General features: G+C 32.4%; 1 protein-coding gene across 2 annotated transcripts; it reads right to left on the bottom strand.

Moving 5' to 3' along the window:
• Positions 1-43969: 43969 nt before the first annotated feature.
• YTHDC2 (YTH domain containing 2) lies at positions 43970-122634 on the bottom strand. Of its 2 annotated transcripts, XM_003759507.4 has the most exons (29): positions 122406-122634; positions 119539-119629; positions 113284-113480; positions 110675-110874; positions 107778-107944; positions 107043-107145; positions 104633-104789; positions 99625-99732; positions 94892-95040; positions 93496-93631; positions 89621-89747; positions 89379-89444; positions 82759-82937; positions 82410-82506; positions 82146-82233; positions 81978-82058; positions 80671-80753; positions 73910-74015; positions 72510-72629; positions 70812-71084; positions 68451-68577; positions 63340-63545; positions 61848-62043; positions 54759-54868; positions 53801-54093; positions 51013-51190; positions 49695-49898; positions 46834-47016; positions 43970-46112 (listed from the first exon to the last, which is right to left on the bottom strand). In XM_003759507.4, exons 1-29 carry the CDS (start codon positions 122617-122619, stop codon positions 46032-46034), a joined length of 4320 nt encoding a protein of 1439 aa, XP_003759555.3. In that variant the 5' UTR covers positions 122620-122634; the 3' UTR covers positions 43970-46031. The 2 variants fall into 2 exon arrangements, with proteins under 2 accessions (XP_003759555.3, XP_031824299.1); XM_031968439.1 differs by lacking the exon at positions 49695-49898.
• Positions 122635-144179: the final 21545 nt, after the last annotated feature.

The following is a 144179-nucleotide window of genomic DNA, read 5'->3' as shown; positions in this document are numbered from 1 at the left end:
TGTATTAGTAGATTGTATAGATATCTATCTATCATATTCAGGGTATTTTGCTTGGCTCTAAAGATACAAAGAAAAAGTCCTTGATAGGACTTCAAAGATATATGTTAGATTGAAACACAAGTCTCTCAATGGCAAAAAGATTTCAAAAAACCCTTTTCTTAAAAGGAACAAATATTTGTTTAGGCAAAAATGCAGTCAAGCCATGGAAATTGAATAGTCCCTCTTAGTTTCCTGTGTTGGTATCTGATGTACTATGTAAAATCACTGCTATTTATAATAAAATGGGGAAATTTTATAATGAAATATTTCTTATAACAAAATAAGAAGCCCTTTTGGCTTCTTATAGTAATGAAGCCATAAAAATTTAAATCTGAGTCATAAATTTTAAAAATAAAAATTTTTAATAAAAGTGAAGTACATCTTTCTACCTAAATTAGATATATAATAGAAATGTATTTAATTTGGTTTCATTCCATGGTACATATGAACTTTGTTTTTATAGATCTCTATCTATAACATAAATGCTAACACTGTATGTTACCAGATATAGACCAACAAATTCTGAATTATTGTTTATTTCTTGTGCCTTTTACAAAAGAATGCTGTTTGCTTCAAAGTGAGTTTACTTAGTAGCATAATTTATGGAGAAGCAGGGTAGATACAAGTTCACATTTGTGTCTTTGTATAATCAGCACATAGCAAAGAGCATTTAATTCAATAGACATTTATTGTATCCACTCTGTGCAAGACATTATATAGGTGTTGGCAATATATAGACAAAGATTAAAAAAAAAGTTTCTGCTGATATAAATTTTATATATTTTTTGGAAGATTCAACATGCAAATAAATAAATTATCCATGAATAGATTATTTGAGGAGAGAAAACTATAAAGGCTTTCCATAGGAGATGGCATATGAGCTAGTCTTTGAAAGAAGGGCTTCTGAGAGGCTAGAGAGAAATGCATTTTAGGTGACAGTAGTGGGTGATACTATGGAAAACAAGAGTTGGGATGACCCTCTCTTAAGAAAGGGAAAAAGAAAAGTCTCTGAGAAGATGAATGCCTCCTCTCACGGGGCTTATTTTGATTATCATCTTTCCTCTAGCCCAACCTTTTCTTCCCCTTTGGTTCAGTAGAATGGAATGTTGGAAATTGCCCCCAGGCACCAGTAGACATGTCAAATATGGTCATAGTTTTTTCATTCAAAGCAATGGCTCTTAAGCAAATAGATTTTTTTTCCTTCTACTAGTTTAAAAAAATTTAAAATGTAGATGATTAAAACTGGTTATTGATAATAGTTTAATAGCTTGAGCTCAGTTATGGAAGAAATTAGATATGGAATAAACTTATTGTATATCAACAAATTTAATTATTTTACTTTGTCAATTTATTTGTATCCTACTGAATTATAATCCTTTTTGTATTATAATTATTTTTGTATGTGTCTTAAAAGACAATATCCACAGAAGACAGAAGCCATGTCATAATTATATTTGTATCTCACTTATTATTTATCACAATGTTCTGTCCCTAATAGACATTTGACAAACTAATTTAATTGATTTAAGTCAAATAAGTGGCTTATACAGTAAAGTTTTTCACCTAGCAATGGGCAGCAGGTTTTATTAAGTGTTTGCTATATGCTAGGGACGATGTTAAAAGCCAGGGATACAAGACGTAGGAAAAAAGAAAGGCAGTCCTTCCCACAAGGAATTTGCATTTTAATGGGGGGAAGGGAGAGAAATGAGAAGAAGAGAAGACATGAAAGGTAGGTGAAAAGCATGTAGTAGAAGTAAAGAAATTACCCACATGGGAGCATAGTGATAAAGTCCAGAGTATCAAACTCAGCAAGGAAGGGAATTTGGCCAAGCTGGCTTGGGCCTGTCCCCAAAATGGAGTCCCCAGAGTTCTCCAATTCTTGGGAGAAAGGGACTGACATGATGATGGTGATGGTGGTAGCTGTTCCAGGGTGAGAAAGCAATAAGTAATTTAGCAGTGTCTCTATAAATAATCACTGATTTTTAGAAATCATAGAAATCATTTCCTTCAACTTTCTTACTTTCCAAATGAAGAAATTGAATCTCAGCATGTTTAAGTAATATGATCACAAATAATAAAGATTAAACCTGGGACAAAAATTCAAATATCCTTATTCTCATTCTAAGTATTTGCATCACATTTTGTTGATCACAAAAGCTTGATATTACTTAAGCAATACAATATTAAATAATTCACTTTTATGCAACACATTAAAGTTTATATAGTACATTCTTCACTATAATCATATGAGGTATGTAAAATGATTATTATCATTTTTTTAAAAATGAAAAGCTAATAATTACATTTGTAAAACAGAAAGGTTGTGACTTATCTAACATTATACTGCTATAGATAACTAATAAGTAGAGCCAATGACTCAAACTCAGATCATTCAATTTTAGTATAATTTTCCTTTTACTAGGCTTCTTCTCAACATAGGCATGCATTATATGTTTGAGGTAGATATAAAAAGATAATATTTTAAAAAGAAATAATGTTATTGATTAATCATTGGTCTCAAAAGGTTTGTTAACACCCATGTTTTGTTTGTTTTTTGAGAATAGGGATCATGAGTGCCTTGGATCTTCTATGAACGAATATAGCTTTTTAACATATCTTTGAAAGGTAGAGTGGTTTTAGTATGTGAGAAAGGGAAGCCAATATAATTTGAATATTGTTGACAGCTCTTTGAAATGGAAAATAATGAAACAAAGCTGATCTGGCACAACAAAGAATATGAAACAGCACATCAAGGATAGAGAGGATTTTTGAATTATTCATGCATTGAGACAGCCTCTGAAAGCAACTTTTTCTGATGCTAGGTCATCTTGCCTGGTTTGCCACATCTGTTTAGAGATAGAGAGATTGGATCTGTGATTTTACTTTTATGGTGCATCTTTTTTGTAGTTTAGAGAGTTGTATAAAGTACTGAAAGATTAAGTGACTTTTCCAGGGTCACAAAGACATTAAGTGTCAGTGGTAGGACTTCAGCCCAGGTCTGGCTGGCTTCAAGTCTTTCTAGGTACAATTCATCACTACTTACTTATATGCAGAGGAACATTTTCGTGAATTCCTTGAGTTTCACTCAGGTGTCTCATAAACAGGCAGACGTAATTATATCTCTTGTGAAAAGAGGCAAAGATCACGTAAAGTTTTTTTGTGATTCTTTAGAAACTATGCAATATAACTCATCTTGTATAGGGCCTGAACCTGTGTAATTATGCCATAGATATTGGGTAAGCTTTGTGTCTGTGGTATGTATTATAGGTATGGTATGTATTGAGAGGTAAATGTTTTTTTTTCAAAAGCACCTAGGGGTGAAAGAAGCAGGAAAAATATATTATGGACACAATAAAATAAAAATAAAGAATAATGAAAAACTTCAGAATTCTGATCAATTTTGTAGGCCTTGATACTGAGATGTAAAGAAATAATAAGCATTGGATATGGAATGAGTGATAAATTTTCAGACATGGCTATTGTATTGATTTGTTTTGCTTTAATGTAATTTTTATTACAAATAATAAATTGGGAGAAGAGGGAAAGTAGAAAGTGACAGTGATACATTTTAAATAAATAAATGTTTTCTGAAAATGAGAATGATGACACAGTGTATTGTCCTGGAAAGAACACTGGATTTGGAATCAAGATGCCCAGGCTGAAATTCTAGCTTACCATATTTACTAGCTATCAGACTGTAAATAAGTTACTTAAATGGTCAGTCTCCTTGTCCACAAAATGGGATAATTAATAGTACTTATTGTGAGTATGTTTTGTAAAATTTATAATACTATAGAAATGTGACCTATTGCTATTATTTAAGTCTGGCAGTTTTGAATTAGAGCTAAATGTTTTTAACTTTGCCATGGGAAGGACCAAGTATTGAAATTATGCCCTGATGCCTAACACAATGCTGTAAAAATTCCTGCCAAATATATCTATCTCTAGCCTTCTTAAGTTTTCTTTGTTTACTTTTCTATTTAGATGTCCTACTGGCATTCAGACTCAACATATCCAAAACCAAAATAATTTTATTTCCCTAAGAATTTTCTTCTCTATCAATATTTGTGCAACTAGAAATAACTTATATATAATTTAGGAGACTATAGGGAGCCACTGAAATTTATTGAATATGTGAGGCGGGGGTGACATGACTGATTCTATACTTTAAGAAAATCACTTTGGTGGCTGAATGGAAAAATGGATTCCAATGGGAAGTGAGTAGAGGCAGACTGTGTTAAAATTGTTTCTTGTTCTAGTCCTCCTGACCACCCCTTCCTACTGAAAGAAATGATTGTTTTCCTTTTTCTAAAGTCCTAACTTTAAAAAGTTCAGTCTCTTGAACAACATTGCTGATAATGAGATCCTACACAGGTGGAGTAGCCATTGTTTTATTTTCTTGCTTCGGTGGAAAATAAATTCTGTGAATACAATTCTCAAGGCTGGTGGTGGTCTGGGTATAGAGACTAACCATCCCAAAGATCAAAGAAACATCTTTACAAATTATATCATATATGAATCAAATATCATATCCTGGTAAAATGTGCTGAATCAGGGAAAACTATTTAGTCTTTGCTCTCAGAGTTTTTTAGTCCTATGATATGTAAATTCTTGACATATTCCAGACTTTCACAGTAATTTTATAATTCCATAAATTATCAATTCACAGATCTTCCAACAGGTTATTATAATAGTCCAAACACTGTTTTAGCAAAATGATGGCAGTATCAGAAGAGAAAAGGGGCATATGGAAGAAATGTTGTAGAGATGAAACCATCAGGCCATGGCTGCAGATTGGACATGGGGAGTAAAAGGTAGTAAAAAAATCAAGGATAACTCTTAGGTTGTAAGCCAATGGAAGTGAGAGATGGTGTTGCTTTCTAGAATAATAAAAAAGGTAAGAGGGAAAAGGGTTTAGGGCAAAAGATAATGAGTTCTTTTTAGATCTGTTTAATTTAAGATGTCAATTAGACATGGATTTCAAGATATCAGAAAGACAATTGAAGATGTGAGATTGAAGCTCAGTGGAGAAGTTGGGGTAGGTTGGTTTGAGAATCATCAGCATAGGGATGGTAATTAAGTACATGGGAGAGGATGAGATAATCAGTGGATTAATATAGAGAGAGAAGAGGGCCCAGAACAGAATACGGATGTATACAAATAGTTAGAAGGTGTGGTCTGGATGAGCATCTGTCAAAGGAGTAACACAGGAGCAATCATATAAGGAACCAGGAGAGAATGGTATTCTGAAACCTAGAGAGAAGAGAGTATTAAAGAGGAGAGGGTGATCAACAATTTCGAAAGTTTCAAGAGAATAATTATTGAGAAAAGGCCATTGGATTTGGCATCTAAGAGATTTTGTTAATTTTGGAGAAAGTAGTTTCACTTGGAATGATATGATCAGAAATCAGATTGTAATGGAATTAAGAAAGTGAAAGAAAGTCGAGGTACCTATTGCAGATAACCTTTTGTGGAATTTCATTATAAAAGGCAGGAGAGATATAAACTAAAAGTCATTATAGATGGAAATATCAAATGAGATTTTTTTTTTAAAATGGAAAAAAATGATCATGTTTGTAGGCAGTAGAGATTGAAAATAAGTGAAAAAGTGGGGATGACAAAAGGGCAGTCTTTTGGAAGAGACAGGATGAAATGGGATCATTTGAAAAGGGAGAAGTATTCATTTAAGTAAGGCATCATGTGAGATGGGTGAAGGAGAAGATAGTGACAGAAAGCAACTGAGTGATAGGGGAGAAAAAAGAGAAGAAAGAGCCCACAGTGAATGGCCTCAGTTTTTTTCTGTGAAATACGAGGCAAGAGTTTAAGCATAGTAAGGAGATGGAGAACCACGGGAAGTTTAAGAAGAGACAAAAAAGTTTGGAACAGCTTGTTTGTAGAGTAGGATAATGAGTTGATAGAGAATTGTCTAGGAGCAGGGAGGGCTCAGTTAAGATTGTATTAACAGATTTATAGTGGATTTACTTAAAACAGTTGTGTGATTTTCTCTACCTTCATTCAAGCAGCATATATTTAGGAGCAAAGGTGGCAAATTTTGGGAATAATCCAAAGTAGTGACTTGGCTGGGCATAATCAGTGATGAAATAAGAAAGAGAGGGATTCAAGAGGAAAAAGACTGCAGAATTCCAATGGTTCACGAAGGGGTCAAGAAAGGGGGAAAAAGCTAGAATGGCTAGTGCAGGGGAGACTCTGGTAGAAAATTTAAGGGTTAAGGGGCAGCTAGGTGAAGCAGTGAATAGAGCACCAGCCCAGAAGTCAGGAGGACCTGAGTTCAAATTTGATCTCAGACACTTAACACTTCCTAGATGTGTAGTCACTTAACCCCAATTGCCTCAGAAAAAAATTAAGAGTTAAGAAATTGGAGGTATATGATTGGCATATGAGGTGTAGAATTCAGAAGAGAAAGCAGAAAGGAGAGGAATGACCTGAGAATCCAGAGGTAATAGTTACCTGGATTTTGTTTAGGTGACAGATGTGAATAGCATTAATTTAAAAAGTAAGAAAGATTTCTGAGTGATGAAAGTAGGAAGAGAGCCTAATGCTAATATGGAGCAAGAAGTATTATTTATTTTATTTTATTTCATTATTCTAGAGGGCAACACCATCTTTTCACTTAATTGGCTTACAACCTAGGAGCTGTCCTTGATTCTTTACTACCTTTCACTCCCCATGTCCAATCTGCTGCCATGGCCTACTGATTTCATCTCTAAAACATTTCTTGTATATACCCTTTTCTTTCCTTTGATACTGCCACTATTTTACTAAAACAGTGAACTAGAGAGACTAGGTGAAGTTGTAGTCAGTACTGGAGAGATATGGTTACAAGTCTGAAGCTGCCTCCTCTAGTAAACATTTTTGACATGGTCTATATTTTGATCTTAGTATTGTCTAAAAACACCTACAAATGGATGAAATGCAATATCAAACAAAATGAAAATTGAATCAAAATATGAAAAAACAGCCCAATACTCCTTTGTTCCATTTAAGACTTACCACAGCTGGTGTGATCTCTGTTCTAGACATTCAGGTAGGAGACGATATGTGATGATTGAAGAAATGGATCATTGAAGAAACAAGATTGAATCAGAATGACAGAGCCTAGGATCCTTGGAACATATGACTTAAGCTAGTAATAATGGGAGAGGGAAAATAGAAGTTGAGTTGACTCAGCAGGTTCTGAGTCTAAGGGCAAAAACCAAATTGAGTTAGCATAAATGGGCTGTAAAAGTCAGAGAGTAGTATCTTGGTGTTGTAAAACATCTCATTCAATGAAAAAAGAATCTAATTCCAAATCTGAGTTAATTCAGGCTCACCATAATTTATATGAAAAAAAAAACTAGAATCTAGACTGATATCTAGAACTATAAGCAAGCTAATAGCAGTTTAGTATCTGGGCACTAAAAATTGCATTAATAGAAACCACTAAAACAGAAAACAGGAGTCTCAAGATCTACAATTTAGAAGGTAAGTTTGACAGTTTGTGGGGGAAGGATCAGAGATGGGAAATGCAAAAGCCAGACATTATGAGGGCCTGAACCAGTTATTGCTGTGTGAGTAGAGAAGAGTTAAATTTGAGAGATCTTGTAGAGGAATAATTGATAAGACTTGGGGAAATATATTGATATGAGGGTGGAGAGTGAGAATGAAGGATGACTAGACATCACCTCACCTAAATGACAGGAATAGTGGAGGTGTCCTAAATTTAAAAAAATGCATCCTTTCTGAAAAGATCACCACTTTCTTTAATGATGATGATGATTAAATATAGTTATATCATTTTATTAGTTCATGAATTAGAGTTCCTAAATGGAATGCTAATAGGCTTTCCAAATACAACTGTATCATTGAACTCAATAAAGATTTAATGAATATCAGCAGTCTACAAATGTGTAACCTTCTAAATATAATTTTAAATATTCATAACCTTTAAAAGACAATAGGCAAATAAGAACTATAATAAGAAAAGAAAGTAGTGAAAAAAGGAAAGTATCACCTCTTTTTAAAGAGTTTTTAAAGATTTCCCAACCATATGAGAAATTTACCATTGCCCTTATTTACAGTATTTCACCATTCAAAACAGGAAAAAGGTAGCTTTACTGACGCTGTTGCATCTTTTCCCGTGTTTCAGTCCTGCATTAGTGTGACTGATCTGTCTTTCAGCTTGATTCCTGCCATACTTTCCCCAGAAGCTTTGCTCTTCCCTTCTGATAAATCTATCCAGTATCCAATCTCTTCTACTAAATAAAACATTTTCACTTTTATCTTTTTTTGAGATCAAATAATTCCAGAACTGCTTTATTTAGTCATTAAAAGTATTACTTTAAAAACAAAAACACATAATCAAACATTCATTTCAAGTTTCCTGTTCCTTTGCTTGTGATGGGAGGTGTATTCAAAAGCTTTTGAAAGAGGAGTGAGAAATGACATCTCTACAAGTAGTGAATGAAAAAAATCTTATTGAAATCCTAGAAGTTCCAAAGAGGCTACTACAGAAAATATTTTTACCAAAGGTATGCAAGCTCTTTGATAACTAAATTTCTACTGTGCATGTAGAAAAGAATACCTCTATTACAAAAGACATACATCTAACAGAAAAGCAAACTTTTGAAGAGCTAGAATGGCTATAGAAATACCAGTATGACTGACATTCTCACTGCCCTTTTTTCTTTTGTGTGGCCATCTATGCATATGTATTTATATTCACATGGACACAAATGCACAGACACAAAGAACTAAAAATAAATCCATATAGACTACCAAACTTACATAGAACAAGACCCATTTGGCATGCTAGTAAACTATGTTAAATTTACAGTATACTACTTTATCTTAAGCCTACTTGTGCAAATATTGATTATTTTTATAACTATATATTAGGACCTAGAGATAATATTTAAGGAGAAAATAAATCTAAATTAACCTTTTTCTCAAAAGGAGAGAGAAATGTTGCTGTTCTTCTTACCTTCATCTTACCTATATTTTTGTATAGGAAAATGATAACATTGATATATTTTGAATTGCTTTTACTTGTGGTAGTGAAATATTTGCATTAATACAAAATTACTCTTACAATTCTCTGTTGAGAGTAATGACACACATTGAAAAACTGTACTGCCTTTGGTATAGTTTATAATTTTGATTTGAAGCAAACATATTGGTAATTTTGGGAACCAAATATATTACTTTGGCTTCATTAGTAAGATACTTTATCCCAGGGGTCTCAAACTTATTTTTTTATTGTTCTCCCCTAAAGGTGTAAAATGTTTCTGAACATATTCCTCTAATTTGTGTATAATTGCTTATTTATAAATTATATGCATAAAATTTGTAATTAACTTTAAAACATACAAAAATAATCATTAAAATGAGAAAAAAAGAAAGATGACATACTAATTGAGTTGAGAAAAATCATTGGAATTTACTGAATATGGAAGTGACATGATCAAATGTATAATTTAGGAAAATCACTTTGGCAACTGTTTGGCGGATGAATTGTAGAGGAGAGAGATAAGATAGAGAAACTACCTATTCCAGGAGAAAAGTGATAAGGTGCTGAACTAAGTTGGTGCCCATATGAATGGAAAAAAGAACAGATGCAAGAAATGTGGAGAAAGAAATGAAAATATTTGGTGACTGATTTCATTATGTTGATGAAGCTGTATATGACAAGTTGAAAATGACATTAAGATTGTGAATCTGAGCAACTGCAAGGACTGTAATATTCTTGATACTAATAGGGATATTTGGAAGAGGAGTGATGTTTTTATTTGGCAGAGGTGGGGAAGAAAGATAATATGTTATAGACAAGATGCCTGCTCATCTAGTATGACTTTCTCCTCTACCCAAAATGAAAAGGGAGAGAAAGAAAGGACTATTGACCAATTTCTGCTGGAGCCTATCCCAGGGATGTCTGTTGAAACCATGAGGTGATGTAGAGGGGCAAGAGATAAATATGCTTTCAGGAGGCATGGAGAGGAGTGACAAAGACAAAAAAAATCATCAATCTCACCTTGATGCTAAAGACAACTTAAGTCATAAAGAGAGATTTTTGAAAAACAAAAGAGAAAAGGACCCAGACTGGCAAAAAAGTTTGTAACCCTTTTGTGTGTGTATGTGTGTGTGTGTGTGTTGTGAGATGTTAGGGAATTGGAAATTGAGGAAATACCCATCAAATGGGGAATGATATATAAATGTAATGGAATGTTATTCTTCTAAAAGAAATGATGAAAAAATATTAAAAAAAAAAAGAAATAATGAACAGATGGATTTCAGGAAAAAAACCTGGAGTTATACGAAGTGATGCTTAATGAAGTAAGCAGAACCAGGAGAACATTGTACACAATAACAGAAAGATTGTGCGACTATGAACTAGGATTGTCTGGAGAGACATAATTGACTTCAGTTTGAGGCTGAACTCTTTTCCCTAGGCTTAGTGTAGTGCCACACAGTCCCTTCTCCCTCCCCCTCCACAGAATGATCTGGCCCATTGTCCTGTCACACTCTTTTTGTTTCTGTTTTCTGGCCTGGTACTAACAGATGGTGCTACAAGATTGATATGGGTAGTTTGGGTCTTCAAGATGCCAGAAAGAAGTGGGTGGGGGGTGGAGCTGAGCTCTTTTTCAAATCCATACATATGTTCTTCCCCTTTTCTCTATTTTGTTCCTCTCTTGTAAAGAACTTTTGAACCACAGAAGACTGCCATTACTGTGCGGCAGCAAAATTCTGTAGCCTGGGGTTGGAATCTCTAGGGAACTGGAAAGAGTTAAGTGTGTGGTGCTGCGCTTAAGTGAAATTACAATCTGGATTCTTGGATCAGCTAGTGAAGACATCACTACCAGTAATATATGTAATGAGGAAGTGTATTTAATGAGTTCAGGGTAGAGACATCAATTCATGGGTTTTTTGTTTTTTAATCTTTTGTGTTCCTGTTGTCCTAGTTCATGGATACAGCTGAAGTTGCTTTATCTTTGGGATATTATTTCTTTTTTAGAGAAATTTTAGAGATTTAGGGGCTGAGAGGAAATGGCTACTCCTTCATCTTGTTAATCAGATAGGCCAGAGATCTCCTTAAGTTTTTTATATTGAAATATCAAATTTCCTCCCCAGACCCATGTTTTGCTCACTGGACATTTTAATATTCAAGAAATAGTTTTATACTAAATGTCCTAATTTTCAGGCTAAAATAGTAATATGATTCAATTTCTAACATTCCCTTAAAAATAACTCTACCACTGATTGGGGATGTTTTATTCTCCAAAATAATTCATGCATAAATAAATCACTTCTAACAAACTTCATAACCAAATTGAAATTGTTAAAATTGACATATCTAAATGCAAAAAATATGCAGAGATGAGAAGAATTCATTGTTTCTGAGCACTAAAATAATACTTTTTGAGTCCAGCTATTGATAGAAATAATCTTGCTGGGCCAAAAGACAAACGAATAATTAAGAGCCAATTTTAGAATTTCTTTTATTCTCAATTCTAGTTTTTCTTTGTGAGCAAATCTTTGTCTCAGAATTATATCACTGGAATACAGATGATGCATTTCAAGATCACTAAGTTTTTTATTCCTATATTTTACCATCTTTTAATAAGTGTTCTCAATGAGAAATATACTATCTTTGTGTAATTTCAAAACTACAATTATAAGGGCAAAACTTTGGATTCAATTATTGAATTACAGAAATGGAAGGTTTGAAGAAATTGCTTATTTATCCAACCCCATTATGATTTACAGGTGTTTCCTCCAATCTATTTCCTAATATTGAGCTTTTCTTTGTCTCCCAAAGCCTTAACCACTGCTACTTCCATCCAATTCCATTCCCACATATTGTGATTAGCAGTGTAAATCATTAACTAAATCCCAGAAATGCTGGAATTATTTTTAAACCAATATTTTCTGTAGTAAAAAAATGGAGTATCCTATTTCCTTTTATCTTGTGAAGAAAAAAAGTGGTTCAACACTTTAAACTTTTATAAAATTGAGAAATAATCTGAAAGAAACTATGATTAAGTTATGCCTGATATTAAGTTACTTAATTTTTTCTGAATTACTTTCTGTATACCAACTACATTTTCATCCTCTGTACAGTGGTATCAATATCTTTATTTTTTTTATTACTGTCTGACTAAGTCTTCCTTATTTAATTATTTTTTACTTTTTCTCATAAATCAATTTTGTCAGCTCCTCAATCATAATTTTTGTCCTTAGTTTCAAGCTTATTAACAACTAATGAAGAATCAAGAATTTAACAGTACTCAGTGAACTATCTTTCTTAGAGCTTTAGTGTAACCTATGTATGATCTTTCTTGATCTTTACAGTTGGGAGTTGTCCTCTACTAAAAAATTACTTTGAATTTTCCTTATATATATTTTGGTTTTTTTTTATTCTTGATGATTTCAGTGCAAAGAAAGAAAAAGGCAAAGATGTGAGCAAAATAAGTGGGAAAGCATGATTCAATATTAGAGAATAAAAGGCCAAAGACATATGGATTATACAGAAGGCTCATGCCTTGTTATAATTTTTAAAAATATATAACTTTATTCTGACAAAATTCTAAACAATATTTTTAATTCTATAGTAGCAAAATGGAAAAAAGAGATTTGAACATGACATTGCATATATTTATTATGATATGCTTGCTTTTCTTTTAAAGTATATGGTATTTTTGTTGAATTAATGTTTAAAATAGACAACATACATATTGTAGTTACATAATGATTAATTTCAGAATTTTCTTTCTAATAAATATATCCTTCAGAATAATTTTAAAATAGTTTTGCTAGTTCAATTTATGGATATTTATACATAAATATGGTTCATATGAAAACAAGCAAAATAATTTAATTTATGAAACAATTTTGTATAGAGTAAAGTAGCACTGACTCCTCAAATTCAATTATGCCATACCAGTTGGTTGGTTGTTGTCCTTCATATTCAAAGAGGACCAAAATGTCATCACTACATCATGGTTGATGTATAGTGTGTCCAACTGTATCTGACCAGACCAATATAGGCTTAGAAGGTTCTACTACAGCTTGGGAACAAATAGTCAAATATAATGACATAAAGACCCTTATTTCTAATATATTTTGGGGGTCTTGATCGGTGAAAACCATACTATTAGGGCAAAAGTCATTCCAAGGGAGTGAGGATAAAAGCTATTACAAGGAGACCGTGCTTAGCAAATAACTTTGTTCGTATCTGGGAACTTACTCAAATTGACCAGCACATGGCCTTATAGGGTTCCTATTGGGTTGAAAATCATAACATGGATATAATAACAGGGTGCAAGCTCTAGCAAGAAATAGCAAGGGCATTGTGACTCGAACATAGCCTTCATTGTATCTACCACATAGCCTTGCATGTCTTGGTACTCTAACAAGGCTGAAGTCTTGGGACCCAAGCCTCTGATTAAAACTGCTTATTTAGCATACTACAAATCCACAATGACATATGTAATGATGTTTTGCATTCCTCTTCCATTTGTTTGATTTCAAATAATTATCTTGGGCTTTTTGGAGGGGTCTTTTGTGGGATCCACTAAATAGTTTGGCCACCATTCCAGATTACCTGGTAGGGATCAGAGATCCAATGTGTTGTCTGGCAGTCACTCCAAGACAATTCCTATGTAGGTAGCCCATATGATTATTAAACCACTCATATAATTATAATGGAGGTCTCTGCCTCTTTCTGTGGTACAATTATCTTGACCATGGAGGTAGGGGAGACACTTGAAGTTCCCTTGGTTGGGAAATTCTGGACCCTAAAATAATGATTCTATAAACTCTCACCCCATAATATATTATCTCTCTGTGTCTTATTTGAATACCACATCACCAATTTCCTCATGAAATTTGCATAATTTAAGTTGGTTTTCAATTTTGATAATATTGAGGTATTAGTTAGACATCAACTTCCCAGAGCTTCCACTATCACTGTATATACTCTGTAGCATTATTGAACCATATAATAAGCTATTTAATATCTGGATAATTTGGAAAGCAGAATATCTAGTTTCATAAGGTTTATTTACATTTATGACAGCAGCAGTATAGTTGTGTTCACAGATTACTAATTTAGGCTAAGCACCTCTTCCAGTCCTAAAACTAAACCTTGGTAATTTCCAGCAATCTAATGATTTATTTAACATGATGTTGTTCGTTTGAGTAACAACAATTCCACTCATTTGAAGACTTTAGTGACAGAATATGTGGGAGAATGTTTCATTTGGTGCCCCACACAAATGACAGTGCTTATTTCCAGGACCAAATTTCTTGGCCCCATTCAACAGGGTAAAGTCTAATCTGGCTCTGTGTATAAAATGTCCTGGCTGAAAACTGGGTTAAAATCCTTTCCTCATTAAAAAAAAAAAAAATTGGCAACTGGAGCCAGAGAGGTGACAGAATATACTTCACTCTAATCCAGTTTATCAATTAGCCACTGAATATAAACTTAACTGACTGCTTTAATATCCTCTCTACCCTTTCTGAGGGCAAAGAACTAGGGATAAGATATCATTGTTTGTCCCCCGCTTGTATGGAATCTTTGTAAACACCTGCTGAGAAATTACTTGAAGTCAGGACTAGAAGTCTGATACAATTGCACTCTCATTACCAAACTCTCCATAGATCCATTCAAGCAAGTGGCAAAGTCATACTTGATTTTATTTTTCACCACATCACTAAGTAGGAGGTAACAAAGCCTATCCAGCCTGAAACCAGTAGCTTTACTCCCATGAAACATATATTTGATGTCCACTGACATAACAAGGAGAAGTCCCTTTTCAAAAGGGATGCATAAGGGCTCAATATTGGCTTTTTGAAAGTGCTTTGATCAGTCCAGGAGATTGAGGATACTCTTGAAGACTACACCATTCTTTTTTTTTAAATACTATTTTATTCTCTTCCCCCACTTACATGAAAAACAATCTTAACATTCTTTTTTTTTAAGTTTTGAGTTCCAAATTCTATCCCTTCCAGTAAAACAGGTAAAGGGACAAGCTATATCCCTATGAACACATATTAATATATTAAAAAAGGGAAGATTAAGGAAGCCAATATTCATTTTTGGAAATTAAAATGGCAACAAATGAACAAACCACAAAAAACCACAAAAAGGATATATTAGAATTTATAAAAATATATAAATTAGAAACAAAAATACAGGAATAATAAATTTAATGAAAAGCTGAGTCTGAAAAGACTAATAAAATTGATAAACCTTTAGAAATCTGATTTTTAAAAGAGAGCAGAAAACCAAATCAACAAAATGGCAAATGAGCAATATAAAATAATAACAAAACCAGAAAAATGAAAAGAATCATTAGAACCTAATATGCAGTTATATGCTAACAAACTGAGAATAAGAAAAATAGAGAAATATTTTCAAAAATCAAGCTACTGGAATTACCAGGAGAAAAATAGAACTCTTAACCTAATCTCAAAAAATAAAATAAATCAAAAAGAAAATGAACTACCAAAGGGGATGAATTGGGTATGGGTATGGGGGGGGGGGCGGAATTTCTGATAATGGTATATTGTTGGACCAGAGTTCAATTTTTAAAGTCATGAAATAGAGTCTCTAAAAATCTGACCATACAAAGCTACTATAATGACAGGAAAAATCAAAACACAAATTCAGAAAAGGACAATAACTTCAAAATGCCTACATAATAAAGTATCAAAGATGAAATGTTCTTGAGCCCCCAAAGAATTGGCAGAGCACAACAAATGTTTTAAAAATCAAGTGAGAGAGATGTGAGTAATGCTGGGAAAAGATGAATTATATAAGAGAATCATGGGGAAAAAAAGAGTCAGAAACTTGGTAAAGGAAATGTAAAATGGAAAAAGATGTACAAAAATTCATTGAAGAAAACAATTCCTGAAAAAGCCAAAATGGTCAAATGAAAAAGAAGGTAGAAAAGCTCACTGAAGAAAAGAATTCTTTAAAAATTAACATTGGGCAAGTGGAAGGTAATGACTACATGAGTTGTCAAGAATCAATCAAATAAATTGAAAAGAAAAAAATGAAGAAAATACGAAATATCTCATTGGAAAGAAAACAGATCCAAGAGAGATAAGTTAAGAATTATTAGACTACTTGAAAGCCATGATAAAAAAAAAAAAAAGAATATTTCAAGAAACCATTAAGGAAAACATCCTGATATCCTAGAACCAGAGGGTAAAAGAGTAATTGAAAGAATCAATTCATCACCTCCTGTAAAGAAATCCTCAAATGAAAACTAGGAATATCGTAGCCAAATTTCAGAGCTCCCAGGTCAAGGAGAAAATATGGGAAGCAGCCATAAAGAAACTAATCAAATAATTTAGGTTCACAGTCAGGATTAGACAAGATTTAATAACTTCTACATTAAAGAAGCAGAGGGCTTGGGATATCATATTTTGGAAGCAAAGGCACTAGGATTACAATCAAGAATCACCTACCTAAACCAAGAAGAGAGCATTGTACACAGTAACAACAAGATTATATGATGATCAATGGTGATGGACTTGTCTCTTTTCAACAATTAGGTGATTCAAGCAATTCCAACAGACTTGTAATGGAAAGTACCATCCACATTCAGAGAGAGAGAACTATGGAGACTGAATGTGGATCACATCATAATATTTTCAGCATAGTATTTTCACCTTTTTCTGGTTGTTCTTTGCTTGTTTTTTTTCTCATTTTTTTGGGGTGTGGTATGTGATTATAATGGAAGAGAAACATAAGTTGTTATTAGCAAATAAAGGATCATTCTTTTATATCACATGCAAGGATGTTTTTCTTTTGGTATTTGTTTGAAGTGAAAACTTTATTTCTTTATTGAAATAAAATTTTTAAAAGATGTCAGGTGTACTGACACATACTAAATTTTATTCCAGCTTGATTGCTACAGTCTCCTCTGATTCCCTACTCAGTCCTGTAAATTATCAGAAATTCCTAAAATCCTGATTACATTTGCATTTCTAACAAAAAATGATATGACAATTCTGAGAGCTAGTACTCTGAACCTCTTAAATAAAATGCCAAGACTAACTCTTAGTCCTTATGAGCTTTTTCATTTCCAGATACTTACTAACTGTGTGACCTCAGACAAGTTACTCATTTCTGTTGACTACCTTAATTCCTAATTTGGAGAAGGAAATGGCAAACTGTTCTCCAGTTCTGCCAAGAAAACCCCAGAATGAAGTTGTGAAGAGTTAGACATTTCTGAAATGACAACCACAACCGCCTAAAGATGATTAGTCCTATTAGTCTCTATAAGTAGTCACTTTGTATCACATTAAATATTTTAGGCTAAAAATTTATCTGAGTATCATTGCACTTTCTTGATAAAATCTGCTAAATTATTTTAAAAATCTGGTCCATTTTTTACAATTCTTAAAATTGTCAATTCATTCTTCTTGAAAATTAGACAGCTGTATGGAATTACATGGTGGCACTCTAGTATTTAAAATGTTATCAATTTCTCTCTCTTTTAACTGTTTCTGCTATCTCAATTAACACTATCTAAAAAGAACTTAGAACACTTGTTTTGTCAATAATTATGTTCTCCTGGTTCATGAGAAACCTGTCCTGTGTCATCTTCCTTTCTATTCTAATTTTTAGTTCTTACCTTGGCTAAACCCAGCAATTATTTTAACCCAGATAATTATTTACATTATCTACATCTTCAGAGGGTGATACTTACTCTTGACTGCCGATCTTCATGGCTGAAGATCCTTACAAATAGAAATGGAGGGAGATGGAAGACTCCTCATTGGCCTAACATTTGGCCTTTACAGAGCAAAGTATTTCAACAAATGCTGGGATTATAAATTGGAGAACAGAACAGTCCTTGCTCATGCTTCTTACACTCTTTATAAATGCAAAATATTAACTAGCATTTGATACAACTGAAAGTGTGTTTTTGGCTATGGTATTTTCTCAAGTATTTTGTTTAACTCCACATGCCTTTTCTAAAATTTAGGGAGAAAAACACCTATCTTATATTTGAAACATAGAGCTATAGAAAATCTATTATACAGTTGTGCAAACCAACCTCTTTCTTGTCAGACACTATTAGTCAGGAACTGATGTAACCATTTCAAATATTGGAGCATTTTCCCTTAACTCTAATCTTAACGTCTATCCCTCTTTTCAATATTTGCCTAAATCTACTTATGCATTTATGAGTCCCTAATGACTAACCCTTTACTTTCTTTTCTTTTTTTAATTAAAGCTTTTTATTTACAAAGCATATACATGAGTAATTTTTCCAACATTGACCCTTGCAAAAACCTTTTGTTCCAAATTTCCCTCCCCACTCCCTCCCCTAGATGGCAGGTAGTCCAATACATGTTAAATATGTTGAAATATATGTTAAATCCAATATATGTATACATATTTATACAGTTATCTTATTGCACAAGAAAAATCAGATCAAGAAGGAAGAAAAACTGAGAAAGAAAACATAATGCAAGCAAATAACAACAGAGAGTGAGAATGTTATGTTGTGTTCCACACTCTGATCCCATGGTTCTTTTTCTGTAACCCTTTATTTTCCCTAAAGCTGTCCCTACTATTAACTCTTACCCTGTTCTAAAAAAAAAAAAAAAAAAAAAAAAGGAAATAGGAATACTATTCCTATCACTACTTCTATTTTCACTTTACATATATCCCTAATTCTAAAGTCCTATTTATCTCTTTATAAGTTAACTATAATCTTGTCTACATACACTATATATATATATATATAATATATATATATATATAGTATACACATATACATACACATACATCTATATGTAATACATTAAAAACAATAAAATCTAGAAATAAGCATGACTTAATTAAAGATAATCTTAAATAGCATGGCAATAGGTTACTATTATTATTAAAATACTTAAAATACAGTTGAAGAAACAAAAAGTAATAATAATAATAATGATAGGATAAATATGAATAAACATAATTTGAACCAGACCATATAAATAAATAGAAACATGAATATATATACAAACAAATGCATGATTGAATGAAATGTATGTCATTTTGTAGAAAAAAGTACGACAGCTTTAAGGATTACATAAATGTAAATTTGGGCATAATGATTAGAATATATTCTAAATAAAATAAGGGAAACATGACTATATTACATATATATGTAATTATTTTATGTGCTTTAGTAGTTAATTCTTAGGTTTTTTTTTTTGAAATTTACAGATATTTAGAATGTGATTTTCATTTATATTATTGCTTCTTGAATTTTATTGTTATCAGTAGAAATGCTGATTTTTGAGTGTTTATTCTGCAGCCTTTTTGAAGTATACCATTGTATCTTCAGCAAATGGGAATAGTTTTATATCCTCTTGAGCTATTTTATGCCTTTAATTTCTTTTTCTTGTCTTATTGTATTTAGCTATATCTAGAATTTCCAGAACTATGTTAAATAATAATGAAGAGAGTGGGCATTGTTTTATTTTTTGGAAAAGGTCCTAATGTATGTCCATTTCATATGATGCTTGCTTTTGGTTTTAGATAGATGTTTTTATATGAAACAAAGATCCCTCTATGCTTATGCTTTGTAGATTTTTGTAAGAGTATAAATGAGTATTGTGTTTTGTTAAAGGCTTTTTTTTTTTTTTTTAAATTTTTTTTTTAATTTAATAGCCTTTTATTTACAGGATATATACATGGGTAACTTTACAGCATTAACAATTGCCAAACCTCTTGTTCCAATTTTTCACCTCTTACCCCCACCCCCTCCCCTAAATGGCAGGATGACCAGTAGATGTTAAATATATTAAAATATAACTTAGATACATAATAAGTATACATGACCAAAACATTATTTTACTGTACAAAAAGAATCAGACTCTGAATTATTGTACAATTAGCTTGTGAAGGAAATCAAAAATGCAGGTGTGCATAAATATAGGGATTGGGAATTCAATGTAATGGTTTTAGTCATCTCCCAGAGTTCTTTTTCTGGGTATAGCTAGTTCAGTTCATTACTGCTCCATTAGAAATGATTTGGTTGATCTTGTTGCTGAGGATGGCCTGATCCATCAGAACTGGTCATCATCTAGTATTGTTGTTGAAGTATATAATGATCTCCTGGTCCTGCTCATTTCACTCAGCATCAGTTCGTGTAAGTCTCTCCAGGCCTTTCTGAAATCATCCTGTTGGTCATTTCTTACAGAACAGTAATATTCCATAATTTTCATATACCACAATTTATTCAGCCATTCTCCAACTATGGACATCCATGTCAGTTTCCAGTTTCTAAACTCTATACAAAGGCTGCCACAAACATTCGTGCACATAGAGGTCCCTCCTTCTTTATAATCTTTGGGATATAATCCCAGTAGTAACACTGCTGGATCAAAGGGTATGCACAGTTTGATAACTTTTGAGCATAGTTCCAAACTACTCTCCAAAATGGTTGGATTGTTCACAACTCCACCAACAATGAATCAATGTCCCAGTTTTCCCACATCCCCTCCAACAATCACCTTATTTTTTCCTGTCATCTTAGCCAATCTGACAGGTGTGTAGTGGTATCTTAGAGTTGTCTTAATTTGCATTTCTCTGATTAATAATGACTTGGAGCATCTTTTCATATGACTAGAAATAGTTTCAATTTCTTCATCTGAGAATTGTCTGTTCATATCCTTTGACCATTTTTCAATTGGAGAATGGAAAGGCTTTTTTTTAAGTCTATTGAAATGATCATGTAAATTTTTAATTTTAATATCAACTCTTGATTCTCCTCCCCTGCAATGTTGGACCATCCTCTGACACAATCCAATATCAATAGAATGAACAATTTCTTAACTAAATTTCTATAGTCTGTGTAAGTGAATCTCATTAAAAAATTTAGATTATCATTATTAATATTAGTTTATAGTTTTCCTTGTGTTTTAGCCTTCCCTGCTTTAGGTATTAGGGCATTTGTTTCATAAAAGGATTATGGTAGGTTATTTTCTTGATTTTCTTGATAAATTTCAAAATCTCCAGGTGAGAGAGAAAATTTTACAAGAAACAAAACAAAACAAAAAACAATTTAAATGTTCTGGAGCTACAAATTAGAATTGTTTTAAAACTTATCAGCAGCTACAAAAGAAGACTGTCTTGCAATAATATATATATATATATATATATATATATATATATATATATATATATATATATCACCAATCAAAAGAACCAGTTCTGTGGACAAAAATATAATATCCAGTAAAACTAAGCATAATATTGAAAAAAAAATTGGACATTCAATGAACTCACAGATTTTCAAGATTTTGTCCCAACCAAACCTGAACTCATTAGAAAATTTAACATATAAAAACCAACATCAAAGACTAATTTCAAGGGACTCATAAGGACAAATTGGTTATGTTTCATATGAATAAATATAAAATATATATGTCTAAGACTGACATCAGTAATTGAGTATTTTAAAAGAAAGACTGAGGCAGGGCTGAGTATGATCTCAAAAAGCAAAACTATCTAGGAAAAGGTAAAAACAATAAATATTCTATATAAATGAGGAAAAACTTACATAGAGGCATTAGATGGGAGAAGAGGCCTGCTAGCTTTGAAAACCTAATCCCATTGGCAATGGGCTAAATAGGGGACAATATATACATAAATCCATCTATATCTATCTATCTATCTATCTATTTATCTATATATACATGAAGTAAATATAGCTCCAAAAATCTATAAAGAAATAAGCAGGGACAGAATAGGAGAAGTTGAAGTACAGAAAGGTGTTTGGATTAATGGGGGTGGGATAAGGTATGTAATGGAAATGAGATATGTCTAAAACATAGCCTTAAAAAAATTATCACCCTAGTAGTATCCTTGGGACAGCAGTGATTGTGTGCACATTAGTGATTAGAATTGAGGAGAAAATAACCAAAGATCTATGAAGACCCTAATTGAAGAGCTATATCCATATCTGAAGGAAATTTTATGCCTATGCAGGGAGAGATGAAAAGAATTAGGGAAATGTTTTGAATTTTCTTTCTCCTGGACTCTATATGTTATAAGTGATTTAGATGACTAATTGATATCAATTAATAATAATAATGGAAAGCCCACTGTTGGAGGCTTATATTAAGAATACAATCCAGCTCTTCCTTCATTGCTACCCCTAGATCCCAAGAAAAGATTGAGGAAGTATGCTCTGAGGACTCAGTCTGCTAGCACAAGTGTAGACATTTTCCCCAGAAGGTATATGCACTACAGAGATTGACAAAAATGCATCCATAATTTTTTCAAGATCAGGAGAAAAATAAAAAGGCAGAGGAAGAAAAAGTCATTTTTTCAGGTTTGCAGACTTTAACAAAGTTTTATTTCTCTTGAAATTATAGGATGCTCAATAGTGAAATGTAATGTTCAGGCTAGTTTTCTGGAGGTCATCCGGAAGGGCCTTGGTCTCCGCAGTATAGACACCATGAGAATGGACAAGAATAGAATCCAATGTCTTTACTGTAACTCTTACACAGTCTGTGTCTGTCATAGTCTGACCCAGTCTCCCAGTCTGACTTCAGTGTGACTTCATGTCCCCAGTTCTTATATACCCTATTACAATTACATTATTACAGCATACTGAATATATGTGAACTAGAGAACTATTACATCACCATGCTAAGTGCTAAGTATATGTAAACTAGATAATCATTGTCTTATCAATTCTTCTGAGTTACCACCTTGTTTCAAATATACTTTTTTCAAGTATACTTCTCCAGGGTTCTGGCTCTCTACAGAAAGTGTTGCAGACTAATACAATTTGCCATGGATCTATACCAAATCCTAAATTTGGAGTTTGGGAAAGGGTTATTAACTTTATTAACTTCTTTAGTAATCTTTATTGTTAAAATATCCTTTCTCCTCTTTACCTAGCCAAAAATTTTTTATCTTTAAAGGTTCACTAAAAGTACCACCTCATTAATGATTCCTTCCCTGGCAACTAGAGCCATCACTTAGTCTCCTTCCTTTTGGATAATCCCCAAACCAAGATAATGACATTGTCATTGGCATCTAATTTGAATTTTGCAGCTTGCTTTCTGCATTTTCTTATTATTTAATTGCTTGATATGTGTCCTATCTCAACAAAAATACAAACTCCTTAAGGGTAGAAACCTTTCGTTCCTTCAGAAAAATTATAATTTTTCTAAAAAGTGATGTTTATCTGACTGGGATGTAATTAAATAATCTAATTATGCAATTTTGTTATTTTTTATATTGGTTTGGTCAACTTCCCAGCAATTATTTCATATCTTTATTTTTACAACATATTTTGTAGTTGCATTCATATAAATAAGTTTTTGTGTGTGTTTTGGCAAGTAGATCAATTTATTCTTTCTGTAGAATTTGGTGGCAATATTACAGAAGTGCTGATGATCCATGTGGGTCCATTTTATAGCCTGCAACTTGATTGGTTAATTATTTCAATTAATTTTTTTAGTTGATTCTCTAGGACTCCCATCATATCACTTGCCAAAAGAACAATAATTTTGCCTCTTCTTTGCCCATGCTTATTCCTTCAATTTCTTTTTCTCTCTAAAATTTTTTTTAAAAATATTTTTATCTTCTCCAGTTACATGTAAAACATTTTTTACATTTGTTTTTAAAACTTTGAGTTTCATATTCTCTCTCTTCCTCCCCATCCCTGCCTCTTTTAAGAAGACACATGTGAAGTTATGTGAAATTTTTCCAAAAAAGTCAAGTAAAAGAAAATGTCTTTCTCTCCTCCCTCCCCACAAAAAACCCTCCAGAAAAATAAAATAAAAAAAAAGTATGCATAAGTCTGTATTCAGACACAACCAGTTCTTTCTCTCCATATGGATAGCATTTTTCATCATAATTCCTTCAGAGTACTTATGGAGGCGCATTCCTACTTTGCTGTTTCACAGGTCTGTGGCAGGACTGCATGCTGGACTCCCATTCTAATACTACAGATGTTTTCTGCTGACCTAAGTTGTCTTTGGCTGAAAAATGTTATACTCCATCTTTCTGTGTGTTTTGACCCTAAAATTTGTTTAAAGTCATTATTTAAAAGAATTTGGAGTGGTTTGGGAGAAAACTCATCTTGGCTCCACCTCTCAATCTTTTCCTCTATCTTATCAAAATAACTAGGATTTTTATCATTTTACTGAATAAAAATGAAGATAATGGAATTTTTTCTTTTCTTCTTGATCTAACTTTAAAGGCTTCCTATTTATGCCTACTATGGATAATGCTGGCTTTTAGTTTTATCATCTTTTTTGTTGTTTTCTTCAATCAATAAAAGCCTTTCTTCTATTCATCCCACTTCAATTAAAGAAAACAAAATCTCTGTTTCAAATATTTATAGTCAATCAAAACAAATTATCCCCACTAGCCATATCCCCTGAAAAAGTAATTACCTATCAATTTGTGAGTAGCATGTTTCTTTATTAGTATTCTGAAATCATGGTTGGTCATTGTGTTAATCAGAGTTCCTATAAGGGTCCAAGAGGAATCTCACATAGTATAAGAGGAAGTAAAGCGTTCTTGATGGCTGAGGCACCCGGATGTAATCTCTGCATCCAGCACTAATCACCTTGTGAGCAGAACCTCTGGTCCTTTGAAAAAGCATCAACGGGAGATGTCTCCTTCCCTTATTGTCTGTGCATGTGACCTGATAGACCCTATATAAGCATTGGGGACCAGGAAGTGGGAGGAGTTTAGGAAGAGTTCACTAGAAGTTTGGAAGGAGTTCAGTGGTAGTACAGGATGTGATTGCATAGAATAAAAACTTGTGCTTGTAAGCCGCTCTGTCCAGGTGTTCTGTTGAATAAGAACCACTGCTCAGTGAGGTAGTGGGGTCAGAGACTACCAAGACCAGGGCTTTGGTAAGATGCCAATCAGTGCCCTCTGGGTGGGAAGTTACATGTTCCTAAGTCTTTTAAAGTGAACTTTATAACACTATTGTTGTAAATGACTCTGCTGATGATTATTTCTTCATTCTGCATCGATTCACATATTTCCCTAGGTTATTTCTTAATTGTTCTAACACAACGATATTTCATCTTGTATACCATAATTCTATTTCCTCAATCGATGGGCACCCCATCAATTTTGAATTTGTTGTTACCCCAAGAACTGCTATTAACAAGGGAGCCCCAAAACTCTCTAAAAATCCTTAAAGGAGAAAGTCTCCTTGAATTCTGCCTCTGGCCTCAGAACAAACAGCTTCATTCTGTTTTCTAGGTGGGACTGGCTGAGTCTGGAGTTGGAGATTCTAACCCCATTGAATTGTAGAAACACCCATTCAATTCAAGATTTTCTATTCAGTTCCAGCTCAGCTCTACCCACTAGCCCTTATAGGGAGCAAACTTCAACTTGTAGCCAAAGGCTTCTGTTATAAAAAGAGCCAATTTTAAACCCAATCCTTGCAGAGGACCTAACATGCCATGCCATGCCATGCCATGCCATGCCAAGGAAACTTCAGCCTGCTGGAATGATATTCTATTTCAGCATTACTCTCTCTTTACCCTCACCTATTTCCCTCTATTAGAAATTTTACTTCTCTGCCAGGACTCCTCCACTACTTTACTCCCCTGTCAGAATCTTGCCACTAAGGAATTCAGTCTTTCTATTTATTCATAGCAAAGGCTCACTTCCATATGCCAATAATAAACTTCTTTTTATCAGTCTAGCTTTTCAGGTTCATAAATTCCTTTATGAAGGACCTCTGTGCTACCAAAAGGGGTTCCCACAACTCCCTACCTTACACCAATCCTAAAGGGGATTTAGCATTTACTATTTCTGCCTTCCTGCATTTAATTTTGAGGTCTTTATGTCCTGATATATGGTCAATTTTTGTATAGGTTCCATGAACTGCTGAAAAGAAAGTATACTCCTTTCTGTCACCATTCAGTTTTGTCCAAAGATCTATGATACCTAATTTTTCTAATATTCTATTTACCTCTTTAATTTCTTTCTTATTTGTTTTGTGGTTTGGTTTATCTAATTCTGAGAGTTCATGGTTGAGATCTCCCACTATTATAGTTTTGCTGTCTGTTTCTTCTTGCAACTCTCTTATCTTCTTCTTTAAGAAGTTAAATGTTATACCACTTGGTGCATAATTGTTTAGTATTGATATTGCCTCATTATCTATGCTACCTTTTAGCAAGATATAGTTTCCTTCCTTATCTTTTTTGATTAGATCAATTTTTGCTTTTGCTTGATCTGAGATAAGGATGGCTACCCCTGCTTTTTTGACTTCGCCTGAAACATAATAGATTCTGCTCCAGCCTTTTACCTTTACTCTATATGTGTCTTCCTGCTTGCTTTAAATGTGTTTCCTGTAAATAACATATTGTAAGATTCTGGCTTTATGAGAGGGCTCATCCCATTCACATTTATGGTTAAAATTACTAATTCTGTATTTCTTGCCATCTTATTATCCCTAGATTATGCTTTTCTTTTTCTTCTCTCCTCCCCCCCCCCCCCCGCCTTACTCCCATTCCCAGTATTAAACTTATGGGCACCATTTGCCTCATGCAGCTATCCCTCCCACCCCCTTTGAATCCCTTCCCCTTTCTTGTACCTTTCCTTTATTATTCTTTTCCTTTTCCCTTTTCCTCTCCTACTTTTTAATGAGGTGAGAGAAGTTTCTCTGTAAATCAAATATGTCAATTATTTTCTCTTTGAGCCAACTCTGATGAGAGTAAGATTTACACAATATTCCTCCCCCTCTCTAAATCCCCTCACATATTATAGGTTTCCTTTGCCTTTTCATGGGATGTAGTTTCCCACTTTTTGTTTCCCCTTTTCCCTTTTTCTATCCCCTTTCCATTTCTATTTCCCTTTTTTATGTTATATCAGTAAAATCAAATTATACATGTACTCTTTATGTATATCCATAAAAGAAATACAGTTCTCAAGAGTTCTTTTTAGCTTTTTCTGTATCTCTTGAGTCCTACGGTTGGAGATCAAATTTTTTGTTTAGTTCTGTTTTTTTTTCCTTAGACAGAAATGGAATCCATCTGTTTCATTAAATGTCCATCTTCTTCCCTGGAAGAAAATGCTCAGTTTAGCCAGGTAGTTTATTCTTGGTTGCATTCTAAGTTCTTTTACCTTTCAGAATATCAGATTCCAGGCCCTTCAATCTTTTAATGTGGAAGCAGCTAGATCTTGAGTGATCCTTATTGTGGCTCCTCAGTATTTAATTTTTTTTTTTTTTTTTTTTTGCTACTTGTAATATTTTTCCTTAGTCTGATAGTTCTGAAATTTACCCACAATATTCCTTGGAGTTTTTATTTCAGGGTCTTTTTCAGAAGGTGTTCAATGAATTCTTTCAATGCCTATTTTACCTTCTGATTCTATTACATATGGGCAGTTCTCTTTGATGATTTCCTGTAAAATAGTATCTAGGCTCTTCTTTTCATCATAATTTTCAGGAAGTCCAATAATCCTCAGGTTATCTCTCCTAGATCTATTTTCCAGGTCTGTTGTTTTCCCAAGTAGATATTTAACATTTTTTCCTAATTTTTGATTCTTGATTCTTGATGTCTCAATGAATCATTCATTTCTATTTGTTCACTTCTGATTTTTAATGAGTTATTTTCTTCATTAGCTTTTTAAAGTTCTTTTTGTATATGTCCAATTGAGTTTTTAAATGAATTGTTGTGCTCTATGGAATTTTTTTCCATTTCACTAATTTTTTTTTTTTACTGAGTTATTTTCTTTTTCCAATTCAGAAATCCTACTTTCTTGGGAGTTCTTTATCTTTTCCAATTCAAAACTACTACTTTCCTGGGAGTTCTTTACCTTTTCCAATTCACATTTCAGGAAGTTGTTACTCTTTTGCATAGCTTCTCTTTCCTTTCCCCATTTTTCTTCTAGCTCTCTTTTAAGATTTTTTTATAGTTTCTTATAGGAGAACCTTGTGTGATGGGGAGCAGGTTACATCCCCCTTTGGGGTTTTGTCTGGTGACTGTCTGCTATTAGTCTCCTTGGGGTTGAAAACCTGTTCTTTTTCTTTATAGAAGCTATCAATGGTCCAATTTGGCTTTTTTATTCATTTTTTTTTAAAGTCCTTATGGTCTGCTTTCAGGGTAAGGAGGTTACCAGCTTCCTCTGCAGAGTAGGAATAGGTATGTGAACAGTAGCTATCCTGCTAACGGGCTGTGGAAGTGCTCTGGAAAAGCTCTGTACTGGAAGTAACTCAGGCCTGGGTAGCACGGGTCAAGCTGTGGAATGCGAAAAGTCCTGCTGTGGGGATTAGCAACTTCCCTGGGGCTAGAGGCCAAGCAGCGAAAGTGTCACTATCCCAGGCAAAAGCCCACTGTGGGTATTAGCAGTTGCCCTGCTATCATGGTACTGGAAGTGTCTCTGCCCTGGAGAGCACAGTTGTTCTGCAAAAGTTCTATTACCCCAGGCCAAGCCTCTCACTGTGTGGATTTGTGACTGCTCCTGCTAAAAGCCCTTGCTGCAGAATGCTGCTGCACAGCTGTGTTGTGGGTCTGTGCTGAGTCACTCACTTCTGGTTTTGGGTGGGTATAGCCAGATCCTGTTAGATTCTGGCCTTTTTTAGAGTACCCTCTACCTTTGGCTTTAATTTCTTTGCTGGTCTACTGCTTTGCAACCAAAGCAGAACATCCAACCTGTGGTAGAGTCCACCCTGTAAATTTTCCAGCCACAGAGACCGCCCTTGCCCCTATCCACTCCATTTGTTAGTCTTTCAAATCTCCCTGCTTGCGCTGGTCTGCTCCCACTACTCTGGGCAAACCTTTTCTGGTGATCTTCCAGATTATCTTCAGCTGGTAAATTGTTGTACTTCCAATCTTGGTGAATTTTACCAGTCATGCACTATTTTTGAGGCTGAATTTAATAATTAGTAGTGAGGGTATGAGAGAAGCTTAGAAAGTCGCATATGCCTTCTCTGCCATCTTGGCTCCACCCCTTCCTTTTTTTAAAGTCTCCTTTTTATCCCCTTTAATTTCTTTCCCCTTTGGTTTCTCTGAGTGAAATGTATTTTTGCATACAATTATGTATTTCCTTCCTTCCTATGACCATTTTAAATGAATGAAGCTTCCCTTTCCCACCTCCATTCCTTCCTTTTTTGTATAAATTTTAAATTGTACATCCTTATGAAATGAGATTATTTCCCCTATCGTTTTCTTTACTTCCTACCACCCCCAACTTAGTATATAGTATTCTCTCTCTCTGTGGTTAGAACACTTTCTATCAGCCTTTTTCCAAAAATAAATTAAGCCAATTCATCATTCCCTTGACAAGGATTAGTTTTCACTAAAAGGAGATAAAGCAGTCCTGGGATCTGATTGGCTTATTTCTCTGACTCAGCTTCCTGGTTAGCTTAGGGCACCACATATAATAAGGATCCCGGCAACTTGGTGTATTCATGAAGACAATTCAAATAACTATATCCAATTTAATTCACCATATTCTTCTCTGTATCCCAACCAAATATGTTTCAAAATGGAGATAAGGAAGTAGAGAGTGTCCAGAGAAGTTAAATGGCGTAGATCCTTGCTGCATACGGGCAATTTACTGTTAGAGCAACTATTTGTTAACTGTTCAATGATTTGGGAGAGTTTAATTACATCCTAATATCAAATATGAACTAAAGAAAGTGTTGAGAATTAAAACTATCTTTAACAGTCTGACTTGATGATAGCAAAATAGAATAACATCCAATGGCCTTGTGGATCACATTGTGGTTGAGTTGAGGAAAAAAGTGCTGCAAATATGGAAGATATGGGAATCAGATGATAGGACAATGAATGCATAGCTAGCTCCAGGTGCAAGAGCCTACCTGATCATGTTGAGGGTCTTAGAGGTTACCTAAGAGGACAAACAAAGTAACAAACAGCATTTTCTGCTTGTTGTTGAGTGTTTTGCATAACAGTACAATAAAATTTAAGTAAATTGGGCCAGCAGAGATAGGGTTCTCAGCTTCCAGGAAATGTGTAATGAAAGCTGTGAAAGCTGAGGGACAACTAATGGAGCTGAAAGGATACGCAAGGGAACAATTTCTTCTAATGGGGCTTGAGACTGAAGGCAATTCACTTTACTTCTTGCTGAAAGAGCAAAGCAAGACAGGAAGAGAAAAAGGTAGAGATTTGAGAACTCTCAGCAGTAGCAAGAAAACTCAAAGCAAATCTTAACATTACTCTTACTGGTGACTCCCAGTTCTGAAGGAGCCAAGTTGCATAGACCATCTCCACTAAAGTATTGGGTTACTTGTAGGAACTCAAACAGAAACTAGAGATAACTCACTGAGAATGTGGTCTAAGGCAGTCAATGTTGACAGTTTCTATGATCTGTAGGGTTTACTTCCACAAACTACGAAAGTTCTCTGAGAATATACTTTTACAATCAACTAAATTTATTAGGAACTTATAAACAGAACACTTACATAGTCCCTTTTTAGCTTATATGGGAATTTATTTCCATATGGCTATATAAAGATGAATTTACACTGTGATCAATATTCAAGACTATCTCCCTGTTGAAGTAATGGGTACAGTTAGGTGTTTCCCATATTTGGTCATCAAAATGTTGAGGTTATGAATAAAAATGATGGGATATGGAGTTGATACACCAAAAGTATATTGGGATACAGGGTGGTGTCCTGAGTTGTCTCTAAAGAATTTGTAGGCTTAGACATCTTCCAAATTAAGGGACAAAGATTTTATTATGCTGATAAGAGTAGGTTACATCCGTAACACTCTTTAGCAAGGAAAAAAGGGTTTTTAGCAATTAACAAGGGGGAAGGCAAGATCCTTAGTAGTAACTAGAAGGAACACATCATTAAAGGAAAGACACCATGTGGTCAGATTATGCCATTGATTGGTGAGCTAATCCAAAAGGGGGATTTAGTACCCTAAAAATACTTAGGTATAAAAAGGAGAAAGATGCCATAAGTCACTATATTGACTAGCTAATTAAAGAAAAGGTGATGGGTCATAATATGAGGAGCTCTTTTATAAGAGAAATATAGCTTCAGGGTTTGACATAACTTGGCTTTCTGATTTAGTCTCTCTCAGACAAGGCCCATGTAGCTACCTAGGGCCTTATCACCTTCAAGGAGATCTATCAGGAAGGAGGTGAAGATTCAAAAGGTAATGGGTTTGACAGATTGGATTTATGTTATATCCTTCCCCTGACTAGCCATACTTTATTGTAATGGGCTGAGGTTTGAGTTGATGCACTGAGGTCCCAAGTACGTGAGGCTAAATAGTAATTGGGCTATACTCTATTAATATACATGATTGGATAAAGAATGGTCCCTGCCCACTCTCCGTGCAAGTCCTGATGTGCTGTATAGGAAATGACGATTTGGGTGGGTGGAGGCAGAGAGAGACAGGAAGAGAAGCTGGGAGAGATTGAGCCTGGGTTCCATATTCCTAGCTGCTGGTCGTGTGGCTGCTGGTCTAGCTAGCTTCTTGACTCAGCTACACACATTGCTATTGCCCATTCTCTTCCACCTCCGATCTTTCTTCACTGAGAATAAAGACTGATGATTTTCCCCTAACCTGAATTCCTGATTCCAGCTGATTTTAAAATACGCGATCTTCACACTTTACATCCAGCCAGTCTCACAGGTAATTAGATCCTATCTTCAGCATGAACCTCCAAAAGAATGACTTCAAGCATTAGTCATGGGTCTTCTTGGCTATATAATTTTACAAGTCGGAAGCATTGTGGCTTGGACAAAAACTACTGTCAATGCAAATGGGCAATCTGGGAATTGTGGGAGAAGTCTCAGAATTCACCACTTTCTTAAATGGGCAGAAGGCAAAGACCTATCCCAAACAGAACTTTGCGTATAGATTATGAAATGTGAAATTGATAAGAAAATAATTGCTAACAAGCCTATTGTTAACAGGTACTAGTAAAACTGTACAGAGAAATTCAGCACCAGAAATTTTCAGCCCATCCAAGTCTGAGATATCTCATAAAGTCATGATCCTATTTTGAGTTTTAGGGGAAACTACAGAAGGCAGACTGTAGGAAAGTCTACCTACTTCCCTAGGTAGGGAAGAGGTACTATGGATTTATTCAAAGGCCCTTTCAAACAGAACTAAGGTATATTATCAAGCAGGGTACTTCAGAAGTAGTGGAAAACTTTTTTTTTTCTTAAGGCCTAAATGGATATTTATTTAATGTGGCAAATGGTTATCTACAAATTATAAACTAAAACTAGCATTATTTGTGATGGTGAAACATGGGTAGCTTTTCCAATAACATCAGGAATAAAACAGGGCAGTCTTTGTTGCTACAAATATTTAAAAGAGTTCTAAAAATGCCACTTGCAGCAGTAAGACAAATTAATGGAATAAACATGGGCAAGATGATCTTCATTTTTTTTATATAGCTTTTTGTAATTTACAAGATATATGCATGGGCAATTTTTCAGCATTGACCCTTGCAAAACTCTCTTTTTCAATTTTTCCCCTCCTTCACCCACCCCCTCCCCTAGATGGCAGGCAGACCCATACATGTTAAATATGTTAAAGTATATGTTAAATACAATATATATATATATATATATCCATAGTTATTTTGCTGCACAAGAAAAATCAGACTTAGACATAAGATAAAAATAACCTAAGAAGGAAATCAAAAATGCAAGCAGACAAAAACAGAGAGAGTAGAAATGCTATGTAGTGGTTCACACTCATTTCCCATAGTTCTTTCACTGGGTATAGCTGGTTCTCTTCACTGTTGGACAAATGGAACTGATTTGGTTCATCTCCTTATAGAAGAGAGCCATGTCCATCAGAATTGACAATTATATAGTATTGTTTGAAGTATATAATGATCTCCTGGTCCTGCTCATTTCATTTAGCATCACTTTGTGTGTCTCCAGGCCTTTCTGAAATCATCCTGCTGGTTCTTACAGAACAATAATATTCCATAACAATACCACAACTTATTCAACCATTCTCCAATTGATGGACATCCATTCAATTTCCATTTTCTGGCCACTACAAAAAGGGCTGCCACAAACATTTTGGCACATGTGCGTCCCTTTCCCTTCTTTAAGATCTCTTTGGGACATAAGCCCAAGTATTGGAAAACTTTAAAAGTTATCTAAATCACCCAATGTAGTTACCATTGTTGGATTCTTCAGAGGGTGAAAGATATTTAAGATATTTCTTCTCTAATGATAAAGAAGCACTGCATTATGCAAAGTCTCCTTAGAATAAATCTACACTAATTCTGAGCAAGACAAATGGCAAATGGAAGCTTACAGTAGACTAGAGGGCTAAACAAAGTTGTCATACTCATTGCTACAGTTTTTTTCTGATCTCATCAAGGTTATAACCTTGTCTATGATTCTCTCTATTCCTGTGACTGAAACTAGTCAATAGTTTGCTTTCACCTGGGAAGGACTCCCATGTATTTTCATCACCCTTCTAAAAAACAACTTGAACTCTTTCTCAAACTGTCAAATTATATTAAGTAAAGACTTGAAATAGTCTTCCCTCCCTGAATTCATAGATGTAGCAAGCTACTGACCAGATTGGATAAAGTCACAGTGACAAAGGCCCTAGATCAGATGGTGTCCCACACGAGGGACAAAGCATCAGATATCGACCCCAAGAAAAAGTAGAATCCTGCTCAAAAGTATGTGGGGAAATATTGTAGGTAGGGAAAACCTAGAGGATTCTGAGCACAGTACAAAATACATCTACAGTCTAAGTAGGAAGGTCAGAAATATTGTACTCTTCAAGTTTGGGAAAACCCATATTTCCCACCTGGGTATCCTCTTTCCAGTGGCTACATCATGAAAGATTCAAAGCAGAGTTTTCAGAAGTTGGTGTCTTTTCCTGGACGCTTAGGTCACCAAAAAGTCCTTAATTTTTGAAGTCTCTATCTATAAAGACATAGTTACACAGAGCCTTTTGGAAAGCACCAAAAGGAAGCCAAATCAAGCAATTGTTAGGCACTTGGTGCTCCAAGTTCTCTAAAGCAGTCATGCATTAACACCACCTGTGAAAACTTTATTATTGGACCTTAGTTGTAATTGAACAGGTGATGCAGGGCTACCTTTGTCCAGAATTGTCTGTTACAGGTTGGGTAGTAAAATACAGTCCTTCTAACAAGATAAATAGAATATAGGAGACTTCTATTGCTCAATGAAAAGGGTATTCACCATAATGCTTTCCTACGGTCCTCCAGTGTTATTCCCCATTCACAAATAGAAGTTAACTATACTAGAGACAGAGGTCCCCAGTCCAGATCCTTGAACCCTGCCTCCTTTAGTGCAGTAGGTGGCCACTGGTTCTTTAGGACCATCATTTTGACTGATATACCTTTGATCCCACCTTTTATGAGAAGCATTAAAAAAATCACTAATCTAGTAATAGCAGATATCTGAGGGAATGAGGGTCCTGCCAGGACATCTCACTGGAATCAGCAACTAAAGCTGCATGGATCTTCTGTGAAACCGAGGGGTGGGACACAGAAGATCTTTATATCAATTTCTGGGTGGTGGCCATGGGGCTAACTAAATGATCTGGGGACTGAGTAGAGAAGTTAACAAAGACTCTCCCTTTTGGAGTAAGAACCAATGGAGCAACTTAGTAGATCCCTCCCACTGCAAAGTTTGTGAGGCATGTAAATAATCAGTAGGGACATCATATGTTAAACAACCATGCTGGGATCATTATTAGAACAGAAGAGCATGGGGAGTGGGTCCATTGCCAATCTGGACTTCAGGATGATGGTACCATGTTGTGTTGGGCACAGGACTCCATGATTCCCCTTTAAAAAAAACAAGTTATTCCTATCCAGCTGGAATCTTTGGATCAGTCATAGAACTCACTACCCCCAAGTGGTCCTCAAATTTTGCCCAACTGGCAAAAAGGATTTCTTCATCTTAGAGCAAGAGAGAAAAAATTGGAAGAGATGCCTCTACTAAAGAAAAGTTGTCCTCCAAATTGTCTAGATTGTTTCCAGTCTCCAAAAAGTCGTGGTTTGTGATAAGTGCTATCTTAGGAAGGGGAAGGACTCTGTTTCAGTGGTTTCTCAGATCCAAGGTCCAGAATGACATACTAGATATGAATGCGCTTTTTTTGTTTATTTGTTTCAAGTCCAGCTCACCTTTTCTCTTTTTCTAGTCCTTGCCCTGAGAGGGCTTCTTACACCCTTACAAAGTATCTTATACCCTTACAAAGTACCTAGAAAGGATTTAGGAGACCAAGGAGTTGTACAAATGAGAAGTGGCTTTTTTGGGTTTTTAACATAGCTATAGTGGGAGTGTATTTGCTTAGGAAAAAAAAAAGGACCTTAACTCACTTGGTGGAATATCTGAGTTCCTGAAGGGGGGGAAAAGAATATTTGGTCCTTGTGAAAGGAGGTTTCTCTTTCCTTTCCCTAACGTAGTTTTAAGGGAGGGGGATGTTTTGGCAGGTGGGCCAGAGAGTAGTGAATATACGTTCATATAGGGAGAGCCTCAGTACCAACTCAGACCCCATGAGAGGTTGCATGCAAGAGAATTATGGCTTCTTAGTTACTTTACTACAAATGACTCTGATACATGAAAAGAATTTCTGACAGTAGCAGAAGTACCTTTGATGTTTCTCAAGCTATTCTTGCTCATGCTTAGTTCCTCACATCAGGAGAAGAAATCTGTGACTCTACTGGAGATATCTTCATCTGTGCTGTCAATTTTAATGTACCTTACTCTGCTGATTCATCATTACTACTTTGAAGAGGAAACATACCAGGAACTACAAAGATTTGGTATCACTCACCACAATGGAGCATACCACTGGGATTTGAAACTTGGTCCTTCTGAATGAAGGAGGAAAATTCTAGAATCTCTGGCTTACTTTTCTCCCTTTAATTTTTCTTTTCTTTTCTTTGACCCTCATTTTGGTGATTCCTTGGTCAGAAGCAGGTTGGGTTGTAATTTTATTTTATTATTGTGTTATTGTTGTTATTGGCAGTGGCTTTGTTTAGCTATTGCCTATTCCAGAAAAAATCCAGTTCAAAATAAAATCCAATAAAAGCCTTAAAAGAATTAAAATGGTAAAAGACTCTCTAGATCAGAGGTGAGGGATGACTGATTAGTGGGCTGTATAACGTTTGCAAAATCATTTGCTAAGGCAACTACAGGCAATGATGAGCTGAAACCTAGGTACAACCACCACCCATTGCTTGAATTCTTTAAGTTGACCATTTTGTATAGCCCATGGATGAGGTTATACATGCCCAAATGGTTCTTGGCAGAAAAAGGGTTCCCTAATCTTCTTCTAGAAGATTCTTAAGATCATACTGTTGATGGGAGGAAACCCTGAAACTGTCTCTACTTTGGGGGAGAGCCAAGGTAAAACACTTGAGAAACTCCTTGAAGGAAAGAGTCTCCTTGACCCCTTGCCTCTGCCAAAGACCCGCCCTAGGGAATCAAGATAAGTATTGGAATCAAGATAAGTATTTTCATTCCATTATCCTGAAGGAGACCAGCACACCCACATTGATAACACTACTGATTATACCTTCTATTGAGTTGAAGATTAGTCCAGAGACACGCATTCAATTGGAAATCTTCTATTCAGTTGGAAGATTTTGGTCTGATTTCAACTCAAACTGTCCCCAGCTCTCAGTCAAGATAAAAATAGGCATTTGCTAGCTCAATTCTTTGCAGAGGCCAAAGCAGAAAACATGCCATGCCAAAGAACCTCTTTCTCTCCTTGGCATAGCTGCCTGCGAGGACCCTCTGCCGGCTGTGAAGAGACTCCCTCTTTACAGTGTTAACACCCCTTTTTATCCTTCTGCCAAGATTTCTCTGCTAGATATTTCTCTGCTAGGAACTTTCTCTCTCTCTCTATCAGGACCTTGCCACTGAGGAAGTCAGAAATTGTTTAGAAGAGACACTCAAAATAGTTATCTTAAGAAATTTTAATTCCATAAGGAAGATACAGACTATATAAGGAACAAATAAACATAAGGGATAGACACACACACACACACACACACACAGGCAGAAAAAGAGGAGTAATAATGAAGAGAAAGAAATTCTTCTAAGAAAAATACTATAGGAAGTTTAACTTGACTATTTAACTGAGATAAAAAAAATTACATAAAAAAAAAAGGAAAAGGAATGAATAAGTTAAACAACATTCCAAAACTAGGAAAAGAAGTAATAATTGGAAGGGAAGAGAAGAGTGACAATAAAGGGAAGGGCATTGGTAGAAATAAGGTCTTAAGATAGATCAAGCTAAAATAAATGAAAATAAGTACTTACTATCTTTAGAAAAGAATAGGAAAAAAAAATCCAAAAAAAACCCCAAACCAGCCAATATTAGGGATAAATGGAGCAAATATAAAACTAATTTATAACTTTAGATTTGAATGGATTAAGTAACTCAATAAAATGGAAAAAAAAAGTGACAAACTGTATTAGAAAAAACAATCCTACAGTATTTGGGGCATAGGAAACACATGTAAGAAACAAAGATCTACAACGAATGATTTATGGAAAACCCATCTGATTTGCAGGAGGCAGGAGAAGAGGATACCAATAATCAGTCTATATAAACCAGAGCATGAATAAGCTTGCAGAAGGGAATAGAGTAGATGCAGGTAGTATATGTAGATCACACAGAGGAACATATATGCACACAGTAAATACTGATAACTGGATCCCAATGGTAGATGAAATTGGGACCATTGGGATGAAATTTTTTTTTAAGAAAACATGTAAATTTCAAATTTTTATTGTAGATTGGGATGTTTATATATAGATACAAGAATTTAATTTGTTATTCAATTCTATAAAATGTTGTCTAACATTGAGATTTTACATAGCAAGGAGCTAACGTCTAACCACAGCAATAAACAGAAAGAACATTAGTCTTCTTCTATTCCCAATCTTCTTTATCAGCAAATCACTAGAACTGGACTATGTTGCATATTTGGCACTACTAGGGAAATCTGCCATGACAAATATTTTAAAGAGAGAATGAACAAGGAAGTAAGAGCTGTGCCTTGATTTTAGTCTCTTAATACTGTATTTTTCCAATTCCTCAACTTAACTCATCTCCTATGTTCTACCCCTCCAGTTCAATTGAGCCACACATAGCCATATCCTGGATCTTGCCCTTACCCACAAATATTCCACTTGTATGTTTACAGGACTCTGAAATTCCCAGATCGAACTGCAACAAACTTGAATATTGTTCTTTATTCTCACCCTCACCACAATCCCTAATCTCTCACCTTCTCAGTTGTTCCCCAGGTTCTCATTCTAGCACCTAACTACAATCCTCCTTCCCTATCTTTATCCTTTGGTGAACCAGTTCAACTCTTAAATTGTACTCTTTTCTAAAGTCTCTTGCTCCCTCCTTCTATTGCCAACCTTGCCCTGCCAAACCTCAGCCTTGGATTACTCCTACCATTCATGATCTCTGCTCTTACTCATGTGCTGCTGAAGGAAGTTGAAGAAAATCATAAAACTATGCTGATTGGCTCCACAACAAATTTATGTGACACCACCTTAAACTGGATCCATACATTTTGCAAGGCACTCTTTAACACCTACCTCATTAACTCAGTAGCCTACTCACAATAATGATTTTCCCAAATCTTTTAATTCCTCCTTAAATCTCCTATGTTTATACGCTTCTACCCTCTCACATAAGAATCTTGTCTAATATAGCTATTCTCCAAGAGCTCCTTCTTTTCTCTTCTTCCCCTCATATCACCCAGATGCTGCCTACTATTTCTTTCTTAATTCCTTCTCATGTGTTGAGATACCTTTCTCCTTGTTAGGGCAGACTCCTAAACATTCATAAATGATCCCATTCCATTCTGTGTTTTAAGGTTGTCCAATTAATCATCTTAACTCTCTCACTTAGCTTCTAGAACTCTCAGCAGTCTGATACTATAAATCATTCTTTTCTCTTTGATATTCTTTTTTCCCCCTACCTTTTTGTGACACTACTCTGTTCTAGTTCTCCTTCTCAGTGTCCTTTGCTAGAATTCATTCAAGTCACATTCATTAAACATGGGTTCTGTCCTGGACCATCTTCTCCCTTCATACTATTTTACTTGGTGAGCTCATTAGCCCTTTTAATTGTCACTTCTATTCTGTTGATTTCCCAAATCTACTTATTTAATTCTAACCTCTCTCTCTTCTGACTTCTGATCTCACATCTTTAACTGTTTATTGTACATTTCAAAATTGATGAACTGCAATAATTTTAAACTCATTATGTCCAAAACTGAACTCATTATCTTCCCATCTTCCCTGTTTCCAAGGCCTCTCTTCACCTAACTTTTCCTAGTAGCATAGAGGATACAACCATCTTCCTAAAAAGCCATACTTACAATCTTAGATCCTCAATTCCTCTTACCTAAAAAAGTCCAAGGTCTTGCACTGAATCCAGGACCATCTCCAGTCATCCTGATTTATATGTGGCCACTGGTCCCAGATGACTCTGGAGGGGAGGGTGAGGGAGGTGACCTTGGCACAGCCCTCGTTCACTTAAATCCAATTCACTAGCATGCCATGACATCATGCACCCTTCTAATGCCATGGTCCTTTTAGAGAATGAAGGACAATAATTTCTGTGATTTAGTGACACTGGGACTAGCTCTCCCCCTACTGGGATGCTCTCCCTTCTCATTTCTGCCTTCTGGATTCCTGAAAGCCTCAGTCAAAAATCTCACCTTTTATAAGAAGCCCCCCCCCCTTTTTTTTTTTACGTTAAACATAGTAGAACTATATATTAAATCCAATATATGCAGACATATTTCTATAATTATCATGCTGTACAAGAAAAATCAAATCAATCCAGAAGAGAAAATGACGAAGAAAACAAACTGCAAGCAAACAACAACAAAAAGAGTGAGAATGTTATGTTGTGATCCACTCAGTTCCCACAGTCCTCTTTGAGTGTAGATGGCTCTTTTGATCACAAGACCATTGGAACTGGCCTGAATCATTTCATTATTGAAGAGAGCCACGTTCATCAGAATTGATCATCATATAATCTTCTTGTTGCTGTGTACAATGTTCTGGCTCTGCCCATTTATCAGTTAATGTAAATCTCTCCAGGCCTCTCTGAAATCACCTGCTTATCATTTCTTATAGAACAATTCAACATTCCATAATATTCATATATCATAATTTATTCAGCCATTCTCCAACTGATGAGCCTCCACTTAAGTTTCCAGTTTCTTGCCACTATAAAAAGGGCTGCCACAAGCTTTTTTTGCACATGTGAGTCCTTTCCCTTCTTTAAGATCTCTTTGGGATATTAAGCCCAGTAGAAACACTGCTGCATCAAAGGGTATGCACGATTTATAACTTTTTGAACATAGTTCCAAATTGCTCTCTGGAATGGTTGGATCCATTCACAACATCCACAACAATGTATTAGTGTCCCAGTTTTCCCACATCCCCGCCAACATTTGTCATTATCTTTTCCTGTCATCTTAGTCGATCTGAGAGTCTGTAGTGGTATCTCAAGAGTTTTCTTAATTTGCATCTCACTGGTCAATAATGATTTAGAGCACTTTTCACATGAGATGGTTTCAATTTTTTCATCTGAAAATTGTCTGTTCATATCCTTTGACCTTTTATATTTGGCTTGGAGAATGACTTGAATTCTTATAAAGTTGGGTCAATTCTCTATATATTTTAGAAATGAGGCTTTTATCAGAATCCTTGAGTGTAAAAATGTTTTCCCAGTTTATCGTATAAGGTTTTTCTTGAACCCCCTTAATGAAAGTCCTTTCCCCCTGTTAATTATCTTTAAATGTCTGCTGGTTTCTACTTGAGATACTTCTTTTATTTCCAGAGGGTACAATATTGCTACTTTATTTAAAAGGACAAAAAAAAAGGAATCTATGATATTTAAAATATTCTATATAATTTTTCTGAGAGATTATTTGATAAGCAAATGTATATATATATGATCATAATAAAGTCAAGAACCTTCCATTTTATTTAATCCCAGCAGACCCCTAGCATTCAAGAATTTAAAAAAAAAATGTTCAGTCATATAAAAAAAATACTTGAATGATAGGTGTAATTTCTATTTACTGGTTCTACATGTATACTTTTGTTGGAAGTTTGAATAAGAACAAATCTTTTTTTAAAGAATCAATATGTAGTTTATCTATAGGGACATATTTGTGGAACAAAACAAAAACAATGAAGTGTTAAACGAGTCAAAATTTTACTGGATGTTATCCTTAATTACTGGAAAAATGTTTTGGAAAATAGGTTATTCAAGTCTCAATGCAGCATTTATCAATGTCTTTTGTGTTCAAGGCATAAATATTACTGATTCCAAAGTGCATTGTTAACATTTAAAAAATTACAAATGGGACCATGAAATCTCTGTGAACTAGTGACCAGACAACAGCTCTATTATCCTTTCATTGTACAGAGTTAAATTGTCTGCTCTCTACCTTATCCCTCACTCATTATTAAGCAATTTAGAAATACTTTCATTTCACAGATACTATCTTGCATATGGCTTCATTGGTAATAGGATTGCATAATGTTGCCCTCCATTAGATTGTGAGGTCCTCAAGGACAGGGACTGTCCTTTACCTTTCTTTGTAACCCCAGTACAGTGCCTGGTATATAATATAGCCAACTCTTAACAAATGCATAGTAATTGAGGATTATGAGGCATTCTTAGTGTCACATTGGCTCTTTGTCTAAAATATATATTTGAGTCCTAAGGAGCTCTGAGCCATTTGATTGGAGTGCAAATACCTTTCCATAGTTGCCTATTTGGAACCAATCCACTGTGTGCCACTGTAGGACTGTGTAGACAATAGGAGCAATAAACTGAGCTATTCCTCAATGGTATGTTTTCTTCCTTCTTTCCTGAGTAGTGATAAATTATAGGAGCTATCCCTGTATGATGCTGCCTTTTTTCATCTAAACTTTGCTGTACTACAATTTCCTTTGCCACTTAAGTGAGATATTACAAATTTAGAAAAGAAAACTTTTACCAGACCTTGCTTTTAATCACCAATTATATCTTACCAAAAATGCCAGCTAAATGTTGTAGGTTAAAGTCATGTTTCAAGAGGAAGTTTAATTTATTATCAACTTGCAGGGAAAAAATGAACATAATTTTAGTATGGGAGGTAATGTATTATGAGGAATAAAATGTCAGACTTGGATTGAGAAATATCTGACTCAAATATTATTAATGTTTATTTTACAGTTATATCACCATGGGGAAGTTACTTAAACTCACTGAAATATGTTTTCTCAGTAGAAAGATACCGATCAGCAAGATCCTTGTTTTACCTACAACTGATAAGTAATTGAGGTAAGTATTTCAGGCACTTACTTTGAAAACTTTTTATCACCATGTAAATGTTAGTTTTTATTTTAAGTGCTTAATACAAATGTTTGTTATATTGAAAGAAAAAATCATTTCAAATAACTAAAAATGTAAGAATATAGACAAGATTTCTGAATTCAAACAGCTTTTCTTCACCAATAAATTAATTTAAATGGTTTCAAGATTTCCAATGTAGTAAAGAAAACATGTACCATGTCAAATATTAGCATGTTGATAAAATGAATCAAAAATTAAATTAGGCAGGCCTGCCCCGATAGAATTTTCATTAAAATTCTTCCCATTTTTCAAGGGTCAGTTCAAATGCTTAATAAAAGAGTTTTGTCTCATCCCCAACCAAAAGTAATCTTTCCCTCCTCTAAACTTTGTACATTACATATCACCCAAAGCCTTGTATTGTGGTGGTTATTATTATTATTGTTGCAACTTTTTTGGGGGAAGAGGCAAGGCAATTGGAGTTAAGTGATTTGCCCAGTCACAAAGCTAGTAAAGTGTCGATCTGAAGGTACATTTGAACTCAGGTCCTCCTGACTTCAGGGCCTAGTGCCAAATAGAACAATGTACCATGTAGCTACCCCTTGTTGTGTTTTTGTTTGTTTGTTTTTGTTTTGTCTTATCTTTTCTAGATTATATATTTCTTGAGGACTAGATTATAACTGTTATTCCACATAGGACTTGACACAATTCCTTCACAAAGTAAGCACTCAAAATTTTATTTGACAAATGGCTAATCAATTATTCTCATTAGAATGTGAACTTCTTGAAGGCTTGGAATGTTTTTTTGCCTCTTTTTGTATCTTCAGCTCTTAGCACAATGCCTGGCAGATACGAGGCACTTCATCAATCTTTGATTGATAGATTGTTTCCAACTTCTCTCAGAAAACAAAATTCTTTCTAATATTAAAGAAAATGATATGGGAATAAGAGCTAACTTCTTTTGCTCAAAGGAAAAAATGTGAGTACACAGATGAGTTTTAAGAGAACATGTTTTCTATTTACTTAATATCAATCACCATTATACTAGTAAGGATTAACTAAGTTGTACGTTTTGGGAATTCACCAATTCTTTGTATTCCCAAAATACCACTAAGAGTGCATGAGTAAAAAAAAATAATTAAATAATTGCCTAGCAGTTTAAAAGCACTGATATATTACCCATAAGAAGGTAAACTGTCCACAGTAATGCAAGTTCTACACTACTGAGAAACTTATGTAAAATATGAAACTAAAAATTCTTTTAATTATTTTCTATCATGCTCAGAGAAAATAATTGGTTAAAAAAACTTGAAAGTCATAATATTTATTAAAGCTTGAGGTACTCTCCACAATATAGGCAATTTCCTAATACTGACTCTATACCTCTATACATCAGTTTGAACTTTATTGCTGTACTATACTAAATTTCATTTAATTTTGTAAATGTGTCATTAACATTTACCATTCATTTTCTTTTAATATTGTTCTCACAAAGAACTACTTCCAGAATTTAACTGCATATCTGACTAATTTATTTCAAGTGTTGAAAATGTGACAATATTTGAGGAATATAATTCTTTCTTTCTCTCTCTTCTTTTTTTTTTCACTTTGTGCTTTATTGCATAGCATGTTTACATAGGTACAAACATGAGATGTAAGGGAATTAAAATCTGTGTGATTATATATTCTATAATCAGAGAAAGAACCAGAAAAAACTTTCAAGGAATATAATTCTCCAAGTATCTTAATATATATAGCATTTCATATATATATAAATTATTATCAGAATGTCACTGTTTTTAAATATGTTTAATGTTTCTTTCTCCCAATACCATCACTCTCATTTTCAATAAATTCATTTAAATACTAATAACTCACAAATTTTATGATACTAAAATGTGAAGTACAGAACAAAATTGAAATAAATTTTATTCAAGAAGGAAAAAACAAACCTTAGCACTGTAAAATGCTAAAGGGGAATCTAAATAAAATACCTACATTATCACTGAATTTGCTATAACAATACAATATAACTGAGAATACTGTTAATATATAATTCAAATGAAATGTCTGGAAGTACATGTTAAAAAGTGAAACTTTTAGGTATAAATGGGAATATCAACTACTGAACTCATATTCTGAATGTATGCAGATGTGCACAGATAAATACATAATGTTCTTCCAGAAATAAATGGAAGAATTCTCAAGGTCTTTTGTTGACCCATGATTTTTCGTTTCTTAGAGGTTAGGAGTTTTCTTTTTTTAAAGGATATTTCTAAGTTTTCTTAAATGAATAAGAGGAATGCTTTCTCTAGGAGTTGTGTTACTCAAATCTACTTCATGTACAGTTACTATAATCTCTGCTATTTTCTTTGAACTTCTTAATCATTAACCATGACCTTCATAAAGCCTAAGGAAACAGTTTTAAACATGTAATCTGTAGTAGCAAATATGAATGGTGTCAGAAAGAAAAAAAAATAAATGCTTCAATCAAAGACAATAACAAATGTCAAAAATACTTAGAAAAATCACTGACATTCCAAACCATTTAGCTGATCAAAATTGCAGAGAAATCTTGTGCCAACATTAACAAAGCCTTAAATTTCAAATGACCAAAAATGGGTCAGTGATTTAAAAAATGTTTTCCTATGATTCCATGAGGAAAAAGTGAAAAAAAAAAACAAAAAAACAAAAATGGGAAAAGAGAGTTCAAAATTTGTTAATTCATGTTTAGCATAAAAGACATTTGTCATCTTTGTTTTAATTAATATTGCATACTGGTAGATGATTTTTTTTTTTGCTATGCCCTTTGATTTGGATTTAATAAGGATGGTTACTTGCTAAGCTGAATCAAATCATTCTAGTCAAAACAAAGATGTAATAATTAGTATGTTCATGTGTGATGAGAATCACTAAAGATTTAAAAAAAATAAATGAAGAAAAACACTATGTTAAATGGAACTACTCCAGTCTACAATCAAGAAAAACCTCTTTTATTCAAATTTTAATATAGTATTATGTAATCATTAAAAAAGATATTTCTCCCTCTACCTGTCTTATGTTAACTATTGTTAAATAACTAGCCCTTGCCCAATATGAGTTCTGTAACAGTGACATTTTGAGAATTTTTGTTCTCAACAGTATGAAATAAATCTTGAAAGTTTTACCTAGATTTATAGATCCAATTAAGGATTTTTGAGAAAGAAAAAAATGTTACATTTAAAGTTATCAACAACAGTCTAACGACAATATGGTAAATAATTTCAATTTTTAAAAAAATTTTAAAACATAAAATAACTGCCAATGTCAAAGAAACAAATTTATTCCAATTTTATTCAATTAAAAACATTGCCAACATACACTGTATTATCATTCACTATGATCTTCAAAAATTAAAATTATCCTTTTTTCTTTTGTAAGATGGTGATTCTAGAGTGAGATCATGAATTACAAGGGCCCAGTCATAAGGCATTATCCCCACCTTCAGTTTTTAAGAGTCAGTGCATCCAGTCATAAACAAACATGACATTTTTCAGCATCTAAAGATCTTTTTAAAGTAGCTTAAAATATTTAGCTTAAGTCCTTTATCAACATAAAATAGTCAGTATTTAGAAAACTTCAACAATACCTCAAGGTATGCTACCATAAGCTAAATGTCAATCAGTTGCATTTTTCTCTCCTAAAGGAATACGTTCCCATAACTGTAAAAGTTGTTCTCCAACTTGGGGTTCCAATTCCTATGTAAAAAGTAAACATAAAAGAAAGCAACATTTCTTTCATGGTCTAGATATCAAAATACATGAAAAGCAGGAATTTACTTAACCCTTAATGGCCTCTGATATTCCTTTCAGTCCTAGATTTTACAAAGGTAGAAATTGTTTCTTTTCTCTTTTTAATATTTAGTTCAGAAAATAGTTTTAAACCTTGTAAACCTTTAAAATCTAATAACAAAAAGAGAACACTCTATGCAAAGAAAACTAACCTAGAATATACCCATAAAGCAAAACTAACCTAGAAGATACCCATTTCCAAAGGAAATCATTCTACTGATTTAAAAACTATTATTACAGATAAATTTTCAATATTTTTTGTTTCCTTAGAAAAAAATACTAACAATACATATTCAAAGAAATCAGGAAGGCAAAAAAAATTGTCATGACTACTGAAAGATTTTGTAATTTAACAAAGTAAGAAAGCTAAATTTGAAAAACTTTTTATTATTAGTAGTAAGATTTGTGAAATTAGCATAAGTCAATGATATTTAGCCTAATTCTCAAATTTTCCCATCTGCAAAATGTGAATAATATTTATAATAACCTGAAGTTCTTAGGACTCAATCCATTATTTTCTACATGTAAACAGTCAACATTCTAATAAGTAATCTTCAAAACCAAATATTGGACAACAGAAAGGAAAAAAATTTTTTTATACTATCAAAAAGTAACATATTTAATATACCTGTCCATCTCTGCTTATTTGTACTTTCTTATTGTCATTCCAAGGATTGAGTAAGTGGTGTGCAAATTGAAAAGGAAGACTTTCTTTCCGTATCCATTCCACCTTGAACACTCCTCCTAGACCTGCGGAGCCCCAATCCTGACTCTTTTCCCGTCCTATCTCTGAAGACATCCTAGAAAATCCCTGTAGTGAAATTCAGAGAAAAAGAAATTCAAGATTTTCCAAATATCTGCTTTAATTTAATATTTTAAAATGTACTTTACATTTTAACACAGACAATTGTAACATTGTAACAAGAAAAATCTACAAAAATTTATAAAGATATTGATTTGTTAATGTGTCTAAATTTTATTTATTTATTTTTTTTGGGGGAAAACATATACCAAGCATCATCAGCCTTTTGGTAATAATAACTTTAAATATCTACTTAAAAAAAAATCAGACCATATAGTTTTGTCAAATAGATCAGCACTTGTTCTGCAACTTACAGTCTTTATCAGTTGTGGAGGTCATTAAGAGGTTGTGTTTTGTGGAAGGTCACAGATATCACAATATCATAAGTGAGACTTAAACTCAGGTTTTCTTGACTATAATAGACCATTATCCATTATAGCAGTGCCTTTTATTGTGCAACACCATTTATTAAGCACTTACTAAATATCGGAAACTATGTTAAGTCTTTATTATCTGTGTAGGTGTATGTGCATGTGCGTTGAGTGTGTCTGTGTGTGTGACACATATATGCAATCACAAAATTAACAGACAGTATTCAAATAAGGCAATTTTTGTCTATATTTGTTCCATATTAATAATTATTTCTAAAAGTCTACAAAAATAAGAATTTCAATATCTTATAAATTTCACTGTTTAAGGAATGAATGTCTTCATTTCAAGCTACTTCATTCTGTTTATTTTGTGTAAGAGGCAGCATAGTGACATAGACAGGAAGTGGGGCTCAAGGAATGAGGAAAACTTCAAGTCAAGTTCCCCCTCTGACATACTAACTTTATAACCCATAATAGCTTTATATACATATATATATGACAAGCCATTTAATCTCTAAATATTCTAGGCAACTTAGTAAGATTTATTATAGAAAATGTTTATTTACAATGATAAATTTACAATTTACAAAGGAATTTCCTTTCCAAAGAATTCCATATCAAGGAAACCACAGATTTCATCTCTGTCTGTACATGAAGTGATGTTTTTATATCACAGGAAACAGGAATTTTTCAAGAGTTGATGATGTTTGTTGGTGCAGTCATTATCAAGGCAAAATTATTGCTGCCTATACTGGGCTTAGGCACTAGCTTAATATTCAGGAGATCTAGTTTTACTGAAAGATGGAACCAGCTTTAACAATAAACTAGTGAATGTATTTTAAGCAAATTAAACTTGTCACACACATATAAACACACAAATAAGTCAGAGAATCACAGTACAACTCCAGGCTTCCAGACACATATAGCCATTCTCCTTGATTTCCTAAGCTCTTTCAGAAATAAAGGGAGATGTATACAAAGTCAATACAGAATGACCTGAAGTCCTAGGGTGTAAATAGTAAAGTGAACTCCAGAGGCCCAAGAAAAGAAATCCAAAATACCAAATTGGTTACAAAGTAGAAATGTAGCCCAGTTCTTGGAGGGGGCTTTCATGAAAGACATAATGTTGAGATGAAGCAAAAATCTGTATGTTCCATTAAAGTGGTGTGGTAATTTGAAGTTATATTGCTAATTAAGAATCCTTTCTGCTCCCCATGGAGAACTGGGACTATAAAGTAAATTTAGTCTTAAAAGTCTCTTGGACTTTTAAATTCAAGAGATTTGGCTCACAATGCATCACAATGTTCTTTAGCTGAATGAAATAGCAATGAATCCTATAACTGTGTAGTCTGATATATATTAAAGGGACAGGGAATTAACAAAAAATGAATTAGAATAACACATTTGAGAATTTCACTAGAATGCTCACCATATTCTTTACCTAATCCTAAATTCCTTTCCAATCAATGTGGTACCTAGGTAGCAATGGATAGTATTGAACTTGGAATCAGAAAATTTTGAGTTTAAATTCTTCTTCAGATTCTTAGAAAATTTTTAAATCTGCCTGACTCATTTTTCTGATGTATAAAATGAGGACAATTATAGCATCTACCTTACAAAGTTGTTAGGATCAAATGAGTTAACATTTATTTTATATAGCTTAAAGCCTATATAAATGTTATTGTTATATTATCATCAGTCTGGCTTGTTATCTCAGAAATAATGGGAGGCATTATATAGAGTAGTACTGGACTAAAACTGAAAGTTCAAGTCCTGGCTTTCACATTTTGTAGCTATGTAACTTAAATCTAATTCTCAATTTTCCCATCTATAAAATAGGAATGATACTTATTACTTTAAAAGGCTGTAGTTAAGAGGGTTTTTTTTATAGAGTGTAAAACACAATAAAATGTGAACTATTGTAATTATTAGTTTTAAAAGTAGTTTATAAATACACACCATAAAGTTCACTTTAGTAGTTTTTTTTAATCACAATAATGCCTTCCTATATGATACAATAAGTAAACAAAATCTCAATGTCTATTTTGTTTATGATTTATAGAGTGGTATTAGTTGATCAGAATAAAAAGAAATCAGATACTTTAAAAAAGAAATTTAGAAAAGTACAAAGGACAGAAAGGTCAATGCAAAGCAGTAATAAAAGAAACTGGAGGAGTAGGGGCAATGAAGAGAACCTGGGAAGACAAGAATAAAGATATTTCAATTGGTGGAGATATGCCCATAGCAAAATCTGTAGTCAAATGGGAAAAAAAAAAATTAAAACCAAAACCATTTTATTGTATTAGGATAACTTACCTGGAAATGTCCAGATCCTTGAACAGAAAACACCAAATAAACCATGCTGCTCTCCCAAAAGGCTCTATTTAATTTCCGTTCATTGCTAGGGGTTGTAGACCATATACCCTTCTGTTGAGAAATCTCAAGATTTCTCAGATTGCTACTCTTCATTATGAAGTATCGAACTGGCATATTTGGTCTTGGTGAAGGGGATTTTGAGCCCTGCAAAAGAGTATCTAAGTTCTTGAAAGGTAACATAAAATCCAAAGAGACTCATAAGTGCTACAAAAAGACAAATCAAAATAATCTAACAGAACACTTTCCAAAATGTGTTCTGTAGAATCCTAATTTTCCATGAGTATATGTTGATATTAGTGTATTTCCCTCCAAAATGTTAAATATAAAATTATGTATGTATCCAAATACTTAATACTTCATACTTAATATAATTTTTCAGTATTAAAACAGATTTAATTTCCTATTTTGATCCCACTTAATTTTGGGTAAGTTTACCCCAAAGTTTCCCAGAGCTATTTATGGGCTCCTGTAAAAAATGAAATGCTAATGTATTCCAAAGCCAAATTCATTTGGAGAAACTAACCTAACAAGTAATTAAAAGTCAAAAATTTCTAATGTGATAAAATTTATCCACAAAATATAATTGGTAGAACTACAGTGCATATTTTAGTCTAAAAGATCTATTATGAAAAAAAGGAACCTATTAAGACTAAAGGATCTACTTGCTATTGATATAGAATTAAGATACAATTTCTTAAGAATGAATATACAAATTCTTTTTTTCATTATTTAATTTTTGGAAATATAAATTTATATGAACCAACAAAATTTGGGTAGTCTTTAATGTTTACATGAACATATAAGTGTGTAACATACATAAAGACACATATAATACACACTTGTGTTTCAAGAAATTATCAAAGATATGAGGCTATTTATTCATATAATTAATTCCTTAAAAAAATTACTCTTTCAAACCTATCCCTGTAAAATCTTGCACATGGCAGGTCCTTAATAAATGTGTATATGTTTGCTGAATTTCCTTCAGTCAAGTTTTTAAGTATAATAAAAGATTTAGTCCAAAGATTAAAGATGGTTTGCAAACTGTCCTTTGAAATGAATATAAGCCATGTCACAAGAACTAAGATACTCATTTTATGACCCAAAGGTAATTGTTTATGAATGGATAAATTAGAAAGAATATACAAAATTGTCTAATTGCATGTTCATAATGACCTTATACATGCAATATTAAAACCACAGCTAAAAATGGGGTCATATTCAACTATTTTTAAATTTATAGAAATAGATACTCTACCTTTCCTGAAGATGGAGGAGAAGGACTGGCACAAGGACTAGGGTAACTACTACTATCTGTAGATTTCACAGAAGATTGGTCAGATCGATCATCAGAGCTTCGTTTAGGATGCAAAATACCTCTATCTTTGTATTTCTGAGGTGGGTGGAATGCTGGAGATGGAGACTTCATCAAGACTCTTGGGGGAATGGGAAGAATAGAAATAAAGTGAAATTTAGTTTCAATAAAATTTTTTTAATGTATTGTAAAGATTTTAAGATTACATTTTATAAAATAGCAATTTATAGAGAAATTGCATTTCCTATATCAATATTTGGAATTTTAAAATATAAATCTGGATTATACATTTACTTTCATCTAAAAAATCAATCAATTTCTCAAGAGCTAAAAATATTTCATCAGCCAACTCTACATACAGTCCTATTTGAAAAATTCCTAATTGCCTTATAGGAATCAATAGTAATGTTCTATAAATTTTAAAATTATTATTTTTTTAAAACAGATTTTGATTTTATTGGCTCTCAATGAAGAAACTCCTTTAGTCAATGTGGAATGACAATTGGTCTATAATTAATTCATAGTCTTAGTTGTCTGAAACCACTGAAAGGTTGCAACTTGCTAAAGCCATGAGACTTCTTACTAATTTTTATAACTGTTTTATACTTAAGTGTCTTTTAAATTTATCCCATTCAGATATGTATGATACTAGCCTTATCTAAAAAAAGAATTTAAAAGATCTAAAAGCTATGTACAATTGACATACTAAATATATTCAACAGAACGAAAAGAACACTAAACTAGTCAAGAAACTTGGGTTCTAATTCCAGCTATGTTACTAACTAGCCTCCTTTGGCCCAATTTTTTCATATATAAAATGAGGAGATAATCTTTTAGGTTCCATTCAGCTCCAGCATTCCACAATTTTCCACATACTGTGAATAAGATATTTTGGAATTTTACAACATATTAATAATTTCAATTTTCAACATTTTACAAATTTTACAAAATTCTTAAAAGGTTACATATACTCTAATTTCAAGACAAGCTTAAATAAGTGTACCCCAAAAAAGGTTTTTTCAGTAATGTCATTGATCTAGCATTAATTTCAGGATGTTACTATGAAATATCAGGGCAAATATATAAATTAAATCTACGTCTATATCTATCTCTATATATGAAGTGATTCTTGAAAATGGTTTGATGCTTATTGAATTTAGAGAGCCTTATAAAATCATTCTATACAAAGGGGTTCAGATCTCCATGATGACTTAAGAACACTTGAAACTTCTCAGACTAGCAAGGTCATACATACCTGAAAGGCTGCTAAGTAACTGGAAAATGACATCTGAAAGGATATTCTTTTCAATCACTAACATAATGGATTTGGTAAATAGGTTAAATAGTGGGTTAAACATAAGCTTCATGCCCCACCAAAATTTCTGACTTCCTTCTACACTTATAAATGCGGTATGTAAGGGTTTGGACATGGAATTTCTGGGTTTTGAACACATCAGATCAACAAAGCTTTTAAAATGTACAGGCCTATATAAGACTCATGGCCAAATTAATGTCTGAGCCTCCTCTCACATTTAAGCCAGTAGAGGAATTTGTTCAAACTAAGCTGAAATGTAAGAAATGAAAAACTTATGATCTATGAATAAATTAACCAACAGGCATTTATCAAGTGTCTGCTATATAATATTAATATGCAAATAAAATGAAATTAAAAACTTCCAAAACGAAGAAAATTTATTGACATACACATACATATGAACAGATGCATGTACGCATATTCCTCACCTTTCCCCCAGTCTAAACCCTATGATTTCACTATGGGGGAATTCCCAGTGAGAAAGCTCCTACCTGATAAAAAAATCTTCAGTGCCTCCATCTTGTATAAGATAAAACATAAACTCTTTATGCTGATATTTTCATCCCTTCACAATCTAGCTAACATTTTTCTAGTCTTTCTTCATTTATTTCTCTCTATGACTTCTATATTTTAGCTACCCTGACTAGTAGTTGTTCCCAAGACTAGACATATATCCTGGCTCTGTGCACCTGCAAAAGCTCTGTACACTTGCAAGAGATGTTCCATGTGATTGGAATTCCCTTTATGCTGCTCCCCACTTCTTAGAAGCCTTGTCTATTTTAGGCTCAGTTCAGATGCTGTCTCTTCTATGAAACCTTCCCTATCTCCTTAGGAGTCAGTGCTTTCTCCTTCAATTCTGTCAGTGTCATATTTCCCTGTGTATATGTTGAATTTTTAAGTAAAATGTAAGATACTTGAGGATAGACCTTCTACTTCTTGCCTCTACCAGGCTGCTTCCCATGCCTGGGAGTCCTCATCTTTTCTTTACAGAATCACTGGTTTTCTTTAAGATTCAGCTCAAATTCCATCTCCCACAAGACATCTTCTGCCTATCTTGATTCTACCTTGGAGCCTATCTTAATTTCTCTAGTTACTAGAGCCTCTCGACCTAGAAGGAAATTATTTTGAATTTAGGAGAGGGGAGTGAACTGCAATAGAACAATTATTTTATACTAATACTATCATTGCTCAATATTTGCTTTGTTTAAATGTTTTAACTTTGTCCTTTTATTCTGAGAGAAGAAGAGAAAAATTGGAGAGTAGAGGATGGAAGATAAAGGAAAACAGGAAAGGAGGAGAAGAAGAAGAAGTTGGAAAGGGATAATTAGAAAATGTGAATTTTCCTATATTTAGGAATTTTCTTCAAACAATTTCCTGAAATTAATGCTAACCTTCATAAAAATCTAAAATATTTACCTTTCTGCATTAGAAGAATCATCAGAGAATTCAGTATCTGCTGAACTCTTCCTGCTATTATTTGACCTCCAAGAAGATGCCAAAGGAAGTTCCTCTGAAGACATTGGTCTTGGTCTTTGGCCAATCCCTGATGGTTGTTGCAATCCTGCAGACTGTTCTTCTGTGCTTAAAACAGCTATAATTGCTCTTATAGTTGCTTCATCAACTTGAGACCAAGGCTTAGAAGGAGCTCTCATACGGCGCAAAAATAAACTATGCCATTTCTGTCTGAGTTGTAGCAATAAGCTGGCAGCCTGTAATTAATTTTTATTCAATTAGAATTTGTATTGAAGCAGAGGAAATAAAAAAAAATGATTATACCATCATTCAGGATTTTTTTTTTACAGTTTTCAGTGAACTAAACTTGTGATTTATATTTTTCTCATAATTTTAGAGGAACACTATTCTGTCTCCTTTTCCTTTTCTTTCTGTTTCTCTCTTTTTATTCTTCCACTTCTCTTTCTTTTTCCCTCTCTAGATGCACAGAAAAGTAGAAAGAATTTTTTTAGCATCAGAGAAAGAAAGGATCTCAGAAATTACCTACTTCAACTTTTTAATTTTACAATTGTTAGGAAACTGAGGACTAAAGATACAATAAGAAATGTAGTAAATGACAGAAAGGATTAAAACCTAATTTTTCTGACTTTAAATTCCATGCTTATGTACAATACTCTCTCCTTCTAGTCTATAAGGAACTACTCAGAAATTTTCCCAGCTCCACTGAAATCTTATCTAACTTTTTAAATAATTTCTTCTTTATGGTCATGAGTTTGATTTTTCTAACTCTTCTTTGAGCAAAAAGCTCATCTACAGTGATAATAATAACAAAGAAGGTTTCTCCCCTAATATTCAAGAGAGAACATAACATATGAACACAAAGTTGCTAAATATGCTTATATATTTACTAAAAGATAGCTACCTCTGGATCCATTTTGAAATTTAGCCACTCATCCAGTTTTAATGCCGCCAAATTAGCAGTGGTTCTATCTTCCATTTCACTGTCACTGCTGTCATTAGGAACACCATCCACTATTCAAAAAAATGCAAAGTTTAGCATATTTCAGAGCAGAAAAAGTCTTAAAAGATGCTTTTAAGGAATGTTATCATGTTTATATAAATCTTCTTGACTTATAAATTTATGTGGACAGATTTCCTCTAGTTTTCCCCATCTCAAAAACCAGCAAGGAAGAAAGGGAAGAGAGATGATAGAATAAAAGAAAATATCTTTTAGGAAAGCTCAAGAATGAGACACTTGTAAATCCTTAAAAAAACCACTATATGAATTCAGTTACTATTACTATGGTCAAGAATGGACCTACAAAGATATTTTGGAATTAATCATAATAAAACTTTATAATCTTGTATTCCCTATTCAAATACACTGTGCTTTCATATATGCTCTCTTCAACAATAAAGATCACAAATTACCCATGCCAACTTATTCAATGTAACTCTTGTCTTTTGTCTCCTTGCAAATTTGTTATCACAAATAGTCTACCTGATATGGTCTTCTTCAGCACTGGAGCTGTCTATCAGTTCTTATTCATGTTTTCTAGATAATTAACCCATTTCTTTTTTTGAGAAATCTTATTTTGGAGGACTTATGTTTTACTCTTGTTCTTCACTATTCTTTTTTCACTGTTGTTATGATATATTAAATACACATACATATCATATCCTTTCCTGTTACCTTTTATGTGATACTCATTTTTAATTTCTTGAGAAACTGTAGTATTCCATAAGCTACAAATCTAATATTGGTTTTAAAGGGATGAACCTATTGTATCTGGGAGAAATATGGGGCCACTAAAAGAGCTTTGCAATTTCCTAACACACACTAATGAACAAGCACCATATTCATCCAACAGCATATTATAATCAGGGCAATGAACATTCCTCAATCACCTGTTTTTTCCTATATGGGTGGCAAGACCAAACTCTTTTGAGCAGTTATGGATGGCTTTCAGGAAACACTACGTTTTCAGGCTTAACAATTACCACGATTTCAACTGCAAGTAAGAGTGGATGGAGGTCTTTACCAACTCTAGGCAATCTACTTCAACTTGGACTTTACATTAGAATTTTCTATGACGGTGGCAAACATAACATTAACAATCAAAGAATTGGTAGAAGCAACAACTCATGCACACAAGATAGGCTAGTTTCTTTCATAAAATTAATGATTCTTCTCTTGCCTTTAATTTGTTTTGGAGTCTAAGGCTCAATGCATTAACATAAATATAAAAGTCTAGTGATTAAGAAAGAACTTACCACCAAGGCAAAAAACAAAGGCTGGAGAGTTTTGTACAACTAAATAAATGCAGTATTCTTGTTAAATATACTTTTTATGCTGCTGTGCTGTTATTGCTATTGTGTCATTTCAGTCATGTTCAGTCATGACCCCATTTGTGATTTTCTTGGCAAAGATACTGTAGTGAATTGCCATTTGCTTTCCCATAGATAAGGAAAATGAGACAAACAGGATAAGTGACTTTTCCAGGGTCACTAAAAAGATGCTAAGACCTTGTTAAATGTTTTTTGGTATTATTAAGCAAAATTGATTTTGCCAAATAGTCTACGAGTATCCCATTTTGTTGCAATACTGACTCTGAACTACTGGACCCACTTAAGTCAGGTCAAGTCCATAAATCTCAATACACAAATCATCAAAATGATGATCTGGGATTTTATAAATTTAGGTATTCCTTCCAATGATGTAGAGCACAATCTAGACCAGCTAATTTTCATTTTTTTGGCCTCCCCAAAGTTATCCGCAAGACATCTACTCGATGCATTTCAGGCCTACCTTCCTTACTTTCTCCATTACATTGCATAGGAGTCAATGGAACACTCTAGCCACCTATACATCACCATATGATCAACCCATCTTTATTTTTTCTATCTTAATATTAACAAAATCTTTTCTACCTATTCTTCAGAGTTCTTCATGGGTTATAGGTACCTGATCACATTTATTATGAACCCTTTCACTATATTTTCTGTGTTGAGGTTTAGTTCTTCAAGGAAGTAGTGTTCCAGGTCTTACTACTTTACAAGCAACACTGGTAATATGTTTATATTGAAAAGAGGGACTTTTGTTGTTATGGGAAGCTTTGGGTTAATAAAAGCAACCCAGTCCCCTCCTGTTTCTACTTTTAACTCTAGGCTCAACTCACTGTCCAAATGTACAGACTTTGTACAAGCTCTATTGGATGTCCATGTTGAAATGTTTTAGATGAAACATGCTGAAATCAGAATAATATTTTCCATCTACTTGTTTTTTTCCATGAGGATGGACAAGCCAAACTCTTAAGTGATTATAGATCTCTTTCAGGAACATCTGTAATGATTTGGGGCTCACTGCAGCAAACACAACATCACCCTCAAAATAGGAATATTTGGAGAACACTACCATAAGGAATCCGTCTTCAACTTGTTTTGCTGCACTGGATATTCTCCATCACAGTAAATACTTGTGACAAGTATGTAACTCCCAATTGTACTATGCCATGCCTGAACTTTAGTCATTTCTGCTGTTACATTTTCTAAGGAATCTTAAAAGATTTTCATGTTCAGGAGATAAGATATACCATGCTGAAAGAGTCTGGAAGTTAGCTTTTTTTAAAAATGAAATTTTATTGAAGATTTTTGACCTCTTTATGTCATCAAAATTTCCTTCTGTTATGCTTAGTTCTCCCAGTTATCATATATATATATATATGTTTTATATATATATATGTATATATATATATATTTTTTTTTTTTTTGCTGAGGCATTTGGGATTAAGTGACTTGCCAAGGGTCACACAGCTAGGAAGTGTTAAGTGTCTGAGGCCAGATTTTAACTTAGGTCCTCTTGACTTCGGAGCTGGTGCTCCATCCACTGCACCACCTAATTGCCCCTATAATATTTTTTTAAAAGAAAAAATAATCAAAAATGATTAATTGAAGTCTAAAAAATGTATATAATGTACTATAATCATGGATCATCCATCTCTGCAAAGGGGTGTGGTAGGATTTGCTCTCTCTCTTCTTGTATTGTAAAGGGCTGAAGCGCTTGAGGTGATGCAGTGAGGTCCATTGGAGCACTTAAGGCTAATTACCGATTGGACAATACTCTATGGGCATGTGCTTGGGGAAATGGCCCTTCCCACTATCCTGTGCTGGCTCCATAATTGGTGTATACAGAGAATTGTAGGAGGGACTAGGGGGTGGAGTAAGACAAGCCAGAGTCACTTTGGCAGTAGACGAGGGAGAAGGAGGTCGTGGAGATTCTGTGTCCATCCAATTCAATACTATCTCTATTCAATACTATCTCTAAAGACCAAGAACTTTTGCTTATTCTGACTCTGGCTAATTCTAAGGTATGCAGGGTGCTAACGCAGTCATCACGTATCTTTCCTTTGGAGTCATGTTTGCTTTTTATAATTCTGTAGCATTCACTTCAGATTTTTTTTGGAGCATTCTTTCCCTTTTAGTCATCAGGTACATATGGCATTTCCCCTTACATTGATAAGTTGAGTAGCTTTTCATAACCAATAAATACTGAGCACAACAGGATGTCATTCTCTATATAGTCCATTGTGAGAACTCATTTGTGAAAGTTTGCTTAATCGTTATTTGTAGGGAGACCCTCAATTCCCCTATAGATGACTCTTGGAAACATTTTGTATGGATAAAAAAGCAGGCATATACATCCTTTTTTAGTATCAAAAAATCTGATATTTTCTTCTTTATCTTTGGTATCTTATCCTTAAAATAACTTGTGTATTGATCCTTCAAAACCCTCGCAATTTTAATGCCACAAAAATAGGTGTCTTCTATGTATAGTTATTCCTTTGACATCATGGTGACATTATGGTTCCCCTGTGATCTGGAAAATCTACATAAAATTTTTTGGTTCTTCCTTCACACCAGAAATCTGAATTTTTTCTTTTATGGGATATTGACAGTACCTTATTGTAAAATTTGGCTTACATACTTGGTCACAGGCTCTGAATTACCTGATGGCCTTCAAATGTCATCTGCAGCTTCCACAAAACTTCCAAAGCATTTCCATTTAATTTTTTATGCCATTCCACAATATACTGAAACTGTGCCGGGGAAAGTTACAATGCGGAAGGAATAGCTGCACATTTGATTAAATCTGGATGCTTTTTCCATCTTTGTCCTCTTCATCTGTAAGTACCTCAGAAACTCTGATATTAGAGTTCAAGTATGGTGGTTTCTTTATCCTTACTGACCTGTATTGTTCTTGAAAATTTTTTCAAAAAATTTTCATTTTTCTTCTGTTTATAGACTTTCCCCCCCAGTTTCACTTAAGATGACTTGCCATACTTTATTTAGGGTGGTTTTATTCTCCACTGCTTCTGTGTACTCTATGAAATAATATGACATAATAATTCATCATCTTTTTTTTCATAAGATTTTGCTGATTAAATTTGTATCCTAATTGTGTTGCCTTTGTCAGCTTTTTCTATTTGGCCAGCAAATCAATTATTTGCAAAAGTGCTTTCTGGAATCTTTTATGGTTTCCTTACTGTAGGAATTAATAAATGTTGGTTTAACTTTTGGATGAAATTATCATAGTTGATATTGATGTCATTTCTGTTGTCATTTCCCATTTTGAAGTAGCTTGTTTAAATAATTCAGAGTTAAATTATCTTAATTGTTCACCATTTTTCTTTATTACAAATCCTAATCTTAGCTATATACATATAGGTGACTAAACAATAAATTCTCTGGCAGTAATGTTTCTTTTTTTAAGCTAAAACATTATCAATTTTATTCTTTGCAAAGTTACTTCATGCTTACTTTGTCTATTACCTACTAATTCTTTTTTTGATGAAAATTGCAATGACATAGAGATGTAACACTTCTGACCCATCTCTAAGTCTTCAGTCAATTTCACTTCTTTCTCCTGAACCATACTTTCCTATATATTTCTTTCTATCTTCACCTTTTCCTTCATTTCCACTAAAGTCACCAAGTGTAGATGGATTTGATTTGGCGGGTCTTATCAAGGTGTTTGTAGAATTCCTATATTACTTAATGTTAACCCAGAACAAGAGAAAACATGCATAAAATGCTTTACAAATCTTAAAAGTATTATAAAAATATTATCTGTTGTTATGTTTTCAAGATGTTGTGAACAATTGTGATTTGTATATGAGAAAGACCTGGGTACAAAGAGTCTTTAAGATTATGGCTTGTGAACTACTTATTCAAATGATTATTTAATAGTGCATAACTAAGCACAATGTATACATCTTCCAGTAAGTTATATACTAAAAATATGATCTTTTGTGGAACACTGTTTAAGAAAGCAGGTTTTCTCCCTACTTATATTGTCCATTAAGGATTCCTTTGAAGTAAGTGTAGATTATTCTTATAAAATTGGATTGGAAAGTAGACATATATATATCAACAGTTGTTGACAGGCTTTTGAGCTTTCTATTTAAAATTTTTTTTTTAAAGTTCATGTCTTTCATATCTTTTCTTCAAATAATCTGTGAATCTTAATCACTTAGCACCCTCTCTATAAGATTTCATATTTTTAACTGGTGCTGTTGCTCTTGAATATCAGCTCTTTTTTCTTGGCAAGTAAGTCAAGTGTTATCTAATGAGGGTAATTTTTTAGATTTTTTGGTCTTTTTTTTCCTCTTCTAGTCTCTCTTTGATCTCCTTGGCAATTAGATCTGTCAGTGAAATTTCTGAAGGAAACTACTATACTTAGCATCAATGTATTTTTTCGTCCAATATATATCCCATTTTTTAATATTGAAAAGTTATTTTAAAAAAGATTAGGTTAAAATTATTTTAATGCATACCATATTTTTCTCAATTTTTCTTTCAGTTTTGTATTTATTTTGATTTTTGCTCTAATAAATTATTGGTCTGAATATATAGACAGTCAATTTACAAATTACTTCCATATAAGCAATGAGTCAGTTCAAATTTCCTATCAGTTAACATAATAATCTGTGTATGTGTATGTGTGATGTCACTTAGTGTGCACCATATCCAGAGCGTTCCAATTTTTTTTTTTTTTTTGAAGAAAGAATTTATGATGTGGAGTCACAAGTTAATTCTGGAAACCACAAGTTTTGGCTTCTCTTTGTATTTATTCCAGATCCATACCTTCCAATGTTTTTCACAATTGTCACACTGTTCTTATTTCCATCTTTGTAGTGAAGTCAAATATGTGTTTGATTTGGAGAATTAACAAATTCTTCACAGAACTGTTCTATGACTTTGTATTCAAAACATACACTGATGTAGAAGTTAAATTTGTTCCTATGGTAGTTTTTTTGAGAATACTTCAGCACAACAGTATGAAATACTATCCTATGAAATGGTGTTTCTTGTTGCCTTTGGACACCTAATGAAAGTCATTCCATCAATTCTTCAATTTGCATTTTCAGGTGGCAATTTTCTCCTTTTTTATGATTTTAATTTATAATGAAAATATTGTCATCGATATGATTCAATTCTTCCATTAGTATACCTACTCTTTTGTCACTAGTCAAAGATTTCATATTTAGAGCTAAATTAAAATTGAGAGATGGTCTAAAAGCTGTGTAATTCTTAACATTCTCTGTTCACTTTTTCAGAACTCTGTCAATGACATATAGAAATTGAAGGACTAAGGGTCATTTTGCATTTTTCTTTTTTCATTTGTTTGGCCTGTTCAATGAATTTATCATCAAGTGGACAAACTGCTAGTGATCCTATGTAGCTAGGTAGGTTCTTAGAAAGGTGACTCATTCTACTCCTGAGATCATACTCAAAGCCTTTCTAGTATAGTATGATTTTCTAGCACAGTATGACCTATTAAACTGGGTATATATTTGTCTCATGAGAAAATATAAAGCGAAAGAACCTTTACATTACACTTTACACATAATGATAGTCACTGGGTATTTTTTTTTCACTTCATAATATTCTTGTTTTAATAAGAACTTTTAATTACAATTACTGAGTTTTATTCAACTCATCATACATTTACCTCTAAAAGATGAAGGTTCCTGAAGAGCATTACTTGCCAACCTCGCTGGCCCACAAAATACTGAAACAGTGACAGGTGTCACAGCAGAACAGCATCGGATATTGGCTATTCTGTGTGCTCTAGTCATTTCATCATATATAAGCCAATCTGTGGGAAGTGCTTGAAGAGCTGCTGCTTGGCCATTAGCTGGAGGAATCTGTTAAAATTACAAAAGAAGAAGTATATATAATTATAAAAACTAAAATATATAATTACAAAATTATAAAAATATCTTATAAAAATATTACTTACAGACCAAGTAATAGTATTGTGGAGTCAAATGACATAGATCATTTAATAACTTTTTGGGCATAATTCCAGATTCTCTCCAAAATTGCTGGAGCAGTTCATAATTTCACAAACAATGAATTAGTATCCCAATTTTTTCCACATTCTCTCCAACATTTGTCACTTTCCCCTTCTATCATTTTAGCCGATGTAGTAAGGATTAATTGTTATCTCAAGGTTGTTTTAATCTGCATTTCCCTCAACAATAATGATTTATAACATTAAAAACTTGACTATAAATTGTTTGATTTCTTCACTGGAAAATTGCCTGTTCATATCTTTTGGCCTTTTATCAATTCAGGAAATCTTTGTAATGTTTAAAATGTTTATAGCAGCTCTCTTTGTGGTGGCAAAGAAGTGGAAATTTCATGGATGCCTATCAAAGGATAAATGGCTAAACAAACTGCTGTATATGACTGTGATAGAGTAACTATTAAAAGGAGCTCAATGATTTTAGGAAAAAAATATGGAAAAATTTATATGAAATAATGAACAAAATGACTAAAACCAAGAGAATACTCCCAGATGTTATCTGCATTCAGAGAAAGAACTGATAAACAGAAACATGCATAGAATAATTTTACATATATGTCTGTAATGCCTGTGGTTGTGTGTGTGTGGGTATGTTGTGTGTTGAATGTAGCTATCTCCAGGGGGAGGAGGGGGGAGGAGGAAAAAAAAAAAAGAAAATAAATTTACTTGATAATTTTGCTGTATATTTGAAAGGAAAAGCAAGCTGGACATAATATATTTGAAGTTTCACATACAATCACCCTTTTTATTGTACTATGTTATGGTAATACTTGTTTTATTTGAGAAATTAAAAATATAAATTAAAAATTATAAAAATATTTTAACTTTTACTCAGTTTACTTAAAATATTTCAAAATATGAATGTTTTCTCATGAAATACATATGTATTCTAACATATACATTACTACCCCAACTCTGGAATCTATATTTCCTGAGATTTAATTTTAAAACACTCACTCTAATTCTCTCATCTCCTTATCTCTATCAAATCTGCTTTTTACTAGTATTTAATCTTACATAGTTAAATGTTTCAATTCCAAAGAAAGTAAACACAATTATTCTTGGTTTTCTATTCTTGAGCTAAATTTTATTCTATTTTTTCTGCATTCTAAATGTGAAATGAAGAATTTACCTTTTTATATTGAGGTTGACTGAGAACAGAAGTTGGATGAAACCGTACTTTTTTCTCCTTTGGTCCTGTTAATACTACATTCTCTCTGTCCACATGAACTAAATTAGGATACATGCCTGCCACCAATGCAGCTTTAACTACAGCCCAATTTTCAGAATTTGTGTTAACATCTCGTATGTCACCACCACCTCGTGCTCTAACGAAACCTAGAATGGAGAAAACCCATTTATACATTATAAATTATTCCCAAACTGAACAAAAGTTTTTTCTTTTCTTTCCATTAAGTTAAATATAGATATGTATACACAAGGATTTATGATATATCCTTGTCTTGGAAAACTTTTATATTGGGAAAAGCATTTCATGAGTAATTCTGTAACCTTAATAAACAAAGTCACAAACTTGTTTCTTAATCTAGAAAATAAGTGGATTTGATGAGATATTTTCCTACATATCATCATTCTATGATCCCTATACCATATTTTTGAGTTATCCAAGATAAAGGTAAGCAGCTGGGAATAAATGATGTCCTAAGATCTCTTCTATTTATTATTTGAAATATTAGTCCTTGACCTATATCAATTACTAGGTGCTACCACAAATGGACAACTGAACATTTCCAAGATCAAAATAAATTATATGTTGGCTACAATACAAAATTAAATCATCAAACACTTTTTTTCCTTTCTTATGAAACTTTACTCCATCCTAATAATAGCATTTTTTTTTTTGGTCTGGAAGTATTTCTCCTCACTGAATTGCCATCTTCAATAACTGATTCAAAGTTAATATTCTAAAAGGAAACAGAAATTTAAATGTGCTCTTAAAAAGAACAACAAAAATAGGCATTTAGTGCTGTTTAACAATTAGATGCTTTTAAAAATCTTTACCAATTTTATTTTAATCTCCACAATGTCTTATTTTGGAGTGATATTGGGTTCTCAAAGGCTCAACAATAGGAATATAAATTTCAGCAAATTCGACCACACTGGAAATGCCTCAAGTACTGTTCTAGAAAAAGAATAAGTCTTATTCAAGAACCAATCTAACTAAATACAAAGAAGCTTGTTGCTAAAAAGTGGTCTACTTAAATGATTACTTCTTTGACCATACCAACCACTGAAACAGAAAAATGTAAAAGTTATTGATTCCGTACTACTTTCCTCTGCTTCTGCACTAACAATGGCAAAATGGCAGAAAGTACAAAGAATCAAATTTTCAATTATCTTATCAACATTAACTTGCTGTTGGTACTTTAAATGAGAAATTCTTGTAAATGACCATTGAGTGGATGTAATATTAGAAAAGTTGACTAATAATAATTCTGCTATAAAAAAGAAAAAAAAGAAATAAAAAAGCCACAGCAAAATTAAGTTATGCTTCACTTTCTTCTCAAAAAAAAAAAAAAGCAAATAAAGTTAAGTTGATTTTGCTATATGCCCCAAAACAATAAGAAACATTATTTTACAGAATAGTTGGTCACCACTTGTATTCTAGTATCCATGCAAAAAGAACACCATGGAAATAACTGTAACTTATGTATCAATACTTCTTACAGAAGTTTAAAGGATGGAGGGTGGAGCCAAGATAGTGGAGAGCAGAAACGACTTTCAGATTAAGCCTCTAAACTGGTTTTGGAGTGAGGGAACACACAAATATTTGGAGTACAACATATTCCCAGAAGAAGATACTTTGAAATAACTTCACAACAAGTCTGTTTCAAAAGGGCAGGGGGACAGTCTGTTGAGGCCAAACCACAGTGCAGGGAGCCTGGGGCAAGGAGCTGGGGCAGGGAGTCAGAGCATTGCAGCTTCACACCTTGGAATCTTCCATGAGCCTCTTAGGGCACACAGTCCTAGTTGCTGGTGGGTGGCTTATTAGATTTGCTTCAAAACACCCCAAAGCTTTGATTACCCAGAAACATAAGTGTGTGAGAAAAACTGGCCCCAAGACTAAAGCAGCTGTTGCTCCTTTGCCTTAAAAGCATATCTCAACCCTAAAAAAAAATGAACAAAAAAGCAAAAAGAACTCTGACCATAGACAACTTTTCTGGAGAGAGAGAAGAGACCTAACCCTGAAGTTTCCAAAGGTAAATCAACTCCAGATGAAGTCCCAAAGGGAGATATGCTTCACAAAGCCTTCTTGGAAGATTTCAAAAAGGATCTTAAAAGAGAGTTAGAAGAAAAATGGGGAAAGGAAATAAGATCTTTGCAAAAGGGCATGGAAAAAGAAAAACAAATTATCTGAAGAAAACTTCCTACAAAATAGATTTGATGAAATGGAAGAAGCATATAAACTCTTTACAAAAAAGAATGAATTGGTTCATTGTAAAACAGAATTTGTGAAATGGAAAAAAAATGCAATCAACAGAAGTTTAAGGGATAGAAAAATTCTATGTAAAACTTGATAAAATCTTCCAACTTATATCAAAAACCACTGATACTGATCAACTTCAATGAAATGACTGGAAAAAGTGAAGATGATGGGAAATATGTGGCAAAATATGTTTCAAAAGGCAATGAGAGAGGTCGAAGGTACTAACTATACAGAAACCTTTAGTCTTTACATGTAAACACTTTCATCAAGAAAAGAACTGGTATGCAATTAAAATAAGCAAATACTGAATAATATTATTAAAAGGAAATCAACTGCATTTTAATAAAGGAAAAGATTTATTATTGATGTGGGATTTATACTTGAACCAGCTATGTGTGTAAAGACAGGCACTGAACTTGCTAAAGAAGAGGTGATCATAAAAAGATTACTCGAAAAAAAATCATGACATATAATTAAAACAATTCAATTTTGAATCATTTTTAAAAAGAGCCCATAATGAAAAACAGGAAGCAGACAAGAGAAAAGACATCAACATAATAAAAAATGTTATATCAAAGTTTAACCAATGTAAACACTAGCTGTAACTAGTCTAGTTATGTCTAACTAAATGTTAAGGGTCTAAAATGTTCCTTACTCATGAAACTCTCGACTTAACTGAGAGAGATGACAGCCAAGACTACAACAGTTTAGAATATAGTCATTTGTGAAATTTTATGAAAATGACAGGTGACCGGGAGTAGTATCATATCATAAACTGAGAGAAACCAGGGTAAAGAAACTTTGGCAAAAGATTTGAATGATACAAAGTTATCTTAAGGACATATGAAGATGAAAATAAAAGGAAAGTTAACAAATGAAAGAAAAAAATGGGAAAAATCTGCAAAGATCATCATAATATATCAAGCAAAGTAGAGCTAGTATTCTAATACCACAATCCTAGATGTCTTTATAGGTGAGGAAGAAATGTTACTGAACAAAATAGACTAGAAATGTAGTAAAATTGAACAAAATATGTATATAAGAAAAACATACTGAAGGTAAAATAACTGATTTAAAGGAGGGGAAATATCAAAGATGCTGAAAACATTTCAGATCTTATTAATAATAAAAGAAAAAGTGACCCAGAATATACCTATAACTACTTTCTTTCATTATGAAATCTGTATGAAAGTCATTTTTTTACACAAATTAAAGGCATTTTTGATAAGGGTAATTAATAATAGGTAGGTAGGTATTAATAATAGGTATTGCTTCATAAGCAATATTCAACACTGGGTCACATCTTTTATTATTTTATAACTGACTAAAAGATATAGATATGTAAATATTTATAGATAAATAGATAATAATAATAATAATAATAATAATAATAATAATTTATGGATATATAGATATAAATAGATATTAGACATAGATAAAAAGATAGAGACCCCATTGTGTTTATTTGTGGATTATGAAAGAAACATATGATTCAGTAAAGCAAAAAGCTACCTTAAAAGATTTCTTCCAGCCAGGTATAAATATTTCATCCAAAATTTTAATAATTCTAGGTTCTTTGAAAGATATAACAGAAATAACTGTTTCTTGATCTTCTCATTATAAACATCTGGTGAAGTATTAAGAGAGAGAAATCTATGGTTGCCATAGGCATTAGTCACTGTGACGGAGGAGATCCTATGCAGAGTATAAAGTGAAATAGGATAATGAAGTTCTCCAGATGCTACTGTTTGTATATGACTTTGTATTGGTTCCATCTAGTCTTAGATTATTGTGATACCTCTTGGAAGAGAGTCATCACCACTCAAAAGGGGGGAAAAAGTCTGATCATTTTCACACTGAAAAAGACCAAATACACGAAGATTGTCTATTACACAAATTATTATATGCATTTGGACAAGCTACAGAACTCATCCATTAATATATTTTGGACAGGCAATGAAATGATTTAGACCAGAATTGAACAGGTACAGAGTGGACTGAATTGCCTCTGGGAAAGAGAAAAGCTGCTTTAATAATTCTAAGGCTTCCCATGAAAATAAAGGCTTATTATATGATGGCATTATAAGGAAATAAGATATGAAATTAAATAATTGAAAATAAAGATCTCAGAGGGGTATGGAAAAATATATGGGTGTGAGCAGGCCATTATATGAAACCAGTGAAAAACATGGAAGAAATGGAGTAAAAGAGGAAATATGTAAAAACATAACATATGGAAGACAGATGGATGGACAGTCATAGTGCTCTGCTGTTATTTTCTTAATTTCAGGAGAAGGCAAAGAAGGCCTTTAGCATATCAGATAAACCCTTCTGGAAAATATATAGGAGGTGGAAAAGCATCATACAAGATGAGAAGGCATGGAGGTGTGGCACTAACCTTTTTCATTGGAAGGAGTAAGTAAATTTTAACTTTTACAATTTCTCAAGTCAAAATGTTGGCCATGAAATATTTGCTATAAGATATGTGTGTATATGTGTATATGGAGAGAAAAAGAAGGGAAAAAGAAAGGAATGGGGGATAAAGAGAAAATGCCATTACAAGTGGGTATGTACATATTATTTTGTAGATTTATTACAATTTTAGATGTTTCAATACAAATTAAAAAGGAGAAAATATAAGATAGATAAGTAAAATTCCACAAAACATTTTGTTAAATTTAATGTGTGCAACCTGTTATGTATCCTATATGGCAAAATTAACCCATCATAAATAAAAATAACATAACTATGAACCAATATTTACATTCCATATAGTAACTACTTTAGAACTTTACCTGATGCTCTAAGCTGACCAAGCAACTGAGTTCTCATGCCTATGATGATTTCCATTGTAGCTTGTGAAAGAAAATTCTTTTCACAAAAAGCTCTTTCCCAGCCATCACTTCTTGCTTTCTGCCATGCCTATAGAAAAGATTAAACAATACTTAATGGACATATGCAAGGCAGTATTACTGAAAACTAAGACCTAATGTATCTCACTCTATTTTTCTTTTCTTTTTTTTTGATATTTTAATTAACTTTAAAAATTAATTAACTTTTTAAAATTAAAGATGCTAATTTAGCATCTTTAAAGATCTTCAAGAGGGGAGCCTCTTCATATATTAATTGATCAGTAAGGTTCCTTTTAACTTTCAAATTATTTGACTTTGTTATCTTCTAATTTATTAAATGAAGCAAAAGGTTCTTAAATTGTTCTTTAAGTGCAGGGAAGGGCATCAATGATGTAAGCAAGCTACCTTCAGCCCCAAATTGAGAAAGGCCCAACAATATTTAATTTACTTTTTACTTTCTGTTATTGCCACTCAAAAAAAATTATTCATTATGATTGATGGTTCATTCATTCTCTTGTTCTCTTAGGGTTGAGGAATATCCAATTTCTAATGAACTTCAAAATAATATATACTGTAAAAATTTACAGCAGCCATAGGCTTCTTAGGGCAAAGCCATAACTCTCACCTTCCTTGATGGGAACTGAAAAGTAAGGATTTTGTAAACTGTCTATGCCAGTGGTTCTCAAACTTTTGTTTTCAGTATCTTTATCCTATTAAAAATTATTGAGGATCTTGCCAAAGCATTTTTGTTTATCTGGGTTATATTTATAGACATTTACCATATTGGAAATAAAAAATATTTTTGAATTTGTAGATCCTCTAAAAGGGTTTCAGAGATCCCCAGGATTCTCTAGACCATACTTTGAGAACCACTGGCTACGCAGTAATGGAAGATGCTCTAGAAAAAAAAAGAACAGCAAATGTAGGAAGCCAAAGAAATTACAAAGTCCTCTTGACTCCATGCCACTCTTTTCTAACCAAATTCTCTGTTTTGAGGGAACAGAAGCAAATTAAAATAAAAAATGCTAAAGAAAATATTATTTCAATATTCCTTCTATTGTGCTTATCTGTCTAGAGACAGGTAATGATATTTAGTAATCTAATGGTCCTATCAGCTAATAATTCTTTGTATGTAATAGGCATATATTGAATTTTCAACTATACAATAATCATTGCTAGCTCCACAAACACCATGTGAGCCAAAAACATTTATTCTATTTACTGGGTACTAGATGTATATGCAATTATATCAGAAAACTTTTTTTTTTAAAAATGGTACAGAAATAACACAGAATTAAAATAAGAGATCACAAGATATCCAGGAAGGAAACTCAGTGTTTTGGCCAGGTTCCTTAGATTTTCCTGACCTTTTCACTATCCCTAATTTTTAGGGTTCTCCTTATCCTCAAATAAATATGTATGTACCTACCTTACATCTTGTATGCTCCCAAGAAACCGTAAGCTCCTTGAGAGAAGGGGCTATGTTATTACTTGGTATCTAGGACAGTTCTGTGGCACATACACCAAAATATTTATTACATAAAATTGTTGGCTTGGCCTTGGGGAGTTGTCTGGGATTCAGAGAAGTCAAGTGACATGCCTATGATCACAGGGCTAATAAGTTGCACAAGTAGAATTCAAACTTAGCTCTTTCTGCATCCAAAAACAATCTTGTAATCATCATATCACACTACCTCACTAAGAACTATGGTATTAAGGCAAAAAGAGATACTAATACTCCTTAATGCACAAGTTATTGTTCAAGTATTATTATTCAAATTTTTTGAAATTACTATTACAAAAAAAAGGTTAAGGTAACATATGTTTAAATATTTTTAGAGTTGTGATTTCGTGATTACAGATATTCCCCTTCTACATATATAATGCTTGTGATACATACATATATCATACATATATATATGTATGTATCACAAGAATTTTATACTTCAGTAGATAATTTTATGAGTTTCTGTTATCAAAGATATCCATCATCTGAAGGTCAATCTTCTAGTGACAGATTTTTCAAAATGTGCTATGTTAGAACTCAAAAGACACCACTGGGCTAATACTCAAAGTCTTTGTAGTTTGCTGTAAGAGCTTTTATTGCACTGCCATAATTTCCAAGTATTCAATATGTACAAAAAAGGATTTTAGCAAGAGTAATGCACACAACATATGGTAAATGTGACAAAATACTTTTGAGATTTTACTGTTTGAGATTTTAAGTTTTATGTCTCCCATGCTATGTACACCTGAAATCTCTAAAAACCTGTACCCTTTCTGTATATTAAATGATGACAATACCTGAAAAGCTCTTAGAAGTGCCATATGGTCGCTAAAGGTGCCTGCTGTAAAACGTTTCCTACACAGCATGGCTGCACGCTTTTGAGAAGCTTGTGTGGGTAGCACAAAAGGATCTCTATATGCTAGAGTACAGGCAATGGTAAGGATAGGGTCCAGACACTTCAAAACGACAGCACACAAGACCATTTTACCAAGATGAGGTTCAACTGGCAAGTCAGCCAAATGATATCCAAGCTCAGTCAGATCTTCCCATGTATCCATGGCATCTATTGTCTAAATAAATGACAAAGCCAAGTTTAACTAGCCAGGTAATTAATCATACTAAACAAAATTATATACCAATGTTAAAGAAAACAAAATAAAATATTTTATCACTATTTCTGAGAAGAGACCTTCAAAGTAATCTAATGCAGCTCCATAATAAATGCACAAATCTTGTCTACAAGAGTCCTAACAAAGGTCCATCAAGTCTTTGTGTGAACACCTGGAATGAGGAGAATCTTATTTGTATATAAAGGAGCCCATTACACTTTTTTGGATATCCCTAAGAATTAGAAAAGTCTTTCTTATACTCAGATAAATCTACCTCCTTAAAATTGTTATCCAATGAATCTAGTCTCTTCTTTGTGGCTAGATAGAGTTAAGTTTGATCTCTTTTCCACATAGAAACCTTTCAAATGTTTCAAGAGAGACATTATTTCTCCATCTTCTTATGACAATTTGCTTCAAAAATAATTATTTAAGAGGGGAAATATTACTTTATTTTTATTGTTAATCATCCTTTTACTTAAAAATAATTTTTATTAATTATATGAACGAATGTTCCAAATAACTAATAATGAGAAAAGCAAATAAAAACCCTGAGATTTTACCACACACTCAGCAAATAGACAAAGGTAACAAAAAAGGCAAATGGTCACTGTTGGGAATGCATACACTAGGCACACTAATTTATTGTTAGGACAGTTATGAATTACAATTATTAGATAAATTACAAGAGTTACCACTATTTTGGAAAGCTACTAGGCATTTATATCAAGGAAGATGCTAAAAAATATTCCTATATCCACCAAAATAATTATAGCAATACTTATTGTCTTGGCAAAGAACTTATTACAAAATAGATGTCTACTGATTAGTAAATGGCTAAACAAATTGTAGCATATGAAAGAAATGGAGTATTGCTGTACTGTAAAAAAAAAATGATAAATATGAAGACAAACGGTAGATGTACACGAACTGATGCAGAGTAAAGCAAACAGATCCAAGAAAACAATATACATAATGACTATAGTAATGTAAATGGGAAAAAAAAAAAACAACTATATAACAACTGAAAGTGAATGTTACAAAATTACAAAGAACAAGCAAAGACTCAGAGATATAAGAAGACACCTTCTACCCTCAACTTCTTTGCAGAGATGAGAGGTCCATAACTGTGGAACACTGTATATTTTCAGTTTTTTTTTTTTTCATTACATTGACTGATTTTGCCTGTTGTCTTTTCTTCCTTTCTTTTAAAAAAAAATTCTGTTATATAGGACAGCTCTCTCTGGGATGGGAATATGGAAAGGATACAGGGGGAAATGTAGGTGATTTAAAAATAAAAGATATCAATAAAAATGTATTTTTACAAGACAAAGAGTTATACAAAAGACTACAAAATTACAGATTAACTAATGCTATTAAGATACTTACCTTAAGCATTTGAACAGCATTTCTAACAATCAAAGCTGGTGGAGGTTCTGGGGCTTTCATAAGAAAGTCAGCAATGGGACAGTTAATAGGTGCTAATAGTTTGGTATGTAAACAAAGTTCCTGTAAATCAAAATCAGCAAACATATTTTGAAAAAAAGCAATAATATTAGCCTCTAACATTGACTTTTGGAATTTTGCCCAATTATCAAAGCAGTATATAATTTTTAAAAATGAGCTCTAAAATAAAATTTTAAAGACCATATAGTTTTAAATTAAATTCTAGATTATATATATTTTTTGCAGTAGCTATAAACATAGAAAAAAAGCATATCCTACGGAATTTGACAATTGCTGGCTTACCTATTTTGAATAGGAGGGGAAGGGGGATGTCTTTGTTAGATCAATATTCCTAAACACTGAAGTGGCAAAAACTGATAACACAAAAGATGACCTAATGTACTAGAAATTAGGGAAACAATATATTTCCTAAAAATTAACAAAGCCCCTGATACTTGAAATGACTTTAATCTATTTATTTTCTAAAACAACTGAGAACATAAGAGAACAATATAGAAATAAACTTAAGAAAAGTGCTAGAATATGTAAAGTATTTCCCGTAAACTGCAACTACTGAAAATTTACTATAGAAATGATAGCAATAACTGTAAAAGAACTTTTAAAGGATGAAATCTTCTTTTGTAAGGCAAATAAACCTTTCTAAAATATATGCTTGTGAGTTTAGAATTTTTGAAGTTATGTTTTCTTAAAAGTGAGTCACAGCTAGCAGGAATAGGAAATAAGAGATACACACACTACAATAAAGATAAGGAATAAAATTTATTAGGAAAAAAACTAGGACTGAGTACTCATTGATCTCAGATAAAGTCAAACTTAAAAATTCAATCAAGAGAGAAATCTACATAATATAGTTTTGGATGCATGTTTATATATGTGTATATGTGTATATATGTATGTATGTGATATGAATATGTGTATGTATATATATGTATATAAATATACCCAGGCTTAACTGTAGTTTGCTTTGAGGAGGTAGGGAAGATGAAAGATGCAAAAAAAAAAAAAAAAAAAAAAAAAAAAAAAAAAAGTAAAAAGTGCACAGCAGAGAACAAAAGAATAACCTATAATAAAGAAACCAAGAAAAGGACAGTCATAATCTCTTCTATTATTATATATGCTTTCTTTAAGTGGAAATTGTTACATATTTTGAAACCTGCTATTCTGCAGAGTACTACAATCTTTTTTTTTTGTTTTTAATTTTCCTTTTCTTTTTCGTTTCCTATTTTTCTTATTTTGTATTTAATTTAATAAAAAAATAACTCACATCTGCATATTCATTATCAGTGAATTCTATTGTTCAAAGTTTTCAATCAAATTCCCACCTGAAGTGGCATTCTCAGAAGTTCTGGTGTCTGAAATTCCAACATATTCTGAAATCGAAGTCTGCTGAAGAGACGAAAACAGATTCCAGGCCTACATCGCCCCGCCCTTAAGAATAAAATAGTATATAAATATGTGTAAGTTTACGAAAAATACAAATAATTTGTCCTTTAATGATAGAAATATGGAATATAAAGTGGCTTGTGATTTTTCAAGTAAATGTTTCCTTAATAAATTATGTTGGTCAATAAGATCCTTTCAATTAAAATACATATTATTCTAATGAATTCAAAATTTATTTTCAAGATGACTTCTTTGGAATAATTTTCCTAATCAGTAAAAAAAAGATTAATTTGAAGGGCAATTTAATTTAGTAATCACAAATGTTCAATTCAATTATTCAATACTTACTTGATCACTTGACTTCTCTGGGCCTCAGTTTCCTCATTTGCAAAATGGAAAATCTCTAAGGTTCAATTCAATTTAATTCAATAATGATATAACTCAGAATAAGCTGAGGTTGTCAAGGTAAAAACAACATTTTTTAAGGGAGAAAAAAGGATAAAAAAAAATAGCCTTTGCTTGGGATGCATAGAACAATAACTGACCACAGACTTGCTTAGTTCTTGTTTATGTTTTCTCCTCAAAAGAAAATTCATTTTAACAGTGGAAATGACAGAGCAAAAATAACAGAACTAATAACTAAGTGATATAAGGAGTTAGTAAGAGAGCATCTATCCTTGATGATTTTTAAATAATTAGCCCAGACTGATTACATCCTTCAGTCCTGAAAGGACAGGTAGATCTGGCTGCTGAGTCACTATCAGTTATATTTGAAAGGTCATGGAAAAAGGGAAAGGAACCATTAGAATACAGAAGGGCAAATTTCTGGATTTTCAAAAGAGGGAAGAGAACAGTCTTAATTATAATGGTTTTAGAAGTCAGTTTGACTTAGGTCCTGAAAAATTTTTAAATGAATAATTTAAAAAAGTAATTGGTGAACATCTAGAAAAGGAAAATTAACTTCAATTTCATTTTAAAAAGATTACTAAACTTGTAAATAAGGAAAGGCCAAAGCCATATTTTACTTAAATTTAAGCAAAACTTTCGATAATGCTATTTCTCTGTATTTGAGAGATACAGATTGAGCAGTAATGATACAATCAGATAGATTGGTCAAACTCAAAAGAATATTTGCCAAAGAATATTTTCCAATGTGGAAAAATGTCTCCAAAGGATTACTTTAAGGATCTTTGCTTGGTTGTGTGCTGTTTACATTTTTATTAATGACTTAAGTGAAGACATAGATAGTATGTTCATCAAATTTTGCTTATGAAGCCAAATTGAGAAGGATAGTTATTACATCTGCTAAAAATATGAGGATCCAAGGGAAATCTGAATATGTTAGAGCATCAGAACTGATTAGGATTCGTTTTATATTTTGGGACAAAAACCAAACCAAAATAAAAACAACTTCAGAAGTACAAAATGGAGGAAGGCATAATTAAGCAGCAATTCTGAAAATTATTTTCAAAAGGCAATTCTGAAAACACAGAGTTTAAATGATTTGCACATTCATTATGAATCAGTAGAGGGAAATGGCAGTCAAAAAAGCTAATGTGATTTTGGACTGCAAAGATCCAGGAACAGGAAGGTGAAAATCCCATTGTATAGTATTCTTATCAGACCTCATAAAGAATTATATGGTGCAATGACATAGAAATAAGACTTATGTTCATATCTGGGGCAGCTAGATGATGCAGTGGATAGTGGGGTGGGAATCACTGTTCTAATTTGGCCTTAGGTAAGTACTGGCTGTGTGACCCTGGGCAAATCACTTCACCCTGTTTGCCTTAGTTTCCTCATTAAAGGAAATGGCAAATCATTCTATTATGTTGGCCAAGAGGGGGGAGGAAAACCCAAATGGGGTCATAAAAAGGTAGATATGACTGAAAAATGAAGAACAACAAAAATATTCAAATATCTTTGACCATGTTACTTATACAAGTCACTTAACTTTTCTGCCTGTTTTCCTCATCTGTAAAATAAAGGGGCCTCCAAAGCTTCTAAGATCATTTTAAGCTCTAAATCTTTGAGCTTTTAAAGATTTTTGATAATATGGTGTCCACCTGAAGGCAACTAAAATGGGCCTTGAGCCCATGTTATATGAAGTTTTAAGGAACAGGAAACAGATAAGAAAAGCATCTAAGAACTGAAGGACTAATATGGGAATAAGGGATTAGATTTATTCAACTTGGCCCCAGAAGACAGACCCAGAAATCGAAGTTGTAAAGAGGAAAATTTAAGGTACATTTCAGAAAGAAAAACTTTCCAACAATGAAAGCTTTCACTAAGTGGAAGGGACTGCTTTGAAAAGCAAAGAGTTCCACAGGTCTTTAGCTAGATGCCCTCTTCTCATATATTGCTATAGATTCCTTTTATGTATGAGTTGAACTAAATGGACTAAATTTCTAACTCTAATTATGTGATAGTTTGGGTTCCTTCCAACTTTAAACTATAATTCTATGTTTACTAGCTATCACATTTCTTTAATTTCCTCTCCCATCTTAAGATCACTCTATCCCACAATCTAAGTTCCCCAATAGCACTTGATTCTGAGAAATTTGTTCAAATTTTTTTTATTACCTCATTCTACTCTATTTTTACCCACCAACATAAGTTCTTCATTGTTCACATAATTCTTAAGAGCATACTTTCTATGATATAAAGTTTTTTTTAGATTAAACAAAAGTAGAAACAATCGGTTTTCCTCATTTAATCATCTAGTTTTATGATTCCCAAGATTCTCTAAATAACCTTTGATAAATACATGATCTAAACATTTTCAATCCATATTGTTATTTCTGAATAATATTTAAGTCTTTCCTATTCATTCCATGTAGAATGTCATTCAGAATCTGATCACATAGAATCTAACGAAAATGTGTTTGATAAGTAATATGCTTATTTAATATGGTAAGCTACAAAATAGTTTATGAACTAACAACTTGTAAACATTGATGACTTTAAAAAAGCACCAGTTATTAATACATTTCAATCAATACTGTGAAGTAGTCTTAAAAATTTTAAAGACATGAGAAAGAAGGTATGTACTACTGATAACTGGCCAACAAAAAGTTATTCCATCTTTTTGGCAGTTTCACTTGAGATGCTTAAAAGTTAAGTCTTCAATTTCGTTAAAATGATCACTTCCAGCTAGATATCTTCTATATATATTTGATCAGACACTGTTATTCTTATGAATTTCATCTTCTTAAAATGACATTATTAGTTTCTCAATTACTTCATTAGATTTTTAAAGTAGTAGAATTTATTTTCATCATCAATAGGATTAGATGATAATAAAAACATGATCATAATTTTCCATTTGCTGTTAAATCTGCTGTTCTCTTTCAACTTTTTCCTATACATGTTCCCATAATAACCTAGTTTTGCAGAATTTCATGCCAAGCTGATTTTCTCAATTGCTTTTCTTTATTTTGGTAAGATCATGCGTACATATACATATATATGTGTTTGTATAAGACACACACACACATATATGCATATATATTATACTACCACCTTCCCCCTTCCCCCTACAGTGTTGCACAACTGAGTTTTCACTTGTTGTTGTTGCAATTTGCTGTCAGTTTCTTCTCTTAAAAAAGGCATTATCTGCTGAATGAGACAGAAGTGCAAAGTCCCAAAAGACCACAAAGAAAACAAAGGCAAATACCAGCCTTGGTTTTATTTTGATTTTAAGAAAGAAAAGGGAAAGTTAATAAATCATTAGAGTATACATAAAGAAGGAGCCATAATTTAACTCTTATTTATAATTGGGATTGATTATGCAACTAATATTTATTAGGTGCTTGCTATGTGCCAGGTACTGTGCTGTGTTAAGCACATGGGTACTGTTCTAAATATGGTGTTACAAAGAAAAGCAAAAACAAAACAAAAAGCCAGGCCTTGTTTTCAAGAGCTCCCATAAAAAGAATAAAAAACCATGGAGGTAAAACTGGGGAAATAAGGCATTTAGTGAAGTATTTGGGCAAAAAAGGAATGAACACACACACACACACACACACACACACACACACACTTTAGTTTGCAAGGAGAAAAAAGAAATAGGCATGAAAACTGTAATATATGCATATATATTTACATATATGAAAAGTAAGGCAAAATAACTTGAACTATGGGAAATGAATCACATATTCAAATAGTAAATGGATTAAGTGGGAAGAAAATAATAATTAGTAGGGGCTCTAAGCTGAATGAAGAAAGGAGAGTAAAGAAATGGAATAATATCACTTCAATTATGTATTATTAATATCAATCCCATTTTGTTTCCTTCTCCATCCTTTGCTCTTTGTGTAAAAGTGTGAGTGGGGGAAGGAAGCAAAAGAAAAAACTTTTAAAAGGATATTAAAAAAAACTATTCATAATCATAATAAAAGAGAAGGTAGCAGAATAGATTGAAAAGCGTATTCCGACAATATATTTTTGCAAAAAACAGACAAAGCACAAAGATGCTAAAAAACTGAATTAAATTGAGGGGATGAAGCAGAATTTTTTACAGAAAAAAAATCTAAAAATGTTTGCAGAGATATCAACCATGATCTCTTACAAGTAAACAATAAAAATTGGACATGGTTACAAAAGATAAAAGCATTATCTATGATGCTTAAAAGCATCATAGATAATGAAATATTGTTGACTAAAATGGCATATCATTTAAATACTTCAGGAAAAGCTAAAATGGAGAAATATGCAACAAAAGCCGAAGACTTCAATGTTTCTCATTAAGAAAGAGACAAAAGTAATAAAAAGACAGCCAAAAAAAAAAAAAAGGCTTTTAAAAGTTAGATGTGTTTTATCTTGAACAAATAGTGAATGAGGATCAATGAATAGTATTTCTCTCCTTTTTCCAAGTCTTTTGACAAAAAAGTCACCCTTTTTGCCAAAGTCAATTCCTTTATAATTGCATTTGATCAGCATTATGCTGTCTAAATCATCCCTCATCTTTTTCAAAACTTCATTCTCTCCTCATCTACTAGTTTGTTGCCTATAGCCTTTAAATAAGCTCATGACTCTTCCATCTTGAAAAAACCTTCACTAAATTGTACCATACCCCTTAAGTCTTAATATCTCTCTTCCCTTTCTCAGCCAAATTCCTTGATTGATAATTGATATATCATCTATATACATTTCTACACTTCTCAATCCTTTTAAATCAGTTCTTCTTTTTTGATTGGTATCTTTAACTCAAGTTTCACTACTCTGATTTCTCCTTTTGTACTTTATGATTTAGCCAAATTGGCCTTTTCCTCATTCCTTAAACGTGACATACCATTTTCAGTCTCTATGACTGCAATGGCTACAAAACTGTAAGTGGAAAAAGCAGGTAGAAAGGGCCGGGCTGTGATGGGCTTTAAAGCTAAAAAGAGAAGATTACATTTGATTTAAGAAGCAATGGGGAGAATTATTGGAATATAGTAGAGAGAATCTATGCTCAAATATTCAATTAAGGAAAATCACTTCGACAGTAATATATAGAATGGATTAGAATGATGAAATACTTGGAGTAGGGAAACCAATTAAGACATTACTCCATTAATCCAAGCAAAAGGTGATTAGGACCTGAACTTTGATGATAAAGAGCTTTATGAGTAGAGAAAAGGGGTCAGATATGAGAGATGTAAAGTGGAAACAACAGTATATAGTAATTGATTACATGGGATATAAGGTGTGAGGGATTAAGAATGTTGAAATTAACTGGGAAATTATAAGAATGGTGGCATCTTTGATAGAAATAGAACAATTTGGAAGAGTGGGGGAAGAAATAATGCTTGATTTTAAGATGTTACTAGAACATCCAGTTAGAAATGTTCATAAGCAGCTGGTGATATCAGACGGAAATTCATAAGACATGTGATACAGTTCTGTAAATCACTGAAATAGAGTTAAACTAGGGTAATCAAGAAAGAGTGTATGGCATAAGAAAAAAAGATTTAGGACAGAGATCTGGGGACAATTCATAGTTAGGAAGTGAGTAAACAAGAAGACAAAAAAGACACAATCAGACATGTATGATGAGAATTAAAAGGAAAAAAGCCTCCAGTGAATTTATCTATATATCCTCTCAGAAGGACTTACATAAATAAGAATCACATAGGATCAAAAGGTATAGAAGTATTTCAATCTGTATCAATGAAGGAATTATTGCTCCAGTAAGGTGATTTTATTCTTGCCATTCTTTTTACATTACCAAATCAAAGTACCTCAGTATGAGATGATCTAGAAGGATGTTACGAGTTCATCTAGTCAAGGGATTCTTAACTTAAAGTCCATGAATTTATTTTCTTTTTAATGTTTTGATAAATTTAAATTTTCAATTTGATTGGTTTCCTTAGTAATCCTAGGTTTTTTATTTTATGAATTTCAGAACATTATCCTGACAATGAGTCCATAAGATTTACCAGAATGGGGAAAAACAAAACAAAAAACCATGACACCAAAAAAGTTAAAAACCTTGATCTAGACTAGTGCTCTAATTTTGTAGATAAGAAAATTGTGAAGCCCAGAGAGCCTAAGTGATGCACAATGTCACAAAGAGTGAATGATAAAATTGTATTTGATTATAGTTCCTCTCATTACACTTTATTCCTCTCAATTCAAGTTTCAACATCAATTTTTAACATCAACATGCAAAATTAATATCTTAAATTTAATAAAATCCACATTAAATCTACATTACCTGCCTTTTCTTTGGATAGCACTGGCTTTTGAAATCCACACCATTTTTAGCATCGTAACGTAATTTAGGGCATCAAAGGATTTCTGCAATATTTAGTTCACATTCAAATACAAAAGCATGAACATCCCTTAACAAGCTCTAGTAAAGAGTTTTGTCACTATATTTTTAACACATAATCTTTACTATCTCTTAGAAACAGTAATGGAAAGGAGAAATATAATAAATAATCCAAAATTATTTTCCAATGAGCAACATTGTGAACAATTCAACCCAGGAAAAACCTTAGTTAAAATGCTGAATTGTTTGCTGCTCTATTTCGGTGATTATTATAATTTTTCATAATTGTTGCACAATGCTCTAGTCTAACAATTCCCCTTTCTAAATTAACTTTTTATATCGATTACATTTTCCCTGGGAGTACAGAAAAAAAATTCTAAGGTTATGATTATTGTTTATTTGAAATACTTTTCTTGATGGCCAGGGCATGCTAAGAAGAATGGGAACAATTCTTGTTGACTAGATCCCTTCCCCAGAATGAAGAATTCAAACTCCTTTTTCTTCTGGCCTTTGCTAGGCTTCTGGTACAACAGATCAACACAAGATATAAAAATAAACAGGATCAGAAAATTAAAACGCAGTAAATATTACTCCAAAGTGGTGATAAATCTTCTCCAAATTAAAAATGACAGAGGTATCATGACAAATCTGTGCTTTAGGAAAAAAAAAACTTGTTGCCTTTGTGGAAGACAATGCAATAGGGAGAGATTTAGATAAGACTAATTAATTTGCTGTGGTTTACTCATTTCAGTTGAGGCAAACAGGATTAAGTGACTTGCCCATGGTCAAAGTGCTAATAAGTGTCTGAGGCCAATTTTGAACTTTGGAAGAAAAGTCTTTCTGACTCCAGGGCTGGCACTGCATCCACCATGCCACCTAAATCACTAGCTATCTTACGACTAATTATAGCTAATTATAGTATATATAGTTATATAAGAAATAATAAGAGCCTAAACAAGGATAGAAGATAAAAATGACAAAATTTGAAATTAATTGGATATGTGGGATGAGTCACACAATGAATTAAGGATGATACCAAAGTTATTAATCTGAATAAATGGAAGGATGGTGTATTCTTCAGTGGCAATAGGAAATTTAGAATATTGAAGTTTGAGGGAAAAACTAATGAGTTGTTTTGGACAAACATGTAATAAAAAATGTCCAACAGGCAATTGGTGATAGAGATCTGAATTTCGTATGCATAAAAAATAGCTAAACACACGGGAACTAATAAAAACCACAAAACATACCTCTTTCACTTTGCCCGAATCAATAACAAAGACAACATCATTAACTGTTATGCTGGTTTCAGCAATATTGGTAGAAAGGATCTGCAATAAGAATATTATTTTTAAAGTAATGCTTGAAATAGAAAAAAAATTAATAAGAATGGAAATGAAAATTTATATGATACTTACTATTTTCCGAATACCTGAGGGTGGATTTTTTAGTACTTTCTTTTGATCAGAAGTTTGCATATTTGAATGCAGCATAAAGACCTGATACCTACAAAAATGATAGCATAACAATACATTAAAGAATATTAGCAATGAAAACTTCAGCTTTACTTAGAAAAATCACTTCACTTCTCTGGGTTTCAATTTCTTTTCATCTATAAAATAAATGGCTCGAACTAGATAATCTCTAAGGACCATTACAATTCTAAATTTCTATGATTCTACCTATGTGTATTATCTGCAAAACGCTTGTCATCAAATAGAATGCGATCCCTCAGTCCAACAATTTCATCATATCCAGGAAGGAAAATTAAGATTGCTCCTATGGGAAGAATAAAGAAAAACAGACAAACAAAACTCAATACAACTTCAATCAAACAAGAAATAATTACTAACAATCTACTACCATCATATAAAACAACTTAAATATAGACAATTTTTAGTACTAAAGTAATTCTTGGGACTATTTATGCATTATTATGTGACATCACATAAACAATTTTGGAAAACAAGAATCATTTTAAAATAGAATTATTTTGGTTCCTTAAAGTGAACCAAAAAAGTACATATTTACCAGCATCACAGCTATGGCAGATGTTATAGAGAAGGTGCATGATCAAATCCAAATCCACTTTTTCATCATCAAAGCTGTGATGATATGCTTTCAGTAATTCTCTATCTTCTGCATTGAGATCACTTCCATTTGCTTGGACCAAGGAACTTTCATCTAGATTTCCAAACTCCAAGGAAGCACTTAAAAACAAATTTTATAAAGAAAGCTAATTTCTTATAAAAAGCAAATTTCAAAAACCAATATTCTCTCAAAATTATATTACAAATTTCACTTACTACTATACTTTCCAATAGATGGCATATTCACATAAACTTATGATAAATGCTATTTGGGATTTCAAAGATACTTGAAGTCCCTTTAAAGATACATGGCATAAAAGACAGGATTATAGTTTGGAGTCATGTTTTCTTATCACTAAAACGGAGATAGAATCTGCAGTAATGAATACAGGGACTGTGGTTAGGCTCAGATATAAAACATATATAAAATACTTTGCAAACCTTATAAGCATTAAAAGCTGGGCTTTCTGTACTTGGATCACCAAAAAGCCACATAGTTTGTCTAATTCCCTGGTCTAATCAAGTCTTATGGATAGCTTTCTTGCTTCTTTAAAAAAAAGAAAACTTATTACAAAATACTTTTAGAAGAGCAATAGAGTACTATTTATACATATATGTGTGTGTGTGTGTGTGTGTGTGTGTGTGTGTGTGAAGAGAGATAAAAAGACAGAAAGAATACTGTAGCTTCTTGGCTAAGATTACAATATAGCACAGAACCATAGTATTACATCAGTTACTATTAGTATTACTGCTGCTTTAATATGTGGTAAAATCAGTGTCTATTTTAAATAGGCTGTGTTACTGATTTCTCTTTAAAGTAGCACTTGATTAGTTCAGTGCAGTAGGGCTTGCCAAGAACACTCCAAGTGAAGTCACAGAGAGGAATACATCACTGAAAACTTTTTAAAATGCAATTTGTAATGATAGGATGTTCTGTTTTGTTTAAAAAATTTGTGTGTGTGTGTATGTGTGTGTGTGTGTACAGCTAGGTGATATGGTAGAAAGAACATTGGACTTGGAATCAAAAGATCTGAATTCAAATTTTGACTCTCACCCTTAACTGAAAAATTATCCTAAGCAAATCATTTAATTTTTCTAAGCCCCAATTCCCTTACCTGCCAAATGAGAATAACATTACATCTCCAGTTTCAAAGAGTTGTAATGAGAAAAGTACTTTGTGAACCTTAAAGTTCTATAAAAATGTGAATTATAACACAATCTTCACACTGTTGAAATCACAGATGCAGACCAAAACAAAATGATTATAAATGATTTCTTTGGCAGTGATTTTAACAGGTTGAAGAAAGAATCATTCATTTAAAAATTTTTTGAGATCCAAATTCTGTCCCTCTCTTGCACACTTTCCCTTCCTGCAGAAGGCAAGCAGTATGATACCAATTATAAATGCATAGACATGAAAAACATTTCCATATTAGCCACTGGGCAAAAGAAAACAGAGACTAAAAAATAAAGATAATAAAAAAAAAGTAGAAAATAGGTGTTTCTATCAGCATTAAGAATTTATCAGATCTTTTTGGGGAAGTGGATACAATTTTCATCATAAGTTTTTCAGAATTATCTTGGACCATTGTATTCCTGAGAATAGCTTTCATAGGTGATCATCCTTATAGTATTGTGGTTACTGTATATAATGTTTTTACGGTTTTGCTTATTTCATCTTGTATCAGTTCATGTAAGTCTTCCAAAGTTTGTCTTGAAAGCATCCTACTCATCTGTCTTACAACCATGTACCACAATTTGTTTAGCAATTTCCTGATTGGCAGACATCCTGATTTCCAATTCTTTGTCCTCACAAAAAGAACTGATACAATTATCTTTGTCCTTTTCTTTGTTCTAAGATGTTGGGTTACAGAAATGTCTATTACTTTTTGTTTTTGTTTTTGTATTTTTGCTGAGGCAAGTGGGGTTAAGTGACTTATTCAGGGTCACACACCTAGGAGGTGTTAAGTGTCTGAGACCATATTTGAAATCAGGTCTTCCTGAATTCAGGGCTGGTGCTCTATTCTATCTATCCTGAGCCACCTAGCTACCCCATGTTATTATTTTTGATCCACATATACTACCACAAGAGCATATTTTACAAAATGGCAATAACAAAGAAATATACTACATAAATCAAAATATTCACAGAAGGATTTTTTTGGGAATGACAAAAAATTGAAGATAAAGAAGGAACATATTGGTTGGAGAATACCTAGGAAAATAATTTAATAGCACATTACTGCACTGTAAGAAAAATAAAAAAACTTAGAGAAATATGGAAAGCCCTATATGACCTGACAATAAAGTAAGTAAAATCAGGAAAACAATATACACAATGAATACAATAGCACAAAGAAAGGAACAGAACAAACAAAACTGAACAATGAATAATTGAGATTAACAAGTATGACCTTAGAAAAAAAGTAAAAAATAAAAAGCATTTGCCATCTCTCACTGAAAAAGGATTATGTGCAGAAAATTCTATATACTGTCAGACATAAATAGTACATTAGCTGGTTTTGTTGCTCTGTTTCTTATTTTTGTAAAGCAGGACTTGTTACCCAGGGGAGTGAAGGAACAATAAATTTGGAAAATGTGATACAAAAATACAATCTATCAATCAATAAAAATAATTAGTTTCTAAAAGGGCTTATTAAACAATTTTTAGTAAGCTTGTTTTTAATTTAGTTTTCATGGTTCATGAATTTCTTTTAAATAATGATCAGGATATACAAACAAAATGAGTTGTTTAGTTGCCATACATCAATTCAAACTTTTATACCTTCTTTATTTGAACACCTAGGAAATCTGAAAAAGAACATCATGAAAAATAAACATCAGAAAGCTGATGATGCACAAACAACGATTGAAGCCATGATGAATGAACAAATAAGGCACATAAATTGGCAGAACTATTAACTCAACCTAAAAAGATCACATTGTCCTGGATTTAGATAGACACTTGAAGCACCTTTACAGTAAGTTCATATCAACTTGCTATAAAATCTGGAGTATGTAGAAGTTTAAAATATTTTTGTAGGCTTATTTGAGTATAGTTGTACCTGTGACAGGTAATAAATTCAAAAGGATTTTATAAGTAAAATCCTTAAGCTAAACGTTTTGTTTATTTTAAATAATGGATATCCTATGTTAAATACAAATCATTTCCCCAAAATTTTCTTCAATAAAATTATTGTAGGCTTAGAAGGCAAAATCAAGATTGCAGAGTAAGGCAGGAACTTGCCTGAGCTTTCCCAAATTCCCCCCCAAACAATTTAAAAATAACACCTTAAAATTCTGGAGTGGCAGAAAGGAGCAGATGAAACAATTTTCCAGCTTTAGTCAATTTAGAATGTCAGGCAGAAAAAGTCTATCTCAATGAAGGAAGAATGGAACTCAATAAAGTGCAGGTAGCCTAAGCAAGCATGCAGCAGGCCACGCTACCTGGCATGAGGCAGCAATTAAGCCCTCCACCCAGCCAGTGTTGGCCTTGGGTTGTGGCCCTAAAAAAACCAAAATCCCCAGAATCAGATGGATTCACCAGTGAATTTAATAAACAATTAAAAAAATTAATCCCAATATTACATAAACTATTTGGAAAAATATGCAAAAAAAGGTGTTATATCAAATTCTTCTTATAACACAAATATGGTCTTGATATCTAAACTATAAAGTAGAGAAGGAAAATTATAGACCAAATTCCCTAATGAATATGATATGAAAATATCAAAATAATACTACCGAGGGGACTGCACAGCAATCACAAAGATCATCAGATCAAATGGGATCTATACCAGGAATGAAAAGTTGGTTCAATATTAGGAAACCTATCATTATAACTTATCATATCAATAACAAAACCAACAGAAATCATATAATTATCCAAATACATATACAAAAAGCTTTTAACAAAATACAATACCCACTTTTATTAAAAACACCAGAGAGCACAGAAATAAATAGAGCTTTCCTTAAAATGATAAGTAGAATCTATGTAAAACAATAAGCAAGCATTATATGTCAATGGGATAAGCTAGAAGTCTTCCTAATAAAACCAGGGGTGATGCAAGGATGCCCATTATGAGCACTATTATTCAATATTGTACTAAATATGCTAGCAATACCAATAAGAAAGAAATTTAAAGAATTAGAATATGTGATGAGGAAGGAAAAGTATTACTATTTGTATATGATACGTTGGTATACTAGAGAATCAACCAAAACCTACTTGAAATAATTAATAGCTTTAGCAAAGTTACAGGATAAAAAATAAAACCACATAAATCATCAGCAGCAATTCTATACATTACCAATGTAGCTAGAAAGAAAAATTCCATTTTTTATTCCATATTTTAAAACACCCATGGATAATATAAAATACTTGGAAATTTACTTGTCAGGACAAACCCAGGAACTATATGACTGCAATACAAAATGATTTTCACAAATATATTTTAACAATTGGAAAAATTTCAATTATACATCAATAGACCAAGCCAATATAATAAAAGTGACAATTCTATCCAAATTAAGCTACTTATTCAGTATACAAAAATAACTACCAAAAAATTATTTTACAGAGCCGGGAAAAATAATGACAACATTTATCTGCAAGAAGAGACCAAGAATACCAAGGAAATCAATTTTTAAAAAAGTAAAATTAAATTGCCTAGCCATACCAGATCCCAAAAAATATAAAGTGGTAATTATTAAAACAATATGGCACTGGCTAAGAAATAGTGTGATCAGTGGCACAGATTAGGCATACAATGACCATAGTAATCTGGTATTTGATAAACTCAAAGACTCAAGATTTTGGTAAAAGAATTCACTATTTGATAAAAAATATTAGAAAAAACTAGAAAATATTTTGGCAGTAATTAGTTTGAGATCAACATCATATATCAAAGTAAGATCAAAATAGATACATGATTTTTTAGTCACAAAGAATAAATTAGGAGATCAAGGAATACTTTACCTGTCATATCTATGGAAAGGGGAAGAATTTATGGTCAAACAAGAGACAGAGAGCATGATGAAATATAAAATGGATAATTTTGGTTATTTTATATTTTAAAGATTTTGCAAAAACAAACTAGTACAGTCACGATTGGAAGGAAAGCAGAAATCTGGGAAATTTTTTTTTTTGTGGCAAGTGTTTCTGATAAAAGCATCTTTAATCAAATATATTAGAGATCTTAATTAAATTTATAAGACTACAAGTCATTTCCCAATCGACACATGATCAAATGATAAGAATAGGCAGTTTTCAGAAGAAATCAAAGCTAACTTTAGTCATATGAAAAATGCTCTAAATAACTATTGATTAGAACAACTCTGAGATATCACCTTACACCTATCAAATTAGCCAACAGAACAAAAAAGGAAAATTATAAATGTTGAAGGGGATGTATAAAAACTAGGACACTCATGTACTGTTAGTAGAGATGGGAACCAATCCAACTATTCTGGAGAGCAACGTGGAACCCAAGGACCTAAAAGGCAATAAAACTGTGCATATATACTTTGATACAGCAATACCACCACAGGATCTGTATCTCAGAGAATTTTTTAAAAAATCAAAAAGACTTATACATACAAAAATATTTATAGCACCTGTTTTTGTGGTGGCAAAGAACTGCAAATTGAGGGGATATCCATCAGTTGGGAATGGCTAAACAAGTGATATACAATTGTGATGGAACACTATTGTGCTAAGAAATAATTAGTGGGATGCTTTCTGAAAGACTCACATGAGGTGATGCAAAGTGACATGAGTAAGAACCAGGAGAATACTGTAATAAACTAACAACAATATTGTATGATGATCACCTGTGGATGACTTAGGCATTCTCAGCAATAAATGATCCAAGACAATTCCCAGAGACTCATGATGAAAAATGCTATTCACCTCCAATAGAGGAACTGATAGTATCTGAATACAGATTAAAGTGAAATATCTTTCTCTTTATTTTTTTCATGGTTTTCTTTTGGTGTGTTTCTTTTCACAACATGACTAACATGGAAATATATTTCAAATGATTGCATGTGTAGAATCTACATCAAACTGCTTACTGCCTCATGTGAGATAAGGGGAGGGAAGGAGGAAGAGAATTTAAAACTCAAAATTCATTTAAAAAATGAATGTTAAAATTTGTTTTACATGCAATTGGGGAAAAATAACACATTTTTAAAAATTCTTGTGTTAGGATAAAACAAGTAGTAGAACACTTATTTTTAAAAAATCTTGAAAATGATAAAATTATTTTTAAAAGTATTAAAATGTTCATTTATTTCATTACAATTAAAAACTTAAAGTATTACCCTTTGGATTTTTCAGTCTATTAATAAAAATATGCCAAATCTCATTGATTTTTAGTTATCCAGTGTCATTATATTCCTATAAAAATGACAAATTAAATATTTTTAATAGTATATTCTACTGAACATTTATTTGCCTCAATTTTATAATAGTATACAATCTTAAAATAAGATCTTTGCTGTATATGTATATATGTATGCATATAAAATCTCTTTAAAGTAAAAACATCACCTTACCTATATGACTCCAGAAGGTCTACAATCTCAGTCTGTCCAAAGTGTTTAGCCCAGTCTAAAGCCATCCTGTTAAAATTTCAAACACTCAATTTAAGATGAACTTTCCTTTAAATCAACATCCAAAAACATGTAATAACTTTTTATTCACCTATCAAAATGCAGGTGAAAAGACCTTTTAACATAAAAGTATAAATAAATTAATAGACATAAAAATACACATAATTAAGTTTTTTAAAAATTACCAGCCATTTGATGCTTTGCTATGGACATTGGCTCCCATGCTAATTAATTGTTCTACTTGACTCAAAAACCCTCTTCCTGCAGCAACCATTAATGCTGTTGCACTGGTTTCGCTGTGTCTGTAATCCACTAAGAAAAGAGAAAGTAAAAAAAAAAAATTCATAAGAACGCTTTTCAAATAGTTATTGAAATATGATTCAAATCATATGAATATTACAAATTTAAGTTTTTATTCAACTGATATATTTTGATGTCTCCTCAATTCCAGAAATTATCTTACTTACTCTCTCTCTATATATGTATATATAAAATGTGTGTATATATACATACACACACCTATATATGTAAAACCACTAGCCATACTTTTAAAATGAAAACAAACTTAAAATAGAGTATAATAATACAATTTTTTATTTATAAAAATCCACTATAAAACAGGTCAACTATGAAGATCTTTGTTCTTATTTCATCTTAGATACAGATGAGATAAGAGAAAGGACTCTGCTATGATTAAGTGGAGGTAAAAATTTAATTTTTAAAGTGAGAACAGTAATATCTGAAATATGTAACATTGATGAAAAGGAATTATTTCATTTAGTCTAGATTCTTTCTTTATCACAAAATGATAACATACAAGTTATAAAACAGGATTTTAGATACAAAGTTCCAGAAAATGCAAACTTATTTTTATCAGTAATTGAGTGATGTTAAATTCAGAACTCTATGAACTCAAAGTTTTAGAGAGGATGACAAAATTATGTGATAATTTCACCATGATATTTAAAAAGAATTGCATCACTGGTAAAAATGTTATTTCCCATAAAAATCTCTCCCTCAGGAAAAGTATGATAAGTTAAAATTTTTCTACAATGCATTTCTCAGGGGCTTTAATAAAACACTGCTGCTCAAAATAACCAAAATTAAATGAGTAATTTCTGAAAAGAATTTATTATAGAAAACAAAATAGAATGACAAAAGTTTATACCTCTTACCATACCTATGATTGAATTATCTGTTAGAACCTGTAATTTTCAGTTAATAATTTTCAAATACATATTAAATGACTTAATACATACATGTATGTATATATGTTATCTATCAGTATACATGTTATGTATAGGTATATAAACACATATGCCTCTACATACACATATAATGTATAATATTGATATATTGTATATATATATATATATACATATTATATTATATATAAATACATGTATTTGTATGTACATGTGTAATGTATATATAAACACACAACTATACATACATATGTAATGTACAATATTGTTATTGTACAATATTATCATATTATACATATAAGAACAACATATACATAAATATACATACATATATAAAAATATATATGTATAATAAAACAATATGGTTGATCCAGCTATTCCCAAATTCCCATGAAGCTTCATGTTCCCACCCTATAACACAAGATAACTCAACTCATTTTCTCTTCCCTTTCAAGTGACTTGACTCCATTAAGCCCATCTTCAATGTTTTGGTGATCAGACCAAGAAGGAGAATAAAGAGGTCTATAGAAAAAGGAGGAAGGGAGAATAAAAATGCCCTTGGGAAGACGGAACTCCAACCAAAAGAAAAAAAAAACCCAACCAGGAAAAAAATATAAAACATGGGGAGTGGAATTTGTAGAAAAGTAAAAATAGAAATAAAATATAATTCAAAAGTCAAATAGAATATAACATTTATTTTTTGAAAATTGGTTAAGGTTCAGTAATTGTGATACTTGTTCACTAGATAGATCACAGTTCCTAAATTTTGTATTTATTAGAAATGTAACAATGGCAAATTACTAAACTCTCAGAAGATTGTTACTACTTCTGTTATAGCAGTCACTTCATGAATATATTGTGAGGAAAAATTTGTATTATATATAAGATGATTGGTAAACCTTAAAATGTTATAAAGTTATTATTAGTTTTATTTTAATTCAGTGTATCTAATAATAATTGCCACTTAATATATAGTCTCACTATAAAAAAATCTTATAAAAATGATTTTATGTCATAAAGTTGGCTCTAGACCTAACAGAGAGCCTACACAATTAACAATACTAATTTTAAACATATAACTAAATGCAACCAATGCTTTCCTTGTTCCAAACTCTAGACTGGCAGTATCTGATTTTACAGTATTTTCATTATAGGAAAAGAGATTAAGACACTTTATAGATCAAGTATTATGATAATATGTAGCAAATTCCTTCTATTTATTTCTAATACTCTTATGTAGTACACTTCAATTATCTATCAAGCTACGGTAAACTTCCAAGTTATAACCATTTACTAAATCAATATAAAATGACATGACATTGTCAGAAGAAAAGGAATTAATGTGTTTATGTGTAAATTACTTTTTGCTACACGGTGCCTCAAAATTCTTAAGGACATTTTATGATATTAAAGCTTTGCCATGACTTAAGACTTTTGGACACCTTGTATATTCAAACTTTAAAAAAGGGAAATGTTTTCCTAAAAAATACTCTAATTTGAAACTGTATAACTAAAGGCACAAACCTCATAGATTTAAATGGTCTTAGGTGGCTATATACAGACAATAGATTTTTATAAGTCATCAAAAGTTTAAAGATAATCAGTATCATGTGTACTGAGCAAGATAAATTGTCAAAGAGAAAAATGAAAATACCTATAGAGTCTTCCTCCTCCCTTTTCCTCATTTCTGCAAATACCAGAAAAGAAAATGGGGCCTAATAAGGGAAAAAATGTACAGAACTTACTTACTGTTCTGTCCTGAATGGAAGGCATCAAAGACCCAGAATAAACAAGGGGCAGCCAGTATAGCAAATTAGTCATTAGATCTGAAGTCATAAAACCTGAATTCAAGCCACTTACAAGTTGTGGCTTTCAGGTAAATTCTGAGTCTCAGCTCACTGCTCTGCTGTGCTTTTGATGTCAAAGAGAAGTTGGGAGGTTCAAATGAGATAATATGTGAAAAGCACTTTATAGAACTTTAAGACTTAATTGTAAGCGATTTTATTTAAATTGCACCAGGAGGTTCTCACAAACTCCTTCTCCACAAAGTTTCCCATACAAACAACTAATTAAAGATTCATCTGGTTTTATAAACAAATTTTTAAAAATACAAACATACTCAAGGAAGATAATGCTCATTAGTTCTCACATGTCTAAAACTTAGCTGAAATATCTGGCAACAAGTATTTTCATTACACACATACACATGCAAATGTATGCCTGCCTCCCTTTCCTATAACTTTACAAATGGGGCACACTATATAAGATAGGGGTTAGGGTTGCACATGGAGCATAGAACACCAAGATGACAGAATGAGGGCAATGAAGTATTTCAAAAGGCATGGAAGTAGAAAAGAACAAAGATAATATTTTTTACAGCTTTTGTTTAGGGCCCTGTACACCTCTGAAAAAGCATCCTGATATGTTATTATAGGTTGCTCATGCTTATCACATTCTACAAACATGATGTTAAGATACCTCATTAATTGGAATATTGGTAACACCAGATATTATGCATATATAGTACACCTCAGTGTTTTATCACCTAATATCATTTATTAACTTAGTAATTTAGTACATAAATGTTTTTCAATATATTAGTACAAAGAGGTGGTTTCAGAGATATACCATAAAGTACTGAATACAAATTACCTTATGATCATAAGGCAAAGACCATGCCTCATTTGTCTTTGTATCCTCCACAGTGCCTTACAGAGTAAGCACTCATATGTTTCTGGAATGAACAACTTCTTGAACATAAATGAAAGATTTAGGGAATAAATTTCTACATAACCTACAAATCTTCTATAAAATAACTACATGTATTGAGCAATTTATCAAGAGATGTAACCTACCGCTAACATTTTCAGTTAAAATAAGGTGAAACACCTGAGCAAAGGCATCGACATCTTTATGCAGCCATATGTCAGAAAGACAAGCATCCATTTCTTTTATTAGCCATGGTTCAAGGCAATTCACATCTTTTTCAGTCTAAAAATGCAGAAATGTTCAAATTAATCTAATATCTGAAGAAATGGGTATTAAGAATGTGATAACTATAAAAACCATTATTTCAAAAAATTTTTAGTATCAGCCAAGTAAAGACAAACACAGCATGACTAAGCAGCTGGATGACACAGGGGATGGAATGTTGGACCTAAGAGATAGGAAGAACTGAATTTAAATCTTGTCTCAAACACTAACCAATCTATGTGATCCTTGACAAGTTAATTTAACTTCTCTCAGCCTAAATTTTCTCATCTATAAAAAATGAGCAAGATAACAGATTCTACCTTATAAAGTTGTTGAGAATATCAAATGAGATAATATATATATATGAATTTTTATTTATAAAACATAAATATAATGATGATGATAATGACATATTCAGCATAAGCTGAACAATAGGCATTCTCAGTGTTATCTCTGGACATGCAAAGAAGACATAATTCCAACTAAGTACTATTAAGCTTGCAATGACATGATCAAAAATTGCTTTGAAATAAGTTAACATTTGAACTTATTTAAAATTTCATTGGTATATGTACTTCCTCCAACCACAGAAAGCACAACACTTCCGTGTTTTAAGAAACAGTTTAATATGTGCTCTGACCAAAAAATTTATTGGTTGGCGGCCAACCAGATGATGATTATGAATTATGAATGAATTTAGCTTGGCTGGCCTTTAGACAATAGTTGGCAATATGTCATACTTAAAGCCTTTCCAACTGGTAGCATTTGCCAGGTTTGTATTTTTCAGGCACAATCTTTGTAAATACAGGATCAACTCTATAAAGCACCAAATACAGGATCAACTCTATAAAGCACCAAAATATAACAAATGTCATAGTTTTGAAATGTGCTCAGATCATTTAAATTGGTATATTAGTAACACAACAGCTGCAAAAAATATTTAGAATTTAAAACATTTTCCTTTTTCTAAGAGTTGATATAGTTGCTGAGGCAATTGGGGTTAAGTGATTTGCCCAGGGTCACACAGCTAGGAAGTGTTAAGTGCCTGAGACCAGATTTGAACTCAGATCCTCCTGACTTCAGGGTTGGCATTCTATCCACTGTACCATCTAGTTGCCCTGATAAATACATTTTTAGAAAAGTAAAAATCCTAGCACCATTTAACTGATGAATTGACACTCTAAGGTCATAATGAGCAATGATTAAAGTACAACTTAATTTTTAGAAAAAACGAATGAAAATCCTCAAAATTCTAAGCTGACTATAACTAAGTCTTACCAGTTGACTGAATACGGCATCACCACCATCATCCAATAGATCATATTCTTCAGTAACATTTGGAACAGTTCTTTGCCTTTGAGATTCTGGTTTGATGCTATTCTCTTGAGCTGAGTACCATTCAGTAAGAGTAGTTTGCTGTTTTTCTTCTAAATTGTGAGAAAGATTATTTGTTAGTATAATCTTTAATTTGCTTTTCAAAATTTATTTTTTAAATTGTAGCACATAAATATAAACTGATATTATTGTGCTATAAGAAACAACAAATGAGTTCAGAAAAAAATTCTGAATGAAGTAAATCAAGAACACACAAACTACAGTAACCTACTAACTACAACAATGTGAACAGAAAAAAAGATAAAATGAATTCTGACCCAGATTAAAAACTGAGAAGATACACCTCATATCCTTCACTGAAGATGTGAATAAATACTACATACATTGTGTTACATGAGGTCACTTTGGTTTGCTGACCTTTTTCTTTTTCCTTTTAAAAATCTGTCACAAGAGAAGAACTGTGGGTAGGAAGGTACATTTGGAAATGAATGTGATATGAAAAAAGGTATCAATTTTTTAAAAGGAAAACTTTAAAAATGTATCTACTCATAAAATTAAATAAAAGAAATACAATGGCATTAAAAACTATGCGTGTATATATATATATTTTGCTGAGGCAATTGGGGTTAAGTGACTTGCCCAGGGTCACACACAACTAGGAAGTGTTAAACATCTGAGGTCAAATTTGAACTCAGGTCCTCCTGACTTCAGAACTGGTATATGCCCTATAAAATATTAATACCTCTTCTAAAACTCTTGTCATGGATTTAAAATATCAAAATGTATTCATAAAAGGAAAATGAGAAATGTTACAGAAAATGTAGAAAAATTGGGACACTAATGTACTTTTAGTAGAATTGTGAACTGGTTGAATAATTATGAAGAACAATTTGGAACTATATCCGAAAGGCTATAAAACTGTGCATATCCTTTAACCCAGCAATAACACTGATAGGTCTGTCTGCCAAAGAAGTCGAAGAAAAAAAAAAGGACCTATTTGTACAATATCTTTATATCAGTTCTTTTGTGCTAGCAAGGAATTAACTGGATATTGAGGGCATATCTATTAACTAGGGATTAGCTGAAAAAGTTGTGGTACATGATTGTGATAGATCATTACTGTGCTATAAGAAATGACAAGCAGAATACTTTCAGAAAAAACATGGAAAATTTATATGAACTGATGCAAAGTGAAGTGAGCAGAAGCAAAGGAACATTACACACAGTAAGAGCAATATTGTAAGGATCATCAACTGTAAAAAATTTAGGTACTCTGATCAAGGCAATGATCCAAGATGATTTCAAAGGACCCATGAAAAATACTCTCCACCACCAGATGAAGAACTGATTAAGTCTGAGGGCAAACTGAAGCATAATTTTAAATTTTTCTTCATTTTTCTTATTTTTTTTGCAAGTTTTCTTTTGTAACATGGCTAAAATGGAAACGTGTTTTGCATGACTTCACATGTACAGCTTATATAATATTGCTTGCTTTCTCAAGGTATGGAAGAGGGGAAGGAGGAAAGAAGAGAATTTGGAACTCAAAAATTTCTAACAATATAATTGGGAGATATTTAACAAAATTTAAAAAAAATGTTTTATGTGTAGTCATAAACTGAAACATTTTCCTATGAATGATATCCTCAGATCTGAAACTATTTGCCAATCCAGCCTACTAAGATGGTATCTACTAGAAGTCACCCAAAAGCCCCCAAAGAAAATTTCAAATATACTGCACAATTCATTCATCAATGGACAATGAAAAGATATGAACATGCATTTCCTGAAACACAAATCATTTTTTAAAATTACCATTACACAATATGATGTAAAGTAAAACATCCACAAATATTGACTATAACTATGTAAATCAAAATAGTGTTAGCCATAAAAAACCATGGACCGGGAGGAACCCACAGATCAAAAGGGAAAGAATCAAAAAAGTTATGTTATCATTTTGTTAAAGCAAACATACACATTTTATAAATATGAGAGTCTGGCAAATAAAAGAGCTTAATAAATTTTGTTGAACTGAAATTGTAAACAGTAGGCGTGTGTGTGTATATAAATACATACATACATACATATATATATATATATATAATACATACACACATATATTATACATGCTACATATATTGCATATTATTTATACACACACACACACACACACACACACAATCACTATTTCTTTTGTGTATATTGAATGTATGCTTTTCACTGATAGGTACTAAATTTAGAATTTTAAATGAAAATACTTAAAACAATCAAAAAAAAATCTATGAATGAACAATGAAGATAAACAAGAAAAATGTCAAACTCTAAAAACTGAAGTTAAAATTTGTAAAGCAAGTCAAAAGTAGATGTGAAACTTTGCAAACAAGGCTTAGATCAGGAGTCCTTAAACTATGGCTGCGGGCCAGATGCAGCAGCTGAGGACGTTTAGCCCCCTCACCCAGAGCTATGAAGTTTCTTTATTTAAAGGCCCACAAAACAAAGTTTTTGTTTTTACTATAGTCCGGCCCTCCAACAGTCTGAGGGATAGTGAACTGGCCCCCTATTTAAAAAGTTTGAGGACCCCTGGCCTAGAGGAATCTTTCCCTGATTTTGTGGCTTGCCTATAGATGGCTGTTGAGAGGTTATTAGGTAAAGGAGAAGCAGCTAATCTTCTTATCAGGAAATTGGCTAGAGAGAACACTAATGCCCATTGCCAGAAAGCCATGTCCTCCTTAGATAAGGACACAAGCTTTGAGGAGATGATAAAAAGATGTGAGAATGTTGGCTTCAGTGCCTTTCAAATGGATACCCTCGCAGCTGCTATTTCTAAAGGAGTGCAGGATGTGATCACATACAATAAAGACTTGAGCTCACAAGTTCCTATGTCCAGGTGCTCTGTTGAACAAGCACCACTGCTTGATAAGACAGTGGTTGGAGATGTCAGAAGGCCTGGGATTAGGCATGCTGGCAATCAGTAATCTCTTGAGGGAGAGGTTACAAGTGAGGATTGCCAGACCCTGCAAAGGAAAGTTCAACAGCCTTGCTGAGAGACAGGAAGGCAAGAAAGCATAATGGATCAGGGTATAAATTTGCCTGTGATCACACCCGGTGACACAGCTGTAGTGTATAAGTTAGAGAGCCAGATGGGTAGATGTGGATAAAGTCTTAAAGGATAGAAAACTAGATCCTATGAAAACAGGACTTTAAGCTTCAGAGAACATTCAAAAGATCCTTTGAAAGGACAAGGAAGGACATTGGCAAGACCCACCTTAGTAATTTGGAGAGGGTTGTGTTATTTATGTCTTGCAGGTCCTGATGGGGAAGGCCACTAGCTTTCAGAAGGATTCCAGAAATACCAACCACTAGGTCAACCTGAAATCACCTTAGACCTAATCTTGACATCTGGTACTGGATGTTGCTGCTGCTGCCTACAAGTCAATCATCTCCCCTCTTCAGTCTAGACCCCATTGGGTAAGGGCCAGCTATGCGCCCTTTGTCAACCTGAAGTAGTTCCAGAAGATGAGACCTTAGTTCCTTTGCCACAGATGAATCTGGGTCTGAGATTCAAAGATGCAGAGACATACATACACTTGCTCTAGCTTCCTGCTAACCCCTGCTGAGACTATCAATAAAGAAAGGTAGTTTGGTACCTTAATATCAGCTCGTCTTCATGTGTTTCCGGGGAAGATTGATATGTATGGCCCTGGCAATCATTAACCTCAGTGAGAGGTTACAAAAATTATAGGCCTTATTAGAACTATCTTGGGAGATTACAAAGATCATAGGCCTTATTAGAACTATCTTAAAACTGAGGACAAATATTCATAAGATCATAGGATTTATAAATGAAAGAAATTACAAATAACTGAATTCAAGCTATTCATTTTACCACAATCAAGATTGGAAATATAGCAGAACCATTTCTAGGATTATAAATCTTTTTTTTTTTTTATAGTAACTTTTTATTGACAGAACCCATGCCAGGGTAATTTTTTTTTTACAACATTATCCCTTGCACTCACTTCTGTTCTGATTTTTCCCTCCCACCCTCCACTCCCTCCTTAGATGGCAAGCAGTCCTATATATGTTGAATATGTCATAGTATATAGGATTATAAATCTTAATAAGAAAGAGACTATGAGAGATTTTGTGTCCCATACACCTTCCTGTTGGAATACACGGGAGCCATCCGACAATAGCTGCTAGAAATTCAACCCAGAATGGATCTCCTTGTGTGAGAGGATGATACAAGGAGACTGAGAGGCAGTTGCTGTTATCTGACCTCCCTCATCTTCCCTCTGCCTCCAGTTTCTTATTCTCAGTCTGCAATACCTGTATCAGCAAAGGCGGCCTTGCAACTCCTTCAGATGCTATGATCCACAGCTGTGGAGACTCTCGGAGAATTATCTGTCCCTTAACACCTTCCCTATCCCTAGCAAGACTAGTTTCAATTCAAAATTTTTTCTGATAAATATAGTCAATCTTGCCCATTCCTCATGTCATCTAGCAAGTCAGCAATAATATAGGAGGGCATGGTTTTGGCTTGTTATTACATGTGGGAGGAAGGGGTTGCTTTTGATTTATGTTATTAAGTGAGAGCATTTCTGTAACAAACAAAAACAAAAGAAAAATATTTCAACTTCTGTTTATGTTTTCGTTCTTTGTAAGAAAAAACTCACCTCGCTGTTTTTCCTTTTTGTATTTTAACATTTCCTTGTTTGTGTATCCTGTACTTCTTAAAATGTCTTCCAGAAACATCTCTTTTACTTCAAATGGTCTTCCCTGTACTGAATAATTAAAAAAAAATTTTTTTCATTAAGCAAATTAGAAGTATGTTATTTTTTTCCAAATTATCCTAACATTGACTTTTTTTTAAAACTGACTTTTAAAAGGAAAACTAATGGTTTAAAATCATCTTTATTCTTTATAAAATTTCTTTACTTTTAAAAAATATATACATTATTTATTTCAACACCTCAATATGGTATGGAAGTAATTCTGGTGTTCTGAAGGCTATGTTACCAAAATACAAATTGTGGCAGGTCTTAGAAAGACTGTATGACTTCTTTTTTTTTTTTTTGCTGAGGCAATTGGGGTTAAGTGACTTGCCCAGGGTCACATAGCTAGGAAGTGTCTGAGGCCAAATTTGAACTCAGGTCTTCCTGGCTAGTGCTCTATCCACTGAATCACTTAGCTGCCCCTATGACCTTCTTCTTAATAATCTTTCTGAAGAGAAACCTCAATACTTTTCTTAGTGGTACATTGGCTGTCAGGCAGTGAATTTTGGGGCCATAGTAACCCACTAAAATGAAGAAAAATGTAAAATATCCTTTATCTTGTAAGATTACCTTCCATTTCTGCAGTGAAGAAGGCAGAGTATTGAAAAGAGGCAGAGTGCTAATAATTTTACAGTTTTAGACATTCAGTTAATTATAGATCTCTAAATGTGAGACCTGTTCACTGATAAATATGGGCAAATTAATGTGTAGAAACTATCAAAAAACATATTAAAATATACCAAATCATTAATATTACAAATTAAAATGTCTCTCAAGCTCCGTAATAAAAAAGGAAAATGAACAATTATTGGAAAAGTTTCAGGAATCCAAATGTATTCTTTATGGATCTGTGATGCAACAATTACTGAAAGGAATTTGAAAAATGGCTATATGTATTTCATGGAATACAAAAGTCTCTGAAGGAGTAAAGTTTAAGGTCACTCAAAATTCAATTTTAAGACATGTGTCTTGTATGAATTACTAGAATTTTGACAACAAAGCAAACTAGAAGCAATGCAAAAGAGTGGTGGGAACTCAAATATAAATAATGGCCACTATACTGTATGTATTTTTATTTTACTAAACATTTTGTTTTGACTTCTTAATCTGGTTCAGGTTTTACTTGCTGTTGTAGGCTATTTGTGATGTGATATAAAAGATGTCAAAGATATGTGTGACTGAAAAGAAGGTAGAAAGATAAAAAATAGAGTATAAGGAACAGCGGATAGGCAGCTTATACAACAAATCTAAAGCAAGACCTCCAACACACTGGGTGGCCCTCTTGTAAACATAGGAATTGTACACTTTTTTTGTGCTACACACAATAAAAGTATACAGAAACATAAAAATCAATGAAATGACAGATTCTGCAACTATTATATTTTTATACTTACTGTATTTCACAGATAATCTTTGATTATTATTTAGTTCTGAAGTAAACAAATTGCAAACAGGACTGCTTAATATTTTTATAAAATGACCAAGAAAAAGACCTAAGAGAAATGCATATAAAAATTGCAGATAGCACAAAAATTGAGATGAGATGGATCCAGAAGAAGATGAGAAAAATCCAGAAGAAAACTGAAATCAATCAAAATTTTAAAAAACTAAATAAGAATATAAGTATAATTTTAAAAATTTAAAGAATAACCAAACCAATTAAAATGTCAAAAACAATGAAAATGAAAAATGAAATTACACAAGACTTTTTCTTTTACCTGTGTTTAGGTACTTACCTGAATATTCAAAGAAATTAGGCAAAATTAACCAATGTTAAGAAAAGCATAGGATCAAAAACACACACATTAACAAGTATTTTTTTAAAAAGGCAAATCAATTACTAATCAATAGTCAATAAACCTTTATTATATACCTATGATGTGCAAATGGCAGTCCCTGCTGCCAAGCAGCTCACAATCTAATATGGGAGATCACTTGAAAACAACAATGTACAAATAAGCTAGAAAGAGGATAAATTAGAGATAAATCAATGGCTTGATGGATAAAAACACTTCCTAGCAAACAGAACTATTCAAAAGTGGATTTTCTAATTTTTAAATCCCTATTCATCTGTTCATTTATCTATTTATGTTTACTCATTTATTTATCTGCTTACACAATTCATAAATGAAAGAGCTCTCACATAATTGAAATTATTGCTTAAAGTGCTTGGGTTTGGCTACCATTTTTTTTTAAATGAAAGGACAGATTGTTTAAAATTAAAACTTTAGGTATTAGCAACACAAATGGAATTTACATGGATACAGCAAATATTCAGTTATACAGAAGTAGAAGACAGAAATAAATCAATCACTACTCCCTGATTCATGCTATTTGTAAGACTGAATTATTCAGAATGGTGCTTATGAATCCCTTGGTAAAGTATTATCAAACAAGGCAAAACATGATATTTTAATTCACATGAATATATAAAGTTGAATAAAAAATGTTGTATTTGAAGATAAAATCCATTGATGTAAGAATCCATTTATCTAAAATAAGCCCTAAACCTCAATTAGCACTTGGGTCATTATTATGCAGCTCCATAAAACTAAATGTATAAGGAATGTTTCTTATAACTTTGCCCAATTTATGTTCAAGTGTCTTAATTTAATAAAATCCAAAAATTACTGGCCTTAACTTCAAATACATCTTGTGATGTTATGCCTAGAGCTACCTAGAAAAGTGGTGAGTTCTTTCATAATTGTTTAACTGCAAGGAAAATCTCCATAATGGCCAAAAGGCATATGCAAAAGCATATGTTGTAAATGTGATTCTTGTTCACATATAGATAGGTAAGAATTCTAAGGCTTGTAAGATTCCCACCAACTAAGAGATTCTATAAGTATTTATTATAAAAATTTTAATAGAATTTAATAAAATTTAATAGAAAATTTAAATAATCCATAACTCTGTAATGAATCAATCAGTGAACTGTTACTAAGTCATCACTGTGTGAAGGTAGTGTGAGAAATACCTACATGGCCTCAAGAAATTGAGGGACCTGGTAAAACAAAACTACTCCACATGAAACCATTAAAGACTAACTGTATACAAAACCATGTGACACTATCCATAGCTACTTATAGAATGGGAAACTAGTATTTACTGGATAAAAAAACATAGAGGAGGCAAGATTATAAGGAAGACTCTGGAATCTAAAACTGAAATGGTCCAATCCTTTCATGTTCCAGATGAGGAAGAAAACTGAGGTCTAGGAAATTTATAAGTCACAGCCCAGGTCCTCTGACTCCAGAGGCAATGGTCTTTCCTTAAATTATAATAAAAATACTACAAATATTCATTTGAACAAGCCTCGTGAAAATTTTGATGTGCTAAAATTCCTAGTGACAATCAATGCAGCTGAAGTAGCAAGGTAGCCCGAGAGAGTGGCAAGAAATACCAAGTCTCAGGTAAATCGATCTACTTTAATCTCTCCCACTACCACCTGGGTCACTATCTCTTTTCAGATTTTTCAAACAAAAAATATCGATGACCCTAAGACCAAAAGCCCAGAGAAAAGCAGTGCCCCTGTTTTTAGTTTAGTCATCAACAAGGGAAACAATGCCCTACAAAAAAACGAATACACCATCCTTGCCACTACTAACACAAAAAGCTGACAAAAGCTATGATGAACAAGCAAAGGTAAGGCTAAGAGTCCCAAGAAAAAACTGCTGGCTCTGCCACTGGCCCAATTTCTAGGGCCTCACTACCAGCAGCCAGGAAATTAACTCTTTGGAGATGTAACCTAGCTAGTGCTTTGGAAGTTTAGCTCAGCCTTCTCAGCAGTCAGTTACTGAAAGCCTAAAAAAGGAAAATTCTCATTATCAACTTTCAAATGATTTTAACCTAAGAGATAGTTTGTTAATTTTTCTCAATGGAGATAACATTAAAGAAGAATAATTAACATCTGTTTCTCTGATATATCCTTAGGACCACTGGGCCTTTCATATGACTTGCAGTTCAAATTTCCTATTATGTATTCTTTCCCTTTTTGGAATATAAGCTCCATGAGAGCAGAAACACTATCATTTTTCTTTTTTGTATCTCCCAAATTTAACAAAATGCTCTACACAGAATAAGCATTCAATGATTCTTTCCTTCCCACTGTTACCACCTCAACTGTAGCCTTGATTATGTCTTGAACTATTCAAATAGTCTTTTAACTTGTGTTCTTGGCTCCATTCTCTACCCACCCCACATACAGAAAAATTAATCTTAAGCACATACATATTCCACATCATTTCCACAACTCAAAAAACAGTTTACCTCATAGCTTCTGTATTAGAAGTTGAAACTCAATATCTTAAAGTTTTCCATAATCTTACCTCAACTAATTTGCTCAGATTCCTCTCTTACAGTTTCCTTTATACTCTACTCCCTAGAGAAACTAGGCTACTATTTTCCAAACCTGTCTTATGCCTCTGTATCTTATATTAAATTACTCTTTATTCCTAAAATGTCCTTATGACACATCATTTTGTGCCTTCTAATAATTCTTATTTATCTATCTCTGACATTACTTTCTACATGGTACAAATATGTTAAATATATACTGAATTAGTGAATGAAAGCAAAAAAAAAAAAAAAGCAATTAAAAAAAATATACTTCAGGGTAAAAGGATTTAAGAAAAGTAACAGGTAACTTTTAGTCAGAAGACAAGGGCCTGAGACTTAGATATACTGAAGAAACATTTAATTACTCTGTCTTCTCATTTTCCTAGTTCATTACTATTCTAACTCTATTCAGCTTTGTATGTGACATAGGGTTAAGGTGATTTGGAATCTGCAAAAAATAAATAAATTTTACTTCCAAAATTTCAATAAAGAATATTTAATAATGATATCCACAATACTTTCCCCCAAGATATTTTATTTAAAAGTTTGGCTACATTTCATATTTACTTACTGTATATCACTGGGCAACTTCCAAAATATCTTATAAAAAGATTCACATCCAATGCAGCACTAGAAAGAATCAGTTTCAAAGTTGGATGCTTCTGTAACAAATCTCTTAATTTTGTCAGTAAAAAATCACTAAATCTATCCCTTTCATGTACTTCATCCTGAATCAAGAAAAAAAGAAAAATAGGGAATTATTAAGATATTACAAATAACTATGTCTTTTGATGTGCGACTTTTTAATTATAAAAGATAAGCTAAAAATCTTAGCAATTCAGAAACCAGTAAGGAAGGCCACTTGGAATTAGTGAAAATCTAAATTGAATATCTGAAAAGTTTATTAAGTGAATTCTCTATAGGAACTGCCTAGCTAACAAATCTTTGTAAATTCTTTTTCCTATAAAGAACAAAAAAAGTAAACTTGGTCACCCCATAGTTAAATTAGTATAAAATCTGAATTTATGGGGTAAAAATTAATGGTGTGAAATTTTACTTTATACCCCTATTAAAGTTATGAAGACCAATCTACCTATTATTTAAAAGACTACCATTGAGTTGATATCACTAAAGTAGCTCAAAAATTCCTTTAAATCTTAACTCTACCTAAAAGACTATGGGAGAAGACATAATTTGTGAAAAGGGCACAGGCTCTGATCAAAGGACCTGGGTTTAAATTCCAGGTGTAATACTGTGTCATGCTGGGCAAAGTTGCCTCAGTAAAATGAAGGGACTGGATGACACAATCTCTGAGGACCCTTTTTGGTATAAATTTATGATCCACTAACTATTAATTATGAAATAGCTGTTTTCTGGTAGTTTATTTCACTTTAAATGTATAATGCTGGAACACAGTAACAATTTCATTTTGTGACAAGCCGAAGAAAACCACTTACTTAATTCTCTGGTAAACTGATGACAGGGAGGGAATACTTAACTGATTACTTATTATATGCCAGGCAAAGGGCTAAGAACTTTACAAATATAATCTCATTTAATTCTCACAATCCTTATCCCCATTTTATAACGGAGTAAACAGAGGCAAATAGAAATTAAATGACTTCCCCAAGATCACAGCCAGTAGTCAGGATTTGAATTCATGTCTTCATAACTCCAAACCTAGCACTTTATCCTCTATGCCACCAGTGGGCCTTAATAGTTGCCAGTTAGTTTAGATAATCTGAATATGATAATAATGAGGTAAAAGGTTCAATGACTAAGTTAAGAAATACTCTCTTCCATGGCCAAAAATAGTATTCTAAAGGTGTCTAGTCAAAATACAAGTTTATCACTCAACTGAAACAGATCTACACAAAGTTTCCAATTATCTATATGCCAAATCTATTCTCATTTCTTATTCTTCTTGACCTGACTGCAACATATGTTGCTGACCACCCTTCTCTATATTCTTGTCTTTTCCTGATAGTATTCTCTCCTAGTTCTCTACCCAATCACCCACTCTAACTTCTTTGCTAGCTCTTTATCCATATCAACTCTCTTACTAGGGTGATTTGTGGATTCTTAAAAACAAATCATACTGAAAAGTGAGGGGAAGCGTGATTGGTGCAGTGGATAGAGCACTGGTCCTAGAATCAGGGGGACCTGAATTAAAATCTGATCTTAAGATACTTACTCCCTATGTGATCCTGAGCAAGTAGCTTAACCATTTACTTTCTTTAAAAAAGAAAATCACAACTAAACAAAGTGCATGAACCTCTTTGATAGTCATTCCTTAGCATTGTTTTCTTATATAAAGTATAAGTAAACTATATCAATATTATAATTTTTCATAAGACCTGTTAAATAGTCTTTTAATATTCCTAATCACAACAAAACTAACTAGTATTTATTCAGTGTTTCACAGTTTGCAAAGAACCTTAAAGATATTCCATTGATCCTCACATTTTATAGATGAAGAAATTGAGGGTCAGCAGTGTTACAATTTTCCCAGAATCACCCAGACAGTATCTGTGGCAAGATTTTAACCCATATCTTCCTGTCTCCTGCAGTTTTAATCTTCTTTTAAATACAAGAAATAAACTAAATTTTTAAACATCAGAAATCATATGTAATAGTTTGAAATAAATACTTCTTTGGAGTCAAGGTGGTGTCTTGCCCTACGATTTAATAAGTATGTGGATATCCTGGTATGAAAACATGTTCCATCCACATAGACCAAAAACTTCCTCTGTATTTGAAACTTAAAGAGTTGTTTGAGGCAGTAAGAAATGAAAAGAATTATCCTTTGTCACATCAGGTTCAAGATCTGAATGCATGCCTTTCAAAGTGGCCCTCTACTATTTTATGCTGACTTTCTTTTTTTAATATATATAGCCTGTTCTACATTGACAAATAAAAGTCACAATCACAATTACTGAATTTCAGTTATATATATATATAGGAGGAAACAAAATTCTTACCACAATAACATGTGTCACAGTTGATAGTGTACTATCTCCTGCCATCAATGTGCGAAGTAATACTCCATTAGTGCAAAATGTCAGAAGAGTCTTTGGAGAAACTCTAAGAAAGTAAAGTGTCTTGCAAAGTTACAAATCTATTAAGATTTATTATATTTTAATTACATATCCCATTAATAAAAATGCTATCAGTTCAATGATATGTAGGTACAATTACCATAGCCTTGTGGAAAATGTTTATTTGCTAACCCCACAAATATTACCCAAAGTCTCCTTTTGCTAAATAGTAACACTTGTCTTTTAAATAATCAAGTATCCTTCATAGTTTTCCCTTAGAAAAAAATGCCCTCTTCAATAAAGCTATTTTCTTGAGTCATCATGAATGCCTTATCTGCAAAGTACATGGAATAGCTAAAAAGCCAGCTATTCAAATTAAGGTAAGCAATAGGCAAGATGAAGAAGCTCATATCAGAAACCCAAATCCTATGAAAGATTTCCTCCCAAATGGCAATATCAATTTGGAAACTAGAGAAAGAAGTATTTTTTATTCTCTATTCTCTAACTCTTTCATTGGCAAATCTTCAAAGGCAATTATTATTTTAAAGACTCAAAAAGATTTGGTTATCAACTTTAAATAAAAATTTACTTTGAGTAAATTAATGGTGGAAAATGCAATTTTACCAACTTAAAAAACCCCCCCCCAAAAAAAACATATTTTAGGAAAATTTATATCACCTGCTTTCTAATCGTATCTGATAGCCAATTGTCTGGCCAATCTTTTCTCTTCTTTCTGCTGCCACTCTTTCAGCTACAGCAATAGCTGCTAAACGTCTTGGTTGAGTACAAAATATGCGACAGGGAATTCCATTTTTGAAGCAATCATCTAAAAGAAACTGAGGAATCTGAAAGAAATGTTTCAGTTGCCATTATAATTCTTCAATCTCCAATCCACAACACAGGTAGAGTTGATTACTCATGTATTCATTATGAAAATTTATTGTAATTGTTTAAATTCCAGGGCACAATTACCTATAAATAATATTGCAGATACCTACAGATAATAATATTGCAAATACAACTGCTTTCTTCTCCACCTTCCCAGGGTTTTATTTTATCTTAATTATACTAACAAGTCAAACTTGGAGCTCCAAATTTAAACTTAAATACTTTAGCATAATTAGTAAATTAGCATGGAAAAAGGTAAAAAGGTTTAAAATGCAAGAAATGGGGAAATCTCATAATATGAGTTAAAAGAAAATATATAATAAAGAATATTTAGATTTATCATGTAATTATCAAGGTATTTGAAATATACACATTGTATTCCACTAACAATGAATATAATTATAATAGAAATGAAAAGCATTTGAAATGAATTACCTATTTCAAACAACATCTGATGATCAAACAAAATATTCTAGCACAACAACAAAACCAGAACAATTCCTCAGAGTTGTTTCTAATAAATTTCAACTGGTACTGCTAACTCATAAAAGGACTTTGCATAATAGGAAATTTTAATTGTGCAGTCTGATTCTTTTTGAGGAAGGTTGAGGAAAAGTGATATAACTTATTAATAAATAAGAATGTTCCCAATGATTTCTTTTCATTATATCTAAAAAGTGAACAAAAATAATAAGGGGCAATATGTCATTCTATCTGTTGAGTAAATATAAAATGACATATCCATAGGAAAATTCAGAAAATTAAGGAATTTTCCTTAGAAAAGTGTAAGAAAAATACAGAAATATTTTCTTAACATAGATGCAACATAAAGCTAATAAGGAAAGGTGAGGATTATAAACACATTGATGTTCTACTACTCTAACATCACTTTAGAGTTCTAACCTTAACCCTCATTTTCTTAGTCAAAGTCCTAAAAAACAAAACAAAAACAAACCCAAACAACTCTCTTTCCTCTCATTCCTAATCCCTGGGGAATTTTGCTTTCTACCTTTTGGCTCAAGTGGAACTGCTCTCTCCAAAGCTATTTATCATAGATCTGTTATCAAATCTGGTGGTCTCTTCTCAAGTCTTCAGTTTCCTTCATCTTCCTGCTATGTTTGGTCAGGTTAATCACACCTTTTAGATATTGTATTTTCTCTAAATTTTTATTACTCTCCTCTGGTTCTTCTGTCTGACTATTGTTCAATTTTTTTGCTGCTTCTTTATACGTATCCTGCTTTCTAACTGTGGGTACTCTACCCCACAGCTTATTTTCTCTTCTTTTCTCTCTACATTCTTTTAGTGATTTTATCAGCTCCCAATGGGTTTAATTTTCATCTCCATGCAGTTTATCTTTATATCTTTAAATCCAACCATATCCTTTTTTTTTCTCCCCTGAGACTTTACTCTCACATCACCAACTATCTATTTATATGTTTCAAACAGAATATCCCTGAGACAATCTCAAACTTAACATGTTCAAAATAATTATCTTTAATCATTACCCTATTTATTACCTTTTCTCACAAATGCAGTCCCTCTTCCAAACTTCTATTTCTGTCCAGGACATCACCATTCTTCCAATCTCCCAAGTTCACAATTTTGAAATTATCCTCAACTCCTTATCCTGCTCTCATTACATATATTCAATCATTTATTAATTCTTGTCATTTCTAGCTCCACAATATTGCACATCCATTCTTTTTACACTACTCAAAAGAGCTATCATCTTAATCGAGGTTTTTTTATCACCTCTCAGTTGGGAGACTCCTAATGCACATTATGGTATCCTTGTCTCAAATCTCTCCTCACTCCAAATTCATCCTATACTCAACTACCAACATGATTTTCCTTAAGCATATGTTTGATTTCCACTGATAATCCATTATATTCCTCTGTTTGGCTTTTAAGGCCCTTCACAACTTGGCCCCTGCCTACCACCTTTTCACATTATACATTATTCCCCTTCTCACACTCTGTTCGAACCCAACTGGCCTTCTTCCTATTCCTCACACATGATATATTCCATCTCTCATCTGTGCCTTTACATAGCCCATCTCTATGCTTGGAATATTCTCTCTCCTCACAGATACTTCATATAATCCCTTACTTCTTTCAAGACTTACTTCAGTTATTACCTTCTATATAGTCTTTCCTGATCTTCCCAGTGTTAATATCCTCAACCTTCCTCCTTCCTAAACTACCTTGCATTTATTTTGTACATAATTAAACAGACGTGTCTCCTATTGAATTCAAACTTCTTGAGGATCCTTGTCATGGATAAAATGAGACTTAAAACTACAAAATACATAACATGTATAGAACTGCTTGCTATCTGGGGGAGGGGGTGGAGGGAGGAAGGGGAAAAATCGGAACAGAAGTGAGTGCAAGGGATAATGTAAAAAATTACCCTGGCATGGGTTCTGTCAATAAAAAGTTATTAAAAAAAAAAAGCATTTCCGTTCTTTAGTTATATTTTAATATATACAATATATTATATTTTAATATTAATGTTCAATGTATTTATGTAAAAATAAAATATAATTGATGTTACCTGTCAAAAAAAATAAAAATAAATAAATATGGTCACATCAATAAATATAAGTAGTATTTTCAAAAAAAAAAAACAAAAACCCTACAAAATACAATCAAATATTTTTCTTTAACTGATTTAAAAACAAACAAACCTGTGTAGTCTTTCCTGACCCAGTTTCTCCAACAATCAAAACAACCTTATTATCTTTAATTATTTTGACAATTTCTTCTTGTTTCTCAAACACTGGTAAAGACTGTCTAAAAGAATCAAATTCTGATTCTCCCCTTTTCACTGGAATCTGAGGTATACCATTGTTCAATCGTCCACTTGTCTTACTCATTTCTCGGTTTTCTTTAAAAAAAATGGAAAACACAATAAGGAATTAACAATCAATAGTGAATAAGGTTATAACTCTAACATATGTACATTAATTTTATTTTCATTTTCATTGAGAAAGAAAGATGTTCAGGTAGCTAAACAAAGCATAAAAAAAGAACAAAAAATGAAACAAGTAACAAAGAGAATGAAAATGTGTAGATAAATTTGTCATTCACTAAATGTAACCCCCAACCTTAAAGGTATGTATGTATACATTGAATTTAAAACAGCAGTAACCTTACTGTCCTTACTTTCAGAAACCTTTATTATATTTGAATTATTTTTAAGTTCTAAGATTTAGTCTCTTATTATAACAAATTAACATAGTAAGTATGACAGTGGAATTTTCCTACTTCAGCATGAATGTAGAAATAATCTGACAACATAAAAATAACTAATAACTAAAAAAAACCCCTCAAGTGAAAAAAAAACCAGAATCAGATCAACATACATGACTATAGCAATGTTAAAACAAAAAGGAAACATAACTGTGATCAAAGACAAAGACTAAAATTGTTGGCAAATGATTCAATTTATCAAGCACACATTTTCTGACGTGTTAAATTGAAAAGTCAACATAATTGTTATGTCATATCAAAAGTAACATACACTAGCAAATGAAATAATTTTATTAGGCGGTTTCATTTAACTGTTTTCTGGGGACTGTACTTAGTATTAGAGAATCTACCATTTCAAAACAAAATAAATCAAGAAAAATATTTTTTAAAGTACATCATAAAGCTACTTCAATTAGAAACGAAAGTGCTTACTATTCAAATTCATGGCACGTAAAATGGGTTCAACTTAAGAAACGTTAAACTTTCATTCTTCAATGAAAATAGCAATACATTTACGTGTAATCAATCTTCCAATTAGAATATGAACTGCAGTGGGAGCAAGGACTATCTTATTTTTCCATTTGTATCCCAGTAATCTGGACAAAACATGAACTTAAGAAATACTGTTTTCATTCATTTATTAATTTAAGTATTTAATGAAATATCAAATTTTCATTTCCATATCAAGATTAGGCTTATGTCAATCAATGAAAACAAATATGAATGATACAGCTCCAGACTGGGCATTCACCTCCTTCAGTCTGTTGTTAGAATAGAATCAATAGTATCAAGTTAAAGTGCATCACTGCCCCCCGCCCCCATTCATCACTCCTTATTGGGCAATTTAGGAAATATTTTCTCTTTACTCATCTATAGATAACAGGACAATTTCACTCTGGAGTCATGTTTGTTGGCTAAAACTCTATATAAATTTGAGTCCTAAAAAGCACTGGGATTTCATCTGGCGTGCAAAAGTCATTCCACACCCAATAACCTTTCTCCCTTGTGTGCTGCTCCCTACAGTTCCAAGATTATTTTCTGTGTTCCTCTGGTTACTGATGGTAATAATAAAGTTTTGTTAATTGCTTGACCTGTATGGTTCTATTATTTTCATCCCAATTCTTTTAGCAAAGTTTGATACAAATATTCAAAACTGCAGATGCTTCAAAATTTGGAGAATGATATTATTAAGAAGTAGAACAGAAAACTTAGTTTAACATATTTATTCCAATATGCAAGGACTTGTGACTTTACATATGTACATGCTAATACTGATTGCAACCTAACAAGATTTGGTTTTTGATAGATACTATGACTGAAAAAGGCTTCACCCTGTAGCAACTCTGGAGATGAGCCATATCCCAGACAATGTAAGGATCTGGCAAGATTGGTGATTCATTGACAGAACTTTTAAGATCCTAGGTATATCTATGTAATGTGATAAAGTATTCAAATAGGACATAAGTAGAATTATTTATATGAAATGAAAATTTCAGTATCAAAACCCCAATTAGAGAGAGCATGTTAATTGAAAAATATTAATTTAAAAGAAAAAAAAAGTATGATAGTCCAAAAAGTTAACAAATTGACCCAAACATCTTTTTAGATGTAGTTTTTTTAGATAACTTTCTGTTACCGAGGGGAAAATGATGTAATAATGGAGCAATATTATTCCTATTTTCTAAATCAGAAAATTAAAATTTTTATATTTTTACACTTTGGAACATAGCAAAAAAAAGGATATCATTGAATATATTAAATATTTATTTCTAATTTCAACAATAGTTAGTTCTTAATAGTTTTCAATTCAAAACTAAGGTTACTGGTTAATTTTCTATTACTTCATTAAAAGAATAACTAACATACCCTGTACTATACATTAATGCAAACATTTAAACAATTTCACATTTAAATCCATATCCTATACAGCTCAAATAATCAAATTTGAAAAACTTGTTTCATTTCACTCTTAATAAAATTAATTCAAAAGGAGGAAATCATCACATAGCAATATATACAAGGAAATTCATTAGAAGATGCATACCAGCTTCAACTGCAAATACATTTCCCCGTTCTGTCTTAGGCAGAAGTTCTGTACGTTCCTTATTTGTGACTGGAAATCTTTGAATTAGACTCCTAACAGCATGTTTTGTATTGTGAGTCAAACTGCAGGTCATCATTGCATGTGCTGTTTCTGATCCATCTTTCTTCTTCACAGTTAGATATCTATTTGCTCCCTTTCTGAAAAATAATAATTAATAAACTATAAAGACAGCTATATTTACAAAAATTTTTTGACTAGCTTGTTAGATCTGGGAGGACAAACAAGGACCTTCATCAATAAATGTGGATGATGAACAACTTCTCTGCAATTTCTAGTCTTAAAAAAAGCTATCTGCTACAATAAAAGGTCAAATGAATTGCCCACAAAGTCAGTTTTATGGCAGAAACTGAATTTCATATGTATTTACTCATTAAATGCCTTCTAAACATTCAGCAAAAAGGGGTCATGTATAAATTTACCCCAAAAATATTCAACAAAAGGCTTAAAACCCAATTTATAATCACTGAAAAAAGGCTTATTTATGTATGCAAATTGATTTTTCACAAGATTTATGACTGATAAAACACCACCAGCTAAAAAAATGCCAAATGGCATCAGGGATGGGGAAAAAGGGGATCAGTGGAAACACTCTGAACTATATCTAGAAATAATAAAACTTTTAGGTCTCCTGTCCAGACTGTCATCTGAATGTCTCTTCAGTATGTACTCTGATACTATCATTCTCATGTAACTCTACAAACAGAACCTAATATAATGGATGTATTTAACAAATCGTAAGGTGGCATAGTGGTTAAAATACTATCCCTAGAATCAGAAAGATTCATCTTTTTGAGTTCAAATCTGGAATCATTTACTAGTTGTATAACTCTAGTAGGTAAATCACAACCCTTATCTGCCTCAGTTTTCTCATCTGTAAAATAAGCATCAGAAGGAAATGACAAACCATTCTAGTAATTTTGCCAAAAAAAAAATCTCAAATAGGAAATAGTGTCAAATTGGGAAACTACTAAAAAATGACTTACTAATAACTCCCATTGTTATAACTGTAATTAATTGTAATGACCAATTTTAGCACCAGTGAATGCATCTTCCTAAAATCTTTGGTTACAGGTACAAAATGTTGCTCATGTAATTGTGCAAAGAGTGCTTTTACTTTAAAAATGACTGATGTAAAAAACAACAAAATTTTAGTCATCCAAAAATTCTACCATAATAATTATAAATATAGAAATTCCAATGTGAGTCCTATTATCACAGCCTTACCTATGGTTTAACAAAAGATTAAGCAACTATTTTAAGCTCCATTTTTTTTCATTTGTAAGGAGATATTATGATATTAAAGTTCTTTGATGTGTTATTATTTGTGTTAAATATGATTCATAAAGTGGGGAAATACATGTTTTATCACCCTAAAGTTAGTGGTCTCTTCAAGTCCTCTTCCAATGTAATGTTTCTTCATAGCACAAAAATGACACTGAGTGGCAAGAAACTGGAAGCTGAGTGGATGCCCATCAGTTGAAGAATGACTGAATAAGTTATGGTATATGAATGTTATGGAATGCTATTGTTCTGTAAGAAATTATCAGGAGGATGATTTCAGAAAGATCTGGAGAGACTTACGTGAACTGATGCTAAGTGAAATGAGCAGAACCAGGAAATCATTATACACAGCAACAATAAGATTATATCCATTTCTGATGAATATAGCTCTTCTCAACAATGAGACAATTCAGACCAGTTTCAATAATCTTGTGGTGATGAGAGCCATCTACTCCCAGGAAGAGGACTATGGGAACCGAGTGTGGATCACATCATCACATTTTTCACTTCTTTTGTTGTTGTATACTTGAATTTTTTCTCATTTTGTTCCTTTTTAATCTGATTTTTCTTGTGCAGCAAGATAATTGTATAAATATGCCTGCCTACATTGAATTTACATATATATTTACCATGTTTAACATACATTGGATTATTTGACATCGAGGGGAGAGGGTAGGAGGAAGGGGAGGAAATTGGAACACAAGGTTTTTCAAGGGTCAGTGGTGAAAAATTATCCTTGCATATGTTTTGGAAATAAAAAGCTTCAATAAAAATTTAGAAAATTACACTGGGTTCTTCTAGATGGTAGCAGAACACATGATCAGACAAATCCAATTAAAATCATTCATTTATTATTTTAAAATACATTTTACTGACTTTTTTTTGTTACTTACATAACCTAAATTTCTTCTTCTATTCTCCTTATCACTGTAATATCCTGGGACTAATAGGATACAACAGTGAATATCAATTGTTAGAATCACAAATCTGAGGTAATGGTAGAGTGATTTATCCAATATTACAAGAAAAAAAATAGAACGCTAGCCCTACCTGTAATTTCAAGTACCTTTTGCAATTAATCCATTACATTTCTATTGTCTTTTCATTTTCTCATTTTGTAAATTAAGAAGATGAAACCTTGACTTTCTATGTTATAACAACTTCTGAGGAAATCACTATGCTAATAAGATTGAGAATTTTTCTATTTATATATTTATTATATTTCTCTTCCCTCTAATTATTCATCAAGTACAATCTGGGCATTTACACTAATTTGTTGAATTGGACAGTAACTTTTAACAGGTGTCTCCATCACACATTTTACTACTCTACTACTTTTTTCACCCTTTTTTGTTTTTTTGGATACAAGTGTGTCCTACTTTACCCAGGTTAGAAGTGCAGCAGCCTTTGAAAGGTGCAATCTTACTGCTGATATGTATGGAAGCTTTAATCTACCTTGTTTCCATCATGGCCAGTTCACTTCTCCTTGGGCAGCCTGATACTCCCCCCACATAAACCCCATCAAAGCCCTGGGCTTACCCATAGAGATGTTAGACTTAGTGAGAACAACTGATCAACTTTAGTTGTACTACATACCTCATAACTCCCAAATTCAGCCTACCTATTAGAAGAGATCGCTATGTCCTTTTTGATGAAATGTCAAATGTCTTATACTTTCTTATATAAGTTTCTTTTATATGTACAAATACAGTCTGTACAAAAACTCTGACTATACTCTTCATTCTACAAAGTGAGAAACTTGCCTCCTTCATGGTGAAGATTCACATAACATTGTCCAGAGATTAATTTAAAAAACATCAGTGGAACTCTAAGATAAATTTATGTCAAAAATCAATATCAAATACTAAGGGAGAGCTGTATGACTAACAGGCAAACTAACAAGCGTTATTTCAAAGAAGTTATTATTCAAAAATTAGAAAAAACTGCCCATATGAGGTAAGGGGACCAAAAAGGACGAATGGGCAAGTGGCCTCTAGAAATTAAGGCAAAAGAAAATTTCAGTACTCCTTTGAGTGAATCAAATACAAGCAAAGGAAGAAGATCCCTAAAGAATCAGTGGAACCACATAATCAGATTGCTACAGCTATTCTTAGGTATAAAAGGAAATAGTGGGCAGAGAAAAGGGTGGCACCATCAGAAATGCTGCAGTATCAGAAAAGGAAAATAGGGCTTTAAAAAATGTTACCTTTATCTGCTTCCCCTCATACTAGATGTTAATTAACTTGTCCCTTTCCTTGATCTGCATAGTCTTCTATTTTCCTAATTACTTTCCACCAAATGGCAATGCAACCTAAATACCACAGGAACATGATCTTTTCTGTTTGTATCCCAAGTGCTTACATGGTATATTCTTTTGTACAAAATAAATGCTTAATAAATCCATTTTCATTCATTCCATAATTCATTATCACCAATATAATTCTTCTCTTTGTCTTTTTTTCTCTGGTTTCTGTTGATATCTCTTTTACCATATTTTGATCTTTTACCCCCAAACAGATCCCTCTTCTTTACCTGAAACTAAATACAAGTTTCCAAGTGATCAGCAGTTGATATTCCAAAGATATTTTAGTAAATCAATTATTTGGAATTGGGAATTTTCCCCCCTTTTTGTAGTTGTGCAGTTGTTCAGTCTTGAATTACATTTTGTGATCCCATGATCCATAGCACACAAAGACTTTCTATTCTTTACTATCTCTTGAAGTCTGTCCAAATTCATGTTTGTTTCTTCTATGTCACTATCTATCCATCTCATCCTCTGTTATTCCCTTCATTTTTTTTTTTTTTTTGCCTTCATTTCCCAGCATCAGAATTTTTTCCAATGAGTCCTATCTTCTTATTATTTGGCCAAAGTATTTAGCTTTCAGCTTCAGTATTTGACTTTTCAATGAACAGTTTGAATTGATGTCTTATTAATTAAGTCTTACTGATTTGATCTCCTGATATCCAAGGGCTCTTCAAAGTCTTCTCCATCACCATAATTCCAGTGGTGATTCTGCAGTGCTTAGCTTTTCTTTCTACTTCAACTCTCACAGCCACATATTGCCATTACTTTGACTATATGGACCTCTGGTGGAAAAGTGAAATTTCTGCTTTCTAGTATGCTGTTCAGATTTGCCACAGTTTTTCTTCCTTGGAACAAACATCTTTTAATTTCATGGTTACATTCACCATCTGTAGTGATCTTTGAAATGAAGAACATAAAATCTGACACTGTTTCCATTTCTTCTATCTGCCAGGAGGTGATGGTACCAGTGTAATATAACTAAAATATTGTATACTTAAAATTAGGAAATAACCACAATAACAGAAGACAATACTATTGTAAACGTATGGTTCTCCTTATCCTTTGGGGGCTGACCTATAAATTATCCAATATTAGTAATTGTTTCTATGGAAAGTGTGTTCCAAATTCCAAATAAAAATTTTGGGACCCAACAAGCACTCTTCCCCTTTCTGAAGCACTGGCAGCAAGAAGGTACTCTAATATCTCCCAGTGAAGAGATTAAAAGCAATAGCCCCTACCACAATAAGGATAAGATGGGAGTTCTCTAGACTCAAAGGCAAGTATGATTATTTAAATGGTATTTGTGGATCATGTGTAAAAAACTGCCTGTACAGTTCTTTTTGCTGGTGTTATTGTTTTAGAATTTTACTTTTCTTTTTCTTAATATAGAAGTTTTTATCATGGGGTCAGTCAACTTTTTTTTGTGTTATTTATTTTGGTTAACTATTTATTTCAATAAAGTCTCCTTTATAATCTTATGTATTTTATTTTGTGCATTTAAAAACATTAACCTGAAGAGTACATGGTTTTGACCAGATTGCCAAACTGTCCCATGATGTAAAAGAAGTATTTCAAAGGTAAGTTAACAAATAAATTAATATCTTTTCCCAAAAACAAAATATGCTCAAAACATACTGTTTTTTCATTAAGGCTACCTCTCAAATGGACTCTCATACCCTTTCTCCTCTCCCCAACTTGTTTTATAAAAATGTATATAATTATGTTATTAATATATATGTATGTGTATGTATGTATATATATATATATATATAATTTTGAGACAGTACCTCCCTATTTTGCTCATGCTAGAAGTGCAACAGCTAATTGTGAACCCAATTCCAAAAGTGAGGTACAGAACCTTCAACCTATCTTTTTTTTCCCAACTTAGGCTATTTATAGTCTCTCCTTAGGCAGCCTAAAGTCCCTCCACCCCAGGGGCTCACTATTTTGATACCAGATTTAGTGCCAACACCTAATAAACAGACATTAGACCTACTATAGATCAGAATAGCTAAACTCATGCAATGTACCAGCCTTAGCCTTCTCAGAAGCAAAGACTACAAATGTATGCCATCATGCTTAGTCTTACAATTATTTCTAAAAATTAAAGTCTAGTCAGGAAAAGAAAAAAAATAAGAAGAGGGCATGAACAAGTATAATTCCTTATTGGAAAAAAAAAAAAAAAACCACATCAACAATAAAACAATGTCTATAAACAAACAAAATGTCTATAAACATACTTTGTGGTATAAGTAGAACAAGCAGCAGATTCTATTTCTGCTGTTTATTAGTATGATATTGAATAAATCTTTTGACTTCTCAGGCTTTAGTTCTCCCATCTGCAAAATAAGGGGATTAAACTAGCTAATTTCTAAAAATCACTTCCTATTCTGATATCAAGTCAAGATCATCTTTTTCTTTCCTCGAAAAGATAAAATTTTTTCCACTCCTTTGAGTGAAAAAAAAAATATGGGAAAGAATACACAGAAAAGTCAAATATGGTAAATGAAGTGTTTCTCATTTCTTTCTCTTCCCTCTTTCCATAGACACTGATAACTATTAAAAGTAGGCAGCAATTTCTTTTGATAAGAAAAGACATATTAACTTACCCTTTGCTTTTAGAGACCAAACCAAGAGACTGACTTAATCGATGAATAAAAGCTCTTTCAGTACTGGTTAAAGAAGAAGGAAATTCCATTTCTAGAAAAAGAAAAATAATGGTCATATAAAAAGAAGAAAAACCTTCTGTTCTTTTCTTTAGCCTTGGCTAAAACAAAACACTTGAAACCTCATTTATCTTTACTATGTTTACATGATGGTAAGTACATGAAATTCACTTCAACAAATATTCACTATTATGTTGGACTTTATATTATTATTTAAAGCACAGTAGCCAAATGTTAAGCCTTGCAAGGAAAAGGCAATTATACAATACATACATACTATTACGATCCAAAAGCTTCATTTGAGCTACTTTTTACTCTAAACTGCATCTCTCTTTTAAAAATACTTTCTAGTACTATCTCTATTCCTTTAAATACAGAGTTTACACACTTACGATGCCCTTCCTCTCTAGTTGTAATTCTTCAGTTTTTGCATATCTTTCAAGGCCTAAAGCAATGTTATTTCTTTCAAGAATTCAGCTTTAGTTGGAAGTAATCACTCTTGTCTTCTGAATTAATATAACACTTTATACTTTCACTCTCTATATTGCATTATATTTATTTGTACTTTCACTTTCTAGTTCTCACTTTATGATTATAAATTTAATAAAGTCTAGGAAAATTTTTCTTTCTGAATTATATAATATGGCTTCATATTTTTAAAAATACAGAAATGTCAACCCAAACATTTAGATACTTTGATAATTCAAAACATTCACTGAATGGCTACTCTACAGTAGGTAAGGCCATGTTAAGAGGTAGTTCAAGAAAGAAAAAAAAATAGTTTTGTTTAGGATTGTTGCAGTTTATATTTATTGAGTGCTTACTATGTTTCGGCATTGGGGAATATGCTGGGCATATACATGCAAAAGAAGATAGTCCTCATCCTCAAGAAACTGACATTCTAATAAAGGAAGACAATATATTGAAGAGGAGGTGAAAAGAAGTGAGGAAAAGGAAATATGTGAGATGGGGAAGCATGGGTATATAATTAGGAGAATCAGGGATGGCTGGTTTGGATTTTTTTCCAAGATGATGGCTTTATGAAGAACTCATTAAGGTGAGCAAAGTGAGGAGACAACTAAGACATGGTGAGTTGGTATAAATTTCCAGGTCTTCTGCCATATACTGGTTCTGTGACTTCAGGCAAGTCACCTCAGTGCATTAGGCTACTGTCTAAAACCACGAATTGCAAATAAGTCTGCACTGAAGTGGAAGATACTTACCAAGAGCTCCCTACAAATCACAGATCTGTTTTAAAAAAACAAGAAAAGACCCCCCAAAACTTAAGCCTCTATACACATCACTGTTACTGTTTTGGACTGGAATCTTGTAAAGGATTCTTTGTTTTTTGGTCTGCATGAAAGTCTGGTGAAGTCTAAGGACCCTTTCTCAGAAGAATGTTTTGAAAGGCATAAAATCAAATGTATTAAAATTATGAAAGAAAAAAATTAAAGTACAGTTATATAATGGGTCTTAGGTTAAGAACTCCTCTCCCAGAGGTTAAGAACAAGTCTGATTCACTTTGTGCAATATCAAACTCAAGCTTACAACCACCAAAACTTAAGATGTATGCTTTAAACTTTGGAAAGTATTTTACATACATTGTCTCATTTGAGACTCCTAACCTTACAGAGTAGGTTTTGCTAGCTACTATTATCCACATTTTACAGATAAAGAAACTAAAACTCAAGTGATGTACCTAGGTTTCAACAGTTAATAAGTGTCAGAGGTCAGATTTGAGCCTAGCTAGGTCTTCCTGACTTCCAGCTCAGTGCCCTGCACTTGGGTTCACAATGTCATGACTCCATGACTATGAAGTTTACAATTTGAACTCCATCCGCAGGCTAGAGGTAATGATTACTCAAAAAGATAAAGTCCATTTTACTTCACCTAGAGGCAAATAATAATAAAAATAATAAAAGGTTAAATTTTGGGGGAAACTGTGTAGAATTATTAGTTTGTGACAAATGTACTAAATTTTGTTCAATTCTCTGTTGAAGCTATCTGTTTCATGTGCTGCCTCATTAGTGTCCTACTTGGGACTTTATACTACATGAAAAATAAAGAACCTTTTTCTTGGACTTTTTAAATTTTTTTTTTTTTAATGAACAAGTGTTTGTTTTCTCTCCCATCTATCTCCCTTCCCTCCTTCCTATAACGAAAGAAAAAAGAAAGAAAATCCAAATTATTATAAAAATATGACTATGTAGTTGTTATGCAAACTCTCCTACTGGCCACATCAAAAAAATAAGTCTCATTTTGCATCCTCATAAGTCCTCTAGAATCATACTTGATTACATTACACTGAACAGAGTTCTTAAGTGTCTCAATGTTGTTTTTCTTCACAATGTTGTTGTTACTGCATAATTTCTTCTTTCAACTCATTTTATCAGCATTCTTCTCAGGCTTCTCTGAAACTGCTGGGCTAACTTTTGCATCCAAATACCTACTTATTATCTTTTTTATTTTTTCCTCTTCACACCAGAATCCTTGATGAGGAAAGACCTGGGAGGAATCCCCCAATCAGATCAGTTTGCGTTCTGAAATTTATGGTGTTGGAGACGGAGCACAAGGGCTTAGAGGTTAGATTTAGGCTCACACGGTGAAGCAGGTTTTCACGCCTTGGGATGTCAGCTCTCTAACCAACACACAAAGATGCTGCACAGCACGAAAGGGCGCCCTTCCTGAGCCCTGAATGACAGCTGACTCACTCCCCGCGCCAGGGATGGGGGATACTCTGCCTGGAGAGAAGGGAAACGAAACCAGAGCCCGGCAGGCGCCGGGGGAGGCCGGCCTGACCACTCACTCACCCCTCTGATCTCCATAACGAAACCGCTCCAAGGCGATGTTGACCGCTATCTTCACCTCCTCGTCAATGCGAATGTCCTTCAGCCCCTTGGCTCGGCCGCCACTTCCCCCGGAGCCGCACTGAGAGGAGACTCCGCCGCTGCCGCCGCCCCCGCCGCCGCCGCCGCCCCCTCCAGGAGCCGGGGGCCGCGGGGAGACGCTGCTCGGCCTGGACATGGTACCTGCCGTCGACCGCACTGAGGAGACCCTGACTGACTGATGGGGCGCGAGGCCGGGGAAGGCAGGACCCAGCCCGAGCTTCGGAGACCACTGACAGGGCGCCGAAAAGCGAAGGTACAGGGGACAAGGGAGAAACCTAAAACCCGGGGACCAGAAGGCTCCCACACGCCGGAGAGTCCAGAGGCGGAGAGCCGGCCACAGTTAGCCGGGCACCGCCGCTCTCCCACTTCAGCGCGGCGGAGACTACGGCGACGTCGGCGACGTGACGGGATCTGACCTCAGCACGTCGCCGCGGGGTGGGGGGTGGGGGAGCTCTCCAAAGATGCTTAGATGGTTGTAAGCGATCCCAGGATTCAGACCTGGGCGAAACGCTACCACTGCATTAAAACGGAGGCTTAAGGAAACGAGCCCAAAGGGCCCGAGATAATTAGTAAGGCCGTTTCCTATTTTCCCGTACTCAATTCCATTTATGGTTTCACCTGCGGCTGCCCGTCCCGTCGCTTTTATCTCCTAATCCCTCAAGCAGAAGCACAGCTTCCTCTGGCGGGTCTCAGGATCTGATATTTCTGTGGATTCTCTTTCATAACGTCTTTCTTTTTATTATGACCGTGTCATTCCTTTATTCAACAAATTCCATCGGTTCTCTAATGATTTTAAAATCGAAACTACTATGTTTAACTTTTTTAAAGTCAATACATTATATAATAAAACAGTAATTGTCAAAACTATCCGGTACTGGCTAAGAAATACAGAGGTGGATCAGTAGAGTATAATAGGTACACATAATATAATAGAGTGTAATAGGTACACAAACAAAAGTTTGGATTTTGGGGCTTATAATTATTTACTATAGTAAATAGTGAATGATTATAAGCCCCAAAATTATAGTATACTATAATTTATAGTATTTATTATTTTTTATTATTTATTTATTTTATTATTATTATATTATTTATACTGTATATTATAGTATACTATAGTATTATAGTATAGTATACTATATATTATACTATATTATATATATAATCTATAATATATAGTATACATGTAGTATACTGTATATCATGCATATAGTATACTATATATATATATATATAATATATATATAGTAAATGATTATATATACCTATAATTTATAGTATTTATTATTTTTTATTATTTATTTTATTTCATTATTATTATATTTATTATTATTATAGTATAATTTATTATTATACTATGTATTATAGTATTATACTATACTATACTATGTATATGCTATAATATATAGTATATATATATAGCATACTATATATTATATATATACTGTATATATAATATATGATAGTATATATATAGTAAATGATTATAAGCCCCAAAATTATAGTATACTATAATTTATAGTATTTATTATTTTTATTATTTATTTATTTATTATTATTATATTTTTATTATTATATTATGTATATTTATAGTATTATAGCATATATATAGTATATATTATTATACTATTATATATATATTATAGTCTATCATATATATATATGTATATATATATAGTATATATATATACTATATGATAGTATATATAGTAAATTATTATAAGCCCCAAAATTATAGTATACTATAATTTATAGTATTTATTATTTTTTATTTATTTATTTTAATATTATAGTATAATTTATTATTATAGTATAATTTATTATTATATATATATTATAGTATACTATAGTATTATACTATAATATATAGTATATATATAGTGTACTGTATATCATGCATATAGTATACTACATATATAATATATAATAGTATATATATAGTAAATGATTATAAGCCCCAAAATTATAGTATACTATAATTTATAGTATTTATTATTTTTTATTATTTATTTATTTTATTATTATTATATTTTAATTTATTATTATACTATGTATTATAGTATTATATATATATATACTATGTATATGCTATAATATATAGTATATATATATAGCATACTATATATTATATATAGTATACTGTATATATAATATATGATAGTATATATATAGTAAATGATTATAAGCCCCAAAATTATAGTATACTATAATTTATAGTATTTATTATTTTTTATTATTTATTTATTTCATTATTATTATATTTATTATTATTATTATAGTATAATTTATTAGTATACTATATATTATAGTATACTATAGTATTATACTATAATATATATATATATCATATAGTATATATATAGTATACTATATATAGTATATATATATATACTATATGATAGTATATATAGTAAATTATTATAAGCCCAAAATTATAGTATACTATAATTTATAGTATTTATTATTTTTATTATTTATTTATTTATTATTATTATATTATTTATACTATATATTATAGTATACTATAGTATTATATATAGTATACTATATATATACTATAATATATAGTATATTATAGTCTATAATAATATAGTATATTATAGTATATAGAATATTATAGTATATATATAGTAAATGATTATAAGCCCCAAAATTATAGTATACTATAATTTATAGTATTTATTATTTTTTATTTATTTATTTTAATATTATAGTATAATTTATTATTATACTATACTATATATATACAATATATTATAGTATATATGTATAACTGATTATAAGCCCCAAAATTATAGTATACTATAATTTATAGTATTTATTATTTTTTATTATTTGTTTATTTTATTATTATTATAGTATAATTTATTATTATACTATATATTATAGTATATATAGTATTATACTATACTATATATATATAATATATATAGTATATGTAGTATATTATATATCATACATATAATATACTATATATATAATATATGATATATATATATATAGTAAATGATTATAAGCCCCAAAATTATAGTATACTATAATTTATAGTATTTATTATTTTTTATTATTTATTTATTATTATCTATTATTATAGTATAATTTATTATTATATATATATTATAGTATACTATAATATATATATATATATATATAATATATATATATATATATAAATTATAACTAATATATATATAATGTATATATTATAGTAAATGATTATAAGCCCCAAAATTATAGTATACTATAATTTATAGTATTTATTATTTTTTATTATTTATTTATTTTATTATTATTATATTATTTATATATATATTATAGTATAATTTATTATTATACTATATATTATAGTATACTATAGTATTATACTGTACTATATATATATACTATAATATATAGTATATATAATAATATTTATATATATGTATATATATTATAATATTATATATAATATATAATATGCTATATTATGTATATTATACTTATTATTAACCTAAAATTATAGTATATTATAATTTATAGTATTATAATTATTATATATTAATTTATTTATATTATATTATATATATATTATATTATTATTATTATATATAATTATAATTATTATACTATATATTATATATACTATAGTATTATACTATATATAATATATATATATATATAAATATATATAGTATATTATATATCTATAATTATATAATTATATATTTTATTATATATATATATATTAGTATATTTATATATAATATATATATATATTATAAAGCCTAATAATTATAGTATACTATAATTTATAGTATATATTTTATTATTATTTATTTATATTATATAGTATATTTATTATAATATATATTATATATATATAAATATTATAACTATATATATATACTATAAATATATATATAATATATATTATATTATATATATATACTATTTATAAAATTATATATCTATAATTATAGTATATATTTATTATGTATTATTATTATAGTATAATTTATTATTATACTATATATTATAGTATACTATAGTATTATACTATACTATATATACTATAATATATATATATATATATATAATAGTATATATGTAGTAACTGATTATAAGCCCCAAAATTATAGTATACTATAATTTATAGTATTTATTATTTTTTATTATTTATTTATTTCTATTATTATTAGTATATATTTATTATTATACTATATATTTATATATACTATAGTATTATAGTATAATATATATACTATATATATATAATATATATATATATACTATATATATACTATATATATATATATATATATATATATAATATATAATAGTATATATATAGTAAATGATTATAAGCCCCAAAATTATAGTATACTATAATTTATAGTATTTATTATTTTTTATTATTTATTTATTTTATTATTATTATATTATTTATTATTATTATAGTATAATTTATTATTATACTATATATTATAGTATACTATAGTATTATACTATACTATATATATACTATAATATATAGTATATATATATAGTATACTATATATCATACATATAGTATGCTATATATATATATATATAGTATATATATAGTAAATGATTATAAGCCCCAAAATTCATAGTTATTGAACATATAATTATATATTTGAAAAAACTCTGAAATTTATATATATTTATTTGGCAATATTATAAATATACATTTCATTATTATACTAGTATAATTATATGATAATATTGTATTATACTCATAATGTATATATATAATATGGAATTAAATATTTTAAGTTATGGATAGGAAATTTATATAAATACAGATAAGCATTATAATATCATAAAATAGATAATTTTGATTATATTAAATGAAATGATTCCAAAACTATCAACAAATTATAGTAATACTAGAAACTGTTAATAGTTTTGAGCATATTTTGATAAAATCATTTACTTATAATATTATTGTATTACTTATCATTATAAAATATAATATTCCAGTTATAAAATGATTAAAGGACACGAACAGGTAGTTTTCAGATGAAGAAATTAAAGATATCTATGGTTATATGAAAAAATGCTCTAAATCGCTATTGATTAGAGAAATGAGAATTAAGATAATTGAGGCAACAACTAATATATATTGGTTAATATTGATTAAGAGTGTTAATATGACAGAAAAGAGCAATGATTAATGTTGAAGAAGGTGTAGGAAAATTGCTACATTGTTGGAGCATTGTTAGTGGGGTTTTAAACTGATCCAACCATTCTGGATAGCAATTTGTCACTAGGCCCAAGGGGCTATAAAACTGTGCATAACTTTTGATCCACTAATACCACCACTGGATTTTTATCCCAAAGAAATATTTTTTTTTTAAAAGAAAAGAACACATCTGTACAAAAATAATTATAGCAGCTCTTTTTTTTTTAATTGGGAAAGAATTAGAAGTTGAAGGGATGCTTATTCATTAGTTGTGAAATGGCTACCAACTTATCATATAGGAATGTAATAGGATACTATTATTTATAAGAAATGATGAGCAAGTAGTTTCAGAAAAAATTAGACAGATTTACATGAACTGATGCTGAGAAAAGTGAGCAGAACCAGAAAAATATTGTACAAAGTAACAGCAACACTGTGAAATGATCAACTATAGGAGACTTAGCTCTTCTCAGAAATACAAAGATCCAAGACATGTCAAAAGACTCAAGATGGAAAATGCTATCCACATCCAGAGAAAGAACTATGGAGTCTGAAGGCAGATTGAAACATAGTATTTTCACTTTTTTGTTGTTTCTTTCTCGTGGTTTTTCTCTTTCGTTTTCATTCTTCTTTCACAAGATGACTAATATGGAAATATGTTTAATATGATTATATATGTATAACCTATATCAGAATGCTTGCTATCTTGGGAAGGGAAAGAGGGAGAGAGAAAAATTTGGAATTCAAAATCTTTTTTTTTAATAGCTTTTTATTTACAAGTTATATGTATGGGTAATTTTACAGCATTGACAATTGCCAAACCTTTTGTTCTAATTTTTCCCCTCCTTCCTCCCTCCCTCTCCCCTAGATGGCAGGATGACCAGTAGATGTTAAATATATTTTAATATATTTATTATAAATAATATAGTATAAATAAGTATACATGACTAAACCGTTATTTTGCTGCACAAAAAGAATTGGACTCTGAAATATTGTACAATTAGCCTGTGAAGGAAATCCAAAAAGGCAAAAATAGAGGGATTGGAAATTCAATGTAATGGTTCTTAGTCATCTCCCAGAGTTCTTTCGCTGGGTGTAGCTGGTTCAGTTCATTACTACTCCATTGGAACTGATTTGGTTCATCTCATTGCTGAAGATGGCCAGGTCTATCAGAATTGATCATCATATAGTATTGTTGTTGAAATGTATAATGATCTCCTGGCCCTGCTTGTTTCACTCAGCATCAGTTCATGTAAGTTTCTCCAGGCCTTTCTGAAATCATCCTGTTGGTCATTTCTTACCAAACAATAATATTCCATAATATTCATATACCACAATTTATTCAGCCATTCTCCAACTGATGGGCATCTACTCAGTTTCCAGTTTCTGGCCACTACAAAGAGGGCTGCCACGAACATTCATGCACATACAGATCCCTTTCCTTCTTTATGATCTCTTTGGGATATAAGCCCAGTAGTAACACTGTTGGATCAAAGGGTATGCACAGTGGAAGTCAAAATCTTACAAAATGAATGTTGAAAACTATTTTTACATGTAATTGAGGGAAAAATAAATACTATTAAGAGAAAAAAAGTTAAGCAGAATGATTTCAGAAAAACTTGGAAACATAAAAATAAAAACTGATATGAAGTAAATTGAACAAAACCAGGAGAAAATTCTATACACTAATAGCAATATTTTACAATGAAGAACTGTGAATGATTTAATTCTCAGCTATACAACGATACAAGGACTCATGATGAAGCATGCTATCTGCCTTCACAGAAAGAACTGATATTGTCTGAATGCAAACTGAAAAATGCTATTTTCCACTTTGTTTCCTTTCATCATACCCAACAATTCCCTGCCATGTCTATCAATTGCTTTAAAGTTGCCCAGAATTTATATATTCTTTTTAGAACATCAATGATGAGGATCTTCAGATCTTCATAAAATTTTTCTTTGCTCTTATCAGGATTTAAAATGGTGAGAGTATAGACACTGATAATGATACTTTCCTGCAAGTGGCAATTGCAATATTATGGACCTGTTTGTTGTTCACTGCTTTTGGCAAGTATAGAAATTTGTTGAATAGATTAGTTTCTCTGGCAAAACCTACACCAGCTTTGTGCATTCCCTGTTACTGTGATCATTCCAGAAAAATATGAATCTAGCTTTGATTTTGGTAAATCAACCTTTATTTGCCAACCTTACTTCACTCCAGGCTGCTGTTTGGATACAATACCTATCAAGTTCTCTTGCAATAAGAGCTGTCATATTTTAGATCCACTGAAATGTATGTTGTTCATAAGTGTACACACATTCTATGTATCATTGGGTGAATATAATCTCTGCAGAAATTTTTGTACATTTTTTTGTGTGTTTCAACCATAGGGTGGGATCCCTACCTTCCATGGTAATCAGGCCAGGGTCGGATAAGCAGAAAATTTTGGGGGCACCTTTTTCTGGCCCCTTCATATCAGAAGGTGAGGAGAATAGTCCTTAAAAGGTGCTTGGGAGTGGGGAAAAGGGGATTCCAGGAATATGGCAAAGTAGAGTACATTTCAAGCTCTCCAGATTTCCCCTACAAACAGAGCAAATTTGCTCCTCAGAATGAACATACATGGGTGAAAAATCAAGAAGACTTGGGGCAGAACAGGTGTTCTCCTATTACAACTCAAGAGGATCCAAAGAAAGACCCTAGTCTGGGAACTAACCAGTGTGAAGTACAAACACCTCCAGGCTAATTCAGCAGATATAGCAAGTGTGGAACCCTGGAGTTAGCTGGGTTTGGCTTTGGTGACTTAGCAAGAACCACAGAAGCTTTCACCTCCTAGATTGCAAGAAAAGTTGGAGGGATCTGAGACCATGAAGACTGAGTAAACTTCAGCTCATTAGAAACACCAAGCCCAGCTGTGCTGTAGAGATCCAGCCCTGGAAAGGAAGGAGCCAGCACAATCTGTGAGTGCTGAGGCAATGGGGCTAGCACTTACAGGAGGGTCGAGTTTTTGGTTTGAGTTTCCAGATCAGAGGGGAGAGCTGAAGTGAAGGCAGAGGCACCATCCCTCCACCCCATAGATTAGAGGTGCTTACACTAATACTTCTCATTAAAAAAAGAAAACAGACCAGCAAAGAAAGAACCCCACCATAGAAACTTACTGTCTTAATAGGGAAAACCAAGATTCATCTTCAGAAAGAACATTGAAGTAAAATAAGCTTCTTCTACCCCAAAGAGTAATTTTAAATGGCTCTCTGACCAGAGATAATTTATAGAAGAATTCAAAAAAGAATTTAAAAATCAAATGAGAGATATTAAGGAAAAACTCACTAACTAAATAAAAATCATCCAAGAAAAATAAGATTATAAAAAAAAGTTAACAGCTGAAAGAGAGATACAGCAACTTAAAGATGAAAATATCTCTTTGAAAATTAGAATTGGGTAAGAGGAAGTCAGTGAAATTAGAAGAGACCAAGAAATAACAAAATAATATAAAGAATGAAAAAATAGAATGTGAAACACCTTTTAAGAAAAACAATAGATCTCGAGAACAGATTAAGATCTGAAAATATTAGAATAATGGGACTACCTGAAATTGTGACCAAAAAAAAAAAAACCAACCTTGAAACAATAATATAAGAAATAATCCAAAAAACATTGTCCTGGAATTATAGAATATGAAGGGAAAGCAGAAATAGAAAAAAAAAACACCAATCACTACCTCAAAGAGATTCTTTTGTGAAAACACATGGGGACATTATTACCAAATTTAAAAAACTTTAGGACAAAGAGAAAGTTTTTTCAAGAAACAAGAAAAAAAAAAACAATTCAAATATGCTGAAACTATAATTGTATAAGACTTATCAGTAAATATCATATCCAGCAAAATTATTCATGATATTGAATGAAAAAGGACATTCAACATACCTGCAGATTTTTCAAGACTTTATTTCAACCAAATCTGAACTCAATGGAAAATTTAACATATAAAAACCAACATCAAAGATCAATTTCAAGGAACTTAGCATAGACAAATTGTTTATGTTTTTTATGTGGAAACATATATGATATATTTAAAATTAATATTAGTGATAGGGTAGCTCAAAAGAGATTGGGGCAGAGTTTAGTATGATCTGATTCTAAAAAAGTAAAACTGCCTAGAAAAAGGTAAAAATAATAATGTTATACAAATGAGGTACAGAGGAAGAATAGACACAGAGGCAATAGAGGAGGGAGGAGGGCTCGTAGTTTTGAAAACCTACTCACATCAATAATGGGATAAATAGGCAACACTACATATATTCCCTGAAGGGTATAGCACACTCCAAAATCTATAAAGAAATAAGGGAGAAAGGATGGGTGGAGGGGGAAGCAAAGAGTGGGCTAAGAAGACAATGGAGAGATCCATGCTTCCTGTTTAGCATCATCTCATTTCATCTAATAGTTGGATAAATTCTAATCCTTTCCAAATTGGCTAACTAGATTATTCACCATTAGACTTCTGAACTATTAAATTTTAAAGATATATTCTCATCCTTCCATATCTTCTCTCCCTCTCTCTCTCTCTCTCTCTCTCTCTCGGCGTTTAAGTTATAGCAAGGCAAGTTAAGGAGCAGAATTAAAGCAGAAGAGTTAGCAGGGATGGGAAAGAATAAATATACACAAACATTACAAGAAGGATCAAGAATAAAATTTATTAGAAAAAAAAGTACAGCTAACAATGTTTGATCTTAGACAGTCAGACTTAAGGATTCAATCAAGAGAGAAATCTACATTATATGTCAGCCATACTAATATTGTTTTAGATGAATGTTTGCATATCGATAAATGAATATGTATATATGAGTCTGATTATATGGAGATATATATGCATATTGCTCTATATATGTATATATATATATGTATATGTTAGTGGGTCTATGGGTGAGTGTGAATATATATACATATATATGTGTGTATGTATGGGCAGGTGTAATGGGCTGAGGTTTGAGTTGATGCACTGAGGTCCCAAGTACGTGAGGCTATATAGTAATTGGGCTATACTCTATTAATATACATGATTGGATAAAGAATGGTCCCTGCCCACTCTCCTTGCAAGTCCTGATGTGTTGTATAGGAAATGAAGATTTTGGTGGGTGGAGGCAGAGAGATAGGAAGAGAAGCTGGGAGAGATTGGGCCTGGGTTCGATACTCCTAGCTGCTGGTTGTGTGGCTGCTGGTCGAGCTAGCTTCTTGACTCAGCTGCACACATTGCTATCGCCGATTCTCTTCCACCTCCGATCCTTCTTCACTGAGAATAAAGACTGACGATTTTCCCCTAACCTGAATTCCTGACTCCTTCTGCTGATTTAAAAATACACGATCTTCACAGGCAGGTGTATGTGGACATGTGTATTTATATATTATGTGTATGTGTGTGTGTGTGTATACATAGATATATCTGTGCTTAACTATAGTCTGCTTGGCGGAAGAAGGGGTGCTCAGCAGAGAACAAAATAACAACCTACAAGGAAACAAAGATGGACACTCATGAATATAATTTCTTCTATTATTATATACCCTTTCTTGAACTGGTAATTTATTGTTACATATTTTGAATTGTCCTGATGTTCTTCTGGGCACATGACAATGGTCCGTTCTGTTTTTCCTTTTTTGTTTTTTTCTATTCTGTTTTTTTTTAATGAAATGAAAAAAATGGTTGCTTAGACACCTAGGTTTCTGAATTCCATTGTTGCTTCTAGTGAGAACAGTATTATCTATGAAGATAACATAATGCAGGAGTGTGACTGGAGCTCCCAGTGTATCTGCATTTGCTGCTTTTGTCACTTGCCTGTCACCACAAGGCTTTGAGATAGGTAAAAAATGGTAAAATGGTATGGGTGATGTCTTTTTATTCACATACAAATTGGAAATAAATAAGGTAGAGTTGCACAAAGTCATCAATCTCATTCTATCTTCCAGAGTTGTCACAGTTCCATGGTAGGACAGAGTCAAGATAACTGGGATGACTCAAGATGCAGTGAATGACCTGATTTCTTTGATGTCTAAGCAATCTCTAAGCATTCACAGCACCTGTTTTTGACACCTTCATAGTCATTGGAGCAAATTGTTCTCATCTGTTTTTTCCACCAGGGGAGGACTTCACACACTTTAGTAAGTCATCCTGTTCCCCAACTTACTAAAGGGTTTGAGACCCCTTGGTTAATCTCAACCTGGTTTAGCCTTTCTATTGAAATGGTTTATTGGGATATGGCTACTGCACATACAATAGCTTCATGAAGCCATTATAATAGGTAGAGTAGGTGTACACTAAAGTTGAAAAATAGCCCTGAAAATAGCTTGCCAAATCTAATACCAGAGGTACTAGTCTTTCCTGAATACATCCTACATCCCAGGAACCTCCAGGAACTTTGTAATGCAGATACATGAGATAAGAGAAGTCTAGAAAAATAAATTTATATTATGTTAATCTTATAGTAGGATAGAAAGAAGCAAGTCTCCCTTTAGAAGCGTAATATCTTAAAAATATTGAAGAAGTAAAATAAGAAAAATAAAGGGATTTATTTTTAATAAAGTGGAGTGGATTAGTTCTAGTTTTGAACAAGGGAATTAGAGGGAAAACAAAAGGAATACATTTTTGTGGAAAAGAAGAAGAAAGAAATGAAACTTACTTCAGTCTTCCATTTATCTAAACAAATCCAAACACTTCTAAATAACTAGTTCACTGTAGCAAATAGCAACAGAATTTGACTGTGTCCAACCAGTCCTAGTATCATGTATATAGTTGGTGAAGATACAATAAAGCAGAAATGTGTTTCACTTGGAGGGGGAGCAATACTCAGACAGAACCTATAGAATAGAGGAAATTGGGGCAGGGTACTAATTTGTGGGAGATACTACACCAACCTTCAGGGAAAAGGAAAGAAATCCAAATGGAACTGCCTCGGCCCGCGAGGCAGAGTGTGTGGACCCTGGAAGAAAAAGAATAAGGGGCAAAGAGACAGGGGGGCAAAAAAGGAAACAAACCATCATCAAGCCTCATTTAATGGGTGCAATAGTACAGATATATTGATGAAAAAAAGGCGGGTTTGTTCAAACACAGTACAGGGGGGGGTCCTAGACAAAAGGTTGGTATCCCCCCAGAATAAATACTCAGATGTTTCCAGGTGGCGGAAGCTCTATGATCAATTGGGGATGCCTAGATATCCCTATTCAAAGTTAGGATGTGATTAGGAGATTCCTATTCAGGAAGTCTTTGGTATAATTGATTGGGAGATTCAACCTATTCAAGGTTGGCCTTTGTGGCTGTAGATTGGTCCTACAGGTCCCCCTTTTTTTCATTTATATTAAAAAAGAATCAAATGTAGAATTTTCATTTTCGACCTGTGCCTGGCTTAGGTTGTTCCTATGGGAAAAGCCTTTGTCATAGGAAGGATGTACAAAAATCTCTTCCGGCGGTGGCTAGTCCTTGAGGGAACTTACCTGTCATTGGCTAACCAGGTCTCGTGTTTTCAAAAATTTCTATTTTAGGCATCAAGGGGGTCATCACCAGTCTCAAAGCGGTGATATTAATGATAAGGGTTTGGCCAACCCTTCTCTTGGGGATTTTACAAAAAATGATTTTCTGGAAGGCCCGGGGTCCAAAAAAAAAATAAAAAAAATTAAAGGCCCTTTGAACTTCTGAAGTACTAATTAATTCTAAAGCTTAAAAAATAATCCCCAAAACTAGTCTAGGGCAATTTTAACAAAATAAAAGGGTTCAAACAAAGCATTCAAATTCCAATCTGAACTAGTGAATAGGGGTTCCCATTATTTCAGATATTTTGAAAAAATCTACGTTATTCCAAAATTTTCAAATATTCTATCTCTTCCTCCCTTTTTTTTTTTTTTTTTTCACAGAAAGGAATTATCAAATGCTATTCTCATATAAATAAGGGTGAAAAAATCCTATACATAACAGACAACAGTGGCATTTCCTAAAAATCCCTCAAACATAACAGCAATAATTACACAGTTTAACAAATCCCATCCAAATCTTAAACAGAGTGATAGATGTCCAGGCAAAAGGTTCAACAATCATTCATCAAACATTAAAGTCCCTCATCATAAGTACAGTAGATGGAGGTCAGTCCATGGTCTCATTTAAAACTCCTTCAGGCTTGAAGTGATAGGGCTCTCATTCCATCAGACTGGGTGCCATGCGACAATCAAACTGATAAGATTTCCAAAAAAAATATATCTTGAATTTGACCAAAGATCAGTTAGATGGAAAGACTCAGTTACCAGACTGCTGCAAAATATGGGAAAAATAAATTGTTTCCTATGGAAGAAATGAGTTTGCCAGGCAAAAAGCGGCTGCTTCTTAAGACCCTTTTTTCCTCTTATCTTAAAAACCTTAAAAAACACAAATATCCATTAAAGAATGACCAGGCAAAATACTTGTTAGTTGCCCAAGCTTTTGATGCAATGATTAATAAACCAGACTGAAAATAGCAAAAGTATGACATAAGTGAATTAACAGTTTCTATTGATTTGCTCTGATCAAGAATCAGTTGGAGGAAAAATATAACATAACTAAGCAGTTAAATCTCAACCTTTTGCCAATACAGGATAAAATAGCCTTAATCATTTTTATTCCAATCAATTGTCCCAGTACCTGTGGGTTTGGACTTTAAAACTCCCAAATAGCATTAACAATTATAATTCAAAATTTTATCAATAACAAATTCCATTAATCAAATTTCTGATAAATCAAAAGACTTATCTAACCTTATAATAATAACAGGAAAAATTTTGTCTAAGTTCAACAAAACAATTATATATCAGGTGATTTACATAAGTGAACTTATACTACAAATCATTTTGCTTTAAAATCCCAAACATAGAAAAATATCCCAAATTGCATTTCCCTTAACAGAAACATTTCCCAAAGGACAAAGAAAAAAACAGGCTCTTTTCCTCAGGATACCCAATACATTCAATTTAAACTTATACAAGAATACCCAATTCCATTATAAGAATTCAAGAAGTTTCTTAAAATAGCAATTAACTTTCAAAAATTCTTACCAAAATGGATCACATTTATGACCATATTCCTCAACCAAAGAAAACTTATGTATCAAAAAAAATATTCAATCAAGTAACCAAAAAAAGCCGTTCCTTTAAATCACAGTTTGCTGGGGGGAGGGAAAGAAGGGACTCCTTCCCCCACTCCTGTCTCTTAGGAAAAAAACTTCTGGTTCTCCTCAGTGTCCTCGTAGGGATCCTTTTAAAATTTAGCCCATCAGTTTTATTTACTTTCGTCCCAAATCTACCATTTCCAGTTTTCTCTTTCCCCTAGCTATATACCTGAACACTCAGATGCTCCTTTAGGCAAACTCTTTTCAAGGGAAAAAAAACTTTCCCTGTCTTTTAAAATATCTAAATTTCATTTTTAAAAATTAGTACATCAGGTTAAAGTTTTAAAATCACAAACAGATTTTCAAAACCAATTCCCAAATTCCTTTATCATTGTTCTTAAATCATAAAAATCTTTTTTCAACAAACAAGACTTTGTGCTTTTCTCTGCCTTCCGAAGGCCTATATATTCCATTTAAACTTCTTTTCTTTAAATGTTAGCACACTGCTCTTCTAGATATATTTTTAACTTTCCAAACTTTCAAATCCCTTTCAATCTTTTTTTTTTTATTTATTTATTTCTTTTTTATTTATTTTTATTTTATTTATTTTTTTAATTTCTTCCCCTCTCCCTTTTCTCATACCAATCAAGAAAACACCACACACACACACACACACACACACACACACAAAGGGAGAGAGAGATTTTAAACTTCTTGATATTTTCTAAACCTGCAACACAGAGCTAATTCTTATCTTTAAAACTTTCCTTTTAACACAGACACACACAGACACACATGGGCCCATTTACTAACACAGACCTTGTGCCAAAAAATTTTCAATCAACAAAACAGACAAATCACACAGAACATGAACACAGTTACAACATTAAACATATAACACATACCAAAGGATATTTTCCAAGCGTCCCAGAAAATACCCGTTTCAGAACTTACCAGAACAACCAGAATAACCAGAACAGAACCAGAACCAGATGGGTAAAAAGGCACTCAGACAGACTTACTTCCCAAATCCCAATAATATCATTGTCCTGAGGCCTATTGAAGCTGAAGAACCCTTCCCTTCAAGTGCTGAGCTAAAAACCCAGGGAAGCTGGAAAACCATTAAACTTTGGGAGGAGGTCTCGAATCCTTTTCATTTTTTGGGAAACCCTAATTTCACCAAATTTCTTAAACACCTTTTAAGAAAAGAGGCTTGTCCCTAATACATAAAAATCTTAAAAATCTCCAATTTTTCACTTTTCTCTAATGGCCTTCCTCAAACCAGGGCCTCTTCTAAAAACTTAAAAATTTTACTTTTTTTCCTTAACCTTTACCTGGCCTTAATAAACCTTGAAATTCCCAACAAATCATATAACCATAATTTCTTCTTTTGGTTAAAAAACCTTTCCACACCCAGGTTTTTTCCTGGGCAGGTGGACCCTAGCGCCTTTTTTAAATTCTCCAATTCTGGGATGCAGTCTTCTTTTAAAGTTGATTGAATGGTTCCTTTCCAAAATCTTGGGGTGGGCCCATTTTGCCAGTGAGGGAATTTGGACCCTGGAAAAAAGAGATAAGGGCAAGAGACAGGGGACGTGCAAAATGGAGGCAAGGCAAATCCATCTGATCAAGCCTCATTTTAATGGGTGCAATAGTACAGATATATATAGCAGTAGAAAAGAAGGCAGGGTTTGTTCAAACACAGTACAGGGTGGGGGTCCTAGACAAAGGGTTGTATCCCATGGGATGAGCTGCTCAGATGTTTCAGGTGGCAGGAAGCTCTATGATGCAATTAGGGGATGCCTAGATATCTGCCTATTCAAAGTTAGGATGTGATTAGGAGATTCCTATTCAGGAAGTCTTTGGTATAATGTGATTAGGAGATTCAACCTATTCAAGGTTGGCCTTATGTGGCTGTAGATTAGTGCCGGCTCCCCACATGGAACCATTCCTATCCTTCTCTTTGAGACTCAGGCCAATGAAAAGTGAATCCTCCGGTGTGGGAGGGTCCAGTCCAGGAGATTTAGTTGGTAAAAATAAAATATCAGAAAATGAGCATCAGAGGAGTATAAAGGGAAAAGACCAAAATTAACAAAGATTACTAGATTCATTCCACAATAATATTGAAATGCCTGTAATTCATGTGTTTTACTATTTTGGTTGGTATTACTGCCTTTAATAGAGAAGCTCTACTACCATAGAACTAAATGAATCTTTTCTATTTATAATCTGCATCCAATATAAGACTCATGAAAATTCAGCCCCCCCTAAAATACAATACCATCTTTAGGCAAAGAAGATAAAGAGCTAGAAATTGAATGCAAAAAAAAATTAGTTAGCAGGTCAATTTGCTTTTAATCATCATGTTTCTATGCTTCTTGAGATGCTAATAAATCAAAATACTTTCTCTAATTGCTATGGAAACAACCAGTTTGATTCTTCTGAGTGTATTATTCTTAATTAAAAAGATTGATACAAAGGAGTGGCATACAATTGCAGAGAAACAAAATTTGCAAATCTCATTCAATTTTTGGAGGGCCTCCTCCATATTGCTACTGAAGTCCTACCTATTATCTCAAGTTGATATTTATGTATGGAATAAAAGCAAACACTATGGAAATAAATATCTAGGAATTAGTGTGCCTAACTAGAAAATCAGTCCATTCCTTGAATTAAGTGTGTTTCATATATTCTTCATACTTTTTAAAATTTGTTGTCAAAATGGTTGTCATTGCAGTTAAATGAAGTCAGATTCTTCATTGAGTACATTTGAATGAAATATTGATTTTTCTTGAGAAAACTGCTTGGAAGAAAATAAGTGGTATTTCAGGCAAAAAATCAAAACAAAACAAAAACACAGCTCCCACCCCAAAAATCTGATGGAATCTCTACAAAGTTTTATACAGAGGTACAAATGGGGCAAACATCAAACAGTCAATCCAGTCTTTCACTTCATGTCATATTGTTACCTACAGGAAGACATATGGAAACCTTGAAGGAAGTATGTAATATACTCTGTCAGAATCTGTGAATTTGATCAATGATTTTGGAATCTGATTGACAAGGAGACTTTTCCTAAATACCACAAGGTTTAGAGCAAATTCACTATAGTTCCACTCAACTGGAATGAACTTCATAGAGGTTAAAAAAAAAAAGAAATATTCTTCAATAAGATTGAAGCCTCTATAAGGATTTGCAATATTTCAGAAAATCAGTTTCTGTGCTTTATGTAATGACTAAAATATTGGTCTGAGCATCCAGAACCAAGTAATTGCATGGAAAGTACAAATTCCTCCTCTCTTCCCCTTTGAGATTTGTATTGTTCCCATTAATGGTATAGGTTACTTCAACACAAAGGAATGGCAAACTGTCATTCTCCTGAGGGTTTTAGAAGATATTCTGCAAATTGCCAGTAGAGACCTCTAAGTTATGATACATTTATACCTATAAAGTGAATAAAAACAAAATATTTGGAAGCAGACCAAATGAGCTAAAAGAATTAATGTACCTAGTAAGGAAATTAATCCAATACTTAAAATAAAATATATCATAATGTTCCTCATGAATTTTCCTAGTCAAATGAAATTTCTTAGTCAATTTATTTGAATGAAATGATGCCCTCTGTTAATTTTTTTCCTAGAAAAAGATAACTGGCATTTCAATGGATAAAAATGAAGTTCTAACTTAAAGGACTTTGATATAGTCATGTAAATCTAGGAGATACTGGGTGACAAATTGCTTAACAACTTTTGTGTGAACATTATTCTCATTTGATGAGATAGATGATATTCATGTAAAGGAAAGATGTAGTCAAAGTGAAAAAGCAAAACATTAACTCCCATTCAATTTGTTCAAGAGCTTCACTGGAGTATATTTTATAGTTTTCCACTTCATGTCATATTATAGCCTATGGGAAGAATCCTAGAAACACTGAAGGAAAAATACAATGTATTCTATTAGAATCAAAGAATGAAGCCAATGCAATAGGATAAAAATTGACAGAGGCTTTTGCTATATTTTTCATGGTTTAGAACAATATCATTGCGATTCTTCTCAATTAAAAGAACTGTTGTCTTGCCCTTAAAAAGATTTTATTTTTGGTGCACTTGGTACTTATATAAGGATTTGTAGAAGCTCAGCAAAACAAAGTACTTTTTCTAAGAAACAATTTATTGAACCAGATATTCAGTTCCATCCTGAAGTCAATTAACTGAAATAGAATGCAATTATTTTGTTTCTTTCATGATAGTATTGCTCTTAATTGATTTGATGTTACCTTAATATAGATGAATGGCATACTGGTCCAGGGAAGCAAGATATAAAATAATCATTTAGTTTCTGGCCTTTAAATTGCCACATTTGTCACATTGATAAATATGGAGAAAATAAAGACAAATTATTTGGTAAGAAAAACATATATTACATAGGAATTTTGGTGACTAATAAGGAATCTAAATCAATATTTAAACTACACATGTTATAATGCTCCTAGTAGAGACTTCCAGTTTGGTGGTTATTGAAATGAAATGTAGCTATCTTTCTCTCTTACTCCACACTAAGGAAATCTGGCTTTTTGTTGAAAAAAATTTCCAATAAGAGGAAAATTGTTATTTTTGAAACGAAAATATAGTAAGTAAAAACAAAAACAAAAAAACTTGATATAGTGATAGAAAATGGGAAGATTGTTTATATTTTTCCCAGCAATCTTAATTCTAACTTTTGGCTTATCCAGCCTGGTATTTCATGCAATATATTTGGTATATCAATTAAATAAATAAGGTGACAATATACAACCTGCATGTATCCTTTTCCAATTTTAAACCAATCAGTTCTAACTGTTCCTTCTTGGCTCAGGAGACAAATACGATTATCTGGGACTCCCAATTTTTTGAGGACTTGCCACATTTTGTTGTGATTCATGTGACAATATTCCATAACAATTACATGCCATATCTTATATAGGTATTCCCCAATTGACAAGGATCCCCTTGATTTCTGATCTTTGCCACAACAAAAAGAACTATTATATTGTTGTATGTTTAGGCCCTTTTCATTTTTTTTTTTTGATCTCTTTGGAAAAAAATTGGTAGTAGTAGGCATAGTTCCAAAATATTCTCCAGAATGCTTAGACCAATTTACTACTATACCAACATTTCATTAATTTACCTATTATTTCTATATTCCCACAAGGATTTATATTTCTGATAGCTGCAAGGTGACACCAGAATTATTTTAATTTATATTTCTTTAATCCATAGTGATTTTTGGAACAATTTTTGTTAAGGTTATAGATAGTTCTGATTTCTTCTTCTGGAAGCTGCTTGATTATATTTTTGAACATTTATCATTTGGGGAATGGCTCTCATTTTTATAAATTTGATTCAATTCTATACTCATATATTTGAGAAATGAAACCTTTATCAGAGAAACTTGCTGTAAATTTTAAAAATATTCATTGTCTATGGTATGTTTTAACAAAATGCAGTTTCCCTGATTATCTTTTAAAATAGGCTTATTTTTGCTTTTGCTTTGTCTGAGATCAGGTTTATTACCCCTGCCTTTTTTTTTTTTTTACCTCAGTAGAAACATAATAGACTTTGTTTTAGCCCTTTATCTTAACTTTGTACACGTGTTTCTTTTTCAAATGTGTCTCTTGTAAATAATATATTGTTGGATTCTAGTTTCTAATCCATTCTGCTATCTGCTTTCATTCCATTTACATTCACAGTTATGATTAATAACTGTATATTTCTCTCCATTCCATTCTTTAAATTCTTCTCTTTTGTTCTTTATCTGTCTTTAAAGCTCTCTTTTACTTTTAAGTACCGCCTCCCTTAATCCATCCTCACTTATGCTATCCTCCCCAAAGACATCCTTTCCCCTTCTTCTAGACTAGGTCAGATAGATTTCGATATACTACTGATATATATTCTTCCATCTTTGAACAAATTTCAATGAGAGTGGGATTCAAATATTCCCCACCAACCCGTCCCATTTCCCCCTAAAAGATAAACTCTCTTAGTTGAGCACTTCTTTTATTTGAGAAAATTTCCCCCATTTTACCTCTCCCTTCTCCCAATTCATCCCTTTTTCTCACCCCTTCATTTTTTCAGGGTTCATTCTAATAAAACTGACTCATACCCATGACCTCTTTCTCTGTAAATTCCTTTCAATTGTTCTAATAATAACATTCTTAGGGGTTATAGGTATCATCTTTATATATAGGAATATAAACAGTTTAACTTTATTGAATCCTTTTAATTACTCTTTCATATTTACCTTTTTATATTTCTCTTGAGTCTTCTGTTTCAATGGCAAGTTTTGTATTCACTTTTGGTCTTTTCATCAGGAATGCTTAGAAGTCCTGTATTTCATTAAATATCTGTTTTTTCCTCTTGAAGGATTATATTCAGTTTTGCTGAGTAGATTATTCTTGGTGATAATCTTAACTCTTTGCCTTCTTCAATATTATATTCCAAGCCCTCCATTTCTTTGGAACACAGAAACTGCTAAGTCTTATGAGATCCTGACTGTGGCTCCATAAATTTGAATTTTTTGTTTCTGTATTCTTCAAATATTTTCTCCTTTGCCTGGGAGCTCTGGAATTTGACTGTAATATTCCTGGGAGTTTTCAGTTTGGGATCTTTTGCAGGAGATTATTGGTGTATTTTTTCAATTATCATTTTGTTCTCTGGTTCTAAGATATCAGGGCAAATCTCCTTAATAACACCTTGAGATATGATATCTAGGCTTTTTTTTTTTTTAAATCATAGCTTTCAGGTAGTCTAAGGGCTGCTAGGTGACACAGTGGATAGAATGCGAGACTTGAAGTCAGTAAGATCTGGGCAAGTCACTTTAATCCGTTTGCCTCTATTTCTGTAAAATGATCTGGAAAAGGAAATAACAAAATCACTCCAGTGTCTCTGTAAAGAAATACCCCCAAAGAGTTCATGAAGCAACTTAGGTGTGACAGACAACATGAATGGCTGGAAATTGGGATGCAGGCTAGCTCCAAACTCTCCTTTATTCTAGGAAATTCCCATTGATTTGATCCAACTGTAAGAATAATTAATGATAACAACTTTCTTCTAATCATACAGGAACTTATGATGAACTTATTCAAAGACAAAGAAAATTGAACTTAAGTAGCTATACAAAATATTGGCAGTGATACAGAATAGAATCAATTACAAAACAGAATTTTGTTTTTCTGAAGGCTTTATTTGTATCTGTTTTCATGTAGATATCTTCTAAGTTTGTGTGTTGGATACCTGCCACCAAAGTAATTTTTTTGGTCAAGTTTTTTTTTTTAATGTTTACTCATTTCCAGCCTGTTTCTTGACTTTGGGTTTTATGTTAAGATTAAGCTCTGCTCACCTTGGGGTGAAGAGGTTGTC

The sequence above is a fragment of the Sarcophilus harrisii genome, chromosome 1, assembly GCF_902635505.1.
Source record: "Sarcophilus harrisii chromosome 1, mSarHar1.11, whole genome shotgun sequence".
NCBI classification, from domain to species: domain Eukaryota; kingdom Metazoa; phylum Chordata; class Mammalia; order Dasyuromorphia; family Dasyuridae; genus Sarcophilus; species Sarcophilus harrisii.
This window is presented reverse-complemented; position numbering and strand designations above follow the sequence as displayed.

What these genes read in the sequence shown, in the direction of transcription:
- YTHDC2 (XM_003759507.4), bottom strand. Translation starts at nt 122,619, where the DNA reads ATGTCCAGGCCGAGCAGCGTCTCCCCGCGGCCCCCGGCTCCTGGAGGG. An exon ending in TTGGTCTCTAAAAGCAAAGG is followed by an intron (nt 113,481 to 119,538) that starts GTAAGTTAATAT and finishes ATTATTTTTCAG; the next exon opens with AAAGGGAGCAAATAGATATC. An exon ending in TTTAACTGAAAATGTTAGCG is followed by an intron (nt 89,748 to 93,495) that starts GTAGGTTACATC and finishes CTCTTTTCTTAG; the next exon opens with TGGATTACAGACACAGCGAA.